The following is a 144,179-nucleotide window of genomic DNA, read 5'->3' as shown; positions in this document are numbered from 1 at the left end:
CAGCTTTCCAATCCTTTAGGGATCTCAGACGATACGAAAGAGAGGTTGAACAGGCTAGTAATGGTGGTTGCAACAATTGCGGCAGATAATTTTAGAGATGGTCCAGATTGTCACGCCCAGCTGATTTGTAGGGGTCCAGATTTTGCTGCTCTTTCAGAACATCTGCTATCTGGATTTGGGTGAAGTAGAAATGGGAGAGGCTTGGGCAAGTTGCTGTGGGGGGTGCAGAGCTGTTGACCGGGGTAGGGGTAGCCAGGTGGAAAGCATGGCCAGCCGTAGAAAAATGCTTATTGAAATTCTCGATTATCGTAGATTTATCGGTGGTGACAGTGTTTCCTAGCCTCAGTGCAGTGGGCAGCTGGGAGGAGGTTAGGTAGCATAAACATAACCACATGTAACATGGATTTGCATTAGAATACGCATCAAAACTAACAATGGAAAGTTACACCTCACTTACATAAAACTGATCAGAATTCAGAAGAATGCCAGAGTCATGCCGGAAAAAACATTTGCGGCTTGTGACGTAATATTCCCTATAATGTAAACTCATATGTTTAACTTAAAATTAAACAAAATCGTTTGCACTTATGAATACTGGTTTCAGTAAAATTTTCTGCCAACTTATAAGCAAATACGTTATGAATTTGTCACAAATCAGCTTGTAGTGTTGATAGCCAACTAGCCTGCTGACGTTAGCCCTGCTAGCCTTACAGCTACATTAAAGTAAACCAAAGTTTTGGAAAAACATAATGCCATCGAACCAATGTCACCTTTTATATGGAGGTATGTCAGCCAGCTAAAGTTAGCCTAGCCAGCTAAATAGCCTAGCTAACCAACCATCACAGTCGACATGGTTGAGTAGTAAGCCAGAGAACAATTAGTCTAGCACACGCAGGAACCCACAGAACACAACAACAAAAAAGCCAGCAGAAATAAAGTAGCGAGAGCGGAGACTTAAAGATTTGACGACAGAGTTGGCTACCAAAGTCAAAGAAGAGCCAAGGAGAGGCCGTTTTATATAGTGAGGTTAATCCACATTGAATTTACCCGGTTTATCTCCATTACTGCTGACACAGCGATGTACCAGTAGGTTGGTAGGAAATAGAGGTTGCAGGCTTCACATTCACGCATGGCACAGCACCTGGTTTCAGGTACCTAGACCCACTCCAATTTGCAAACCGTCCCAACAGAGCCACAGATGACACAATCTCAATTGCACTCCACACTGTCCTTTCCCACCTGGACAAAAGGAACACCGATGTGAGAATGCTGTTCATTGACTACAGCTTAGCGTTCAAGACCATAGTGCCCACGAAGCTCATCACTAAGCTAAGGAACCTGGACTAAACACCTCCCTCTGCAATTGTATCCTGGACTTCCTGACGGGCCGCCCCCAGGTTGTAAGTGTAGGCAACAACACGTCTGCCATGCTGATCCTCAACACTGGGGCCCCTCAGGGGTGTGCACTTAGTCCCCTCCTGTACTCCCTGTTCACCCACGACTGCATGGCCAAACACGACTCCAACACTATCATTAAGTTTGCTGATGACACACCAGTGGTAGGCCTTATCACCGACAACGATGAGACAGCCTATAGGGAGGACGTCAGAGGACAACAACCTCTCCCTCAATGTGAGCAAGACAAAGGAGCTGATCGTGGACTACAGGAAAATGTGGGCCATTAACATCAACAGGGCTGTAGTGGAGCAGTTCGAGAGTTTCAAGTTCCTTGGTGTTCACATCACCAACGAACTATCATGGTCCAAACACACCAAGACAGTCATGAAGAGGGCACAACAAAACCTTTTCCCCCTCAGAAGACTGGAGATATTTGGCATGAGTCCCCAGATTCTCAAAAAGTTCTACAGCTGCACCATTGACAGCATCCTGACCGGTTGCATCACCACCTGATATGGCAACTGCTCGGCATCATACACCCCCGCCCTTTTTCCCAAAGAGATGATAATTTCTGTTGGTGCGACACACAAAGAATCCCGGTGGCTGTACCGACTTCGACAGCATATCACGAGAGAGCCATGTTTTCGTGAAACAGACTGTTACAATCCCTGATGTCTCTCTGGAAAGCAACCCTTACCCTAATTTCGTCCTCCTTGTTATCTAGAGACTGGACATTAGCGAGTAATATACTCTGAAGCGGTGAGTGGTGTGCGCGCCTCCGAAGTCTGACCAGAAGGCCGCTCCGTCTACCTCTTCTGTGGCGATGTAGTTTTGGGTCAGCCTCTGGAATCAATTCAGATGCCCTGGGTGGTTTGGACAAAGGATCCGCTTCGGGAAAGTCGTATTCCTGGTCGTAGTGCTGGTAAGTTGACATCGCTCTGATATCCAATAACACGTAAAGTTTACTGGGCTAACAATGTAAGAAATAATACATTAAAAAAAAAAATACTGCAAAGTTTCCTAAGGACTAGAAGCGAGGCGGCCCTCTGTCGGCGCCATCTTGTACGTACATCAAAGCTAGCTTCTCGTTTTTGCGCCACAAATGAGTCGTAACCCCATCCTTGTGGGTATTACTGCACTGTGTTACTATTACTGCACTAGCTACGAACAAAGGAAAACTACTACAATGCTCGCTCGATTACCACTACCAAACGCACAGGAGAAGAGGAGATGCAGGTTTTTTTGCATTGATTTACATGGTTTCTACTTTCTGGATGTACCGTGCATTCGGACAGTATTCAGACCCCTTTTCCACATTTTGTTACGTTAGCCTTATTCTAAAATGGAATAAATCCCTGTTTTTCCCTCAACAATCTATACACAATACCCCATAATGATACAGTAAACTGTTTTTTTGAAAATGTATTAAAAATAAACTGAAATACCTTATTTACATAAGTATTCACACCCTTTACTATGAGACTGGAAATTGAGCTCAGGTGCATCCTGTTTCCATTGATCATCCTTGATGTTTCTACAACTTTATTGGCGTCCACATGTGGTAAATTATACTGATTGGACATGATTTGGGAAGACACACACCTGTTTATATAAGGTCCCACAGTTGACAGTGCATGTCAGAGCTAAAACCAAGCCATGAGGTCAAAGGAATTGTCCGTAGAGCTTCGAGACAGGATTGTGTCGAGGCACAGATCATGGGAAGGGTTCCAAAAAATGTCTGCTGCATTTAAGGTCCCCAAGAACACAGTGGCCTCATTCTTTAAATGGAAGAAGCTTGGAACCACTAAGACTCTAACTCGAGCTGGCCGCCCGGCCAAACTGGGCAATCGGGGGAGAACGGCCTTGGCCAGGGAGTTAACCAAGAACCCGATGGGTACTCTGGCAGAGCTCCAGTTCCTCCATGAAGATGGGAGAACCTTCCAGAAGGACAGCCATATCTGCAGCACTCCACCAATCAGGCCTTTATTAGAGTGGCCAGATGGAAGCCACTCCTCAATAAAAGGTACATGACTGCCTGCTTGGAGTTTGCCAAAAGGCAGCTAAAGACACTCAGACCATGAGAAACAAGATTCTCTGGTCTGATGAAACCATCATTGAACTCTTTGGCCTGAATGCCAAGCATCACGTCTGGAGGAAACCTGGCACCATCCCTACAGTGAAGCATGGTGGTGGTAGAATCAAGCTGTGGGGATGTTTTTCAGCAGCAGGGACTGGGAAACTAGTCAGGATTGAGGGAAAGATGAATGGAGCAAAGTACAGAGTTCCTTGATGATAAACCTGCTCAGGACCTCAGACTGGGGGTGAAGATTCACCTTCCAACAGGACAACAACCCAAAGTACATAGCAAAGACAACGCAGGAATGGCTTTGGGACAAGTCTGTGAATGTCCTTGAGTGGCCTAGCCAGAGGACGGACTTGAACCCGATCGAACATCTCTGGAGAGACCTGAAAATAGCTGTGCAGCGACACTCCCCATCCAACCGGACAGACCTTGAGGATCTGCAGAGAAGAATGGGAGAAATTCCCCAAATACAGGTGTGCCAAGCTTGTAGCATCATACCCAAAAAGACCTGAGGCTGTAATCGCTGCCAAAGGTGTTTTAACCAAGTACTGAGTAAAGGGTCTGAATAGTTATGTAAGTGTGATATTTCAGTTTTTATATTTAATAAATGTGCAGCTATTTAAAAAGAAATGTTTTTGCTTTGTCATTATGGGGTATTATGTATAGATGTATTTAAAAAAATTAAAAAAAGTAGAATAAAGCTGTAACGTAAAGAGTCAAGGTCGGAATACTTTCCGAATGTACTGTATGTAGTGTACCTCCAGATGATGTAACATTGGGTATAAGCTACGATGAAGAACAATCTCACACGTTTTTAGATCATTGACTTTAAAGGTTACATTCCCTAATTGTTATTTGAACGTTTTCTAATGAAATTTAAATCGTTTTGCAACCCTGTTTGTAAACTTTCAACTTATATTTTTCAGTGATGAAGCAAGATATGGTTGTCCCATGATAGGGTGGGGTATACAAAATGGGTTAACTTTGTTTTGGCATTCATGGGCAAAAATGTATGGAATGTTTTGTTAAAATCAAAAGGGGTGCACTCAAGGTGATTTGAATTCATATAGAAAGACCCATTTCTTTATATTTTACTAGCAGAAGTTAATTGCAGGCGTACCAGACAGGAGGTAGTTCTGCAATGTCATTGACTTTTCTATTTCATCCTTTCTTCCAGATGTCCAGCAGCTCAATCTCTCTGTCTCTGAAGAGGAGGTTCCCCCTGAGCAGCAGCAGTGTGAGCAGGAGTGGAGCCCCAGTCTGGGACAGGAGGACCCAGAACCCACACAGATTAAAGAAGAGCAGGAGGAACTCTGGACCAGTCAGGAGGAAGAGCAGCTTCAAGGGCTTGAGGCAGATACCATAGAATTCATATTCGATCCTGTCGGTGTGAAAAGTGACCGTGATGGAGACCCAACTCAGCCCTCACATCTCTATCAAGCCCAAAAGGAGGGAAACGGAGAGAGAGAAACTCTACCCAGTACTACAACTGAACAGATCAAAGCAGAACCTGATGGAGAGGACTATAGGGAATCAGAACCAACCAGTGTCTCTCAGCCTTTCTCTGCTGTAAATCCAGACTGTTCTGCAGTTCAGAATGAAAACAGTCAAAGTGTCAGTGGTATGGAGACTGGAGGACCTCAATCAGGTTGTAAATCAGTCAAATCAAAAAGAACAAAGATGGTAAAAGGACAAATGTCTCATATCAAAACTAAGGGTAGGAAATCTTCACAGTTGTCCCTCCTGAAATCACCCCGTCAAAGTAATTCTACTCCCTGTTTTTGTAAGGTGTGTTGTAAGTCTTTTCATCACATGGGTTCATTAATTAAACATGTGCGAACTCATAGAGATAAAGAAGGTATTTGTGGTGTTTGTGGAAAATGTTTTCAGTCCACAGAAAGTATGGAAGATCACTTCCAAACTCACATTGCAGCTAGTTTTTGTTGTGATGTTTGTAGTAAATGGTTCAGCAAGAACAGTAAGCTGATAGTGCACATGAGAAGCCACACAGGGGAGACTCCATTTCATTGTTGTCATTGTGGCAAAGGATTCAAACAGAATGGAAGTCTAAAAATACACATGAGAATTCACACAGGGGAGAAACCTTTTTCATGCCCTATTTGTGGTACATGTTTCAGTCAGAATGGAGATCTAAAAATACACATGAGGATTCACACAGGGGAGAAACCATATAGCTGTTGTCATTGTGGCCAAGGATTCAACCAGAAGGGAAATCTAAAAACACACATGAGGACCCACACAAGGGAGAAACCTTATCGCTGTCATGATTGTGACCAAAGATTCAGCACTGGCAGCGCTCTGAAAAGACACATTATGATTCACACAGGGGAGAAGCCTTTTTGCTGTCCTGATTGTGGAAAAACATTTAATCGGAGTGGACATGTAAAATTACACATGAGGACCCACACAGGGAATAAATAATATCATTGCCATTTGTGGCAAAGGTTTCAGCACTAGTGGCTTTCTGAGATTAAACATTAGGATTCATACTGGAGAGAAACAGTATCCAGAGTGACTGTGGTAAAGGATTCTGCACTGGCACCAATCTGAAAATGCCCTTAAGGACTCATAGAGGAGAGAATAGATACCCTCAATTTAGAAAATGATTTCCCCAATCAGATACATTAAATAACAATCAGACACAATGAGAAAACACTGTCTTTCATTTCAAATTGATAGAACAGTCACTAGAGGGAGAACTTCATGGTGTGCTGTTTGGGGAAAGGTCTGGAGACAGAAGATTGAGAGTCACATTGTAACTTCCACTTGTGAGAGGAGATGTCCCTCAGAACACTACTCGTGGATGAATAAGATATGATGGAATTACTGCTTGAACGTAAGAACTCCATCACTAACAGAGAGCAGTTGTTAGTTATAGGATGACATAAGACATTTGGGAAACTGTCCTCCTTTTGTACTTAAAACATTTTTTTTTTTTTATCTTCTACATTATGTACACTGAGTGTACAACATTAGGAACACCTGCTCTTTCCATTAAATAGACTGACCAGGTAAAACCAAGGTGAACGCTATGATGCCTTATTGATGTCACTTGTTAAATCCACATCAGTGTTGATGAAGGGGAGGAGACAGGTTAAAGAAGGGGCCTGCAACTAAATGTTAAGGTGTTCCTAATGTTTTGTATACTCTATGCTTTGATGTTAAAGTACTTTTTACTATCAGTTACTTTGGCTTTGTGTCCTTCAGTGTCCACGAGAGCTGGAAGAATCCTGTACACATGCCATTTTATTATTAGTTTTATGAGCCTGTTGCCAATATCCACTGAGGGGAAAATTTCACTAGCGTTAAGAAAACCTGTGAAAAACTCAAGTGGAACCGTTCATATAAATTGGCCTTGTGAAACATGTTTTTCTTCATCCAGAAATTCTGTTTTTTTCCACAACAGAATAAATGCTGATAACCTTGTTCATTGAAGTGTCTTTACCTGCTCTCTTGACAGTGTTCAATTATCAGTTGATCTTGTGTTGCTAGAAAGCTCCATTTAAACAAAACGTTTAGATTAAGTGTGTTTAGATTAAAGTGCATTTTTAAACATTGGAAACATCTAAATAAAGGTTTGATTTTATTATCTAATCAGAAATCAATAAAATTGATATGCATTTTAAAACACTTTAAAGGTCCAAGAAGTATTTCATTGTTTGTCTTCTCATGTGTACTGCATAATACTGTTCTGTCATCCTTCGCTGCAGTTTCTTTGAAATGCAGCTCCCTTCCTCCCTGATCTGAGAGGGTTGGATTGACCATAGCAGTACAACCTTTCTCGTATCTAATTACATACCCATCAATTATAATCTCAAGGAAGGAGGATGCACTTTGTTGTCAGGCTTTTTCAAGTCTCCCACTCATCTTAAAGCCGTATATTTACTACAGTGCATTCGAAAAGTATTCCGACCTCATTATTTTTTTCATATTTTTTTTATGTTACAGCCTTATTCTAAAATTGATTAAATATTTTTTTCCCTCATCAATCTACACACAAAAATGACAACTGTTTTTGTTGCACATTTATAAAAATAAAAAAATCACGTTTACATAAGTATTCAGACCCTTTACTCAGTTCTTTGAAGCACCTTTGGCAGTGATTACAGCCTCAAGTCTTGTGTATGACGCTACAAGCTTGGCACACTTGTATTTGGGGAGTTTTGGAGGGGCTGGTAACTCTAATGAACTTATCCTCTGCAGCAGAGGTAACTCTGGGTCTTCCTTTCCTGTGGCAGTCCTCATGAGAGCCAGTTTCATCATAGAGCTTGATGGTTTTTGTGACAGCACTTAAAGAAACTTTCAAAGTTCTTGAAATGTTCCGGATTGTTGTTTGTCTTTGCTTATTTGAGCTGTTCTTGCCATAATATGGACTTGGTCTTTTACCAAATAGGGCTATCTTCTATATACCACCCCTACCTTGTCACAACACAATTGATTGGAAAGAAATTCCACAAATTAACTTTTAACAAGGTACTCCTGTTAATTGAAATGCATTCCAGGTGACTACCTCATGAAGCTGGTTGAGGGAATGCCAAGAGTGTGCAAAACAAAATTGAAGTTGTTCTCAACAAGCCTACCTGGTTAAATAAAGGTGAAATAAAATAAATAAAAGCTGTCATCAAGGCAAAGGGTGGCTACTTTGAAGAATCTCAAAGTATTATTATTTTTTGGTTACTACATGATATTATATGTCTTATTTCATAGTTTTGATGTCTTCACTATTACTCTACAATGTAGAAAATAGTACAAATAAAGAAAATCCCTTGAATGAGTAGGTGTTCTAAAACTTTTGACTGGTACTATATGTCATTAAATTACATGTGCATAACTATGTAGTTTTAATGTACATTAGCAGTGGGAGTAATATAACATTTTGACTCCATTTTCAATACATGCAACCTAAGAGTTCATGCCTGCAAGACAAAGTCTTAGTTCAGTCGGTCTGAGGATTTGAAAGTTTTATAGCACTACTTTGTATTTAATCCCACATTGAAATGAAAGCTAGTGAGCCAGCTAAAATTGGTCAGTGTATTGCAATTGTACTAGTTAGAAATGTCCTAACAAGGTAGTCATGCTGCCTGACAAGTTGAATGATGCTAGCCTTGAGGCCCTTACTCTTTTGGGGTTGTTGTGTGTAGCGTGATTTCCTTAGGGTCGACCTGGCTTCAAGCCTACCTCAGGTCAATACCCCCTCCTACTATTTGCTACTCTGATGAGCAGAAGTAGGGTAGTGTATGAGGGTCAAAAGCATGTCCTGTTAAGGCGTGAGGGATTTGTGATAGAGAAGCACAGGTTGTGTTTTCTGAACCGAGGGAGTAGTGTAACGATCCTAGCCTTAATAAGTCTATTACGAAATCCCCTAAGGGAGATCTCACTCTTGGCATCTCCCTGGGGGTTCCTTTAGGCCAGGGTTTCCCAAACATCTCCTCAGCCCCTCCAGACGTTTTGCATTTTTGTTTTAGCCCTTAACTGGCACACATGGTTCAATTAGTCAACTAATCATCAAGCCTTTGACTGATTCAATCAGGTGTGGCAATTTAGGGTTAAAACAAACATTTAAAACTTCTGGGGGGGGGCAGTGGAGAGGGTCAGATACCCCAGTGTCAAGCTCTATTTAAGGCGGTACTCACCCCCGCCATTAGCTGCAATATGGTCACCTGTTCCGGTAAAGTTCATGTCCTCCGCTGTGACTTTTGATGACAATAATAAACACTTTACATGAGGCAGCCAGGACTGGCATATGTTATCTATTTAGAAAAAATGGTTACACTTTACATGCGTAAACTAACACAAGTAAATAGGTACATAACACTTAACATGTCTTGAGGTCTTAGACCTTTTAGTCCAGGTCTTTGGTGAATTATGTTTCCTCTGCTGTCCCTCTCTATTCATTGGACAGGGGCAAGGCTAGTGGCAGGAGCAGGTAACTGTCGCTTTGCAGCTCGCTCCTTCTGATCCTAAAGTATTTATTTAAATCAAACATAGAATGGGAATCTCTGTGATTAAAATTACAACACAACAACATTGTGGTACTTTGTGGTACAGCACTTTGAGATATCAGCTGATGTAAGAAGGGCTATATAAATACATTTGATTTGATTTGATTTGGTATGTACCAACAATTCAACTGCCCTGAAAATATACTGGGGAAATAGGAAGAAATCACTTACACTTAACATGCTGAAATTGTAATGCTGTGCGGCAGCTTTCTGGAAGAGCCTCCTCTAATGCCACCTGTGCCGCATCCTGCTCTTTGCTCAAGATCATTTCTCTATTTTGTTGAACATAAACATTATTGTATGTAGAAAAAAAAGTAGCAAAATGTGTGATCATATACCGTGAGACACAATCAAATATAGTAGAATCACACATAATCACACATAATACAAGTAAATTGGTATACATTCTGGATGGTTGCTTTTCATTATCGTGGGAACTGCGTTATATTGTGCAAAAGCAAAAGGCAAAGCCTTCACATTTAACACTCAAATGTTCTTGGTATTAATCTGCTTTAATTCATTAACATCTCAGGTCTGAACAGAGCTGGTGTTATTATTTATGAAGTAGATGTGTATTCATATTTACACTATTGGTATACAGACAGCAAAAAGAGAATTACAATTTACAGTTTAAAATGTGCAGACACCTGTGTAGCTATGTAATCATATTTCTATGGACACACAAATAAACTAGCTACGCCATCAAAGATCTAATGAAAAGGCAAACTAGTTTATTCTGTTATATGTTATGTATTCTATGCAGAGTAATTGTTTATTTTAAGTTGGGTGCGGTATTCAACACAACCACAGGTATAATAAGAACGAACACAACGGTCAGTTCCGGTACAAATGATAAAACGTCAGTTCCGGTACTACGGAATCATGGGAGATTGAGTTTCACAGTCCGTCCCTCACTGCCAGACACTTTTAAATAATGATATAAATACCTCAATAGTTTGCTAAAAAGTATTTCCATGTGCTTACATGATTGATATTATTGATTGTATTTTTACATAATTAATCATGGCTAGCATCTAGCTAAAAAGGCCCAATGTTCACTGGGGTTGCAACCGGCGGGAACCAAAAAGCTAACGTTAGCATACAAGATACTGTTGGCCAGAGCAAATAAACTTCCTCTACAAGATGAACCAATACATGTCACTGATTGAAATAAAAGAGTTTTGAATTATGCGGGCCGAAATACATAAAATACTAGATTATTTGTCATTTCTTGTTCAATAACTTACCTTGTTCTCACTGTAAAATAGCTAGCTAGCTAGCTTCAACCAAATAAGCAGTTATGTTTATATGTACTAATAGCACAAACTCAAACTTGAGTTTAAAGAGATTCAGAAGGAGTGTGGCATCAGAGGTTGCTGGTGATGAGTTCGATTCGCCATAAGTTTCTGCTATTAGTACATAAAAACATTTTGTGCTAATTTGTGCATATAGTACATATTTATGAGAGACTGGGTTGTCCAGAAAACAAGCTTTTGAATGACATCTGATTCAACATGGAGTTTTAGAGGGTTTGAAGTTCATTATGGAATGCTAACAAGAACAACATTTATGCTAGGTGTAGTTGACGGAGATGGGATAAAATGATTCAAATCAAGTATTTATATACATTATTGCACTCCACCAAACAGGCCTTTATGGTAGAGTGGCCAGACGGAAACAACTCAGTAAAAGGCCGATGATAGCCCACTTGGAGTTTGCCAAAAGGCACCTAAAGGACTCTCAGACTATGAGAAACAACATTCTCTGGTTTGATGAAACAAAGATTGACCTCTTTGGCCTGAATACGAAGCATCAAGTCTGGAGGAAACCTGGTACCATCACTAAAGTGAAGCATGGTGGTGGCAGAATCATGCTGTTGGGATGTAAATAGTCCAGGTGGCCATTTGATTAATTGTTCAGCAGTCTTATAGCTTGGGGGTAAAAGATGTTAAGGAGCCTTTTGGACCTAGACTTGGTGCTCCGGTACCGCTTGCCGTGCGGAAGCAGAGAGAACAGTCTATGACTTTGGTGACTGGAGTCTTTGACAATGTTTTGGGCCTTCCTCTGACACCGCCTAGTATATAAGTCCTGGATGGCAGGAAGTTTGGCCCCAGTAATGTATTGGGCCATATGCACTACCCTCTGTAGCGCCTTACGGTCGGATGCCGAGCAGTTGCCATACCAGGCGGTGATGCAACTGGTCAGGATGCTCTCGATGGTGCAGGTGTTGAACTTTTTGAGGATCTGGGGATCCATGCCAAATCTTTTCAGTCTCCTGAGGGGGGAAATATGTTGTCGTGCCCTCTTCACGACTGTCTTGGTGTGTTTGGACCATGATAGATTGTTAGGGATGTGGACAACAAGGAACTTGGAAACTCTCGACCCACTCCACTACAGCCCTGTAGATGTTAATGGGGGCCTGTTCTGCCCTTCTTTTCCTGTAGTCCATGATCATCTCCTTTGTCTTGCTCACATTGAGGGAGAGGTTGTTGTCCTGGCACCACACTACCAGGTCTCTGACCTCCTCCCTAAAGGCTGTCTCATCATTGTCAGTGATCAGGCCTACCACTGTTGTCATCAGCAAACTTAATGATGGTGTTGGAGTCGTGCTTGGCCATGCAGTCGTGGGTGAACAGGGAGTACAGGAGAGGACTAAGCATGCAACCCTGAGGGGCCACGTTTTGAGGATTTGGTGGCAGATGTGTTGTTTCCTACCCTTACCATCTGGGGGTGGCCTGACAGGAAGTCCAGGATCCAGTTGCAGAGGGAGGTGTTTAGTCCCAAGGTCCTTAGCTTAGTGATGAGCTTTGTGGGTACTTTGGTGTTGAACGCTAAGATGTAGTCAATGAACAGCATTTTCATATAGGTGTTCCATTTGTCCAGGTGGGAAAGGGCAGTGTGTAGTGTGATTAAGATTGCATCGTCTGTGGATCTGTTGGGGCGGCATGCGAATTGGACTGGGTCTAGGGTTTCTGGGATGATGATGTTGATGTGAGCCATGACCAGCCTTTCAAAGCATTTCATGGCTACCGACGTGAGTGCTACAGGCGGTAATCCTTTAGGCAGGTTACCTTCCCTTCCTTGGGCACAGGGATTATGGTGGTCTGCTTGAAACATGTAGGTATTACAGACTTGGTCAGGGAGAGGTTGAAAATGTCAGTGAAGACACTTGCCAGTTGGTCCGCGAATGCTTTAAGTGCACGTCCTGGTAATCCGTCTGGCCCCTTAGCTTTGTGAATGTTGACCTGTTTAAAGGTCTTGCTCACATCGGCTACAGCGAGCGTGATCACACAGTCATATAGAACAGCTGGTGCTCTCAAGCATGCTTCAGTGTTGCTTCCCTCAAAAAGAGCATAAAAGGCATTTAGCTCGTCTGGTAGGCTCGCGTCGCTGAGCAGCTTGCGTCTGGGTTTCCCTTTGTAGTCCATAATAGTTTTCAAGCCCTGACACACCCTACAAAGCCAGGGTAGTAGGATTCAATCTTAATCCTGTATTGACGCTTTACCTGTTTGATGGATCGTCTGGGGCGTAGTGGGATTTCTTATAAGCGTCCGGATTAGTGCCCCACTCCTTGAAAGCGGCAGCTCTAGCCTTTAGCTTGATGTGGCTGTTGCCTGCAATCCATGGCTTCTGGTTGGGACATGTACGTATGTTTACTGTGGGGACACTGTCGTCAATGCACTTATTGATGAAGCCGGTGACTGAGGTGGTATGCTCCTGAATGCCATTGGATGAATCCCGGAACATATTCCAGTTTGTGCTATCAAAACAGTGCTGTAGCGTAGCATCCGCGTCATCTGACCATTTCTGTATTGAGCGAGTCACTGGTACTTCCTGCTTTAGTTTTAGCTTGTAAGCAGGAATCAGGAGGATAGAATTATGGTCAGATTTGCCAAATGGAGGGTGAAGGAGAGCTTTGTATGCGTCTCTGTGTGTGGAGTAAAGGTGGTCCAGAGTTTTTTTTCTCTGGTTGCACATGTGACATGCTGGTAGAAATGAGGTAAAACGGATTTAAGTTTGCCTGCATTAAAGTCCCCAGCCACTAGGAGCGCCCCTTCTGGATGAGCATTTTCTTGTTTGCTTATGGCCTTATACCACTCGTTGAGTACGATTTTAGTGCCAGCATTGGTTTGTGGTGGTAAATAGACAGCTACGAATAATATAGATAAGAACTTTCTTGGTATATAGTGTGATCTACAGCTTATCATGAGGTACTCTACCTCAGCCAAGCAATACCTTGAGACTTCTTCAATATTAGACATCGCGCACCAGCTGTTATTGACAAATAGACACACACCCGCCCCTCGTCTTACCAAACGTAGTTTCTCTGTCGTGGCGATGCACAGAAAACCCAGCCAGATCTATATTATATGTGTCGGTGTTCAGCCACAACTCAGTGAAACATAATATATTACAGTTTTTAATGTCCCGTTGGTAGGGTAGTCTTAATCGTAGATTACCATTTTATTTTCCAATGATTGCACATTGGCCAATAGAACGTATGGTAGTGGAGGTTTACTCACTCGCCTACGAATTCTCAGAAGGCAGCCTGACATCCGCCCCCTTTTTCTCTGTATTTTCTTCACGCAAATAACGGGGAATTGGGCCCGTTCTCGAGAAAGCTGAATTTTCTGTAAAGGGCTTCCTTCTTTTCAATCTGTTATTTAGGATAGTATTGTAGAGTACAGAGTACTACAATGTTGTTGATCCATCCTCAGTTTTCTCCTATCACAGTTATTAAACTCTATAACTGTTTTAAAGTCATCATTGGCCTGGTGAAAGCCCTGAGTGGTTTCCTTCGTCTTCAGCAACTGAGTTAGGTAGGATGCCTGTATCTTTGTAGTGGCTGGGTGTAATTAATAACCATAATGTTCAAAGGGATATTCATTTTTCATTTTTACCTACAGTGGGGGAAAAAGGTATTTGATCCCCTGCTGATTTTGTACGTTTGCCCACTTACAAAGAAATGATCAGTCTATAATTTTAATGGTAGGTTTATATGAACAGCAAGAGACAGAATAACAACAAAAAAGTCCAGAAAAACGCATTTGTCAAAAATTTTATAAAATGATTTCCATTTTAATGAGGGAAATAAGTATTTGACCCCTCTTGCAAAACATGACTTAGTACTTGGTGGCAAAACCCTTGTTGGCAATCACAGAGGTCAGACGTTTCTTGTAGTTGGCCACCAGGTTTGCACACATCTCAGGAGAGATTTTGTCCCACTCCTCTTTGCAGATCTTCTCCAAGTCATTAAGGTTTCGAGGCTGACGTTTGGCAACTTGAACCTTCAGCTCCCTCCACAGATTTTCTATGGGATTAAGGTCTGGAGACTGGCTAGGACCCTCATGTGCTTCTTCTTGAGCTACTCCTTTGTTGCCTTGGCCATGTGTTTTGGGTCATTGTCATGCTGGAATACCCATCCACGACCCATTTTCAATGCCCTGGCTGAGGGAAGGAAGTTCTCACCCAAGATTTGACAATACATGGCCCCGTCAAATGATGCGGTGAAGTTGTCCTGTCCCCTTAGCAGAAAAACACCCCCAAAGCATAATGTTTCCACCTCCATGTTTGACGGTGGAGATGGTGTTCTTGGGGTCATAGGCAGCATTCCTCCTCCTCCAAACACGGCGAGTTGAGTTGATGCCAAAGAGCTCCATTTTAGTCTCATCTTACCACAACACTTTCACCAGTTGTCCTCTGAATCATTCAGATGTTCATTGGCAAACTTCAGACGGGCATGTATATGTATTCTTGAGCAGGGGGACCTTGCGGGCGCTGCAGGATTTCAGTCCTTCACAGCGTAGTGTGTTACCAATTGTTTTCTTGGTGACTATGGTCCCAGCTGCCTTGAGATCATTGACAAGATCCTCCTGTGTAGTTCTGGGCTGATTCCTCACCGTTCTCATGATCATTGCAACCCCACGAGGTGAGATCTTGCATGGAGCCCCAGGCCGAGGGATATTGACAGTTCTTTTGTGTTTCTTCCATTTGCGAATAATCGCACCAAATGTTGTCACCTTCTCACCAAGCTGCTTGGCGATGGTCTTGTAGCCCATTCCAGCCTTGTGTAGGTCTACAATCTTGTCCCTGACATCCTTGGAGAGCTCTTTGGTCTTGGCCATGGTGGAGAGTTTGGAATCTGATTGATTGATTGCTTCTGTGGACATGTGTCTTTTTTACAGGTAACAAGCTGCCGTTAGGAGCACTCCCTTTAAGAGTGTGCTCCTAATCTCAGCTTGTTACCTGTATAAAAGACACCTGGGAGCCAGAAATCCTTCTGATTGAGAGGGGGTCAAATACTTATTTCCCTCATTAAAATGCAAATCAATTTATAACATTTTTGACATGCGTTTTTCTGGATGTTTTTGTTGTTATTCTGTCTCTCACTGTTCAAATAAACCTACCATTAAAATTATAGACTGATCCTTTCTTTATCAGTGGGCAAACGTACAAAATCAGCAGGGGATCAAATACTTTTTTCCCCCACTGTATCTACCAATAGGTGCCCTTCTTTGTGAGGCATTGTAAATCCTCTCTGGTCTTTGTGGTTGAATCTGTCTTTGAAATTCACTGCTCAACTGAGGGACCTTACAGATAATTGTATGTGTGGGGAACAGAGATGAGGTAGTCATTCAAAAATCATGTTAAACTATTATTGCACACAGAGTCCATGCAACTTATTATGTGACTTGTTAAGCACATTTTTACTCCTAAACTTATTTAGACTTGCCATAACAAGGTGGTTGAATAATTATTGACCCAAGACATTTCAACTTTCATTTTTTATTAATTAGCAAAAACATCATTCCATTTTGACATTACGTGACAAACGATCTCAATTAAATTCATTTTAAATTCAGGCTGTAACACAACAAAATGTGAAAGTAAAGGAGTGTGAATACTTTCTGACGGCACTGTATCAGGTGTCAAGGCATATGAACTAACAGGTTATAGAGCAAACAACACAATTATCACAACTCATAGGTTGTAATAGGGCTTATTTTTCTGGTTTGACTTCCCTGGTGATTTTACCCACCGCTATTGCAGGAACAATATGTAGTAAAGAGCCTCATTCTGGTCCAAATATTATAATTATTGCCTCACGGAATACAGGCATTAAAATGGAATTCAGCAAAATAAAAAAAAACATATTGACCTTAGTAGGGAGTTAACTAAATGTATTGAAAATGTATTAATTTGCCCAAGTTTTACATAAGACATGAACGTAACGCATCAGTGATTCGTATTTCCTACAACTTTTTGAAGTTTCCTACGAGAACACCCATATGTGTGTGTGTGGTGCGCTACCACTTTGTGTATCCATTAGCAATGATGCTAATGAAATCAGTCTTCTGGTAGATGGAAAGGCTTTCCCAAAAACCTTCTCGATTAAATGTTAACTACAAAGTAGCCTATGCGTACCTGACAGAATTATATAATTATTATTTTCATCAATCCAGTAGGGTAGAGTTTGCAAAACAAATACATCATTATTTATTCCTTGTGCTATTATTTTTCAACTATTTCTATTTTTTTTCTCTCTGCATTATTGGGAAGGGCCTGTAAGTAAGCAATTCACTGTTAGTCTACACCAGTTGTTTACGAAGCATGTGACAGATCTTATTTGATTTAAGACTTTAATCTCAAGAGAAAATAGGTTAAACGTTAAAGGTGACTACTTTGAACAATTTACACAGCAAATTTCACAAAAACACATGTACTGTGTCACATCCTGGCCAGTATAAGGGTTAATTAGTATTGTAGTTTGGTCAGGACGTGGCAGAGGGTATTCGTTTTATGTGGTTTGGGGTGGTGTGTTTGTTAAAAGGGTGTTTGATTTAGTATTTCCGGGTTTTGGTTTATGTTTAGGTATTTCTATGTTTAGTCTAGTGTGTCTGGTTCTATGTTGAGTTAATTGGGGTTGGACTTCCAATTGAAGGCAGCTGTTTGGTGTTGCCTTTGATTGGAAGTCCTATATTAGTTGGGTGTGTTTGTCTTGTATTTTGTGGGAGATTGTTCTGTGTTTCGCCTTGTGCCTTACCAGACTGTTTTTGTTGATCGGTCGTGTTTTGTTATTTTTGTACGTTCATTTTGAAAGTAAATAAACAGCAAGATGAGCATACACATACATACCTGCTGCGTTTTGGTCCACCTTTTCAGACGACGATTTCGCATTATCGTCAGAAGACGAAGAAGTGCGTGACATACTGGAAGAACTTCACAGATGCAAAGTTTGGTAACAGAATTGCGGTAAAATATCCCTACATTTTATATGCGCCCACGTTTTCCAAAAACGTAAATTTACATTTTAGTAATTTAGCAGACGATCTTATCCAGAGCGACTTATTTTGTTATTTAATTTTAACCCCTGTAAGGGGACAGAAGTGTCTGTCCTATACCTAGAAGATATAAGAAAGCTCAGAAAATATGTGCTGTTGCTTTTTTACACATATTTTACAATTTTTGGGGGTAGGCACAAAACTACGTCCATACTTCCATTTCTTTTTTTTACCGTTTACCTTCAGACGAGTCCCATGACACTTGTCCCGTGACCCGTTTGTACACTACAGACGTTTTCATGAGAAGGCCGACGTCTCACGGTCTGACAAATACCGCTGTAACTCGACCACCTACCACAACAGAGGCGGAAGGCCGCCATAGGAGGATGCGGTGGATTGAGACACAGCTCATGCAAAAAAAACATATCTCTAGTTTTTTTATTATGTTACTTAGATTGACGCATCGGTGGGGGTTTAAGGTATCTTTAAGGTATCAGTGACATGACACCTTGAGTTTGAAAAAAATATATTTTGGTTATTGAACTACAATAGTTGAAGTGGATTTACATCCGCTAAAGGAATTACGGTAACGGAATTACATCATGGGTCCCTGATCTGTAATACACAGGAAATTGTCCATTTACAGAGGCTGCTCGACATTGTTGCTCACTTTAAAATGTATACTAAAAACAAAAACTATTGATTTCCAAAGTTTAACAAACCATAGAACTCTATCCACAAGGACTATGTTTAACACATAACATTTTACAAAAACACATTTACCGGAAGAACTGTGAAAAAACAGGGATATTTCAATTGAATTCTGTTAACAAACTTTGCGTCTACATACTAAATGTATTTTTTTCCTGCTGTGTAAATATTTCAAAGTAGTCATTGTGCATAGAGTTGTATGGTTTGTTAAACTTTGAAATCAGTGGTTTTTGTTTGGCATACATTTCAAAGTTTAAAATTTAACTTTAAAGAGTCTCAGCATAATTCCGTTACCGTGGAATTGCCCAAATACATTTACAAAAGACAATCATGGTAAGGGAGTGCTCTTCCAATAAACCACTTGGACCTCAAAGCCAGCAAAGCCTTTCCAAACACATGAACCTAACTTAAATTTTTGCAGTGGCATATTTACATACACATTAAATATCGTCAAACATCAATAAACTCACTGAAGGCCAAACTCAACACATACTTTTTCCAAAACAATGGACCACACCCCAAACACCCCCCTACCCCCAAACACCCCGCCTTTTGGTCCCCATAAGTATACGGACTCTAGCGTGCCACCCGTGGTGCACCCTATCAACAGCAGGTGCATTTCAAGAGCGGCAAATTTGAAACCAAATAAATGTCAAAATTCAAATTTTTCAAACATACAACTATCTTACACCCTTTGAAAGATAAACATCTCCTTAATCTAACCACGTTGTCCGATTTCAAAAAGGTTTTACGGCGAAAGCATAAAGTTAGATTATGTTAGGAGAGTACATTGACAATAGCTGTGTGTAATGTTTTGTCAATTCAAAGACAGGCGTCACCAAAACCATAAAACCAGCTAAAATGATGCACTAACCTTTTACAATCTCCATCAGATGACACTCCTAGGACATTATGTTAGACAATGCATGCATTTTTAGTTCTATCAAGTTCATATTTATATCCAAAAACAGCGTTTTACTATGGCGTTGATGTTCAGGAAATCGTTTCCCTTCAATAACCGGCAGTCAAGTCAGCACCACAAATTAAATAATTAAAATTAGAAACCATTGGTAAAATATTATATTGTCATTTAAAGAATTATAGATTTACATCTCTTGAACGCAATCGACTTGCCAGATTTAAAAATAACCTTACTGGGAAATCACACTTTGCAATAATCTGAGCACTGCGCCCAGAAAAATACGCTTTGTGATACAGACAAACGGCCATGTTGGAGAGATCTAAAATCGAAAATACTATGTAAATAATCCATTACCTTTGATTCTCTTCATCAGATGTCACTTCCAGGAATCCCAGGTCCATAACGAATGTAGTTTTGTTCAAAAAAGCTCATCATTTATGTCCAAAAAGCTCCGTGTTGTTAGCACATGATCTAAGCCCGCCGGACTTCACTTCATGAACGAGGGGAAAAAATATATTTACGTTCGTTCAAACATGTCAAACGTTGTATAGCATAAATCATTAGTGCCTTTTTTAACCAGAACATGAATAATATTCAAGGTGGACGAATGCATTCTCTTTTAAAAAGTTTTGGAACGAGGGTACCCAACATGACCTCGCGCGCCAGAGTCTAATCGGCCATCACCGTTCCAAGGCTCTTGTTCGGTCAGATCTCATAGTAGAAGATTCAAAACACTTTGTAAAGGCTGGTGACATCTAGTGGAAGCAATAGGAAGTGCCAAAACATTAATCAGCCCCTGTGTGTTTCAATGGCATTGGCTTAAAGGTAATTCAACACATCAGGTATCCACTTCCTGTCAGAAAATGTCTCAGGGTTTTGCCTGCCAAATGAGTTCTGTTATACTCACAGATACCATTCAAACAGTTTTAGAAACTTTAGGGTGTTTTCTATCCATATATAATAAGTATATGCATATTCTAGTTACTGGGTAGGATTAGTAACCAGATTAAATCGGGTACGTTTTTTTATCCAGCCATGAAAATACTGCCCCCTAGCCCCAAAAGGTTAAACACGTCCACACACACTTCCAGTACCAAGCTCTCACCTGAGGACTATGTTCATCACTAATTAGGGTCCCACATGTTTTATGCAGCACCACTGTGAGCAGGAGTGGAGCAACAGTCTGGGGCAGGAGGACCCAGAGCCCACAGATTAACGAGGAACAGGACGAACTCAGGACCAGTCAGTAGGAAGCAGAGATTCAACGGATTGAGACTGTTACTAAAGATTACATATTCACTCCTGCCTGTGTGAAAAGTGACTGTGTGGAGGACCCAACTCGGCTCTCAAATATCTATCAAGCCCAAAAGGAAGGAAACAAAGAGAGACACTCTACCCAGTACTACAACTGAACAGATCAAAACAGAATCTGATGGAGAGGACTATAGGGAATCAGAACCAACCAGTGTCTCTGCTGTAAATCCAGCGCTTTCACTGTTTTCACTTTGATCTCCAGAACAAAGTGAAAGTGAAAGCGCCAGTGGCATGGAGAATGGAGGATCCATGTCAGGTTTTGAGCCAGTCAAATCAGAGAGAACAGAGACGGTAAAAGGACAAAGGTCCTGAATCAATACTACGGGTAAGAAATCTACACAGTTGTCCCTCCTGAAATCACCCAGTCAAAGTCATGCTACTCCTTGTTGTAAGGTGCTCATTGAGTAAACATGTTCAAACTCATACAAAGGATAAATAAAAACTTTCTGGAGTGTGGAAGGCATATGGAGTCCACAAAAAGTATGAAAGATCACCTCCAAACTCGCATTGCAGCTAGGTTTTGCTGTCATATTTGTAGTAAATGGCTCACCTTAAATAGTCGAATACAAAAGGAGGAGCCACACAGGGGAGAACCTGTATCATTGCCCTGATTGTGGCAAGCAATATGAAAATCCACTTTAGAATTCACACAGGGGAGAAATTAAATGACTGCCCTGATTGTGGCACAGACTTCAAACTGATTGGACATACAAAGCTATACCCACATGGGGGAGAATATATATTATTGCAGTGTGTGACATTCTGCACAGTATGGTTGTAGTACTCACAAGGTAGAGACAATTTAGATGGAATGATTGCTGTAGGCTATAGTTCATGGTGACAGAATTCCTACAAAGTTACAGGAAGAACAGATGTTAGAGGGGGAGAACATGACAATGTGCTGTTTGGGGAAAGGTCTGGAGACAGAAGATTAAGAGTCACTAACTTCCACCTGTGAGAGGAGATGCACCTCAGGACACAAATCTTGGGTGAATAAGATATGACTGTATTACTGCTTGAACATAAGATCTCCACATCACTGTCTAACAAAGAGCAGTTAGTGGATTTCTGAGCAACAGTAGTCCCTGCTCATTAGTTATAGGATGACAGAAAAACATTTGAAACTATGTCCCCCTTTGTACATAAAACATGTTTTTCTTTTGAGAGTAAAAATGGCTTGTCAATATGTTGAAATCTGCCACATAACATCTGTTTTGATGTTGTTAAAGTAGTTCTTACAATATCAGTTACTTTGTGCTTATGTTCCCTTCAGTGTCCAGATGTAAAATTACATCTCCGGATGTAAAATTACAAAGTTTTCTTTTCCCCCCCCACAGTTATCAAAACAACCACCCAGTGCCTCTCAGCAGTAAATCCAGACTGTTCTGCAGCTCAGAGTGAAAACAGTCAAAGTGTCAGTGGTATGGAGACTGGAGGACCTCCGTCTGGTTTTAAGCCAGTCAAATCAAAGAGAACAAAGATTGTAAAAGGACAAAGGTCCCATATTAATACTAAGGGTAAGTAATCCACACTGTTCCTCCTGAAATCACCCAGTCAAAGTCATGCTACTTACTCATTGGTGTAGTGTGGTACGTGGCAATTATTTTCATTACATGGGTTCATTATTTAATAAACACGTGCAAACTGATAGAAAGGATATTTGTGGTATGTGTGGAAAAGATTCAGTCCACAGAAAATAGAAGAGATCACCTCCAAACCAGTGATCTACCGCAGTTTGGGGGGGATTCCGGTATGTCATAAACCCTTTAAGTTCCAAAATGGGGTGAAAATGGCAGCCAACTTGGTCAGGGAGAAATCCATACCAGTCTAATTGGAATGAATGACAGTAGAGGCATAATCCTGATTTTACTTATGCAGGAAAATAAAACAAAGTAATGTGATATCAGAAATTGTGTGTTGGAATTATTGTCAACTTAAAATATTGTCATATAATCATAAATACAGTTTATGGGTTTTATACACATTGACTGCATAAATAGCCTCTAAAATATGTAAACAGACCATAAAGCTGAGAGTTATTATATGGCACAATATTAGTAGTTGTTGCATTTGTCTACAACTTGTCTAAATCCAATCATGTAGTGATTTCAGCCAGACTCGGGATTGAGTGCATTGTTTGAATGAAATGTTGGCATATTGGCAGTCAATTTAAAACATTTATGGAATCATTCCTCTAAAACTAGCTGGCTAACAAATATAGTGCAGATACATTCTTCAAGTTCATTATTTTACACAATATAATATTACAACACTGGAAAACCATGGTTGACCAACTCCCTGACCAAAATGGCTGACCTTTATCCCATCAATATAGGTTTCAAGGCCATTCTAGTATTCCGATTTGTAATTATATGGGGGAGACCTTAGTTCCCGCTTGCCGACTTGGCTGTCACCCTGGCCTTGTATTGGTTTCACTATCTAGCTACTTCCCTCTCCTTACTGCAGGACAGTGATGACATTGACGTCTACATTCTGATTATTTATTTCATGAACAATTACTCTGATAAAAACTGAATGATTCTGAACAAATCTCCCAACTAAGTCCCAACTTTGGCAGACAAGTTTCACATTCTAGTTGAAGTTTTTAGGCACAAGCAGAAACTAGCTAGCTTGGAAGGACTCATTAGGACAACTGACTGAGCTGAATCTGTTTGTCCCCAATCAACTCTCTCTGCACTAAATACGGCATCAATTTTGGGCACCAGATGTGTCTGTATATTTCCGTGTTCAACAGAGGGCACCAGTGCGTTCAAGACAACTGGAAAAATCTTGAAAAACAAGCTCAGACTGTGAAAAATCGTTTTGAACAGTCATCCAACTCAGAATTCCAAGTCGGAGTGTATCAAAGTGGCGTGTTTTTAGGCTGTCCCTAAAAAATGTGGCTCTCTCAGCCGTGTACGAATAAACCCATTTTGCTTTATCGCCACCTGCTGGAGTGGAGTGCGACAAGGTCAGTTCGGCTGTTGAAATAGCATACTGGCAAAACCCACCAACCTTGAGTCCTCTATGGGATCAGTCTCCCCGTGGAACGGTTGAGCTAACGTGCGCTAATGTGATTAGCATGAGGCTGTAATTAACAAGAACATTTCCCAGGACATAGACATATCTGATATGGGCAGAAAGCTTAAATTGTTGTAAATCTAACGGTATTGTCCAATTTACAGTAGCTATTACAGTGAAATAATATAATGCTATTGTTTGAGGAGAGTGCACAGTTATGAACTTGAAAATGTATTAATAAACCAATTTGGCACATTTGGCAGACTTGATACACCTTGAACAGAAATGCAATGGTTCATTGGATCAGTCTAAAACTTTGCACATACACTGCTGCCATCTAGTGGCCAAAATCTAAATTGCGCCTAAACTGGAATAATACATTGAAATGCAAGAGAAAGGCCATGAAGATGATTTTTTTCTCCATGTTTTTTCTTTGTATTATCTTTTATCAGATGTAATGTGTTATATTCTCATACATTAATTTCCCATTTACAAACTTCAAAGTGTTTCCTTTCAAATGGTATCAAGAATATGCATATCCTTGCTTCAGCACCTAAGCTACAGGCAGTTAGATTTGAGTATGTCATTTTTAGGCGAAAATTGAAAAATGGGTCCGATCCTTGAGAGATTTTAAGAAACATATGCAATAAACAATAGTATATTTATGGAAAATAAAAAACAATTACAGTCAATCATATGGCCGATGAGCCTTTGTTAAATGCAACTTGATAGGCCTTTATCGAGCAAAAAACATTGCATAGATTGGTGACTAGCACTTCGCCGCTGGCTGGCTAGGTCCCTCTAGCACCGACTAATCTGGTACGTGTATACCAATATATTGGAGTGATCCAATATAGTGAAACATAACGAATGTTACGTACAGTTGAAATCGGAAGTTACACCTTAGCCAAATACATTTAATTTCAGTTTTTCACAATTACTGACATTTAATCCTAGTAAAAAGTCCCTGTTTTAGGTCAATTAGGATCCCCATTTTATTTTAAGAATGTGAAATGTCAGAATAATAGTAGAGGGAATGATTTATTTCAGCTTTTAATTTATTTCACCACATTCTCAGTGGGTCAGAAGTTTACATACACTCAATTAGTATTTGGTAGCATTGCCTTTAAATTGTTTAAGTTTTGGCTCATTCCTCCTGACAGAGCTGGTGTAACTGAGTCAGGTTTGTAGGCCTCCTTGCTCGCACATGCTTTTTGAGTTCTGCCCACAAATGTTCTGTAGGATGAGGTCAGGGCTTTGTGATGGTCACTTCAATACCTTGACTTTGTTGTCCTTAAGCCATTTTGCCACAACTTTGGAAGTATGCTTGGGGTCATTGTCCATTTGGAAGACCCATTTGCGACCAAGCTTTAACTTCCTGACTGATGTCTTGAGATGTTGATTCAATATATCCATATCATTTTCCTATCTATTTTGTGAAGTGCACCAGTCCCTCCTGCAGCAAAGCACCCCCACAACATGATGCTGCCACCCCCGTGCTTCACGGTTGGGATGGTGTTCTTCGGCTTGCAAGCCTCCCCCTTTTCCCTCCAAACATAATGATGGTCATTATGGCCAAACAGTTCTAATTTCGTTTCATCAGACCAGAGGACATTTCTCCAAAAAGTACGATCTTTGTCCCCATGTGCAGTTGCAAACCGTGGCTTTTTTATGGCAGATTTGGAGCAGTGGCTTCTTCCTTGCTGAGCGGCCTTTCAGGTTATGTTGATATAGGACTCGTTTTACTGTGGATATAGATACTTTCGTACCTGTTTCCTCCAGCATCTTCACAAGGTCCTTTGCTGTTGTTCTGGGATTGATTTGCACTTTTCGCACCAAAGTATGTTCATCTCTAGGAGACAGAAGGCGTCTCCTTCCTGAGCGGTATGACGGCTGCGTGGTCCCATGGTGTTTATACTTGCGTACTATTATTTGTACAGATGAATGTGGCACCTTCAGGCATTTGGAAATTGCTCCCAAGGATGAACCAGACTTGTGGAGGTCTACAATTTTTTTCTGAGGTCTTCTTTTGATTTTCCCATGATGTCAAGCAAAGAGGCACTGAGTTTGAAGGTAGGCCTTGAAATACATCCACAGGTACACTCCAATTGACTCAAATTATGTCAATTAGCCTATCAGAAGCTTCTAAAGCCATGACATCATTTTCTGGAATTTTCCAAGCTGTTTAAAGGCACAGTCTACTCAGTGTATGTACATTTCTGACCCACTGGAATTGTGATGCAGTGAATTATAAGTTAAATAATCTGTCTGTAAACAATTGTTGGAAAAATTACTTGTGTCATGCACAAAGTAGATTGCCAAAACTATAATTTGTTAACAATAAATTTGTGGAGTGGTTGAAAAATGAGTTTTAATGACTTCAACCTCAGTGTATGTAAACTTCCAACTTCAACTGTATGTAACCACGGTTATGTGAGCTATATGGATCACTCCAATCCTCTACGGTGTTAGAGGCGCCTCAGAAATGATGTTGAGAACGTGTCGCGGCCATGGGGTCTATATATAGGGGCAGACCCCCGCCGTGACACAGGTGTACACGGAAGTAAATCTGTAAATCCTCACCTCGGATGTATCGCTCCGCCGCGGAGTGATACCAATATATTGGAGTGATCAATATAGCTCACTTAAAACCGTGGTTACATATGTAACCTTCGTTTCATCAGGTGTGGCATCAGATTGACAAAAGCATTTGGTTGCGTCATCAAGTACAACATATGTATCAAAACAAATTTCACACATATATTATTTAGTATATGTAAAGACAATATTAAATCAACAATAGTCTGATGGGTGACAATATTAGCCTATCACTTGTGATGTATATATTATCACTTGTGAATGATGCCCAGTATAAGAAACAATGCCTTTTTTCGGAGACTTTATCGAATTATGGTCGCACACCTCATGTAGCCTAGCCCATAGGCTTATATGTTTTGAGAAGATTTGTATCACAACTAAAGTGGGCAAATAACTTCTTCAAATGTAGCACATTAATCCGCTTTACAAGGGGTGTAAATCCTAACTGGCACACATAAGCAGTGTGTTCGTTTCAAGTTTGGGGAAGATCATATTCACCATTAAAAATGCACCTTTATAATAAAAGCATTACATGCATAATTGCATTTGCGGTCACTATTGATGATGGTGTTTTCTGCTCATGAAACATTTGCGCTTATATCCTTCTACCATGTGCGCACTGCTGCGCTTATAATGTGAAGAAATAACCCAATAGTTTATCAACATTTTAAGCTAAAAGTTCTGATCATCAGAAGTGTCCACTTAATTTGAGGGCTGAGGGGATTGGTCATGCGGTCCAAACACTTAAAAGACACACCCTATCCTCTCAGCCCTCAAATTAAGTGGATACTTCTGATAGCATACGATGACGTCTGATGAGTATACACTTGCAGGACGAGGGAGGAAGGAATGATTTTTAAATGGCCCACCCTGGCCGGAAATTCATCACTCATTCATCCCATGATGATTGTGTTTTCAACCACCGGTAGGTAGCTTGTGGGTGCTTTATATGCGCTACAGTCAATTATGAGTGCATGTCTACTTACATTAAATATATAATTATTTTTTTAAACGAGGGCTGAGGGGCTTACCTTGTAAACTTCCCTTGGTTGGCTAATCATTTGGACAACCCGCCAAGATAGCGACGGGGATTCCCCCAAGGTCACAAGGCGAGGGTAAGTCTTAAGTATTTAGACTGCAGCCACAGCCTGTGAGAAAGACCCGATCACGTGATGGAGAGCAATGTGAGTGAGCGGTGATTCGGAGCGCTCTGGGAGAAGGCCGCAAAAGGCATGGATTTATTTTAGGGTGCATTATGGCCACACAAATGGGATGCCACTGTGAAATTCTAGGCATTATCAAGTGTTTGTCAATTTGTGAATGAGTGACTGATGTAGTTTGTGCAGCCTGCACAAAACACAAAGCAGAACTCATGCCTTTCAAGCTACTTTTTTCAAATCATCATTAGAGTCGCATCATGCAGCCTTACAATGCATTAACAATCAAAACAAATAGCCCAACGTTTGTAGAAAAACCAAAGTTACATTAATAACTCTAAATTAAGCATATAGGAATACCAATTTCTTTGTTAACCGCTCAACACAAAACAGCCTTATGTGCCATCAAATCGTTTGGAGAAAATTTCCTTTCTAATTTATTCAGCTTTGTTCAGTTGTATTCTTCATACTATAAAATAATGCCATGGAATTCTAAGCAAATCTCTTCTGCTAAACGAACTATTGTAGCACACAGCCATATGGCATAGTCAGATCAGGTTTTCATCAAGGATCTCGCTGTACTTTGCTCCGTTCATCTTTCCCTTGATCCTGACTAGTCTCCCAGTCCCTGCCACTGAAAAACATCCGCACAAAATGATGCTGCCACCACCATGCTTCACCGTAGGGATGGTGCCAGGTTTCCTCCAGATATGTTGCTTGGCATTCAGGCCAAAGAGTTAAATCTTGGTTTCATCAGACCAGAGGATCTTGTTTCTCATGGTCTGAGAGTCCTTTGGCTGTCATGCCTTTTACTGAGTGGCTTCCGTCTGGCCACTCTACCATAAAGGCCTGATTGGTGGAGTGCTGCAGAGATGGTTGTCCTTCTGGAAGTTTCTCCCATCTCCACAGAGGAACTCTGGAGCTCTGTCAGAGTTGCCATCGGGTTCTTGGTCACCTCCTCCGATTGCTCAGTTTGGCCGGGCGGCCAGCTCTAGGAAGAGTCTTGGTGGTTACAAACTTCTTCCATTTAAGAATTGTCACGGTTGTCGTATGATGAAGGAGCGGCCCAAAGCGCAGCGTGTGTATCGTTCCACATCTTTATTAAACTGTGAAACTATGCAATACATACAAATAAACTAAAGAACAAAAAACAACAAACCGTTACGCAGAGGTGAAAAATAACACAAAAACAATCTCCCACAAACCCAGGTGGGAAAAACACTTACTTAAGTATGATCTCCAATTAGAGACAACAATGACCAGCTGCCTCTAATTGGAGATCATCCCAAACAAAGCCCAACATAGAAATGTTGAAAAAGCCTACTGGCAAAACGCATTCTTTTTGATTCTTTGAAAAACTTTGACAACAATATTGTAGTAAACAATAATAGTAAATTAATAACATATTATTAGTATATTCAGGGCACATGAGAAAAGATCCTCTGTAGCTCAGTTGGTAGAGCATGGTGTTTACAATGCCAGGGTTGTGGGGTTTGATTCCCACGGGGGACCAGTACGAAAAAGTATGCACTCAACTGTAAGTCGCTCTGGACAAGAGCGTCTGCTGAATGACTAAAATGAGAAGATAAAAATGATCCAGTCACATTCCTATCAATGTAAGAGTCTCAGTTAAGTGCAACTTAGTGGGGCTTTAGAGACGCATACAAATGGTATGGATTGGTGATTAGATAAACTGTTAAACATGTCATTGTCTCCAATGTTTCAGAATCGTGCAACACTGTCAGAGGAACAAAGAACTTGCAGGAAAAGACCTCACAATGCACATGTGTTATCAACATTTATTCTGTGTGGATAAAACACATTACAGAAGGCTCATTTATATGAATGGGTCCACTTGATCTCATAACAATTTTCTTAATGCTCGTCAAAACATGGACAAAAAATGTATTTTCCCTCAGAGTGGATATTGGCATCAAGCTCAGAGGTAATAACAAAAATGGTAGGAATCTTTCAGCTTCTGTGGACACTTGAGGAAACATAAGTACAAAGTAATTGATATTGTGAAAACTATGTTAACATCAAAACAGATAATGTAGCAGAATTCAATACTTTAACAAAACACTTTCACTCTAAAAACAAAAACATGTTTTATGTAGAAAGGGAGGACATAGTTTAAAATGTATTTGTGTCTCCCTTGTGACTGTTATTCATGTAACTTTGTAGGAGTTCTATCATTTTGAGAACTCCTGCAATCACTGCACCTATACAGTGATGCCTTTGTGTGTCTTTGATTGTTATTTAATGTACCTGATTGGGAAATACATTTCTACTATGAGGACATCAGTATGGTCTCTCCCCTGAGTTCTCATGTGCACATTCAGATTGGTGCCAGTGGTGAATCCTTTTGTCTTTTCTCTCCTGTGTGAATCTTCATGTGCACTGACATATTAGTGGCAATGCTGAATCCTTTGCCACAATCAGGGCAGATATGTGGTTATGTGATTTCTCCCCTGTGTGGGTCCTAATGTGTGTTTTTAGATTTCCATTCTGTTTGAGTCCTTTGCCACAATGACAACAATGAAATGGAGTCTCACCTGTGTGGCTCCTCATGTGCACTATCAGCTTACTGTTCTTGCTGAACCATTTACTACAAACATCACAACAAAAACTAGCTGCAATGTGAGTTTGGAGGTGATATTTCCTACTTTCTGTGGATTGAAAACATTTCACACACCACAAATACTTTCTTCATCCTTTCTATGAGTTCACACATGTATAATTAATGAACCCATGTGATGAAAAGACTTACAACAGGTAATAGCATTACTTTGATGGGGTGATTTCAGGAGGGACAACTGTAGATTTCCTACCCTTAGTTTTGATATGGGACCTTTGTCCTTTTATCATCTTTGTTCTCTTTGATTTGACTGACTTAAATCCTGACGGAGGTCCTCCAGTCTCTATACCACTGACACTTTGACTGTTTTCACTCTGAGCTGGAGAACAGTCTGGATTTACAGCAGAGAAAGGCTGAGAGACACCGTTTTTTTCTGATTCTACATTGTCTTCTCCATCAGGTTCTGTTTTGATCTGTTCAGTTGTAGTACTGGGTAGAGTGTCTCTCTCTCTGTTTCCTTCCTTTTGGGCTTGATAGAGATGTGAGGGCTGAGTTGGGTCCTCATCACAGTCACTTTCACAGACAGGAATAAATGTGATCTCTATGGTATACACCTCAATCCCTTGAAGCTGCTCTTCCTCCTGACTGGTCCTGAGTTCCTCCTGTTCATCTTTAAATTGTATGGGTTCTGGGTCCTCCTGCCCCAGACAGGGGCAACACTCCAGCTCACAATGCTGCTGCTCAGGGGGAACCTCCACTTCAGAGAAAGAGAGAGTGAGCTGCTGGAGGTCTGGAGGAAAATAAAAAGGTTGAAACAGAAAACTCAATGACATGTAGACCTACCTCCTGTCTGGTACGCCTGCAATAATTAACTTCTACTAGTCAAATATAAATGAACTGTAATCCTAAACTTTGTCAAAAAAATAACTACCTTTGACATTGCTCCAATCAGAGGTGAAGCCATGGCAGGGCCTGGCTGGGACCAGCCCCTGCCAGATTGAATACTGGCCCACCCAATCAGGCTGGCTTTAAATATATTTAAAACATTTAAAATAATAACTTGAATTTGTTAATTTTGAAAAATGGAGGAGGTTCCTGAGATCTAATTGGTTATATCACAATCATATGGTACCACTATGGAGGCTAGCATGTCAGCCCATGAGGTTAGCATGGCTACTCCTTCGACTTCCTTAGCCCAGCTAGCTCACCATCCCCCGGCCCTGCCTCGTCACGGTGAGCATGTCATCACGGGTCCACCCATGGATTTGTCTGTGGTTGATGAACCACCCAGACAACCAAAAATGTGAATGTTCCTTACTAAAGTGATCAATGGAAAAGCGCAGTGTTTTTCATTCAAGCGGTATGGACAGTTTTCTTGGGTGGAATACAGTTCAACAAGGGATGCTGTTTTCTGTAAAATGTGTAGACATTTCCTAGAGGCCACTATGGAAGGCTCATTTGTTGGAGACAGATATAAGGATTGGAAGCACCTTTGAGGCATGCTTCAAGCAACAGGCTAGCAAACCCCACTATTTTACACTGGATACATTTGAATGCTACAATGCAAACCATCGCAATCAAAGCCTGGGTAACCGCGATTCCATGGACTATTCATTTGTAGAGCGGAATCGTGATCAAGTCAAAGTGAATCTGGACATTGTTATGCTATGCGCTAAACAGGACATAGCACTACGTGGACATATGGAGAGTGAAGAGACCCTTAACAAGGGCAACGTTTTGGCAACAAAAAAAAAATGTTGTATCCAAATATGATTAAAAAAAATCTAAATCGTCTAGAGCAGCTATCCGAAGACAATAGACTCATGAGTCCAGACATTCAAAACGAGCTGCTTGGGTCAGCAGCCTCCCTGCTGTTGCGCAAGATCAAAACAGAGCTCCTTGAATCACCAAGCAATTAACATCATTTTCATTTTCAATGGAAGGAAAGTGAGAGAAGCGGCGTCGGCAGAGAACCGTTGAGCAATCTGAGCATGGGTGAGGGAGCTGAACAGATGTCGTGACTTTACTTGAATTAATCTGATGACTGTTATTTAATCCACTAACTATGTTTAATTGTTACCTGATTTAATTAATAATGTAACAATTAACTCATTAGGAATTTGGGGCACCACGGAAGAGGTTGTTTAAAGAGTTACCATCTCCCGAATGAAACTCTATAAGGTATACATCAATTACATCAATAAACAGTCATCTTATTAATCATTACCTCTTATATCATTTTTGAACAGTCGTAACCTTCTTGAATCTGCAAAAACCCCAGCCTTCCTCATGATTCAGTACTACACAAATTTGTTTAATTATTTATTTACTAGCTAACTAAATAACACAGAATAAACATACCTACTTACTACATGAGACAAAGGTCCCTAGAACACTGACACAATATGGCTTTTACACAACGACATCGAGAGGGAAAGAGAGACACACATCGCCGATACATTTTCAAAACTATTCTCACAGTAATCATATAGTTTGCACAAACCACCGCCGTTTGGAATAAGAAATCGTGAATGTATTTACGTGTGAGTGCCTTCGTTCGCCGTTTATCTCTTTTGGAACCAGCCCTCCTTAGGAAGGTTGTTGGCCTTTCAGCGGCAAGCTTGTATGGCTCGGATTGTCCGAAAGGGGTCTCCTCTTTCCCGTCTTCTACTGTTGTCCACTCTGGAAGATAGCTAGCCAACCGTGTCGACGGTTCCCATCCCATATTGAAGTTTTGGATAGCTGCAACCCTGACATTTTCCATAACGTCAATAGACTACTAAGTGCCATCATCACCCCTCCTATGACTTGTAGTGTTGAGAGACCCTTCTCCACTACAGGCGGTATCCAAACATCCATCCGATCTTGCATGCATGTCTCAACAATCTAGCTCCATTGTTCTTTGAAAACAAACTCGATCAATGGAAGTGATGGGGGCATGTGAGCATGTTACTTAAAGGTGATTTGGCCATTTAAAAAAACAACATGCTCACATGGCCCCATCTCTTCCATAGATTTTTAGCTAGCAGTGGCTGAAGTTAGCTGTAGTTCAATGGCTGTTTAAAGAAAACTGAATAAGTGATTACAGTTTATCCTGCTCCATAGACTACTTTCAGGGTGAGTCCTTTAATGAAAATGCATTCAGTGCTTTCTATTTATATTCTTCCTTTCTTCTTTGTGCAATAAGCTATTTGCTCATATTCCTGTGCCGAGCTCCTGGTGTCCGACCCGCTGACCATAGCCCATCTTCCGAAAACATCTGAAACCCTACCTCTTCTTAAATAAGACTTCTCAGTCCCCCCACCCCTTTGCACTTGTCTTTTCCTACAAGCACTGACTTAGCTGATAGCTCTGGATAAGAGTGTCTATTAAATGGCTAAAATGTACAAACGTAATGTAAAATGTTTGATTACTGTCGTACTCAACACTTATTTCTCCATATTTTGTGACAGTATAACTTTTCCCATTTTATCACTGCACTTTGCTGCTGTAGAATCTCTCTCTCTCTGAATTTGTAGGTGTTAGACGTGTATTTCATTATTAAGTTTGTTTACTGTCGGACTCGGCCAGTCGGCCTGAGGGGTATCCTACACAGCAGAATCAATGAGGTAGCCAGCTAACTTGCCTAAATATTCTGAAACAAGTGCAATGAACAGAGGAAAAATAAGTGTGCAGGAAAAGACACCTCACAATAAACATGCGTTATCAACATTTATTCTGTTATACAAAGGCAGATTAAATATATACGTTCCTAGATGAAACAAACATGTTTCAGAAGGTTCATTTATATGAATGGGAACACTTGATAGATAAAAAATAGATTTTTCCTCAGAGTGGATATTGGCATCAAGCTCAGAGGTAACAACAAACACGATAGGAATCGTTCAGCTCATGTGGAAACTGGAAACATAAGCACAGAGTAACTGATATTGTGAAAACTACTGTAGGACAATTCCACGGTAACGGAATTACGCTGAGACTGATTTCACTTTAAAATGTGTGCCAAACAAGAGACATTGATTAAACATTTTAACAAACCGTACAACTCTATGCACAATGACTAATTTGAACAATTTAAAATATATCATTTACTGTAAAGACTGTGCAGATGCAAAGTTTGGTAACACATTAAGGTAAAATCTCCCTCAGTTTAATTGTTAGCAAATTTGTACCGGCACAGTTCTTCCTGTAAATGTGTTTTTGTAAAACTTGTTAAAAGTAGTCATTGTGCATAGAAAATGGTTTGTTAAACTTGGAAATCAATGGTTTTTGTTTGGTATACATTTTAAAAGTGTCTCAGCATAATTCCGTTACCATGTCATTTCCCTTTAGCAACATCAAAACAGATGTAATGTGGAAGATTTTAACATATTGACAAGACATCTACACGTAAAACATGTTTTATGTACAAAAGGGAGGACATACAGATAACAGCCAAAATAAAGGAAACACCAACAGAAAGTGTCTTAATAGCGTGGTGAGGAGTCGTCGTGTACCGTGTCCGGAAGACTCCACCATTCATTTCTGGATTCAGGGTTCACTCAAACATAGTTTTAAGCATTGTTATACTATTGACAACTACAGCTGATTTCAGGATTGTATATCGATTCGCTCTCCTTAAATATTTGTAATCTGACGTATTCGTTTCAGTCTCTGAATTGTTTAATCAAACTTTCCACAGCCAGCTCCTGATAGAGCATACAAACTACAATCGGTCTCCTGAATTAGCCTAGTGCGCATAGCTAGATCCTGTCCCGAGCTTGTTTTACCCGGCTAAACAATGCTCGTTTATGTCCTCATTGCAAAACTCCAAAAATACTTTACCCTCAACATTAAAACTCCTTTGCTGTTATATAATCATGAAAGAAAGACACCACGGATACAAGTTCAGTTTTGAGATCCACCTGCATCATTAGCGTAGGGTTACTTTGACATTTCTGACTGGTCTTGGAAAGGTGACAACGGGCAGCCTCTTCCTGCTTGGCTCGATGGGATATGTAGTGATTTTGCCAACAGACATATGTACAGTCTTGTACCCTTAACCTATTTTAAACTGACTACTGTATTTGTTGATTAAATCTGACTTTTTTTTAGGGGGTAGATCAGCTTTAATATAGCAGATTGATAGAATCCAATCTATGTAATTGTCTGCATCATTTCCAATCCCCTATATACATATATATCTTTTTGCCTTTATTATTTTACCCTAATCCTACCCCTCCTCCCCTAATTGGAGTAAAATAATTGACTACAATACTTAGGCTTCTACTTACAGCTTATACATATTATATACATTTTATGACACGGTATATTTTACATTAGTTATCTTTTTTTGTTTGTTTTTAGCCCCACCCTTCAGTTACCATCCTATCAATCTCTGAAAACCATCCAGTTTTCATTTCTAATTGCCATATTTTTCAATTGTGCTGTAATGTTTCACAAAAGTTCCGTACCTTTCTATTCTCATAGTTTCTACAGATTGTATATTAAAGATGAATATTTTTACTAAAAGTACTACTATATTACTAATCAATTGACTATGGCTTTTCAAGTCAATCAGCAGTGGTTTTTGCAGTTAGTTCCAGGAAAATGTTGCAATTCTTCAGCCATTCCTGAACCTGCGACCAACAACAAGCTATATACATATGTGCAGTACCAAAACAAGTGATCAAATGGTTCTGTCTCTTCGCAGCAAAATCTGCAGTACTGGGATGGTTGTATCCCTCATATACAGTACCAGTCAAAAGTTTGGACACACCTGCTCATTCCAGGGTCTTTGTTTATTTGTACTATTTTCTACATTGTAGAATAACAGTGAAGACATCAAGAAATAACATATGAAATAACACATATGGAATCATGTAGTAACCAAAAAAAGCTTTAAACAAATCAAAATATTTTATATTTGAGATTCTTCAAAGTAGCCACTCTTTAGCTTGATGACAGCTTTGCAAACTCTTGCCATTCCCTAAACCAGCGTCATGAGGTAGTCACCTGGAATGCATTTCAATTAACAGGTGTGCCTTGTTAAAAGGTCATTTGTGGAAACAGTTGAGCCAATAAATTGTGTTGTGACAAGGTAGGGATGGTATACAGAAGAAAGGCCTATTTGGTAAAAGACCAAGTCCATATTATGGAAAGAACAGCTCAAATAAGCAACGAGAAACGACGGTCCATCATTCATTTTAGACATGAAGGTCAGTCAATCCGGAAAATGTCAAGAACTTTGAACTGTTCTTCAAGTGCAGTCGCAAAAACCATCAAGCGCTATGATGAAACTGGCTCTCATGAGGACTGCCACAGGAAAGGAAGACCCAGAGTTACCTCTGCTGCAGAAAATCAGTTAAGGTTACCAGCATCAGAAATGGCAGCCCAAATAAATGCTTCATGTTCAAGTAACAGACACATCACAACATCAACTTGAGATGGTTTGGGATGAGTTGGACCGCAGAGCGAAGGAAAAGCAGCCAGCATGTGGGAACTCCTTCAAGACTGTTGGAAAACCATTCCTCATGAAGCTGGTTGAAGAATGCAAAGAGTGTGCAAAGCTGTCATCAAGGCAAAGGGTGGCTACTTTGAGGAATGTAAAATATATTTTGATTTGTTTAAACACTTTTTTGGTAACTACATGATTCCATGTGTTATTTCATAGTTTTGATGTCTTCACTATTATTCTACAATGTGGAAAATAATAAAAAATAAAGAAAAACCCTTGAATGAGTAGGTGTGTCCAAACTTTTGACTGGTACTGTACATACAATTCTATTGGTTGCAATAATTTCTATAACATGTCATTTACACCAAAAATAGAGATTTGGTTGTAAAAAACGTCCCCTTTAAGGAATATACATTTTTCCCTGCTTAGTCAGAAATAGTCATATTCTATTAAGACAAGTAAAACCATTAATTGATTACATCAATTGGAAACAAATAAATACTCCTACACCATGATTTTTCAATTCATAAAATGTGTAGGGTAAGCTACATTGCATTGTAGATTTGCGTTGGTAAATGAGGAAATCAGTCGTACAGAAATATTGTCAAATAGATAAATGGCCTTTAGTCAATTTAAAATTGCAGGATTATATTGTTACGATGATAATGCCCGCCATTGGGGAAAACCATCTTGAAAAATGTTGGTTGCAGTCAGGACTAAACGATAAGCTGGACATCTGCGTTAAGGAGCGGTAAATCGGTGGCCAACGATGGTTGCAATTGAGATCAGCTGTGCGGGTGATTTTAATGCGTATTGACGGTTTAATGACAGATCAGCTGGATATAGTCTGGTGGCCATAGATGGTGCCTATTGCTATTCAATGTACCCGATTGGAAAATTAATCTTCTACTATAGGGACATCAGTATGGTCTCTCCCCTGTGAGTCCTCATGTGCACTTTCAGATTGGTGCCAGTGCTGAATCCTTTGACTTTTCTCTCCTGTGTGAATCCTCCTCATGTGCACTGACAGATTACTGGCAATGCTGAACCCTTTGCCACAATCAGGACAGCTATGTGGTTTCTCCCCTGTGTGGGTCATCATGTGTATTTTTAGATGTCCCTTACGAGTGAATGATTTGCCACAATCAGGGCAGCAAAATGGCTTTTCCCCTGTGTGAATCCTAATGTGCCTTTTCATAGCACTGCCAGTGCTGAATCCTTGTCCACAACAATAACAACGATATGGCTTCTCCCCTGTGTGGATTCTCATGTGTATTTTCAGACCTCCATTCTGCATGAAGCATGTACCACAAACAGGGCAGGAAAAAGGTTTCTCCCCTGTGTGGCTCCTCATGTGCACTGTGAGCTTACTGTTTGTGCTGAACCATTTACTACAAACATCACAACAAAATCTAGCTGCAATGTGGGTTTGGAGGTGATCTTTCATACTTTCTGTGAACTCCATACATTTTCCACACACACCACAAATACCTTCTTTATCCTTTCTATGAGTTTTCACGTGTTTAAGTAATGAACCCATGTGATGAAAAGACTTGTCGCACACCTTACAACAACAGGGAGTATCATGACTTTGACTGGGTGATTTCAGGAGGGACAACTGTGTAGATTTCTTGACACAGGAGCTTTGTCCTTTCATCATCTTTGTTCTCTTTGATTTGACTGGGTTAAAACCAGACGGAGGTCCTCCAGTCTCCATACCACTGACACTTTGACTGTTTTCACTCTGAGCTGCAGAACAGTCTGGATTTACTGCAGAGAAAGGCTGAGAGAGACTGGTTGGTTCTGATTCTACATAGATGTCTCCATCAGGTTCTGTTTTGATCTTTTCAGTTGTAGTACTGGGTAGAGTGTCTCTCTCTCCGTTTCCCTCCTTTTGGGCTTGATAGAGATGTGAGGGCTGAGTTGGGTCCTCATCACAGTCACTTTTCACACAGACAGGATTGAATATGAACTCTATGGTCTCTGCCTCATGCCCTTTAAGCTGCTCTTCCTCCTGACTGGTTCTGAGTTCCTCCTCTTCCTCTTTAATCTGTATGGGCTCTGGGTCCTCCTGTCCCAGACTGGGGCTCCACTCCTGCTCACAGTGCTGCTGCTCAGGGGGAACCTCCTCTACAGAGACAGAGAGAGTACGCTGCTGGAGGTCTGGAGGAAAGGAGAAAGGATGAAACAGAAAACTCAATGACATGTAGACCTACCTCCTGTCTGGTACGCCTGCAATAATTAACTTCTACTAGTCAAATATAAATGAACTGTAATCCTAAACAATTAGGATTAGAATAAGGTTTAGGTTAAGGGTTAAGGTTAGGGTTAGTAGATAGTTGAAATGTTACTGATGGACTATCCAACTACAGATGGACTATCCAAATAAAGTGTTACTGAAACAGATATTTGCATTCCTGAAACATTATTTTGAAGTACAATTTGATCTAATTGATTGTACTCAAATTGGCCCTTTTAAATGTATAGTGTTGATATAATCTTCAATAAATATAGTTCCATCTAACAATGAGTAAGACATGAGGAATCCAATAAAATTATCAAAAGCCACCAATGGATCCCTCACACCCCATGCCAGTCTCACCCCAACAACTGGTATACAGTGTCAGTTCTCTATGTCTCACAAGTGTTATGGAGCTACGGCTTCGAGTATGGTTTCTTCCTCCGAGAGCTACCATTTGTTGCAGTATTCAAGGAGAGATTGGTTTAAGCATTAGGTTGTCTAGAGATGGGTTTCCCAAACTCAGTCCTGTGGCCCCACCTGGATGCACATTTTGTTTTTTGCCTTAGAACTACACAGCTGACTCAGTTTGGGAAACCCTGGCATAGAGTAGGACAAACTGAATTACTTTCATGAAGGACAGATTTGGCTTGTTGTGAGGATGACCATAACATTTATTTTCATCATGAGTAAAAGCTACTGGTTTTCTACTCAAAGTTCCAAAGAAAATGGTATGATAAATGTAATAAACACAAGAGACCAACAACATTTATAAAAGAGTGTGGCAATAGCAGCGGCATCTAGGGAGCAAAACCTGGTACTTTCACTATTTATTATAACTACGGGAAGCAACGTCAGGCTATTTTCTCTGAACTGGGGAAGAAAATATAAATCAGATTCACTACTTGTCAAACATAGAGAAGTGATACTGTGTACTGGTGGTTGGAGTGGAATTGGTGTGGGGGATCATGGGTGGCTTTGACCATTTTATTAATTAACGGTGGGAAGAATTATGGTCCAAATCAGATGTTGCGTACTATATTTATTGACAGTGTTGGGGAAGCTACTCTGTAAATATAGTTTACCAACTTACCAAATACTTCACACTGGATGAAGTTAAGCAGCACTAAAGCTACCCTTAACAAAAATATAGTTTACTTATCTAAAGTTACTTAAAGTATATCCAAACTACTTTGTGAAACATTATCATATGTAAATCTGAAATGTCAGACTGCAAGAAGAGATAAATTTAGGGTCAAATGTTAAAAGCAGTTCTTTTGCTGCAGTCATCTAGCCGTGGCACTGCGCCACGGCAAAATCATTGTTGCCGCCGTCCCAAAACTATGGAACATTAAAAAAAATATTTCTGCCGTGATGCACTTTGAAGATGCTAAGAACAGTCCACGTTTACTTTTTCCTTACAAACAAAACAACTAATGACTAGAAAAATCAGACAACCCCATAGCAGAATAGGTTATGTTTTTAACTAGTCGGCTTGTTGTTCTATGCGAGTGAAATGTTGCACTCAAGTTACAAGTGCAATAGGGAGGGAAACATGCTTCTGACAAGCAAACAATGCTCAACAATTCTTGCAATCATAGGGGAAGACAGCAGTTATAATGTCCTTTGTTAAAAAAAGGGGGATCCCAGCGTTCCATTGCTACTTTATTTTTCAACTGCTAAATATGTGCGGACTGCACCATTTTAAACCCAGAGTTTTCAGCAGCGGCATGGTTAAGCAAGTTACTGCTCTGCAATTCCCTGTGAGTGCATATGGGAGAGTGGCGCTGAATGTAACACGGGTCAATTGTAAGGTAACTTGGGGTAAAACACCACCTTACCTCAAAATAGTTTTTTTTAGGAGTGACTTAAATTGTGATGAGACATTACATTTTTAGTTGAGCAAGAGTAGTGGCAACCAGGGAAAGTGTTGGGGGGAAAAAACGGACAAGAAGTAGTTTCTGTGATAAGTAAAGTCAGCGGGAGTGTTACCCCGGGTGGCGGTTTAACCCAAGTTACCCTAACAGGCCTACATTATATTCCAGGGAAAGGGGACCTAGTCAGTTGTCCAACAATGTATTCAACTGAAATGTGTCTTCCGCATTTAACCCACCCCCTCTGAAACAGAGAGGTGCGGGGGGCTGCCTTAAATCCACATCATCGGTGCCCTGGGGAACAGTGGGTTAACTGCCTTGCTCAGGGGCAGACGATAAGATTTCTACCTTGTCAGCTCGGGGATTCGATCCAGTAACCTTTCGGTTACTGGCCCAACTCTCTAACCACTAGGCTACCTGCCGCCCCATTCACTGTGTTTATGCATGTTTTTTGCTAAATAGTTAGTTAAAATATCCCATTTGGGATCTGGCTAATGATTAGACAAATAAGGCAGGGGCATTCAACTCTTACCCTATGAGGTCCGGAGCCTGCTGGTTCTCTCTTCTACCTGATAATTAACTGCACCCACCTGGTGTCCCAGGTCTAAATCAATCCCTCATTTAGAGGGGAACAATGAAAAAACGCAGTGGAACTGGCTTCGAGGTCCAGAGTTGAGTTTGAAGGCAATATGGTAAATGGCGATAGGCAATCCCATGTTTCAGCATATTTATTGATAGCCAATATTCTGCATCAGTTGGGCTACAGGTGATGATGCTTATAGCTAGCCCTGGATCATGACTCTCAGTTCCATTACATTACACATAAGAGTCATTGGATGAAGGCGTCTTCTGTACGGGGGAGTTTTTAATAGCCCTGACGCCCAATCTGAACATTAACACCCGTTGCTTGCGGTACGGTTTTGGAAGCATAAGGACCTTTTCTTTCTGTGTGTTAGTGGAACTTGGGTAGATCGAAGCACACATAGCTGTAAGAATCTGTGCTAAAAGAATCGTAATTATTTTGTATTTTTTTCCTCGCTGATTAAAGATAAAGGCCATTTGTTTCAAAAGCCGTATTGCAAGCAATGATTATTGACATGTTTTAAAATGTTAAAATACGTCGGGGTTGTAGTTTGCATGAGTCAGTCGTGGGTGAAGTTATTGGCTGAAAACTGCCTAGTTTTCAAAAGCTAGCTAATAGCATACCTGATAATATGGACCATGCATAGGCTATACGCATGGTCCAACAGGTTAGAATAATACATCATATTAACAATATGTTATTTGGCTCATTTCTGGAGGTGGAAATTATATTTTAGATGGTGTCAGCATCATTTTCCCCCCCATTCATTTTGGAGTAGAATGTCCTTTTAAAAAGTCACCAGAAGTGAGCTTCTCAGTCCTTCTATAATGAACCAAATTATAAAACGAAACATGCAGCAATTTCAGACTTCACTGAGTTACAGTTCATATAAGGAAATCAGTCAATTTAAATAAATTCATTAGGCCCTAATCTATGGATTTCTTCACATGACTGGGAACACAAATATGCATATGTTGGTCACAGATACCTTTAAAAAAAAAGTAGGGGCATGGATCAGAAAACCAGTCAGTATCTGATGTGACCACCATTTGCCTCAGGCAGCACGACACATCTCCTTCACATACAGTTGATCAGGTTGTTGATTGTGGCCTGTGGAATGTTGTCCCACTCCTCTTCAATGGCTGTGCAAAGTTTCTGGATATTGGTGGGAACTGGAACACGCTGTCGTACACGTCGATCCAGAGCATTCCAAACATGCTCAATAGGTAACATGTCTGGTGAGTATGCAGGCCATGGAAGAACTGGGAGATTTTCAGCTTCCAGGAATTGTGTACAGATTCTTGCGACATGGGGCTGTGCATTATCATGCTGAAACATGAGGTGATGGAGGTGGATGAATGGCACGACAATGGGCCTCAGGATCTCGTCACGGTATCTCTTTGCATTCAAATTGCCATCGATAAAATGCAATTGTGTTTGTTGTTCGTAGCTTACGCCTGCCCATACCATAACTCCACCACCACGGGGCACTCTGTTCACAACTTTGACATCAACAAACCGCTCGCCCACACGACGCCTTACATGTGGTCTGTGGTTGTGAGGCCAATTGGACGTACTGCCAAATTCTCAAAAACAACGTTGGAGGCAGATTATGGTAGAGAAATGAACATTACATTTTCTGTAAACAGCTCTGGTGGACATTCCTGCAGTCAGCATGCCAATTGCGCACTCCCTCAAAACATTTGTGGTGTTGTGTGACGACAACTGCACATTTTAGAGTGGCTTTTTATTGTGCCCAGCACAAGGTGCACCTGTGTAATGATCATGCTGTTTATTCAGCTTCTTGATATGCCACACCTGTCAGTTGGATGGATTATCTTGGCAAATGAGAAATGCTCACAAACAGGGATGTAAACAAAAGTATGTACAAAAATTGCGAGAATGGAACATTTCTGGAATCTTTTATTTCAGCTCACGTTGTGTTTATATTTTTGTTCAGTGTAGTTCACTACTCCCAAACCCTGTTTAATGGATATTATGTAAATCCTGTATAAATGAAAAGGGCCAATTTGGGTGCAATCCATTACCTTCATTTCTGAGATCAAATAAAATGTATACAAAATAATGTTGTATGAATGTTAATATTATCTGTTTCTAACTACATAAACGACTTCAGAACGATCAGAGATCGCCATGGCTTGTTCAAACATGGAACGACTCTCAGTTAAACTGCAACTTTTATGCTATTTTCATCGCAGTCTGAAGTAGGAGTTGTGATCTGATATTCGAGGAAGTGCCTGATGAATTTTCTACCACAAAAGGGGTCCCCGGCGCAAAAAAGTTTTGGGAACCACCGAGTTAGCCTACCTGCTCTCTGTAGGTTTATCTCAGGTTGAAGAACAATGTCGAGCAGCCTCTGTAGACGGACAACTTCCTCTTGATACTCTGCTACCGTTTTTTCAACGACCCCGAATATCTCCTCAGCAGCAGCTGTTAATCTATCGTTCAGAAAAACCCTCAATAACTGTATTTGAGACATTCTTTGATAATTCAAGTTGACTAGCTAGCTGTGTTTTTATTTTAGCTGTTATCCCTGTCCGTGCGTCATCAACAGAATCCGGGCTCTACTTAAAAAAAACTCCACTGTTAGTGCACGTTCAAGTTATTACATGTTGCGCTATCGCCACCTGCTGGACTGGAGTGTAACATGGCATTTCTCTGTCCTACAAAATTAAGATTGGTTGAGTAAGAAACATGCTCTGTGTAGCTTTATCTCAGGTTGAAGAACAATGTCGAGCAGCTTCTGTAGACGGACAACTTCCTCTTGATACTCTGCCATCATTTTTTCAACGACCCCGAATATCTCCTCAGCAGCAGCTGTTAATCTTTTGTTGAGAACTCCTCAACTCTATTTTAGGCATTTTTAGATCATGCACGTTGATTAGCCATCTAGCTGTTCTGTTTTAATCATCTGCGACAAAAGATCCTCACTATCATCACTAGTTTCCATACTGCAAAGTCATAAACCCCGCCAATTTTTACAATTTCTCTGACCATTTTATTTTAAACCTAACTCTTAGAAAATATGACAAATACAATGTGTTTAGAATTCTCTCAACTCCTGTGGTCATCAGAGGGCACCTATGCACAAAGTAACCAACATTGTGAACACTACTTTAACAACATCAAGATATATCATGTAGCAGATTTCAACATATTGAGAAATTTGACTCTCAAAACAAAAAATATGTTTTATGTACAGATAGAGGACATGGTTCAAATGTCTGTTACGTCATCCTATAACTAATGAGCACTGACTATAACTAATGAGCACTAAATCCACTGACTGCTCTTTGTTAGACAGTGATGTGGAGATCTTATGTTCAAGCAGTAATACAGTCATATCTTATTCACCCAAGAGTTGTGTCCTGAGGTGCATCTCCTCTCACAGGTGAAAGTTAGTGATTTCTTACCCTTAACATTGATATGTGACCTTTGTCCTTTTACTATCTCTTTTCTCTTTGATTTTACTGGCTTTAAACCATTCTCCATACCACTTTGAGCTGCAGAACAGACGGGATTGACTGCAGAGAGGGGTTGAGAGACACTGGTTGGTTCTGATTCTATGTAGTCCTCTCCATCAGGTTCTGTTGTGATCTGTTCAGTTGTAGTACTGGGTACAGTCTCTCTCTCTCTCTCTCTCTCTCGGTTTCCTTCCTTTTGAGCTTGATGGAGATATGAGAGCTGAGTTAGGTCCTCATCAGTCACTTTTCACACAAGCAGAAGTCAAATTTGAGTATTTAAATTATTTATTTTTTATACAGTTTTATTCAAGTGCACATAAAGAACATGTACCATACATACACAACATATATTTTCTGTCTTTACAAAGGAGCAAAACTACATTCACATGTTAAGGGTACATTTTGGCTGTATAGAGCAAATATTTCAAGAGTCTGAATAAGAATACAATTTGGATAAAGCCACAGAAAAACAACAGAAACAAACAACAACAAAAAAGAAATGACAGAATAAGACCAGTACAATATGTCAGGAACTCCGACCAGACACCTTCATACCTATGCTGTCTATGTTGCAAGATTTATGTAATTCTCTCCATGTCAGCAAGTTCCCCACATAGACCTAACCACATATCTTTTGAGGGTGCATGTTCATTTTTCCAGCATTTTGTTACACATTTCCTTGCTGCTGCTAAAAGATAAACTATCAATTTAAGTGCAAAGGATTGGAGTGTATTCACAGGAACAATACCTAGAAGGAGATCACATGAGTCTGGTTGAATAGTAATACCTGTGATTTTTATTTATTTTTATTTTATTTCACCTTTATTTAACCAGGTAGGCTAGTTGAGAACAAGTTCTCATTTGCAACTGCGACCTGGCCAAGATAAAGCATAGCAGTTAGACACATACAACACAGAGTTACACATGGAATGAACAAAACATACAGTCAATAATACAGTAGAAAAAAAAGAAAACAAAAAGTCTATATACAGTGAGTGCAAATTAGGTAAAATAAGGGAATTAAGGCAATAAATAGGCCATGGTGGCAAAGTAATTACAATATGGCAATTAAACACTGGAATGATAGATGTGCAAAAGATGGATGTGCAAGTAGAGATACTGGGGTGCAAAAGGAGCAGAAAAAATAAATAAATACAGTATGGGGATGAGGTAGACAGATGGGCTGTATACAGATGGGCTATGAACAGGTGCAGTGATCTGTGAGCTGCTCTGACAGCTGGTGCTTAAAGCTAGTGAGGGAGATGGGAATCTCCAGCTTCAGAGATTTTTGCAGTTCGTTCCAGTCATTGGGAGCAGAGAACTGGAAGGAAAGGCGACCAAAGGATGAATTGGCTTTGTGGGTGACCAGTGAGATATACCTGCTGGAGCGCGTGCTACGAGTGGGTGCTGTTATGGTGACCAGCGAGCTGAGATAAGGCGGGGCTTTACCTAGCAGAGACTTGTAGATAACCTGTAGCCAGTGGCTTTGGCGACGAGTATGAAGCGAGGGCCAGCCAACGAGAGCGTATAGGTCGCAATGGTGGGTAGTGTATGGGGCTTTGGTGACAAAACGGATGGCACTGTGATAGACTGCATCCAGTTTGTTGAGTAGAGTGTTGGAGGCTATTTTATAGATGACATCGCCGAAGTCGAGGATCGGTAGGAGGGTCAGTTTTACGAGGGTATGATTGGCAGCATGAGTGAAGGATGCTTTGTTGCGAAATAGGAAGCCGATTCTAGATTTAATTTTGGATTGGAGATGCTTAATATGAGTCTGGAAGGAGAGTTTACAGTCTAGCCAGACACCCAGGTATTTGTAGTTATCCACGTATTCTAAGTCAGAGCCGTCCAGAGTAGTGATGCTGGATGGGCGGGCAGGTGCGGGCAATGATCGGTTGAATAGCATGCATTAGTTTTATTTGCGTTTAAGAGCAGTTGGAGGCCACGGAAGGAGAGTTGTATGGCATTGAATCTCGTCTGGAGGTTAGTGTCCAAAGAAGGGCCAGAAGTATACAGAATGGTGTCGTCTGCGTAGAGGTGGATCAGAGAATCACCAGCAGCAAGAGCGACATCATTGATGTATACAGAGAAGAGAGTCAGCCCAAGAATTGAACCCTGTGGCACCCCCATAGAGACTGCCAGAGGTCCGGACAACAGGCCCTCCGATTTGACACACTGAACTCTATCAGAGAAGTAGTTGGTGAACCAGGCGAGGCAATCATTTGAGAAACCAAGGCTGTTGAGTCTGCCAATAAGAATGTGGTGATTGACAGAGTCGAAAGCCTTGGCCAGGTCGATGAATACAGCTGCACAGTAATGTCTCTTATCGATGGCGGTTATGATATTGTTAAGGACCTTGAGCGTGGCTGAGGTGCACCCATGACCGGCTCTGAAACCAGATTGCATAGCGGAGAAGGTACGATGTGATTCAAACTAGTTGGTAATCTGTTTGTTAACTTGGCTTTCGAAGACCTTAGAGATGCAGGGTAGGATAGATATAAGTCTGTAGCAGTTTGGGTCTAGAGTGTCTCCCCCTTTGAAGAGGGGGATGACCGCGGCAGCTTTCCCATCTTTGGGAATCTCAGACGATACGAAAGAGAGGTTGAACAGGCTAGTAATAGGGGTTGGAACAATTTCGGCAGATCATTTTAGAAAGAGAGGGTCCAGATTGTCTAGCCCGGCTGATTTGTAGGGGTCCAGATTTTGCAGCTCTTTCAGAACATCAACTATCTGGATATGGGTGAAGGAGAAATGGTGGGGGCTTGGGCGGGTTGCTGTGGAGGGTGCCGGGCAGTTGACCGGGTAGGAGTAGCCAGGTGGAAGCATGGCTAGCCGTAGAGAAATGCTTATTGAAATTCTCAATTATAGTGGATTTATCGGTTGTAACAGTGTTTCCTAGCCTCAGAGCAGTGGGTAGCTGGGAGGAGGTGCTCTTATTCTCCATGGACTTTACAGTGTCCCAGAACTTTTTTGAGTTTGTACTGCAGGATGCAAATTTCTGTTTAAAAAAGCTAGCCTTAGCTTTCCTAACTGCCTGTGTATATTGGTTCCTAACTTCCCGGAAAAGTTGCATATCACGGGGGCTATTCGATGCTAACGCCACAGGATGTTTTTGTGCTGGTCAAGGGCAGACAGGTCTGGACTGAACCAAGGGCTATATCTGTTCCTGGTTCTACGTTTTTTTGAATGGGGCATGCTTATTTAAGATGGTGAGGAAGACACTGTTAAAGAACAACCAGGCATCCTCTACTGTCGGGATGAGGTCGATGTCATTCCAGGATACCCCGGCCAGGTTGATTAGAAAGGCCTGCTCACAGAAGTGTTTTAGGGAGCGTTTGACTGTGATGAGGGGTGGTCGTTTGATCGCAGACCCATTATGGATGCAGGCAATGAGGCAGTGATCGCTGAGATCTTGGTTGAAAACAGTGGAGGTGTATTTGGAGGGTGAGTTAGTTAGGATGATATCTATAAGGGTGCCCGTGTTTACGGATCTGGGGTTATATCTGGTAGGTTCATTAATAAGTTGTGTGAGGTTGAGGGCATCAAGCTTAGATTGTAGGATGGCCAGCGTGGTAAGCATGTCCCAGTTTAGGTCACCTAGCAGCACGAGCTCAGAAGATAGATAGGGGGCAATCAAATCACATATGGTGTTGAGGGCACAGCTGGGGGCAGAGGGTGGTCTATAGCAAGCGGCAACGGTGAGAGACTTGTTTCTGGAAAGGTTAATATTTAGAGGTAGGAGCTCGAATTGTTTGGGTACACACCTGAATAGTAAGACAGAACTCTGCAGGTTATCTTTGCAGTAGATTGCAACACCGCCCCCTTTGGCAGTTCTATCTTGTCGGAAAATGTTATAGTTAGGGATGGAAATTTCAAGGTTTTTGGTGGTCTTCCTAAGCCAGGATTCAGACACAGCTAGGACATCCGGATTGGTGGAGTGTGCTAGGGCAGTGAATAAAACAAACTTAGGGAGGAGGCTTCTAATGTTAACATGCATGAAACCAAGGCTTTTATGGTTGCAGAAGTCAACAAATGAGAGAGCCTGGGGGATGGGAGTGGAGCTAGACACTGCAGGGCTTGGATTAACCTCTACATCACCAGAGGAACAGAGGAGGAGTAGGATAAGGGTACGGCTAAAGGCTAACAGAACTGGACGTCTAGCACGTTCAGAACAGAGAGTAAAAGGAGCAGATTTCTGGGCACGGTAGAATATATTCAAGGCATAATGTACAGACAAAGGTATAGTAGGATGTGAATACAGTGGGGGTAAACCTGTGCATATAGTGATAATGAAAGAGATGATGTCCTGTATAACATGGAGAATTTCAGACCAAAAAGACCAGATTCAAAATGGAGTCTTTAGTATCAATCTCAATCCCTTTAAACTGCTTTTCCTCCTGTCTGGTCCTGAGTCACAAAAGTAGACACAACAGTAGTAGGCTTGATTACCAACAATGACGAGACAGCCTACAGGGAGGAGGTGAGGGCTCTGGGAGTGTGGTGCCAGGAAAATAACCTCTCCCTCAACATCAACAAAACAAAGGAGATGATCGTGGACTTCAGGAAACAGCAGAGGGAGCACCCCCCTAACCACACCGACGGGACCGCAGGGGAGAAGGTGGAAAGCTTCAAGTTCCTCGGCGTATACATCACTGACAAACTGAAATGGTCCACCCACACAGACAGTGTGGTGAAGGGGCAACAGCGCCTCCTCAACCTCAGGAGGCTGAAGAAATTTGTCTTGGCACCTAAAACCCTCACAAACCTTTACAGATGCACAATTGAGAGCATCCTGTCGGGCTGTATCACCGCCTGGTACGGCAACTGCACCGCCTGCAACTGCAGGGCTCTCCAGAGGGTGGTGCGATCTGCCCAACGCATCACCGGGGGCAAACTATCTGCCCTCCAGGTCACCTACAGCACCCGATGTCACAGGAAGGTAAAAAAAATCATCAAGGACAACAACCACCCGAGCTACTGCCTGTTCAACCTGCTATCATCCAGAAGGCAAGGTCAGTACAGATGCATCAAAGCTGAGAGACTTAAAAACAGACTGTAAAATAGCCATCACTAGCACATTAGTGGCTGCTGCCTATATACATAGACTTGAAATCACTGGCCACTTTAATAAATGGAACACTAGTCTCTTTAATAATGTTTACATATCTTGCATTACTCATCTCATATGTATATACTGTATTCTATACTATTCTACTGTATCTTAGTCTATGCCGCTCTGACATTGCTTGTCCATATATGAATATATTTTAAATGACATTCCTTTACTTAGATTTCTATGTATTGGGTATATGTTGTGAAATTGTTAGATATTACTTGTTAGATATTTACTGCACTGTCGGAGCTAGAAATACAAGCATTTTGCTACACCTGCAATAAAATATGCTAAACATGTGCATGTGACCAATAACATTTGATATGATTTGAGTTCTTTCTGTTCCGCTTTAATCTGTGTGGCCTCTGGGTCGTCCTGCCCCAGCCTGGGACTCTGCTCCCAGTGCTGCTGCTCAGGGGGGACAACTTCAGATACAGAGAGAGTGAGCAGCTGGAGGTCTGGAGGGAAGGAGAAAGAATGAAACAGAAAACTCAATGACACATATGTAACAAGGTAGGAACCAACGTTTTGGTCAGTGTTTCATGTGGGACCCTAATTAGTGATGAAGATGGGAAACGTATCGAATCACACCATAGCAGAGAGGAAGAGGTGGGCGCCATATATCTAATAATCTGAGGCTGGTGTTAGATTCGGTTGAGTACTGTGATCTATTGGATAACTTCCCTGTTATCTTAGTTTTGGATTTTCAGAAGCATTTGATACCGTAAGTCCAAATTTGATCTTTGATTGTCTTAAGCATTTGAAGTTTGGTTATTTTTTTGTTGATGCTTTTAGAACCCTGTATAATGTTGGCAATAGCTGTATCAAACTCTGTCATGGAACATCCAAAGGAATATGACAAGGTTTTCCAATCTCACCTTTTTTATTTGTGCTAGTATCTCAAACCTTATGCTCATTAGTTTATCAAAGTCAACTTGAAGGCATTACATTCCAGGCCAGTGAGATCAAGATATCTTAACTGGTGGATGACACCTCACTTTGTTTTAAAAATGTGTCACAAGCCAGATTAGCATTGGATGTTATGAAGCCGTTCTCAAAAATGTCAGGTTTGGTATTAAACCTTTCCAAATGTGAGATGTAACATATCTGAAAAATATACTGTAACCTAACTCAGTGTAAAGATCACCAAACATCTTAATTAAGGCTGTGAATTATTTTGATTTGAATCCTTTAACTGAATCTATCAAAAATAAATTATCCTCATGGTTAGGGAGGGATTTAAGTCTTCAAGGGAGGGTACTTTTATCAAAAACTGAGGGGCTATCTTGTGCATCCTATCTTTTTTCATCTACTGACATTCCCAAATCCACTTGCTGTACCTTAGATAGGCTATTGTACAACTTCATATGGAAAAAAAACACATAAGATAAAAATAGATGTTACCACCAACAGGGTTTGTGATGGCGGTCTAAATGTCTTAGACTTCACTCTCTTTAATCAGATATTAAAAGTCAACTGGGTTAAAACATACTTTAAGAAATCCTCATATTTCTGGAATATTACACCTAATTTTGTTTTTCAGAAGCTCAGAGGATTTTTTTACTACAACATCCCTATATTGTGGGTAAAATTCCTATGAAATTGGCGGTTTTCACAAGCAAGCTTTAACGTGCTGGGCTTTGATGTATAAACACAACTTTTCACCTCAAATGTTTTATATGGAATAATGGGTCGATATTACATAGAAACAAGACGTTATTTACCGGAATTGGTTCTCTAAAAACATTGTCCTTGCAGCCAATTAGTTAGTATTAGTGGGAATCTATTTTCGCGGAGAGAATTTATGTAAATATACAACTTTGAGGTTTCAAGCAAGGACTATGACACTGTTATATTCCTTATATTCCTTGCTATACCTAGTGGGATAAAATCTTTACTTCAGAATAAGGCTTATTTTGGAACATCTCATATTGTAAGCAATATCCAGGTGAATGGCATAGGTTTACTAGATAAGAAATTCAACAATCGTTTATTAAGGGATATTTTCTACAGGAATTCTATTCCTTCTGCTATATTTTGTTGGGCTTCCTCGATTGATGTAGACTGGCGCCGTGCTTGGCTCACCACACAAATGTATGGTGACCAATAAAGTAAAGGAGATCTCCTTTAAGATTATCCATAGATTCTAACTGTGTAATAGCTTGATTTATAAATATATACCTGATGTTACCAGTGAATTCAGTTTTTGTGAACTAGAAACGGAATCTATTGAACGCTTGTTTTGTAATTGTTGACATAGTTAGGTGTTCTGGACTGTTGTGAAACTATATCTTGGCAACAAAATGCATACAGCCATTGAACTATCAAATGTTGACATTATTTTACTACACTGATTCCACAATTGAACGTCAGTATGTCATAAATCTTTATTTTATTCGGAAAATGTTTCATACACAAATCTACATTTAAGAAGAATTAAAAAAAATCTGATTTGGAAAACTATTTAGAATCATTAAAATGTATGCAAAACTAAATATTTAAAAGATGTATTTGCTACATGTCTGTATTTGATTTGATATTATGTGGATTTGTATTTTTTTTCTTTTCCTTATTTCTTTGTGTAATCCCTCAGGCTGTTCTGTTTTTTGTGTTTTGCATGTTACTGTTCAATATTTTTTTATATATAATAATAATTAACACTAAAAACTAAATTAGAAATATATACAATTATAAAGAAAAAAACAAATAAAAAGAAAGGAAGAAAGAAGTGCAAGGGTTTACTCATCTCAAAATCTGACAACGAATTTAAGTATTTTTTATGGAGGTCAATTAGTGTTGAAATTGTGCAAACAAAAAATGTAATTGCTAATTTGCTACGTGAGGGCAGTGGCGACCTGTCATTTTGTGTCCCAACTGCGTGAGGGTTATTTGATTAAGGTTTCCTTCGTTTCTTTTTCGATTTGTGATTGTTGCTGATCTCATAGTACTTTGTTTTATATTCCACTTTGTCGTTGTCTATAGTTTCACTCAATGCTAGGGGGTTAAGAAATAATGTAAAGCATTATTTTTATTTTCCAAACAGCTTAAAACAGATTTATGTTTTTTTGTCTCATTCAGTTGCTACCGACGTCAACTTCTGGAGATCTCAGTGGGGTAATGATGTAAGGCTCTCTCATGGTTCTAAACGCTCTGCTGGAGTTATCACTCTAAAGAATCATTTCAATGGAAGTATTTTGCACTCCGACTGTGATCCTTTTGGTCACTTTCTTTGTCTTGTTATCAACTGTAACATCATCATCATTATTATTACCAATATTTATGGTTACAATTCCAAACTTGAATATGATCACTTACTTGAATCTTTAGAAAAGCGTATTCTCCATTGGCTAACCAAGTTCCCGAATGCTTTACTAGGTGGGGATTTTAATATATTTCCCCTGAATAATTTAATTGATAGATGGCCTCCGGGACAGTCCACTTCTATGAATACAAGTTTGATGCAGTTATGGAAAGGTTTGATATTCTAGATATCTGGAGAGTAAAGTTTCCTAATGACAAGTCTTTCACATGGAGTAATGAGACATGCTCCAGACAATCACGCATAGCTTTTTGGCTGGTGTCTAAATGTTTTGATTAACAGGATATTTCTGTTAACATCCTTGCCACTCCCCTTACTGATCATAGAGCTATTTATATTGACATTAAACTTTTTATCTCTGATAATGGCATTGGCAGAGCATCCTACTGGAAGCTTAATAGCTCTATATTAAAACATGAGTTGGTCAAGATGGAGATAAACAATTTAATTACACACTTTTGGAACAAAGCTATAAGTGACAATTCATGCAGTAATAACTGGGAGCTTTTTAAATATGAGGTTGGAAAATATTTAACAAAATATGGGACTTTTCTTGCCAAGACAAAGAGAGCTGAAAAAGAAAGTGTAATTACAAAGATCACCTCTCTTGTTCAAAAGCCTGTTGAAAGTATCTCAGAGGAGGACAAGTCTGTTCTGTTTGAGCTACAAAACAAGTTGGATGATATGTATAAACTGAAAGCAGAGGGAGCCTTTGTCAGATCTAGGAAGAAGTGGCTAGAGGAGGGTGAACAAAATTCATCTTATTTTTTCAGGTTAGAAAAATACCACTCTAAAAATAATACAATTCTACAATTAACTATTAATGGTCTCATCACAGATGATCCCAAATTAATCTCTAACTTTAGTTGTAACTTCTACAGGAATGTATATAGTTCTAAGTATTGTGAGGTTTCCTCAACTCTTTTTTTGACTCTCTGGGGGATGAGAAATCAATTGGGGAGGCTGCGAGGGAACAGTGTGAGGACCCTATTATAGTTGAAGAGATCATTTATTCTATTGAACACCTTCAAAATAATAAGTCTCCTGGGACTGATGGTATATCTGCTGAATTTTACAAAACTTTTTCTCAACAGTTGGCCCCATTTCTGTTGGTCTTTTCTGAAAGCATTACAAATAATGCTCTCCCTCCCAGTTTGACTCAAGGTCTGATTACATTAATCCCTAAGCCCAAGATAGACTTGCTTATACTTGATAATTGGCATCCAATCTGTCTGCTCAATAATGACTACAAAATATTAGCCTCTATATTTGCAAAAAGAATGAAGGCAGTGTTGGACTCAATTATAGAAGAGGCCCAATCTAGCTTCATGAGGAATAGACATATATCTAATAATATGCGACTGGTGTTAGACCTTATTGACTGTTCTGATTTAATCTTCGAAGATAGTTTTATTGTCTTCTTAGACTTCTATAAAGCCTTCGATACAGTGGAACATAAGTTTCTATTTCTCTTCCTTGAGAAATTTGGTTTTGGGGAATTATTTTGTAGTACTATTAAAACTCTTTATATGAATGGGAACAGTTCAATTACATTAAATCATGGCACTTCTCCTAGATTTGATTTGAAAAGAGGAATTAGGCAAGGTTGCCCAATTTCACCTTACCTCTTCCTGCTTGCAACCCAACTTCTTACAAGTGCTGTTAAATCCAGCAATATAAAAGGGATCTCTATTGCTGACAGAGATATTATCGTAAGTCAACTTGCAGATTACACAACCCTCTTTTTGAAAGATGCTGACCAGATTCCTAGAGCAGTCGATGTGATAAATATATTTTCCAAAGCATCTGGTCTTTGCCTAAACCTTAATAAGTGTGAATTGTTTGCTGTTAAAGACTGTGTGATAGCCTCTATATGCAATATTCCAGTCAAGGAAAAAGTAACATACCTTGGGATTACCATATCTCAGGATCAACAGGAAAGATGCTCATTAAATGTTATACCTATTATTGAAAAAACCAAAAAGAAGTTGAACCATTGGTTGCAGAGGGATGTATCCTTGAAAGGTCGAGTAATGCTTTCTAAAGCTGAAGGTATCTCCAGACTTACTTATGCAGCCCAGTCCCTGGGCTGCATAAGTAGGTAAAGCAGTTAACCAGGTGCTTTTCAACTTCATCTGGAAGAATCGTCCACATTATATTAGGAAATCTGTCGTTATGAACTCATATGAATATGGTGGTCTCAATTCTTTTGATTTTCCTACTTTGAATAATACTTTTAAGATAAATTGGGCTAAACATTTTTTAAAGAATCCAAATTCAATTTGGAATTTCATCCCTCATTATATCTTCTCCCGTTTTGGTGGCCTCAATTTTATGTTACTTTGTAACTGTAACATTGATAAGACTCCTGCAAAATGATCTGCTTTTCATAGACAAGTATTCATAGCATGGTCGTTTAATATATAAACATAATTTTTCCCCGCATAGGTATTTAATTTGGAACAATAGGGACATTTTGTATAGAAACAAGTCTTTCTTTTTTAAGAACTGGTTCAATAATCATATCATGCTGGTGAGTCAACTTTTTAATGCAGAAGGATTGTTACTCAATTATGAGGAATTTTTTATCTCATTACAATATCCCTGTAACACCTAGAGAGTTCGCCATAGTCTTTGATGCTATTCCATCTGGAACTCTCATGTTATTTAGAGGTGTAGCCAGACCTCACCTTCTTGACCTGCCCTCGCTTAATCCAGGTGACTCTCCAATAGGGAAAATATGTTTCTCCCTGCTCCCTCAGAACAACAGATCTATACATGCTTTATTTCAAAGGGATATTGTATCCATTCCTTATGTCACAAGTTACTGGAATAGATTGGTCACTAATATCTGTTATTACCACACAAATACTTGCTTGTTAACAAGGTCAAGGTCTCTTTCAGAATGATCCATAAGTATTACCCTGCGAATCATTACCTGAAGAAACTCAAAAAATACATTAACATTGATTGTACTTTTTGTGTTGAGCATCCAGAAACAGTTTTGCATTTATATTGGCATTGTCTACATGTAAAACAATTATGGAAAGATATTCAGTTTTATAATTGTTAATATTCTTGATGACTTCTGTTTGTTATGGGAGAATGTGCTGCTCGGGTTTCTTTAACCATAATAAAGATAAAGAAAAACAATTTTACCTCATAAATCTACTTGTGCTAATAGCAAAGTTTCATCTACATAAATGTAAATTCACAAATAAAAAAACACTCTTCCGTGTTTTCTATAAGGAATTCGAGCAGTACATTAAGACCATTTTACATTGTTCTAATAAGAAAGCTGTTAAAACAATCAATATGTGCGCTTCTTTTAAGGTCTTTGTATAATCTGTAATTTGACATGTACATATATTGTTGGAGCGGTCACTCAACTATATTGTCAATATAATAGATCATCTTTGCCGATAGGCCTTCTCCGGTGAGAGCTTGGTACTGGAAGTTCCTCTGTGCGTGTGTGAGATACTGTTTGAGAAGAAATGTTTAGGGTGTGGTCCATTGTTTATGAAAAGGTATATGTGTTGAGTTTGGCCAGCAGTGAGTTTATTGATGTTTGACAATATTTAATGTGTACAGTATGTAAATATGTTTTCAGTTGGTTTCATTAGAGAGGCTTTGCTGGCTTCGAGGTCCAAGGGATTTATTGGAAGAGCCCTTCCTTACAGTGATTGTCTTTTGAAAAGGTATTTGTATTCGGGCAATACCATGGTAATGGAATTACACAGAGACTCTTTTTAAAGTGAGATTATTTTCATGTTAAAATGTGTCAAACAAAAACCATTGATTTAAAAATATATATATTTTTACAACCCGTACAACTCTCTGGGGACAACAACAATGGAAATAGTCTGGGTAGCCATTTGATTAGATGTTCAGGAGTCTTATGGCTTAGGGGTAGAAGCTGTTAAGAAGCCTTTTGGACCTAGACTTGGCGCTCTGGTATTGCTTGCCGTGCGGTAGCAAAGAGAACAGTCTATGACTAGGGTGGCTGGAGGAAAGAGAAATCAGAGGAAAGAGAAATGTGCAGGTAAAGACACTTCACGAGAAACATGTGTTATCAACATTTATTCTGTTAAACAAAAGGCAGATAAAATGTACAATCTCTGGAAAAAAAAAACACATTTCTCAAGCTTCATTCATATGAATGGGTCTACATGAGCATATTACAACACATTTTCTTAATTGTCAAAACATGGAAAATATTTTCCCCTCAAAGAGTGGATATAGGCATCAAACATCGTGATTACAAAAATGGTAAGACTCCTTCAGCTCCTGAGACTAACAAAAATCAACTGTTATTGTGAAAACTACTTTAACAACATCAAACGAGATATAAAGTAGCAGATTTCAACATTTAACAACACATTTAACTCTAAAAACATGTTTTATGTACAGATGGAGGACATAGGTTCAAATGTCTGTTGTGTCATCCTATAAGTAATGAGCAGGAAATGCTGTTGCTCAACAAATCCACTAGCTGCTCTGTTAGAGATGGAGAGTTCTTATGTTCAAGCAGTAATACAGTCATATCTTATTCACCCAAGAGTAGTGTTCTGAGGGGCATCTCCTCTCACACATGGAAGTTAGAATGTGACTCTCAGTCTTCTGTCTCCAGACCTTTCCCAAACAGCACATTATCAAGTTGTTTTCTCCCTTGTCATGATTGTTTATGTAACTTTGTAGGAGTTCTATCATTTTGAGAACTCCTGCAATCACTGCACCTATACAGTGATGCATTGGTGTGTCTTTGATTGTTATTGAATGTACCTGATTGGGAAATGCATTTTCTACTATGAGGACATTAGTATGGTCTCTCCCCTGTGAGTCCTCATGTGCACTTTCAGATTGGTGCCAGTACTGAATCTGATTCTCCTTTCTCTCCTGTGTGAATCTTTATGTGCACTGACAGATTACTGGCAACGCTGAATCCTTTCCCACAATCAGGACAGAGATATGGTTTCTCCCCAGTATGGGTCCTCATGTGTCTTTTCAAATCTCCAGTCTGCATGAAGCATGTACCACAAACAGGGCAGGAAAAAGGTTTCTCCCCTGTGTGGCTCCTCATGTGTACTGTCAGCTTACTGTTCTTGCTGAACCATTTACCACAAACATGACAACACAACCTAGCTGCAATGTGAGTTTGGAGGTGCTCTTTCATACCTTCTGTGGACTCCATATGCTTTCCACACACTCCACAAAGTGTTTCTTTATCCTTTGTATGAGTTTGAACATGTTTAATCAATGAGCCCATGTAATGAAAATACTTACCGCACACCTTACAACAAGGAGTAGCATGACCTTGACTGGATGATTTCAGGAGGGACAACTGTGTAGATTTCTTACCCTTAGTATTGATACGGGACCTTTGTCCTTTTACCATCTCTATTCTCTTTGATTTGACTGGCTTAAAACCTGATGGAGGCCTTTTATTCTCCATACCACTTTGAACTGCAGAACAGACTGGATTTACTGCAGAGAAAGGTTGAGAGACACTGGTTGGTTCTGATTCCCTATAGTCCTCTCCATCAGGTTCTGTTTTGATCTGTTCGGTTGTAGTACTGGGTAGAGTGTCTCTCTCTTTGACTCCTTCCTTTTGGGCTTGATAGATATTTGAGAGCCGAGTTGGGTACTCCACACAGTCACTTTTCACACAGGCAGGAGTGAATATGTAATCTTTAGTAACAGTCTCAATCCGTTGAATCTGCTCTTCCTCCTGACTGGTCCGGAGTTCGTCCTCTTCATCTTTAAATTGTATGGTTTCTGGGTCCTCCTGCCCCAGACTGGGGCTCCACTCCTGCTCATAGTGCTGCTGCTCCGGGGGGACCTCCACTTCAGAGACAGAGAGTGTGAGCTGCTGGAAGTCTGGAAGAAGGATAAGACAGAAAATTCAATGACATGTATGTAACAAGGTAGGAACCAAAGTATTGATCAGTGTTTCATGTGGGACCCTAATTAGTGATCAACTTGGGAAACATATAAAAGCACCCCATAGTCCTCCTCAGGTGAGCGCTTGGTACTGGAAGTTCCTGTATGTGTGTATTTTGAATAATGTAGTAGTAGTCATTGAAGTCTTGTGTCCCCCCCCGTCTGCCGAAGTTGGGACTTGGGAGAGCGTTCAGAATCATTCCGGTCTTACCAGAGTAATTGTAAATTTTCATTGAAAATCACTACAATAAAATGTGTTGTAGCGGTCACCCTGGCTTGATATTGGCTACACTATCTAGCTATTTCCCTCTCCTTACTGCAGGACAGCAGCCGGCAAGCGGAAGCGAAGGACACACTGTGTTGCCAGGTTGCAGCGCAAACTCTCCCCACTTGAGTGTTAGACTGTATCACGGTGACATCCAAAAGGTAAGCAATATTACTAATGATTTCTCGTGTAGGCAGCTATCCTACTCAAAATATTAAATCAGTGGGATGGAACAAATTGGCTACGTTAGCTAGCGATATGCGATACAGCTGCCTGGTGAAGCAACTGCTGCCCAGTGGGAACCAACAGTGGCAAGCAACTCGATACAACACCGTTGCACTGGTCATTCACACCGGCTTGTCGTTACGTTAGCTAATTGTCATGTCACGATGACATCGAGATGGTGACATCCAGATGGTGACCAATACTACAAGTTATTTCTCCCTCACCCATTGAAATTTACATCACTTTCTTTTACAAGTTTTAACTAGCGCCATACTGCTGTTGTTGCCAGCTAGCATAAACTAGCTGAATAAGTGCATCGACAAAGTCGTCCCCGGAGTGACCATACATAAATATCCCAACCAGAAGCCATGGACTACAGGCAACATCCGCATTGAGCTAAAGGCTAGAGGTGCCGTTTTCAAGGAGCGGGACACTAATCCGCACACTTATAAGAAATCCTGCTACGACCTGAGATGAACCATCAAACAGTCAAAACGTGAACACAGGACTAAGATTGAATCATACTACGCCGGCTCTGACACTCGTCGGATGTGGCAGGGCTTGCAAACTATCACGGATTACAAAGGGAAACCCAGCAGCGAGCTGCCCAGTGACACGAGCCTACCAGACGAGCTAAATTCCTTCTATGCTTGCTTCGAGGGAAGCAACACTGAACCATTCATGAGAGCACCAGCTGTTACGGACGACTGTGTGATCATGCTCTTCAAAGCAGATGTTAGTAAGACCTTTACACAGGTCAACATTCACAAGGCCGCAGAGCCAGCCGGATTACCAGGACGCATACTCAGAGCATACACTGACCAGTTGGCAGGCGTCTTCACTGACATTTGACCTCTCCCTGACCCAGTCTGTAATACCTACATATTTCAAGCAGACCACCATAGTCCCTGTGCCCAAGAGTGCCAAGCAAACCTGTCTAAATGACTATCGCCCCATAGCACTCACATCTGTAGCCATGAAAAGCTTTGAAAGGCTGGTCATGGCTCACATCAACACCATCAGACACCCTAGACCCCCTCCAACTCATGTACCTCCCCAACAGATCCACAGATGACGCAATCTCTATTGCACTCCACACTGCTGGACAAGAGGAACACCTAAGTGAGAAGGCTGTTAATTTAATTCTGAGCTAAAGTCAAAACCATAGTGCCCTCCAAGCTGATGACCCTGGGTCTGAACACCTCCCTCTGCAACTGGAACCTGGACTTCCTGATGGGCCGCCCTCAGGTGGTGAGGGTAGGCAACACCACATCCGCCATGCTGAACCTTAACACGGGGGCCCCTCAGGGGTGCGTGCTTAATCCCCTCCTGTATTCCCTGTTCACCCACGACTGAGTGGCTGCGCACGACTCCAACACCATCATTAAGTTTGCTGACGACACGACAGCGATTGGCCTTATCACGGACGATGATACTGTCTATACGGAGGTGGTCAATAACGCCAGAAAAAAGCTTCAAGTTCCTTGGTGTCCACATCACTAATGAATTATCATGGTCCACACACACCAACACAGTAGTGAAGAAGGCACGACAATGCCTCCTCCCCCTCAGGAGGCTGAAAAGATTTGCCATAGGCCCTCAGATCCTCAATGTTCTACAGCTGTACCATTGAGTGCTCTTGACTGTCTGCATCACTGCTTGGTATGGCAACCGCTTGGCATCTGAGTGCAAGGCGCTACAAAGGGAGGTACATATGGCCCAATACATCACTAGGGCCGAGCTCGCTGCCATCCAGTACATCTATACCAAGCGGTGTCAGAGGAAGGCCCTAAAAATTGTCAAAGACTCCAGTCACCCTAGTCATAGACTGTTCTCTCTGCTACCGCATGGAAAACAGTTTGATGCACCAAGTCTAGAACCAACAGGACCCTGAACAGCTTATACCCCCAAGACATAAGACTGCTAAATAGTTAACCAATAGCTATCCAGACTATCTTCATTGACCCTTTTTGCATTAACTCTTTTGACTCATCACATTCACTGCTGCTACAGTCTATTTATCCTGTTGCCTAGTCACTTGCTCCCTACATGTCACTTGCGTAACAGTTTCTCTGGACCCCCGTAATGCTAATGAGTAAATGTTTATTAGTAGGCCTATTTGGTCGTCATTTTCTCATGTTAAGCCTAACATTTCATGAAGCTATTCACTGACATTTCATGAAGCATTGCTGACATTTTTAGACTGCTGGCTGGTGGCAATTATGCAATTACTTGTTCAGTAATTATAAGTAGGAAATTCAAACATTGTAAAATAAATGTCCAATGCAACATCATACTAATCAGCTGCCAATTGATGGTTTTTATTTATTTTATATATACACTGAACAAAAATATAAAACGCAACATGTAAAGTGTTGGTTTCATGAGATGAAATAAAAGATCCCAGAAATTGTTCATAACCACAAAAAAACATGTCAAATTTTATGAACAAATTTCTATACATCCCTGTTAGTGAGCATTTTTCCTTCGCCAAAATAATCCATCCACCTGACAGGTGTGGCATATCAAGAAGCTGATTAAACAGCATGATCATTACACAGGTGCACCTTGTGCTGGGGACAATAAAAGGCCACTCTAAAATGTGCAGTTGTCACACAACGCCACAGATGTCTCAAGTGTTGAGGGAGCGTGCAATTGGCATGCTGACTGCAGGAATGTCCACCAGAGCTGTAGCCAGAGAATTTAATGTTAATTTCTCTACCATAAGCCGCCTCCGTCATTTTAGAGTATTTGGCAGTATGTCCAACTGGCCTCAACTGTAGACCAGATGTGACCATGCCAGCCCAGGACCTCCACATTCGGCTTCTTCACTTGCGCCACCCGGACAGCTGATGAAACTGAGTACTTATGTCTGTAATAAAGCCCTTTTGAGGGGAAAAACTCATTCTGATTGGCTGGACCTGGCTCCCAAGTGGGTGGGCCTATGCCCTCCCAGGCCCACCCATGGCTGTACCCCTACCCAGTCATGTGAAATCCATAGATTAGGGTCTAATTCGTTTATTTCAATTGACTGATTTCCTTACATGAACTGTAACTCAGTAAAATCGTTGAAATTGTTGCAAGTTGCGTTTTATAATTTTGTTCAGTATACAACTGTCCTGTATAGGCTACCTGAACCTGCATGACATGAGCCGTCTTCGTGCTCTCTCCCAACTTGGATAGAAAGTTGTGTGTAAAACCAGTCTTAAGGCCAAATAATAGTCAGTCCACACTCAAAACTCTAGCTTACTAGGGATTGTTTCATTATGCACTGTACATACACATACATACATACATACATACATACATATACACACACAAAAGTATGTGGACACCCCATCAAATTAGTGGAATCAACTATTTCAGTCACACCCGTTGCTGACAGGTGTATAACATTGAGCACACAGCCATGCAATCTCCATAGACAAATATTTGGCAGTAGAATGGTCTTACTGAAGAGCTCAGTGACTTTCAATGTGGCACCATCATAGGATGCCACCTTTCCAACAAGTCAGTTTGACAAATTTCTGCCCTACTAGAGCTGCACCGGTCAACTGTAAGTGCTGTTATAGTGAAGTGGAAACGTCTAGGAGCAACAACGGCTTAGCAGTGACGTGGTAGGCCATACAACTCACAGAACAGGACCACTGAGTACTGGAGTGTGTAGCGAGTAAAATGTTTTGCCCTCAGTTGCAACACTCACTACCAAGTTCCAGACTGCCTCTGGAAGCAACGTCAGCACAAAAACTCTTAGTCAGGAGCTTCATGAAATGGGTTTCCATTGCAGAGCAGCCGTACACAAGCCTAAGATCGCAATGCCAAGCCTGGGCTGGAGTGGTGTAAAGCTCGCCGCCATTTGACTCTGGAGCAGTGGAAATGCATTTTCTGGAGTGATGAATCACGCTTCACCATCTGGCAGTTCGACGGATGAACTCTGGCGACAGATTTGTGTTCTTTATTAAGACCGTATGCATATTTTCCCTGTTTTCTTGCACCGACGAGCCATTAAATCGTGTTAAGGAGGAAACTGACACCTTTGCAGCCTGAATGGAGGACGGTTTACGACGTACAAAACGGTCACCGGGTAGACACGAGTGTATTACCGGCTGGGCACATTAATCCAAGACGATAGAGAGGATCAATGGAGGCTCCTCAGAGGAGGAAAGGGAGGACCATCCTCCTCAGTGAATTTCATAAACATAAAAATTGTGAAACATTAAAGTTCTAATTTTAATATCAAACTATACAAAAAAATATTAACGTCGCCAAATAATTGATTAAATTATTAAACTCAATGAAGGTCAACAGTAGCCTCAGCAGCACTCTGTAGGGTAGCACCATGGTGTAGCCAGGGGACAGCTAGCTTCTGTCCTCCTGTGGGTACATTGACTTCAATACAAAACCTAGGAGGCTCATGGTTTCTCACCCCCTTCAAAAGACGTACACAGTAATTATGACAACTTGCTAGCTAGCACTGCAATGCATAACATGTGGTGAGTAGTTGACTCAAAGAGAGAAAGACAATAATTGAACAGTTTTGATTAATTTCTTCCAAAATGAAGAAGCAAGAGGGGGAGCTACTGTATATTTCGTAGTACATTTTATTTCACTTTCACCTAGCTAGCTTCTGGCTCAAACAGAGAGGGATGCTATGTTAGCTAGCAGAATATGGCTATACAACACTGGAACTTTTCCAAGTCGAGGAAAGCTTTTGGTTTTATTAATTTATTGCCACCAGGGCCCACCGGTGTAAATGCTAAACTGCTTGCTGCTGACTGTACACTGTACTGCATGATTGTAGTGGGTTTATTAACTTGTTAGTTCTAGTAGCTACGTTAACTATGACGTGACAACTATATTGTTTGTGTGTGGTTAGCGGTCATGATATGGAAATGTTGTGCACTGAAGTCCACAAGCAAAGGGAAAAGGTGAGAGGAGGAGAGCGAGTAGATAGATGCGAGAAGGAATATATATATACACACACAACAAGCTGTTTGTATGTGGCTGCTATGAAAGTGAACTGTGTTTGCGTGTGATGAGGGGTGTATTGATTCTGTTGAAAAACGTTTCTTAAACAGAACGGGATAAACATACCTGAATTTGTCTAATAGAAACTCTCATTCGCAACTGCTGGACTAATGATTACATGCTATATCAGCTAGATTGCAGGCAAGAGTTTGCAAGGCGGTATTGCATGTATCACTGTCTGTCACCTTGATTACTCAATTATCTCGACCTGTGCACCTACATTGTAAACTTTCATTCAGAGGCTAGGTTGTAGCAACCTCATGATGGGTCCAGGGAAAATTCGAGCATCATGTAGTAGCCTAAACCTTTCGATGTTACATTGAGCTGGGTGAATGGAATATGAATGACAGTCATCCGATATGTTGTAATAGAAATTAGGCCACGCTCATAATTATTTTTTTAACATCCTCCCTCATCTTAAACGGCACTGACCGCGAATGGTGAGGATCCAAAGCGCCCACCCAGGCTAGGCTTGTTGAAATTAAAATGGAACAACTGCTGGCATTAGGCCATTTAGGCATACCCGATCATTTTCATATTACACTTCCTCTAAAAAAAGAACCAACTTTGGCATTGCTCCTTTTATTTCGTAAAATTGAGTTTGAGTTAGACAAACGTAATGAGTAACAAACCTGCTCTGTGTAGGTTTAACGGTATCTCAGGTTGAAGAACAATGTCGAGCAGCCTCTGTAGACGGACAACTTCCTCCTGATACTCTGCTATCATTTTTTCAACGACCCCGAATATCTCATCAGCAGCAGCTGTTAATCTATCATTGAGAAAAACCCTCAACAACTGTATTTTAGACATATTTAAAGAATACAAATGTATTAGCTAGCTAAGTGGCTGTGCTGTTTTCATCCCATCCATGTCCGTGCAGCAACAACAACATCCGGCATTACTAAGTAAAAAAGGGAATCCACTGTTCGTGCACCTTCAAGTTAACACATTTTGCGCATTCGCCACCTGCTGGACTGGAGTGTAACATGGCCAATGTACTGATGTAGTAGCACGTGCCAAACTCATTCCACAGAGGACGGAGTGTTTCTGGGTTTTCGCTCCTGCGTCCGTAAATTCACTCTGGCTATCTACTTTGATTTCAGAGCGCACTCGTCTGAGTGTGCCAGAGCGCAGAATAACTGATGAATTTGCAAACGCTCAACAGCCGTTGAATATGGCCGGTGTCAGTAAACGTTGGCAAAAAAGCGTAATTAAATTGTTGCCAGCAGCACAGTTACAGTCACTAACATGATCATAGCCTAACCAGCTCTGCTAGGTCGAGTAAAATGGTAAGAGTAGGGGTTCTCTCATTTGTGTCTGTCAGTAGCTAGCAAGCTAGCCAACATCAGCCAGTTAGCTTGACTAACATCGTGAGGTCAGAGCGCTCGGATCAACCCTACTCCTCGACCAGAGCCGCTCTGCTCTGCTAGAGCGTCCAGTGTGCGCTCTGAACGCTCCGAGAGCAAAATGCTCTGATGAATTTATAAACTGACAACACTCTGAATTTAGGAATGACCAGAGCGCACTCTGAGCTCACTCTGACATTCCAGATTTAATTTATGAACACCCTAGGTCTTAATTGAAAGTAGAAACCAAAAACCATCAGACACCAGGCCCTCCATGGAATGAGTTTGACACTCCTGTAGCAGCACATGTACTAGTAGTAAATGTATGGCTTATTGACTACCACAGAATCATAATATGCATCAAACCTGGCAGTAAAACCCGAAAATGTTTCCAATCGTTTTTTCACCATTCATTTTTGCATTGGGGATTTTAGAACTACTTCATATAAGGTCTGTGTTTCATGTAGGCTTACCCTGGCGTGACATTTTGATAACCGTGCAAATCTCTCTCGGACAAGGTAACTTTTATCAATATATTTGCCTGTAATTACTAATTAGCCGCTAATGTGGCTATCATACGGAACTTCACATCTTGTTGCAAGCTTTAACATCATCACTCAAGGTACATTTCTCAATGCAAACTCGTCGACAGGTAGCCTTTTATAGCCTTTTTAGTTTCTTGTGTAAATAATTGAGTGTTTCTCGTGTGTATTCTTGTTTAGAATTTTGCTAATTACCTAGCTAGCTACCTTAACATTTTTAAATTGATAAAACAAAATTCATTACCCTCTCTCCTTTGTAGCGAACTAGCTAACCTTAGGTCTCTCTGTCGATCAGAAACAAGGATGGTTCTGTGTTATGCACCGCCGGATTGTAACCACTACTTTGATAAGCACACATGCATTTGATCGTTTTCCAAAGCGTCGCTGGAGCCGTGTGATTAGGTAAGCAATGGTTGCTAATGAGCAATTTTGATTAAGTTAACACTCTGCAGTTAGCTAGGTGCTTATGAATGTTAGCTAGATATCCACCGAATGTGTTACGTGTACAACGCACATTACCGTCCTTACAAGTAAAACTAAAACCAGTATAGGCTACCAGAATGACTGTTGTTACTTTTTTATTAACAAGTATTTAGTGATTTAGCCAGCTACTTGTTCAAGTGGTCACATGCTAGCTAGCGTTAGCCCACCAGGGAAAGGATATTTAGCTTGCTAGTTAAGGTTAACTCACTGTTTGTGTAGTCAGACTTGCTACCTAACGTTATGCTGGCGCCATGGCAAGAATAGTTGGTTATCTAGCATGTCACCACTTAGAAAAGTCTGACTGCAAAAATGATAAGCTAATGTTAACTATCTAGCTAGTTAGTTGGCACCTTGGTTGGCTAGTTAGCTACATTAGCTAAAGTTGACTAGTTAGTTGACAACGAACTTATGGGATCAATGTTTTCCCATATAAAACAAATGTTTTTGTTCCACGAGTGCATCTGTTGTACATGACTAATCAAAAATGACTGGTGAATTTAGCTATACATGTCAGCAGGGATGTTAATTAAGCTAGCCGGAGTCTAATTCTGACACAGCAGTGAAATGTTGCCTTTACAAACATCGCATGGCACAGATGTAGAAATTGTGGGCTGCTGGCCAGTCCCCAAAATCCTTTGTTTCATTACTGCATGTCAGTCCATTTCAGATGATCCCCTATCACTGTTGGTCCTCTTCAGTGACCTCACGGCTGAGAGTTTTAACTTTCCTCTTGAGAATTTGAATCAGAAGTAGTGTCACGTCCTGACCATAGTAACAGGTTATTTTCTATGGTAGAGTAGGTCAGGGCGTGACAGGGGGTGTTTTGTGTTTTTCTATGTTTTGTATTTCTATGTTTAAGTTCTAGTTTTTCTATGTTGTTTTTTGGGTTGATCTCCAATTGGAGGCAGCTGGTCCTCGTTGTCTCTAATTGGAGATCATATTTAAGTAGGGGTTTTTCTTCCTGTTTTTTGTGGGTTATTATATTTTGAGTAGTGTTTGTTTCTCTCTGCGTCACAGTTTGTTGTTTTGTCATTTCAGTTATTTATGTATTGCAAAGTTTCACGGATTTAATAAAATGTGGAACTACAACCACGCTGCACTTTGGTCTGCTCCTTTCGACAGCCGTGACATACAGTCGTATGACTCATTGCAATACTTCACCTCTTCATGCAAATGGTACCCTAGATTGTCCTGATCATCTAGTTGAGCATTACAGATAATTCCTCCATTCCAGCAGAAATGTCCCATCCACATAGTCAGATTTTAGCTGTGCAGATAGACCAAAGCCCAGTCTATTTTACCAATACTATAATCAAGTCTGAAGAAGCTGTTTATTGGGAAACAAGAATAAACAATGAGGCGTGAGGATTGGTGTTTAGGTACCACTTGTCACATTGTCCCATGGTGGGTTTGTGACATGATAAACAATGCATTTTCTGTCATGATAAAGATGTTGATACAGCATTGAAAAAGACCCACCACTGACCAAATGTATATTTGTTTTTCAGACCAACAGGAGTGCATCCCTCAGACCATCTGGTGCATGTACATCCTGTGCCAGTGTGATCCAGTTGTGGAGACGACAGCACATCGAGCCTGTGGACGAACAGGTCAGTAACTCATCAAATATGATACAATATTGTGTAAAACATAGAATTTGTATATGCATTGAAAAACGGATTGGAAGAAAACCTCAAAGTAGGAACAAAAACTATTTGTGCAAAAACTATTTCCAAGTTGGTTACAGATGTTCACTGCTGCAGTGCCAACTTTGGGAGCATGTGGTCCTTGAAAAACTCCTCTAGTCCAGCAATAGGAGTCTACCAGAGGTTGTCACGCTGGATGGGGATGGTGACGGAGGCTTTGGTGGTCCACACAATGAATAAGCAAGTGTCCTTTCCAGTGTTGTGGAGCTGCCCTTAACTTGCTGCCAGTAAGGATGGTATTCACGGAGGCTGTAAGACCCTCCCTTCTGGATATATAAATCCTTCGACTTCACTGCCTCTTCAATGTTAAGGCCCCTTGCACCATAGGGACACTTAACCTCCACCACTGCTGTGGTGCCCACTCTGGCTATCTACCACCAGACCATCCGGTGAGGCACCCAGGATCCCAGACCCCATGACCAAAAGCCTTGACTCCTGCCCATCCATCTCTGTAGCCATTTTGAATGCCTTGATGTCCTTCGTTATCTGTGCCCCATTTTTACCCCAGTCAACGTCTCAACACCGTGAAATGTATTCCTTGTAAGAAATGTGCTATATAAATAGTTTTATTTGATAACATTACAGATGTAGAATATTTAATAAACTGTAATATTCATATGTGGGCAAGTGCAATTTTTCTATAAACTTTTAATTGTTAACTTGGGATTTTATGAGTTGACATAGCATATAGTGGGAAGGATCCTATAAATCAAGACTGTGTGAATGCATGTACCACTCTGAATAAATAAATATTGTGCCTTTTGAAGATTTCTGCCTTTTAAAGATTTGTCTCTGGTCATGAAAGTACAATACAGACTGGATGTCTAAACAAAGTACATTCTGAATGTGAATAGATTTGTATATTCATTCTCATCAATGACAACATTCTAAAACTGAGTTATCTTTCATCGAAGTCTGGTATCTGGAATAATCTGGTTAATGATTGTATAATTGATTAAGTGTCTCTTTCCTTGTAGGATGTTGACAGCCTTTTAGAAAAATGCTTATTGCTAAGATGCTCAAACTTAACTTAAAAATGTTCGCCTAAAATGATATACCCAAATCTAACTGCATGTAGCTCAGGCCCTGAAGCAAGGATATGCATATTCTTGGTACCATTTGAAAGGAAACACTTTGAAGTTTGTGAAAATGTGAAAAGAATGTAGGAGAATATAACACAATAGATCTGGTAAAAGAAAATACAAAGAAAAAACCAACCGTTCTTTTGTATTTTTTTGTACCATCTTTGAAATGCAAGATAAAGGCCATAATGTATTATTCCAGCCCAGGTGCAATTTCGATTTTGGCCACTAGATGGCGGCAGTGTATGTGCAAAGTTTTAGACTGATCCAATGAACCATTGCATTTCTGTTCAAAATTTAGTATCAAGACTGCCCAAATGTGTCTAATTTGTTTATTAATAACTTTTCATATTCAAAATTGTGCACTCTCCTCAAACAATATCATGGTATTGTTTCACTGTAATAGCTACTGTAAATAGGACAGTGCAGTTAGATTAACAAGAATTTAAGATTTCTGCCAATATCAGATATGTTTATGTCCTGGGAAATTTTCTTGTTACTTACAACCTCATGCTAATCGCATTAGCCTACGTTAGCTCAACTGTCCCGTGGACGGGACACCGATCCCGAAGAAGTTTAGCTACGCTCACGACACAGGATCAATTTTATCCCTCATGCTGGCCCTGACCAAACTGGTAAGTTTCCCCTCACTATACCTGCACTTCTCCACATTGCCAGACTTACAGTTGAAGTCGGAAATTTACATACACTTAGGTTGGAGTCATTAAAACTCGTTTTTCAACCACCACCAATTTCTTGTTAACAAACTATAGTTTTGGCAAGTCGGTTAGGACATCTACTTTGCGCATGACACAAGTAATCTTTCCAACAATTATTTACAGACAGATTATTTCACTTATAATTCACTGTATTACAATTCCAGTGAGTCAGAAGTTTACATACACTGAGTTGACTGTGCCATTAAACAGCGTGGAAAATTTCAGAAAATTATGTCATGGCTTTAGAAGCTTCTGATAGGCTTATTGACATCATTTGAGTCAATTGGAGGTGTACCTGGGGATGTATTTCAAGGCCTACCTTCACACTCAGTGCCTCTTCGCTTGACATCATGGGAAAATCAAAAGAAATCAGAAAAGAATTGTAGAACTCCACAAGTCTGGTTCATCCTTGGGAGGAATTTCCAAACGCCTGAAGATACCACGCTCATCTGTACTAACAATAGTACACAAGTATAAACACCATGGGACCACGCAGCCATCATACCGCTCAGGAAGGAGACGCCTTCTGTCTCCTTGAGATGAACGTACTTCGGTGCGAAAAGTGCAAATCAATCCCAGAACAACAGCAAAGGACCTTGTGAAGATGCTGGCGGAAACAGGTACAAAAGTATCTATATCCACAGTAAAACGAATCCTATATCGACATAACCTGAAAGGCCAACCAGCAAGGAAGAAGCCACTGCTCCAAAACTGCCATAAAAAAGCCAGACTACAGTTTGCAACTGCACATGGGGACAAAGAGCGTACTTTTTGGAGAAATGTCCTCTGGTCTGATGAAACAAAAATAGAACTGTTCGGCCATAATGACCATTGTTATGTTTGGAGGAAAAAGGGGGAAGCTTGCAAGCCAAAGAACACCATCCCAACCGTGAAGCACGGGGTGTCACGACTTCCGCCGAAGTCGGTTCCTCTCCTTGTTCGGGCAGCATTCAGCGGTCGACGTAACCGGTCTTCTAGCCATCGCCGATCCACCTTTCATTTTCCATTTGTTTTGTCCACACACCTGGTTTACATTCCCTCATTACTTGTCGTGTATATAACCCTCTGTTCCCCCCATGTCTGTGTGTGAAATTGTTTGATGTAAAGTGTTTGTGCACTCTGACTGGTTCGCAATGGGTTATTTTGTACCCATATTTTGTTGTTCTGGGTGCCGTTGTTTTTTTGCATATTAAACTGCTCCGGTCTTTACCCAGTTCTGCTCTCCTGCGCCTGACTTTCCTGCAGCCAGTCACGCACCCCTTACAGGGGTGCAGCATCGTGTTGTGGGGGTGCTTTGCTGCAGCAGGGACTGGTGCACTTCACAAAATAGATGGCATCACGAGGGAGGAAAATTATGTGGATATATTGAAGCAACATCTCAAGACATCAGTCAGGAAGTTAAAGCTTGGTCACAAATGGGTCTTCCAAATGGACAATGACCCCAAGCAAACTTCCAAAATTGTGGCAAAATGACTTAAGGACAACAAAGTCAAGGTATTGGAGTGGCCATCACAAAGCCCTGACCTCAATCCTATAGAAGATTTGTGGGCAGAACTGAAAAAGCGTGTGCGAGCAAGGAGGCCTATAAACCTGACTCAGTTGCACCAGCTCTGTCAGGAGGAATGGAATTAGATCAATGAAATGCCTCTTGATGGGCGTTTAGAGTCCTTTAGACATAAATTGTTTTACATATCAATTGTTAGATTTTACATATCAATTGTACGGATCGCTAATTAGACCAACCATTTAGATATTTGCAATGTTTAATTGTGCTTTGTTATTTCTCATCCGACGTTTTGTTCAATGGAGCTTTTTAGCATCACAAGATAGAAGACTGATCATGGAACACTGTCAAAATAGAGAGAGAAGAGAGCAGGTAGAGACACCTTAATGAACAAGGTTATCAACATTTATTCTGTTGTGGATAAAATGTACATGATGTAAACGAATTATCTTTTCACTCAGTGCAAACTCCTTTCGTTTTGGAACCGGGCTGCCTCCCGAGCGTGAGCCAGGTGCCCTGTTCAAAACCCACCGCGAAGTCTGCTCAAAACAAAGGTGACGTAGCCTAGGCTAGATTAAGCACGTGGAGTAATTGGCAATCTGTGTTCACATGAAAGTGCCTGCTTTATCTGCCGTTACAATGAAAACAAAGTTATAAAATTTGAACATACACTGAGTGTACAAAACATTAATTACACATTCCTAAAATGGAGTTGTACCCCTTCCTTTTTCCGTCAGAACAGCCTCAATTTGTCGGGGCTTGGACTCAACAAGATGTCGAAAGCGTCCTTTGGGGGGGTGGACCATTCTTGATACACAAGGGAAACTGTTGAGCGTGAAAAACCCATCAGTGTTGCAGTTCTTGACACAGACCGGTGTACCATACCCCATTCAAAGACACTTAAATCTTTTGTCTTGCTCATTCAACTTCTGAATGGCACACATACACAATCCATGTCTCAATTGTCTCAAGGCCTAAAAATCCTTCCCTTCATCTACAGGGATTGACATGGATTTAACAAATGACATCAGTAAGGGATCATAGCTTTCACCTGGTCAATCTATGTCATGGAAAGAGCAGGTGTTCTTAATGTTTTGTACACATTGTATATTTTATGGAAAAGAGATGTATGTTTCTGGATGATGTGCTATGCTGCCTTGTTGACAAAATGACCAAATGGCGCAGTTTACTGTTCTATTAGAGAAGGGCACTCCTCCCTCAACGCTTTTGCCAGTTCATGTTACAGGCCACAGACCGGTGCACCACTGCTCAGGTTAATAGAACTCTCACTGTTTCTCCCGTGTGAGTCCTCATGTGTATCTTTTGATGTCCAATCGGATTGAAGCCTGGCCACAATCAGGGCAGTAACATAGCCTGATTTCTCCTCTGTGTGAACCCAAATGTGCATTTTCAAATAGTGCCTGTAGCTTTTGCCACAATGACTGCAATGTTATTATTTCTCCCCTGTGTGGATCATTCTGGGATATTTGAGTTCCACTCTGATTGAATGTTTTGCCACAATCGGGCAGGGATATGATTTCTCCCCTGTGTGGCTCCTCATGTGCATTGTAAGTTCATTGTTTAAGGTGAACCATTTACTACAAATATGACAACAAAACCTGCAAAAAATCCACAATGTGAGCAGGCTCAGGGTATGGAAGAGGTCAGTAATCCAGAGAGGGGCAAAGGTACAGGTCGTCAGGCAGGCGGGCTCAGAGTCAGGACAGGTAAAGGTCAAAACCAGGAGGGCGAGGAAAGAGAGACCGGAAAAAGCCGGAGCTGAGACACAGACCACTGGTTGACTTGAACAAACAAGACGAACTGGCAATAGACAAACAGAGAACACAGGTATAAATACACAGAGGATAATGGGGAAGATGGGCGACACCTGGAGGGGGTGGAGACAATCACAAAGACAGGTGAAACAGATCAGGGTGTGACAGCTATGGAAGACTGCCAATATAATTTTAAACAATGTGTATTCCCATTTAAGACAACATTCTCTGATGGGTGGACAACCTTCTTTGTGGTACCATTTGTAAGTTTACATTTCAATTTTAGTCAAATTTATCAGCCAAACATGACACCCACCGTGTATTCAAGATTATGATGTGTCTCAACCATAGCAGGCACAACACATACTCCTCAGATGATGTGGCATCTGTCATTAGGGCTGTATGTATTTTTAGATATTGGCCTATTGTAAATGTGTATTATTGAAGCATCAACATCTTTATTGCAAAAATAAATACAAATGCACACCACTTTAAGCTACATATTCATTTGAAAGAGGTAATGCATTTCCTATTGATCAGCACAATTGATAAAAACCATTTATTTTATCTAGTGATCCAACAATGATTTGGTTATTTATTAGCCATAATAAAACCAACTATTCGTTCTAAATGTAAAGTGGTAATCTGATCTCTTATTCAAACTCAGCTTGCAAGCTTCTCATGATGTTTGCACCTACTCATAATTACTTGTCTTAACCCAAAATTGGTTTAGGCCTACTCTAATAGCTGCATTGTACACAAACAAATCGACACAGCTTGATTTTAGATTTTTATTTTCGAAATCTACAAGTAAAACGTACAGTTTCACAGAAATGTTCTCCAAAATGTTTATTTTTGAAATTGGAAGATTTTTGGCAGATTTAATATAAACGGTTTGGCTGACTTAAGAAACTGATTTAAAATAACTACTTTATTTGGCACTTAGGAACTTACTATGGGCATTTATTTATTTAACTATTTAACATATTGAGATGAGAACGTTTTAATTGGAATTGGGCTGCCTGAGTAAACGCAGCCTTCGACTTTGACCAACAGTAGGTTGATATACTTTACCTTAAAACCAGGAACACAGATAACGTGGGCAGTGTTTATTATAGCCTTGAAGTCCACCTTTTGGTCTTTTTTTTACCAGTTTCTGTCTTTGTACAGCAAAACATGTAATAACTTTTGATTGGACTTACATGCCACTGTTCTAGAAACGCAAAGCTCTTTACAGTGTAAGTGGGAAACACCACCCTAATCCCACTTAGCCTACATACTCTTGAAATAAGTGCACCCATTTCAAGTCCCATCTTCTTCAACTTCATTAAGAAACATTCCATTGTTAGTTAGTACTTCAACATTAATGAACTGAAATGATCTGTCTTTGAACATACTGCCTTCTAGTTCATTCCAGCAGCATATTTCTCTTTGGCTTTTGTTTGTCTTTCCAATGGTGGCATTCATTCATCTTTGTGCCCACAACTTGGGAACACCATGGAATTGAAAACTTTTACTCACCCAACTGAGTTTTTTTTTCCTGTCTAAGGTTATGCATCTGTTGTAGATCAAGAGTGTGACATATTACTATTAGAATGAAAGGGTTGTAGGGAAACAAACAACTTTGCTCTATCAAATAGAATAACTCTGTGCTTGGAATGGAATCCCTTAGCTAGCTAATTTTAGATGAGAGTAGCAAAAGTTAGCTATTATCTCAAAAAGTAAAGACAACTCATCCTTTTGCGCCAAACTTTTGTCCTTTTTCAATGTTAGGAACTTTAGTGACGTTGCCAATTCTTGTTCCCAAATGTATTTAGTTACTTGGTCCTCAAACGAACTCGAGAGATGCAGTGCCTTCAGAAAGAATTCACACCCCTTTACTTTTTACACATGTTGTTGTGTTACAGCCTGAATTAAACATTTATTACATTTAGATATTTGGTCACTGGCCTACACATACGACCCCATAATGTCAAAGTGGAATTATGTTTAATAAATGTTTTACAAATTCATTTAAAGTTGAAATGTCTAGAGTCAATAAGTGTTCAACCCCTTTGTTATGGCAAGCCTAAATAAGTTCAGGAGTAAACATTTGCTAAACAAGTCACATAATAAGTTGCACAGACTCACTCTGTGTGTAATAATAGAGTTTAACATGATTTTTTTAATGACTACCTCATCTCTGTACCCCACATATACAATTATCTGTAAGGTCCCTCAGACGAGCAATGAATTTAAAACACATTCCATTGTCTTGCAAAGGGCAGCTATTGGTAGATGGGTAAAAAATAAATAAAAAAGCAGACATTGAATATCTCTTTGAGCATAGTGAAGTTATTCATTACACTTTCGATACAACCACATCAATACAACCAGCCACTACAAAGACACAGGCTTCCTTCCTAACTCAGTTGCCCAGAGAGAAAGGAAACTGCTCAGGAATATACTACAATGAGGCCAATGGTGACCTTCCAGACTTTAATGGCTGTGATAGAAGACAACTGAGGATGGATCAACAACAAATCAACCAAATATACACTGGAGTTGCTTACCAAGAAGATGTTTCTTAGTGGGTGAGATACAAAAAATCTATTGCAAGACTTTAAAATAGTTGTCTAGCAATGACCAACAATCAATTTGAAGGCTTGAAGAATAATGGACAAACGTTGCACAATCCAGGTGTGCACAGCTCTTAGAGACTTACCCAGAAAGACACAGCTTTAATCGCTGCCAAAGGTGCTTCTAGAAAGTTTTGACTCAGGGGTGTGAATACTTAGGTAAATTAGATATTTCTCTATTACATTTGTATTAAATTTGCAAACATTTCTAAAAACAAGCTTTCACTTTTCATTATGTGGTATTGTGTGTAGATGGGTGAGAGAATAAAACGATTTCATCCATTTGGAATACAAGCTGTAACACATGTGGAATAAGTAATGGGGTATGAATACTTTCTGAAGGCACTGTTTAGATGGGTAAACTGACAACTTCACGAAAAGAATATGCACGCTTCAATGGGGCAGAAGACCGGTGTGTTGTGATTCTGAATGGCCAGATAGCTACCAACAATGACAAGAAACTGCCATGTGGGGAATGGTAACTCGTTTAATCTTGTCCTTGATACCATGTCGTGTTTTGGCGGATTTCATGTTAAGGGCTCCTTTTCCACATTTATTTGTGTCATCACACTCCCTCAACTGATTGGTCGAGTAGGCGGGCCTTCTGACTTTGTGACTGTGGTAACTAGTGACGACCTGAGGTGTCTCACTTCATCTTCTGTCTCTGGTATCGCTCTAGCGTCGATCACAATGGGCTTGTTCGACATTGCTGACTGATCTACAAATAACCTTGCACCATAAATAACTACTCATCATTTGTAGATCAGTCAGTCACAATTTACCGATGATACATTACGGTTTTGATGGTCTCGAACACGGCATCTGAGCTAATATGGTCAAATTACCGCGAAAGTAGCAGAAACACACATTTTTGCTGTATCGTCACTCTGCACTGATGCAGTGCCTTAGACCGCTGCGCCACTCAGGAGCCCCAACAACATGGATGTATTTTATATCGTTATGTTTGAAACTTACCTGAGAATTCATTTGTATCGTTTTATTACAGGTATAACAATTGTAGTATGACATTTTCATATATTAGTCTCAATAGATCACATTAAGAACAAAAATCAAGAAACATGATCTGTTATGTATGATATGTGAAGGGTATTTCCATCTTAAACTTCAGTTCAGTGCCAAAAATAGATTACAACAGTTTCTTCATACTGTAGCTAGTCATCTTCAATTACAGATAGCAGATTCAAACCAGATTCAAGCAGAGTTATCTACTGTATGCGAGTTGTGCTCAATTTCATTTGATCATCAAACCAGGTGGATACAATATTTATTTAAATCATAATCTTCACTCTTATTTTCTTCAATAGAGATTATTTTTCAGGGGAGATGGCTGTGGTACTGTACATATTTTTACTCAAATAATACAAACATTAGCACCAAAACAATGCTATAAATGTGCAGTCTTGCTTTCCAGTTCTCCTTTCGTCCTCTTGCCCTGTGTGTAATATACATTAGAAGTCACTAGGTGGAGCCCATGGACAAAAAACAAATCCCGCTCATGCAGCTGTGTAAAATGAAACTAAATCAAAAACAAACAAGCACTAGTAATATGAGATGAAAAATAACTATTTCTCATGCATCGTCTTGACATTTGGCTCCTCTTGTACATACAGATAAACCACAATGAAGGTTCCCACCCTCTGCTCCTCTCTTTCACATAACACAGTGGTATAGTTCACTCCAGCTCCCAAGCCAACTCTTCCACAGTAGTTTCAGTGAGCAAGCAACCCGCCCAGTGCTTCTTTGGGTCCTGACAGACAATTGTATGGTGCTTGCAGCTTACAGAGGAGATTGTCCATGGTTTGGGTGTTGTTGGCCTATAGTGGTTTTCTGTCCACAGCGCTGTCTCAGTCTTTGACCAGCCGGTAAATATGGTGCTGGGCTCCATGCTCACTAGTAGACACCTCAAAGACATAGGCTATACACAGCAGCGTCTCCAGTGTGTCCCTGTTGATCACAACCTGCAGAGAGACAGACCCACATGCACAGTCCTTTTACGCCACTAGCTATAATACTACTACACACATTTCTCAAAAATATACATTTTTAAGCAAGACAAATGAGTTTATTATTTTGCATACAGGTCTGTCTCATCTCTCACTGACAGAGTGGTACAAGCAATTACACAAAAGCAAACTGTCAAAATGCATGAGCTCCTTTTGAGAACAATACTTTCACCATATCATTGTCCTATCCCTGAAAGAATCACTTGTTGCATAATCCATAGCATTGATACGTGTGTGTGTGTGCAGCTCATGTTTAATATGGGCTAAATCAGCCCTTTGAGAACCTAATAACATGTTGCGATGTGGTCTGCTGTGTGGGTTCAATATGGTCAGTGTCTGGACTGCAGTTGCCAATGGAATGGACAGTGACTTTGAACCCTTATATCGATGACCACATTGTTTCTATGGTGGTACTCTCCTTGCTCCCGTTTCCCATTCCTTGCTCTCAACCTCTTCTGCTTCTGTATTGAAAGCTCTTCAAGCAGGTGGTTGACAAGTGAACAGTTGTCTGCTACAATATTTGAAATGATAGATGGTAATTGTGTGTGTGCTCCTTTACCTGTAGGATGGTGAAGTTCTCCAGTACACTGTTCATCATGTACTTCTCTGGCAGGTGTTTGAGCTTGTGTATGAAGTTGATCATGTATTCACACAATGGGGACCGGTGGATCCTGAACACATAGCGCCCATTCTCAAACCGCGCATACTCCGTCTGGGGACACACACATACACGTATCCAATATATGATATACTGTATGTTCCATATACCAGGACATGGTCCTAGAGATCACATTGAAAATACATTAGTCTTCATAGATGAAATTAAAAGGTATGTCATATGTACCTGATAGATAACACTAATTTTAAACTGGGTGGTTCGAGCCCAGAATGCTGATTGGCTGACAGCCGTGGTATATCAGACCGTATACCACGGGTATGACAAAACATTTATTTTTAATGCTCTAATGACGTTGGTAACCAGTTTATAATAGCAATAAGGCACCTCGGGTGTTTGTGGTATATGGCCAATACACCACAGCTAAGGGCTGTATCCAGGCACTGTGTTGCGTCGTGCTTAAGAACAACCCTTAGCCGTGGTATATTGGCCATATACCACAAACACCCGAGATACCTTATTGCTTAAATATAGCCTATAGATAATAGCTACCATAATCACTGTTGAATGTCATTACATTATAGTAGATGGCTGGCCTGGCTTCCCCTCATATCCGTGTGAATATGTGTTTGAGTGTTGTACAACGCATCTCTGTAGGGATAACAGTGATGCTGTGGTGGACAGGCAACACAGAGCAATAGTGTTCTGTCCCAAATGGCATCCAATTACTTAGTGTGCACTACTTTTGACCAGGGCCTATAGGCCTCTGGTCAAAAGTAGTGCACTAAACAGGGAATAGGGTGCCATTTGGGACACGCACGGTGAGTCAGGGTGAGGAGTGTACGTGTTGTCTTGTGATGGTCTGTTCTGGACCACAGAGTAGTGAATAGTGAGTTGAATCATTATTCCTTCTCAGAGGGAGAGGGATAATAATCACAGTCATTGACCTCAAATGTTGACCGCCTATCAGTTCAACTGTCAATGATTCAAATCCCCTTATATTTTAGTACCAGGTCAAATACTTACCTGGTTAAATAAGTCTACCAGCATACTAGAACCTGTGTTCTATCAGCAGTCAAGAGTCAGCGAAGTGTGGAGCGATAACAGGTCTAAAACATCTATTTTTTTATGCCAATCCTGGACTCAAAGCTCTACATAATCCATTTCTGTTAATGTATCTACATCTATGGTATGTATTTCTAAGTACTTTTTAGTCTCTACTGAGTAATCCTTCTGGTGTCTCTCTCACCTCTACTTTCTCCACCACCTGCTTTCCGAAGGAGCAGACCTTGGTGGAGGAGGTGATGATCATGTTCTCCGAGCTCTCGTACTGACTGGACACGCCGTAGAAGAAACCTCTGTCTTCCTGCAGGTTGGCACTCAGATCAGCCTGCACAGAGAGAGGAACCGCACAGTCAACAACAACAGATCAGCCTGCACGAGAGAGAGAGAGGAACCGCACAGTCAACAATAACAGATCAGCCTGCACGAGAGAGAGAGGAACCGCACAGTCAACAACAACCCCCCCCCCCCCCTATCTTTTATTGAACAGATAGGACAGTACAGGAAAGATAGGATGTCCACACAGGCCACACACACAACCTGTCAGTCTTAGCAAGAGGATAAGGCATTGTTCGAACAACCTGCAACCTGCCAGTCTAAGATGAGACATTTTTAGTTCTGGACAGTTCAATCAAAAACCTCAACAGAAATCTACTTCAGTTGTTATACATCAAGCTCTCTTTCAGTAATGTCCGGTTCTTCTAATTTAATAGACATTGTTTCAAGGAAACGTGTGTGTGTGTGTGTGTCTGTTGGCTTTCTGAAAACGTGTTACCCAAAATGTGTGACGGCTCAACAAAGCCTGCGGCTAACGCTCTGCAAAGCCAAGCAGCATCTATTGGCCTGGCCTGTGTTGACTTAATTTAGGCTGCCAAGCCAGCCTCTGCATTCCCAAGATGCTGTGTCTAGCTGTGGCGTTAGTGCCAGACGGGACCCTCTCTTCGTCAGGTGCATCCAACCTCATGTCTGTCTAAGGCAGAATCTGCCCCTAGTCACTGATACTGGGTCAGATATATTTGTATCCCTCCTAATGGTTAAGGGAATGATGGGGGTGATGGTAATCTGATCCTATATAATATTTTACATCGAGACGAGGCGTCATCTCTGTCATGGTAGGAGTACAGACAGAGGGCTTTACCTTTTCCCCTCTCAGGCCCTTGTCTCCTAATGGGCCATTAATACAGCGCTCAGCCTCTCTTCATCGCCCCGCTCCTCGTCTTCATCCCTCGCTCCTGTGATTCTCTCATTTGTCTTCATCCCCGGGACTCAGTGACCCTCCCCGAACTTGCGCTCCCCACTTCCCTAACGGCCTGCGAGGGAATTCATCCAATTATAATCAACAGCCCTCAATTGGCTGATTAGATCAGCCAGGCCAGGCTCCTGTGTAACAATTTACAAGGGCCAGCTCAAATCGGATTCTCCGGGCACTTCAAAGGCGCGAGACAATCCGTTAGGACAGGGCCACGGGCGCTGTGGGGAGAAGGCAGGGCCGGCCGGGGAGCTGGAAATTCAATCTAGAATGCCATAGCTTTGGAGACGGGCCAGCAGCCTGTCACCGTCGCCATGACAACTAGCCAGAGCCTCAGGACGCCCCCAAGTCATGCCCGGGTGGCTGGCTGGCCGCCTCGATGGAACTGGGTTTTCTTTCTCACTTTATGAAGGAGGAAGAAGGAAACGAGGTATAAGTCACCTCAGATAAGGTTGCTGTATTTTTATTTCTTTTTTGCACTCAATGTTGGTTGATTGTTTGTCTGTGTGTGTTTTGTCATGGGTGTCATGAAAGTTGGAGAGCCCCCTCAGGAAAATCAGACCCACTATAATAAGATATGTTGAAGTGATGCATCTGGCACTAGCAGCAGTCATATGGGCTTGTTTCTCCAGTCAGTCTGGGATCGCTGCATACAGTGCCTTCAGAAAGTATTCATAACCCTTGACTTTCCACATTTTGCTGCTACAGCCTGAATTTAAACTGGATTAAATAGATTTCTCTGTCACCCACCTACACACACACACACACAAATACCCCATAACGACAAAGTAAAAACATGTTTTTAGAAATTTCTGCAAATGTATTGAACATGAAATACAGGAAGCTCTCATTTACATAAGTATTCACACCCCTGAGTCAATACATGTTAGAATCACCTTTGGCAGCGATTACAGCTGTGAGTCTTTCTGGGTAAAGAATTATTCAAGCTCTGTCAAGTTGGTTATTGATCATTGCTAGACAGACATTTTCAAGTCTTGCCATTGATTTCCATGCCAATTTAAGGCAAAACTGTAACTAGACCACTCAGGAACATTCAATGTTGTCTTGGTAAGCTACTCCAGTGTATTTGTGGTCTTGTCTTTTAGGTTATTGTCCTGCAGAAAGGTGAATTTGTCTGTTGGAAAGCAGACGGAACAAGGATTTTGCCTGTGCTTAGCGCTATTCCGTTTCTTTTTATCCTAAAAATAACTCCCTAGTCCTTGCCGATGACAAGCATACCCATAACATAATGCAGTCACCACCATGCTTGAAAATGTGAAGAGTGGTACTCAGTGATGTGTTATGTAGTATTTTCCCCAAACACAACACTTTGTATTCAGGACAAAAAGTTCATTTCTTTGCCACATTTTTTGCAGTATTACTTTAGCGCCTTATTGAAAACAGGATGCATGTTTTGGAATATTTTTATTCAGTACATGATTCCTTCCTTTCGCTCTGTCAATTAGGTTAGTATTCTCGAGTAACTACAATGTTGATCCATCCTCAGTTTTCTCCTATCAAAGCCATTAAACTGTTTTAAAGTCGCCATTGGCCTTATGGTGAAATCCCAGAGTGTCTTTCCTTCCTCTCTGGCAACCAAGTTAAGGATGCCTGTATCTTTGTAGTGACTGGGTGTATTGATACACCATCCAAAGTGTAACTAATAACTTCACCATGCACAAATGGATATTCAATGTCTGCTTTTTTATTTTTTACCCATCTACCAATAGGTGCCCTTCTTTGCGAGGCATTGGAAAACCTTGTTGGTCTTTGTGGTTGAATCTGTGTTTGAAATTCACTGCTCGACTGAGGAACATTTCTGATAATTGTATGTGTGGGGTGCAGAATACTTATTGACTCTAGTCATCTCAGCTTTTCATTTGTAATTAATTTACAAGACTTTGACATGAGGTATTGTGTGTAGGCCAGTGACACAAAATCTAAATTTAATCCATTTTAAATTCAGGCTGTAACAACAAAATTAGGAAAAAAAATGAAGTAAAGGGGTGTGAATACTTTCTGAAGGTACTGTATGTCATGGGTGCTGGAGTCTATCAGAGCTCTGACATGAAGTAAGCGGGTGTCCTATTGATGAATGGCTTGTTGGACACAATGGGTTTCTGTCACTCACTAATGTCTTTTATCTCTCTACAATAAATAACTGCACAAAAGAGCATGTGAGGGTGACTAACACATCATGTACAAGCCAACTAGGGGAGAGATCATAATGGAATATAGAGTTGGGATGTAAAGGTGTGACTGGAAACATGATAATCAAGCTCTGAAAATCTCCATTCTGCAGAATAGAGCCTGCATAAGTTGTTTCTGAAGTAAGTTATCTACATGGCAAAGAAGTGGTCAGAGGAGATGGACACAGTGGACTCTGTTCTCTCTCATGTCCTTTTCTAACTACCCCTGCATCCCAGCGCCTCGTAATACAACACACTTTTCTCCCTTACACTCACTCTCTCTCTCTCTCTCTCTTTCCCTCTCTCTCTCTCTCTCTCTGAGGGACCTATAAATAAGTGGATCTGTGTGGGGTGGGTTCAGCCTAATAGCGAGGGGACAGGTGCCCAGGCTCAGATTTCCCCAGTGAAAGAGAAGCCCTGCCACTCTCGCACCAAAGGCTGCGGTCACACACGCTACAATGTGCCCTCTACCCACTGTACCCATGGGCAGAAAACAGCCAGGTCTTAATCAATGACTTCATTTGCTTCAAACATAAATCGTTACTAAATTCCTTTAGCTCCAGTGCTAAAGTTATCCCAACACCAAACACATTTAGGTCATTAACAACTGAGGAGTGCTACAAAAACCTTTACCTTACAAAAATACTCTCCCAGTTCCCCTTTTGTGCTGCGACTGATTCTTTGTTTCAAGTCCCTTTCCATGATTCTATTCAGAAAGCAGAGACTCACCCACACACACTACAATGTGCTCACTAACACACACCTCGGATTTGATTCTGCTTGGACTCACCCAGAACTTGACGAGAAAGAAAGTGTCTGGCTGCCCTTTCTCAAACAGCTCCTTCAGCCCTCCCTTCTTCTCAGGAAACTTATCATATATCTGCCGGATGTCCACTGCCTCCAGGTAAGGGTCACTGAAGGTGGGGTTGGACTGACCGATGTGCACAAACAGGTGCTTGTTAAACTGGAAAACACAGAGAGAGAGAGAGAGATGTTTATTACTCTCAGAGCACCGATTCAGTTCATGGTCAAGATGCAGTCATGGTGTGAGGAAGTTCACGTTACAGCTTTAAGGAAAGGGTTGGATGAAAAGGAAGAGATATTGTTTTTCTTTATGTCTCAAACTTTTACATTGATGAGCACTGAAAGTGTCCCTATCAACTAAGTGAGATGAATATGAATGTGGAGGCTTATTAGGCAGGGCGAGTAGCTACTAAATTACTACTCACGGTCTCTGGGTCCTGAGGCTGCTCCAGGAAGGCGGAGAACTCCAGCATGCGGAGCTTGGAGCTGGCGATACTCCGCCCCTGCCACGGGGGGGCGCCCGGTGACATGGACAGGCCTGCCATGCTCTCATAGCCTGAAGAAGAGGAGGGGGGTGCAGAGTAACAGAACATACAATAGGTTTGAAAAATGTTGCATACAGTCAGTTTCTCTGAGCTTTTTTGGAGCTCTTCATCACTTGCAGACCATGACAACGTCTGTCAACACATGGGGACATGAAGGGAAGCTGAGAACCCACCTGTTATGGGGGGTGGGCCGGACGTCTGCATGACGTAACTCTGCTGGGAAAAGGGCTTAATGCTGGAGAGACAAGACAGGCAGTAGACACATTACACTCTGACCCTCCTGACCCCTCGAGCACACACACACACCCTTAAACACACTGGGGGCTCGGGTTCATTAACGAAAGTGCCATTTAAATAAACTTGTTAAGATGTCACTCTGTCACATTCAGTTTTGACAGATTGTGATTTCTATTTATTCAGTGGTAGTAGGCCTATGCCTTTTTACTGACAGTAAGACAGGCTCGCACGCACGCATAGGGGATCATGACATTTTGTCAGCTGGTTATGGTCATGAAAATGACTGCAGGTCTCACGGTAATTGACCTTTAATTAATATAAACATGTTTAGCATCTCCAGGCCTCCACACATACAAGCCTCTGATGGGCCTTTGGAACATCTACAGTTTAATAATATACACCACCACAACAAATCCATTATTTATTTTAGGCAGGTTTAAAGAAACATTATGATATGAAGGAAATGTATTTCAGAAGAACAGTTGGCCTACTGTATGTAATCTGGCTATTCTCCATGATATAGGCTAGTTCATTTAGCTGACAAGATATGCTTAAGTCCCTTGCCATTACTTTACATGTTATAGTAAGAAGTATATATTTGAACTTAGCTGAAAAGAAAAATATTTTTCCAAGGCTGAATAAAATATAAATCATATTTTTCCCATTCCAGAGCGCATATGAAGTGGTTATGTTGAGCGGAAAAGCGACCATTTGAAAGGTCATGTACGCTAGATTTTGAGTTATTTGGCAACTTTAGTGAAATGATACAAACCTTAGAATGTCTTAGAAGTCAAAACATTTATGTGCTGCATGATGCGGCTCTAGGATATTGATTACTGGAAAAAGTAGCAGTTGGGATCCTTCTCTTTTTAGTGGCAACCATCAAAACTCTTCTTTCACAAGGGATTGCATATAGAAATTCCTGGGCTTATGTCACATCTACTCCTGCTCCTCCCCTCGGCGCTCGACGTCGCCGGTCTACTAACCTCCGGTCCTGGCAACCCATCATTACGCACACATGCGCCTCATCATTAGTCGCACCTGGACTTCATCACTTCCCTGATCACTCCTCCTTTATCTAGCACTCCGTTGTTGTCACCCATCAGGCAGTATTGTTTCATGTCAAGATGCTACGGTTGTTTGTTGTGGCACTATGTGCGTTCATATAAAACTCACCGGCTTCCTGATTCACTGCGTCTTCGTTACACCTTATAAGAATGCCTATTTCACTCCACGCATCAAACACTTTTTGAGGGCTTGCAACCATTTGCTGCATGACAGCTGATATTCTGCCCAATTTGGCCAAACTCTGTATGCCATGGGTTCTCCAACCCTGTTCCTGTAGTTACCCAGTACTTAGTTTGGGGAACAAAGTGAAATCTGTTTGGAAACATTAGTAACCACGTTTTCACAACAAAACATATTTAATGAAACAGTTGACACCCTCTCTCTGCGCGCTTGAGAAAGGAATGAAGAAGATGGAAACGCACAGTGGTGAGACTTTCTACCTGAAGGTAATGTCAGCCATTTTGAAAATAAAAATAATTAGGATTTTCAAAATCAAATAAAAACTCACAAATTTTAGGCTAACTCTGTAAGTCGCACTGCATAATCCATTAATCAACAGCATCGCCTAGGCCTATACGTTCTCTCCCAGACTATACAGAACGTTTGGAGTATAGCATAAGGTAACCAGTACATCCAGTATGCACAATAATACAGTTCACACTCAAAGGCCATTACTAGAATTGTTTACATTTTGAAGTATAGGCTAGACCAATTATGTACCAAATACATCTTAAATCTTTTTTGTTTGTTATATATATATATATTCCTGCTGTGGGTAATATGCAGTAATTCTGTTTTTTTATTTATTTTTTTTACATATTTTGGCCTATGCATAAGCTGTCCATTTCATTGGGTTTGGCTTTGAAACAACATCCACAACAACCATGTTTTCCACTGTTTCAAACTGTTGTTGAACTTCTTTCTTCAAATTGATCGATCACAGTAAGGTGAGTTTTAAAAGCACATACTGTTTTGATGTGTTTGATGTGATTTTGCATTGATGTCGTGGTTAGAGGGACAATAGAGCGCTGGGTACCAGGCCATTAGTGACCTGATGGTCGTTAGCGAGTTGGATAGTACCAACGCATGTCCAGAGTGCATAAGATGGATAGTACCAACGTATGTCCAGAGTGCATAAGATGGATAGTACCAACGCATGTCCAGAGTGCATAAGATGGATAGTACCAACGTATGTCCAGAGTGCATAAGATGGATAGTACCAACGCATGTCCAGAGTGCATAAGATGGATAGTACCAACGCATGTCCAGAGTGCATAAGATGGATAGTACCAACGCATGTCCAGAGTGCATAAGAGGAGATTACCGTGGTTTACCAGTCATGACTCATGACTGCCGGTATTGCAGAAATATGGTCGCCGCAACAGCCCTACACACACACACACACACACACACACACACACACACACACACACACACACACACACACACACACACACACACACACACACAGGGTTATAACTTACTCTTCAGGACCGCCATGCCAAAACTGGAAAAAAGAAAACATGGAAACATATTTTATTACATACACTCTACATGACACCACCTCTCCTTCTACTGTATATGTATCCCCCAGTGTTGCTCAAGGACAGGGTGTGTCTGTCTCTGTCTGTCTGCGCACACTACTCACGCCACCGGCAGTGGGGTACGGCGGCCTGGACAGCCCCTGCAGAGCCATCTTGTTCTGGAAGGCAGTGGCGGAGATGGTGGCCATACTCTGGAGGGCCTTGTCTTTGGCAGCCTGGTCCTGCAGACACACACAGCAAAGCCCAGGGGTCAGACACGCTCTCCATTATAGTCAGCACCCTGTGGGAATACTAGCCTCGTTATGTTGTTTGTTGGGTGGGAAATGAGGGGGGAAAGCCAGGTTGATCATAGAGGCTGGGCTGGGAGGATGGGTGATATTGCAGTCAAGATCCCTGTGGGTTGAGAGTAAGGTTCATTGCCTTGGCAGAGGCCGGGGGGTGTTGACAAGTGGCCTATGCCTCTGCTAGAGGTCACAGTGGGAGCTGGGTCGAGCATGTTGGAGGGCTAGCTCTATGCTAATAATAATGATCAAGCTAGTTTGTGGCTAAATGCTAACAATAAACAGGTGACATGGTGGCTACCAGAAACAGCAGTCATTCCTGTCTGTGGTATAGTGTTATTGTTCTGTTGTGCGTGTCTCCATCATGCCGACTTGAGCAGTTTCCAACTCATCGAGGACTACCAACACTCTCAGTCACTTAATGCTAGGCCACACGGCACAATCTTGTTCCCAGAACCAGCTGACACCAGGGCATAGCTGAAATATGGGGAGTACATTTGGTAGTGTTCTCAGTTACAAGAAAGATGTATTTAAAAAGGCCTGTCAGAGGATGCCTTGTGACCAATGCTGGGCCCTGCCAGCTGTGGCCCAGTGGCCACCGTCCAAGGTGACGGAGAGCTGTGTTGTCTTGTGTGTGTGTTTACGTGCATGTCGGCTGTGAGAAATGTAAACTAAAAGTGCTGGGGACGGGAGGTGTTTGGAAAGCTTTCACCCACCAAACAGGAACACTTTTATTGAGATACTTACCAAATGAAATGCCTGGAAGGAACAATACAAAAATTAATTTCTCTCCTGACAAATGCAATTGTTCATATCGTGCACAGCAAGCCTCAGGCCAGGGATGCTGGAGCGTATCCACATTTACTGTGGTCATTTGTAGACATGCATCATAGGACTAAGCATTCCATATAACACCCACATGAATTAAGGGGGTGCTATTAAATACAACCCATTCTCTGTTTGTCATTGTTTTGTCTCTCCATATTGTTTGTACTGAGATTTAGGAATGGGAACCATTAGTAATTCCATATCGAATTCATGGATATCAAGGCCATGGTATATTGAGTACTTTTTTTCATGGAATCAAACCTAGAGAAGAGAATAAAATAACATGAAGTCCATAGGAAGCCTTCCTGATGATCTGAGCTCTGTGGCTTTAGAACAACACCATGGCTACAGCCAAGCAGCACCACAGCCTCCCCACAACACAACTTCACACTTTAAAACAGGCTTTTTCAACCTTTTCTTGCCCAGGAAAAACGGTGACCCAGGGACCCCCATCATATGTTAGCAAATAAAAAATGTCTTATCAGGTGAATGGCAAGGAGAGGTAATCAACATCTTAAAATGAATGGATTTGATCATTTTGTATTATTATTTTGACCTCCCACATCCATATAATTGGAAGAGGAAGTGTAAACTCTAACATATAGCCTAGTAGCTAGAAAGGTAACGCCAAACACATTTTCACTAAGAACAGCTGTTTAGCTGGTTAAATGAAGGTTAGCCGTGTGTTGGCAAAACATTAATCAAGTCAAGAAAGCTGAGTAGCAGCCAGCGGCACTTGCCGTACTGGTAGCGGGTGCTTTTTCAAAGCCCATGTCAGATACTCCAGTGAGTATAATTGAATCAAGTCAAATTTTATTTGTTACATGCGCCGAATACAACAAGTGTAGACCTTACAGTGAAATGCTTACTTACAAGCCCTTAACCAACAATGCAGTTCAGAAAAAAAGTTAAAGTATTTACTAAAATAAACTGAAGTAAAAAATAAATAAAAGAAAAAGAGAAAAAAAAAGACATTTAAAAATAACAATTAAGGAGCAACAATAAAAGAACAGTAGCGAGGCTATACACAGGGGGTACCGGTACAGAGTCAATGTGCAGGGGAACCGATTAATTGAGGTAATATGTACATGTAGGTAGAGGTAAAGTGACTATGCACAGATGATAAACAGAGTAGCAGCAGCGTAAAAATGGGTGTGGGGTGGGGACAATGCAAATAGTCCGGGTAGCCAATTGATTAGATGTTCAGGAGTCTAATGGCTTGGGGGTAGAAGCTGTTAAGAAGCCTTTTGGACCTAGACTTGGCGCCAATGAGTGTAATTTGCTCAATATTTGGATTGAGAAATAAAGTTGTCATCATTAGAAGATATTCTCCTCTTTTCTACTGTAGATATGTCATCCAAAATTCCTTTATTCTCTTGTTGCTAGCAATATTCTGTTGTTGCTAGTGATATATTTTTATACAAATATTTTTGCGGACCCCCTGCAGTACCTCAGTGGACTCTTAGGGGGGAGGCAGACCCCAGGTTGAATACCCCTACCTTAAAAACATCAGCCACCTGCACGCTACTCCAAATGATCTGCATAGCTAGTGCTGTAGCAGTCATACAATTGGAATGGGTAGAATGGTAGACATTGACATTCCCATTGAAAGCAAGGTCCCTACTGTAACACTATGGTATGTGGCATGGCAGACATTGGAGAGGAGGTTTAGAATGTGGATGACTTGTGTTCTAAAAGGTCGAATTGCTCCGTTATATCGGTGGATCCATGTAAATCTTCCGGAATTTAGAACCTGTTTGATTCGTTTTTCTACCCATTCCATTGCTATGGTACTAGCCCTTCGAGCCAACCCACAATGCAGTGCACAGGTTCAAGATTCAAAAAGGGGGGAGACTCACGTAGCGTACCTTCAGCTTCACCTGGATCTCCCGGGCCTTCCGTCGCGCTAGCACCTGGATGTGACTGGACACCTAGAGGAGAGAGAGAGAGAGAGAGAGAGAGAGAACGAGAGAGCGAGGGATAGAGAGAGATTAGGTCTGATCAGGTCTATGCCAGATGTGCTGTACAGGGTTCAGCCAACTATCCTCTATGTTGGTGCCAAATGTACAACAAACAATAATATTCCTTTTCTCATTCTATGATGTCATTGTCTTGAGACTTTTGGGACCAATATGGCACTTATTAAGAATGCCAAACTGAATCGTTCATGGCCCTGGCCACTGCTAGACCAGCAGGTGTCCCCCTTCCCCTCTCACTCTACCCTTCCTCAACCCATTGTCAACTCCAACCCCTCTCTGTCTTTCCCCCCCATCACATCTTCACATAATGGGAAACAGATGGACCCCCTCTCCCTCTCTATCTATGTAATGCAACATCAGTCAGTGCCAATATGTCAGTCAGTCACTCCATATCAAATCGAGAGCTTGGGACAACAAGGTTCTCTGCATTTTTGTCAAAATGTTATTGACATAGCCTTCTTCAGTTCAATGTTCTTTGCCTATATAGTACTCTAACTACCCCCAATTCAAGTTAGGTTCAAAAGAATATCAGATAAAACTAGCTGACACCATTCAAACCAATGAGGGTTTGGAACTGTAAAGCCAATTATCTCAGAATCATCTTTTTGCAGATAGAACCTTCTAGTCCCAAGCTCTCGAAATCCCATGTCCCAGATAGGGTCCAAATCTCTGCCCCATCCAGCCCTCTACAGTGTCCTCTCTGCCGTAAGGATCCTGTATTCCTCTGCTTTTTGCTCTCCTAATGAGGCTGGGCTACATGCTAGGTGAAGTGGTGAAGAAACACACTGTCGTCTGATCCTATAGCATCTGTGCATTGGGCCCCGGCCCTCTAAATCCCCCAAGAGAGGCCCATTCCAGCATGAGAATGGGGTTGGGACTCGGGAATGTGTAGGAGTGACAGCAGCATCATTTCCTGCTGTCATGGCTTTCCCCTAGCCCTCTCTGGGTTTTTTTCCAGCTCCTGATTGGAGACAGCTTGGACAGACACGGAGTGAGTGGGTTGTTTAAGGGGTGCACATGGTTTGGGAGAAAGGGCAGGAAACATATATGGGAAAAGTGGAGTGATGTTACGAAACCCACCTGCTTTCTTGTCCGCGTCTTCCCTGTGCGTAGCTTGATGTACCGTGCTATCAGCTCGTTTCGTCCTGAAAGAGCCAGCACATTGACATTTTAGTTTTGACATGAAAAAAATTATTTGCATTAAGAAAATGTAAAGTTATTCAATATATAATGAGATATTTGTGGATTTGTTTACATGCAAAGTTTGATTTAGTTTATTAGTTCATAGTGATATGTCCAACAGTGTAAATCGTTGTTGAATGTATGTAAATGCAACAGGCTTTGCATGGTGTCAGTAGGAGGATAGGTCAGCTAGGGGATGATGAGGTACTGCTAACTTATCATCAGCATGCTGGATGTGGTTGGCTAGGAAAATCAGCTGCAGAGGTGGGAGGGGTGTCTGAGTCTGTGCTAATGTGTCCTGTATGTGTTTGTATTGGTGTAAGTGTGTGTGTGTAGATGTGTTATCAGTAAAAGTGTATTTGTGTAAACGCAAGTGTGTGGGTGTGTATGTGCAAGTACGTGTGTGTGTGTGTGTGTGTGTGTGTGTGTGTGTGTGTGTGTGTGTGTGTGTGTGTGCTTGCTTGCCCTGGTCTGTGTACCCTGTGGGGCTGGTGCTGCTAAAAGACAGGTCACATTGGCTGAGCAGGTGAAGGGGTATAGCAGCCATGCGATCCCAGGCCGGGCTCAGAGGAGACACCACAGTCACAGAGAGTGACGAAGGAGGCCTGGCCTGGAGAGGCCACTCGGCAGCTGGTCTGTGTGTGTCAATGTTTATAGAATACGCCTGCAGTAAATCTTAGGCTTGTTCCTCCATAAAGGCTTTGGTTACAGGGCAAAGGACTTGGTTCAATGGTCATGTGGCCTCTCACCTCTTTCCCTGGCCCTGTACACAAATGCACACACACGTACAGTACCAGTCAAAAGTTTGGACACACCTTCTCATTCAAGGGTTTTTATTTTTATTATTTTCTACATTGTAGAAAAGTACCGAAGACATCGAAACTATGAAATAACACATATGGAATCATGTAGTAACCAAAAAAGTGTTAAACAAATCAAAATATATTTTAGATTCTTCAAAGTAGCCACCCTTTGCCTTGATGACAGCTTTGCACACTCTTGGCATTCTCTCAACCAGCTTGAGATAGTTTGGGATGAGTTGGACCGCAAAGTGAAGGAAAAGCAGTAAACAAGTGCTCAGCATATGTGGGATCTCCATCAAGACTGTTGGAAAAGCATTCCAGGTGAAGCTGGTTGAGAGAAAGCCAAGAGTGTGCAAAGCTGTCAAAGGCAAAGTGTGTCTACTTTGAAGAATCTAAAATATATTTTGTTTAACACTTTTTTGGTTACTACATTATTCCATGTTATTTTATAGTTTTGATGTCTTCACCATTATTGTACAATGTAGAAAATAGTACAAATAAAGAAAAACCCTTGAATGAGTAGGTGTACAAACTTTTGACTGGTACTATATGAACACACAAACACACACACTCAGCGTGCCTCCCAGCTGTAGAAGAGTCGAGTTTGCACCACCTCTTAAACACTGTAATTTGTCCCTGTCACACCACATCTCCATGTGAATTAACACAGAGATCAGTCACGCAACGCAACGTGGAACAACCAGCATAATATTTTCCTCACATAGTGATGCTTGGGTCAGAAAACCCGACCCTACCCCGTCTGACCAATCAGAATGCCCGGTTAAGTTGAGGAAGGAGCCCAGAAACACTGGCAGGCAATACAAGTGATCAGATTCAGCTTGCACTCCAAAGGGCACCCTATTACCAGAGCCCTGGTGAAAAGTAATGCACTATATAGAGAATAGAGTGCCATTTGTGACGCAACCTCCGAATGGAATGCAAAACATAGTTTCTCCAGCTTTCTTCTGAGCCTCGCTGCTGGGGATAAGGTTCTAGCAGACGGTGTTTGTTCCGACATACAGTAACTTTCCACTAATCAATCTCTAACAGTGTTAAAGTTTAATAGGGGACTAGTCCACTGCAGGCAAATTTACGACTTATGAAAGTGGCAGCTGTAAGCATTAGAGGGCGTTGCAGTGAATTTGGCGGTGATGGTTTACTGTGAAGTGGCGACATGTTCACAAAAGAGTTTAAATTAAGGAGGGTAGTTGTAACCTCTTTATGCACACACACACACACACACACACACACACACACACACACACACACACACACACACACACACAGCTGTAGGGCTCCCTTTGTGTCATGCTTTTATGGACTTAAACCTTTCTCTCAGTCTCCTTATGTCTCCACACACAGCCCAGTCACGGCACTCATTCACTCTGAATCTTATTTTCATTTCCGGGCTGAAACTGCTCAAGCGTTCAGTGTTTATCAGAAGGTGCACTCGCTCGCCAATTGTTTGAGCACCTCAAAGCACATTTCTTTAATCCCTTTCGATGAAAAAAAAAAGTGTTCCACATTTCTTGTGCACTTTGCAGTTGCTGACTGAAAGCAGGCAAATACTTTTTGTGAGGTCACTGTGAAGACTTGGGGAGGTCACTGTGAAGACTTGGGGAGGTCACTGTGAAGACTTGGGGAGGTCTCTGAGGTGACTTGGGGAGGTCTCTGAGGTGACTAGAGTGGAATCCAGATTTTTGGCATTGTGCTTATAAAATAATTTGAGCCAAGATTCGGCATTATGTTCACATACTGTCACACAGTCTCTACACACATGACATCCTCCCAGTCCACTCAGCCCATTCAAAAATAGCATCCTGTATTTGTTACCATTAAACCTAGTCATTAACGAGTTGTTAAGAGGCTGGTGTTCATGTGTTTACATTGCATTGGGAAAGTATTCGGACCCCTTGACTTTTTCCACATTTTGTTACGTTACAGCCTTATTTTAAAATTGATGAAATTGTTTTTTTTTCTCCTCATCAATCTACACACAATACCCCATAACGACAAAGCAAAAACAGGTTATTAGAAATTTTTGAAAATACAAAACTGAAATATCAAATTCACATAAGTATTCAGACCCTTTACTCAGTACTTTGTTGAAGTACCTCTGGCTGGCAGTGATTAAAGTCTTGAGTCTTCTTGGGTATGACGCTACAAGCTTGGCACACCTGTATTTGGGGATTTTTCTCCCATTATTCTCTGCAGATCCTCTCAAGCTCTGTCAGGTTGGATGGGGAGCGTTGCTGCACAGCTATTTTCAGGTCTCTCCAGAGATGATTGATCGGGTTTAAGTCCGGGCTCTGGCTTGGACACTCAAGGACATTCAGAGACTTGTCCCGGAGCTTCTTGTGCATTGTCTTGGCTGTGTGCTTAGGGCCGTTGTCCTGTTGGAAGGTGAACCTTAGCCCCAGTCTGAGGTCCTGAGTGCTCTGGAGCAGGTTTTCATCAAAGATCTCTCGGTACTTTGCTCTGTTCATCTTTCCCTTGATCCTGACCAGTCTCCCAGTCCCTGACGCTGAAAAACTTCCCCATAGCATGATGCGCCACCACCATGCTTCACAGTAGGGATGGTGCCAGGTTTCCTCCAGATGTGACGCTTGGCATTCAGGCCAAAGTTCAAGCTTTGTTTCATCAGACCAGAGAATCTTGATTCTCATGGTTTGAGAGTCCTCTGGGTGCCTTTTGGCAAACTCGAAACGGGCTGTCATGTGTCTTTTACTGAGTAGTGGCTTCCGTCTGGCCACTACCATAAAGGCCTGATTGGTGGAGTGCTGCAGAGATGGTTGTCCTTTTGGAAGGTTCTCCCATCTCCACAGAGGAACACTGGAGCTCTGTCAGAGTGACCATCGGGTTCTTGGTCACCTCCCTGACCAAGTCCATTCTCCCCTGATTTCTCAGTTCTTCCATTTAAGAATGATGGAGACCACTGTGTTCTTGGGGACCTTCAATGCTGCAGAAATATTTTGGTACCCTTCCCCAGATCTGTGCTTCGACACAATCCTGGCTCTGAGCTCTACGGACAATTCTTTTGACCTCATGGCTTGGTTATTGCTATGACATGCACTGTCAACTGTGGGACCTTATATAGACAGGTGTGTGCCTTTCCAAATCATGTCCAATCAATTGAATTTACCACAGGTGGACTCCAATGAAGTTGTAAAAACATCTCAAGAACGATCAATGGAAACAGAATGCACTTGAGCTCAATTTCGAGTCTCATAACAAAGTGTCCGAATACTTATGTAAATAAGGTATTTCTGTTTTATATTTTTTATAAATGTGCAAAAATGTCTAAAACCCTGTTTTTGCTTTGTCATTATAGGGTATTGTGTGTAGATTTTTATTTAATTCATTTTAGAATACGGCTGTTACGTAACAAAATGTGGAAAAAGTCAAGGGGTCTGAATACTTTCCAAATGCACTATATATCAGATGTCCCTGCCACTCCCAGAAATGGACGGGTGGTATGATTTAAAAATTATCCAGACAGATCAGAGACACTGAGAAGTAGTCATTCAGTTGCACAATGATGAGGTCATCATTGTGTGATCGTGTGACTGTCAACTGAATGGGTGGTGTCTAGACTCCAGAGGGGGCGACGGCGCAGCAGACCCTGTCCTTGGCCAACTCAGTGGTTTAGGTCATGTAGGTCAGAGACTGGGATCAGGAAATAGGATCCAAGTTCTCCAGAGCAGAGCAGTGACCGACTCTGGGAACGCGACTGGTCTAGAGATCATCTGGGAGCGCCAAGAAACACCCTTGGTCCCTTCACCCTCACATCCTCAGGGAAAGGTCAGAGGGTTTAGCGGTGGGTGCAGGATGTGTCACATGAAGGTGCAGGTGCAACCCTCCCCTCCATCCCTGTCATAAATCTGCCTCCTCTCACAAGGCAGGGTTCCTCTCTGGCCCTGAATGGTCAGTCCCTGCTCTCTGTGTTCTCTCCTTCCCAGAGCATTCCTCACATACCAACACCCTGACTGCCCTGCCTGCTGCAGCACTGGGCCTGCATCTGTTCTCTCTGCTGCCTGCCCCATGGGGGCGTACTGGGTTATTATGTGTGTGTGTGTGTGTGTGTGTGTGTGTGTGTGTGTGTGTGTGTGTGTGTGTGTGTGTGTGTGTGTGTGTGTGTGTGTGTGTGTGTGTATTTGTGTGTGCGCACGCAGCTACACCCCTTGACCTCTGTGTACAAACACTCACACCCTCATGATGCTAGAGGACATCCACTCACACCATAGCACATAGCCATCCCAGCCTCGCTAGCCACTCCAGACTCCAGCACAGACGACAACAGAGGACCCAGCTTCTTACGTCTACTCTCCATCTATTCTGAACAGTGGCGTTCCATGGGATCGACATGAGGAGGCCAAACATGCCAGCCACTTTGTGTAACACACAAACCATCTCTGTTAGACAGGGAGCACACACGCACACACACAGCAAGCCCCTTTCTGAACACACATCTGCCAGCTGTACGGCTTCCGACAGCCTCTCTGTCTCTGGGCGATAACTAAGGTCAGATTTAGGCTGCAGGCAGGAATGTGTTGGCAGGGTGCGATTTCCCCTCGGATAGGATAGCTAGCCGAGCGATGTGGAGTGGTGGCGTTCAGACTCCTGACACAGGCCCGTCTCTGAAGCCACTGGCTAGCTCACTTCTCTCTTACTGACACTATCTGCTATGGCGCTGTCCATGCAAAGCTGTTCACTGTCAGTCCTGGAGGGCCAAAACACTTCTGGTTTTCATCCTCTTCTTCTAATAAGGGACTGATTCAGACCTGGGACACCAGATGTGGGCAATTAACCACCAGGTAGAAACAAAAACCAGAAGCGTTTAGGCCGACCAGGACCGGAATCGAACAGCCCTGCTGTAAAGACTTAGACCGGGATTCAAAGATACAGTATGTCAACATTGCGTTTCAAAGGTGAAATCACTGTAACAGCAGTAGTTGACTGTTTACTGTCAGTTTCATTTGAATCCCTACAGAACTGTATCTCTCCACCGGTTACATAATATTATAAACTGGTTGGTTCGAGCCCTGAATGCTGATTCGCAGACCATATACCACGTGTATGACAAAACATTTATTTTTACTGCTCTAATCACGTTGGTAACCAGTTTATAATAGCAATAAGGCATATGGGGGTTTGTGATATATGGCCAAAATACAACGGCTAAGGGCTGTGTCCAGGCACTCCGCATTTCATTGTGCATAAAAACAGCCCTTAGATGTGGCCATATATCGCACCTCCTCAGGCCTTATTGCTTCAATATTCTCTCCATCTCCTCGCCTGTGTGAATAGGTTCTAGAAGTAATCAGTGATTTACCACTATTGGATAGGTGTAAGCAAGGGCAAGGGGTTTCCTTACGTAGCTTTTATCTATCTACAGTTGAAATCATAAGTTTACATACACCTTAGCCAAATACATTTAAACTCAGTTTTTCACAATTCCTGACATTTAATCCTAGTACAAATTCCATGTCTTAGGTCAGTTAGGATCACCACTTATTTTAAGAATGTGAAATGTCAGAATAATAGTAGAGAGAGATTTATTTCAGTTTTTATTTCTTTCATCACATTCCCTGTGGGTCAGAAGTTTACATACACTCAATTAGTATTTGGTAGCATTGCCTTTAAATTGTTTAACTTGGGTCAAACGTTTCGGGTAGCCTTCCACAAGCTTCCCACAATAAGTTGGGTGAATTTTGGCCCATTCCTCCTGACAGAGCTGGTGTAACTCTGTCAGGTTTGTAGGCCTCTTTGCTCGCACATGCTTTTTCAGTTCTGCCCACACATTTTCTATAGGATTGAGGTCAGGGCTTTGTGATGTTCACTCCAATACCTTGACTTTGTTGTCCTTAAGCCATTTTGCCACAAGTATGGAACCCACAAGTATGCTTGGGGTCATTGTCCATTTAGAAGACCCATTTGCGACCAAGCTTTAACTTCCTGACTGATGTCTTGAGATGTTGCTTCAATATATCCACATAATTGTCCTCCATCATGATGCCATCTATTTTGTGAAGTGCACCAGTCCCTCCTGCAGCAAAGTACCTCCACAACATGATGCTGCCACCCCCGTGCTTCACGGTTGGGATGGTGTTCTTCTGCTTGCAAGCGTACTCCTTTTTCCTCCAAACATAACGATGGCCATTATGGCCAATCAGTTCTATTTTTGTTTCATCAGACCAGAGGACATTTCTCCAAAAAGTACGATCTTTGTCCCCATGTGCAGTTGCAAACCATAGTCTGGCTTTTTTATGGCGGTTTTGGAGCAGTGGCTTCTTCCTTGCTGAGCGGCCTTTCAGGTTATTGCGATATAGGATTAGTTTTACTGTGGATATAGATACTTTTATACCCGTTTCCTCTCTAGGAGACAGAACGCATTTCCTTCCTGAGCGGTATGATGGCTGCATGGTCCCATGGTGTTTATACTTGCGTACTATTGTTTGTACAGATGAACGTGGTACCTTCAGGCGTTTGGAAATTGCTCCCAGGGATGAACCAGACTTGTGGAGGTATACCATTTTTTTCTGAGGTCTTGGCTGATTTCTTTTGATTTTCCCATGATGTCAAACAAAGAGCCACTGAGTTTGAAGGTAGGCCTTGACATACATCCACAGGTACACCTCCAATTGTCTCAAATGATGTCAATTAGCCTATCAGAAGCCATTACATCATTTTCTGGAATTTTCCAAGCTGTTTGAAGGCACAGTCAACTTAGCGTATGTATTAAACTTCTGACCCACTGAAATTGTGATAGTGAATTATAAATGAAATAGTCTGTCTGTAAACAATTGTTGGAAAAATTACGTGTCATGCACAAAGCAGATGTCCTAACCGACTTGCCAAAACTATAGTTTGTTAAACAGAAATGTGTAGAGTGGTTGAAAAACAAGTTTTAATGACTCCAACCTTAGTGTATGTAAACTTCCAACTTCAATTGTATCTATCCAGTCATGTCAGATCTTGGGATACGTAAAGGGAGAGAGCATTCGATCAGGGCCTTAGACAGAGGTGAGATGCATGTCAGAGCCAAGCAGACAGCCATGTCTGAATTCTGGAGGCACCTTAGTGGAAATGCAGTGATGATTCCTCAAAGTCCCTGGGAGGATCCTATCGCATGTGAAAGTGAAGGTCAAGACAGGGGCTAGGGCTACAGAGCCAGGGTCAGGTTCAGACTCAGGACCTCCCCCATGTGACTGCTGTGCTGTGCCCCCTGCACCGCCCCAGCCTCATCCTCAGGAGGGCTCAGTTGTCGCCACTACCCACTCACTACCCAGCAAACCCCTGACCTGGCCATGCCTTCAAGTACTCTCTCTGGAGACAGCAGACAGTGACCCCACTGCAGTAGTACTCACTCTGGAGACTCGGGCATTATCACTTAATTATTCAATCACTGTAAATAAACAACCAACATTTCCACTATCAAATTTGTTATTTTCATATACGGCCTATATGGGTATCCTATACCTTGGGGCAAAGCACTTATCCAACTGTCCATCCCTCCTCCCCTATAACACACATAATTTGTCATCCCAGCTCTGAAAAGCCTTTCTACCCAGTTAGTCGGATGGGGCAAAGCACAACCGGGACCCATGGAAGCCAGGAAATGTTTTCATTGGCAATGCATGTCGAATGACTGCCACACAAAAACCTCCACAATATCCGTGACGCTGTCTTAATTGGCGAGCTAATAACTACAGTGAGTAATAAGCATGACGGCCAGACTATTATGAGAAAAATGCTATGAATGTATGAGGAAATATGAGACACAAACATTCCTCTCGATATAAGAAATTACAAATGGATGAAGAGGATCTATACGCATACTACATAATTAACGGTTCCCCATCTCAGTATGACATTGTTGCCTCTGAAATGGCACTTGTTCAGTGTTGTAGACAGGAAACGCAATACAGTGCATTCGGAAATTATTCAGACCTTGACTTTTTCCACATTTTGTTACATTACAGATTTATTCTAAAATGGATTAAATCGTTTTTTCCCCCCTAATCAATCTACACACCAAACCCCATAATAACTAAGCAAAAACAGATTGTTAGACATTCAGATCCTTTACTCAGTACTTTGTTGAAGCAGCTTTGGCAGCGATTACAGCCTCGAGTCTTCTCCCATTCTTCTCTGTAGATCCTCTCAAGCGCTATCATGTTGGATGGGAAGTGTGTGCAAAGATGTCATCAAGGCAAAGGGTGGATATTTGAAGAATCTCAAATATAAAATATATTTTGATTTGTTTAACACTTTTTTGGTTACTACATGATTCCATATGTGTTATTTGATAGTTTTGATGACTTCATTATTATTCTACAATGTATAAAATAGTCAAAATAAAGAAAAACCCTTGAATGAGCAGGTATTCTAAAACCTTTGACCGGTAGTGTATTTCCATAGGTTTTCCTCTCACTTCATGTAATGATATACTTCAATTTAAAACCTCAACCTGAGAATGAGATTAACATAGCTTTAGGCTGAAATGAGTTGAGTTGTAGCAATGTGTCGAAAGGTCTGTCAATGACCCTGACAGGGCTGATAAACAGGGTGGGGGGTCAGTGTGGGGGGTGGGCTTAGCTGTTTAGGGGCTGATGGGGTGTGGGGGGGCAGCGGGTTCAGTCTTGTCTCTTTTCCCATGTAGTAAATTTGGTCTGGCCGCGAGGCGTGAACTTGGGGAGCAGTTGGAGGTTAGCTGAAAGGCAGACAGACCCGCTGAGAGACTGACGGACAGACGGGGGGTGGGGGGGAGCAGAGTGCATGATAAATCACAGAAATAGCAGCGAACAGAGGGAGGCATAAAGACACACACACACACAACAGGGACAGGTGCAGAATGCCCTGGAGCCGCACAAGACACCGCCGCTACCTTGGTGTTTATTTGTTTCCCTCCCCTCACTCCAGGCACTCAAAGGGTAAACGTCTATTCTGGTATAGGGTTACAGCGGAGCTGCCTTGAACCCCGGTTCCAAGCGCATGCCATTCCTAACGGCCCATCGTGCTCCCTGGCACGCATCACCCGCCCCTGACCCCCGTGGGGAGAAAGGGGCACCTCAGCGCGCCCCCCCCAGCTCTCACCACCCTCCCCTCCCTCCCCAGCCTCTCTTCCCCTAAAACAGAATGTGACACCTGCCCCCTCTCCTCCGTCCCATTATTGCAGGCTTTATAAGGGGTTAGAGTTGATCAGGGGACGGCTGTGAACTCGCCGGGCCCAGATAGCCTAGCATGTGGCTAATGGCTAAAGGAGCTGGCTCAGTGAGGGGAGATGACAGACCTCATCTGAAAAGCACACAACCACGTTTGGACCCAACGCTTTTCCACCACCAGCAGACGAGCTATCGTTATCGCAAGCCATCTGTTAGCAGACGTCTACCAGCAAGACCTAGTGTGTCCTATCAAATCAAAGTTTATTGGTTGCGTACACAGATTTTTTTTTATTTAACCTCTCTAGGGTATGTGGGACGAAATCGTCCCACCTACTCAACAGCCAGTGGAATCACGTGGCGCGATATTCAAATACCTTAGAAATGCTATTACTTCAATTTCTCAAACATATGACTATTTTACACCATTTTAAAGACAAGACTCTCGTTAATCTAACCACACTGTCCGATTTCAAAAAGGCTTTACAACGAAAGCAAAACATTAGATTATGTCAGCAGAGTACCCAGCCAGAAATAATCAGACACCCATTTTTCAAGCTAGCATATAATGTCACAAAAAACAAAACCACAGCTAGATGCAGCACTAACCTTTGATGATCTTCATCAGATGACACTCCTAGGACATTATGTTATACAATACATGCATGTTTTGTTCAATCAAGTTCATATTTATATCAAAAACCAGCTTTTTACATTAGCATGTGACGTTCAGAACTAGCATACCCACCGCAAACTTCCGGTGAATTTACTAAATTACTCACGATAAACGTTCACAAAAAACATAACAATTATTTTAAGAATTATAGATACAGAACTCCTTTATGCAATCGCGGAGTCCGATTTTTTAAAATAGCTTTTCGGCACACATACACACACACACACACACACACACACACACACACACACACAAAAGTTTGGACACACCTAATCATTCAAGGGTTTTTCTTTATTTGTCTTATTTTCTACATTATAATAGTGAAGACATCAACTATAAAATAACACATATGGAATCATGTAGTAACCAAAAAAGTGTTAAACAAATCAAAATATATTTTAGATTATTCAAAGTAGCCACCCTTTGCCTTGATGACAGCTTTGCAGAATCTTGGCATACTCTCAACTAGCTTCACCTGGAATGGTTTTCCAACAGTCTTGAAGGAGCTCATATGCTGAGCACTTGTTGGCTGCCTTTCCTTCACTCTGTGGTCCATCTCATCCCAAACCATCTCAATTGGGTTGAGGTTGGGTGACCTGTGGAGGCCAGGTCATCTGATGCAGTACTCATCACTCTCCTTCTTGGTCAAATAGCCCTTACACAGTCTGGAGGTGTGTTGGGTCATTGTCCTGTTGAAAAAGAAATGATAGTCCCACTAAGCACAAACCAGATGGGATGGCGTATCGCTGCATAAAGCTGTGGTAGCCATGCTGGTTAAGTGTGCCTTGAATTCTAAATAAATCACAGAGTGTCACCAGCTAAGCACCCCCACACAATCACACCTCCTCCTCCATGCTTCACGGTGGGAACCACACATGCGGAGATCATCTGTTCAACTATTCTACATCTCAAAGACTCAATTATGGACAAATCAGACCAAAGGACAGATTTCCACCGCTCTAATGTCCATTGCTCGTATTTCTTGGCCCAAGCAGGTTTCTTCTTATTATTGGTGTCCTTTAGTGGTGGTTTCTTTGCAGCAATTCTACCATGAAGACCTGATTTACACAGTCTCCTCTGAACAGTTGATGTTGAGATTAGAGGTCGGCCGATTATGATTTTTCAACGCCGATGCCGATTTATTGGAGGACCAAAAAAGCCGATGCCGATTAATCGGCCGGTTTTTATTTTTTTTTTTCTTTATTTTTTTTCTTTACAATGTATTTATTTGTTGTAATAATGACATTTACAACAATACTGAATGAACACTTATATGAAATCTTCCCACAGTGATCACAGCTATAAGGTTTCTCTCGTGTATACATCAATAAATACATCAATAAAATCAATTTAGCCTCAAATAAATAATGAAACATGTTCAATTTGGTTTAAATAATGCAAAACAAAGTGTTGGAGAAGAAAGTAAAACTGCAATATGTGCCATGTAAAAAAGCTAACGTTTAAGTTCCTTGCACAGAACATGAGAACATATGAAAGCTGGTGGTTCCTTTTAACATGAGTCTTCAATATTCCCAGGTAAGAAGTTTTAGGTTGTAGTTATTATAGGAATTATAGGACTATTTCTCTCTATACGATTTGTATTTCATATACCTTTGACTATTGGATGTTCTTATAGGCACTTTAGTATTGCCAGTGTAACAGTATAGCTTCCGTCCCTCTCCTCGCTCCTACCTGGGCTCGAACCAGGAACACATCGACAACAGCCACCCTCGAATCAGCGTTACCCATGCAGAGCAAGGGGAAAAACTACTCCAAGCCTCAGAGCGAGTGACGTTTGAAACGCTATTAGCGCGCACCCGGCTAACTAGCTAGCCATTTCATATTGGTTACACCAGCCTAATCTTGGGAGTTGACAGGCTTGCAGTCATAAACAGCGCAATGCATTGCGAAGGGCTGCTGGCAAACGCACAAAAGTGCTGTTTGAATGAACGCTTACGAGCCTGCTGCTGCCTACCATCGCTCAGTCAGACTGCTCTATCAAATCATAGACTTAATTATAACATAATAACACACAGAAATACGAGCCTTAGGTCATTAATATGGTCGAATCCGGAAACTATCATCTCGAAAACAAAATGTTTTTCCTGTCAGTGAAATACGGAACCGTTCCGTATTTTATCTAACGGGGTGGCATCCCTAAGTCTAAATATTCCTGTTACATTGCACAACCTTCAATGTTATGTCATAATTACGTAAAATTCTGGCAAATTAGTTCGCAACGAGCCAGGCGGCCCAAACTGTTGCATATACCCTGACTCTGCGTGCAATGAACGCAAAATGACACAATTTCACCTGGTTAATATTGCCTGCTAACCTGGATTTATTTTAGCTAAATATGCAGGTTTAAAAATATATACTTCTGTGTATTGATTTTAAGATAGGCATTGATGAATATGGTTAGGTACAGTCATGCAACGATTGTGCTTTTTTTCGCAAATGCGCTTTTGTTAAATCATCCCCCGTTTGGCGAAGTCGGCTGTCTTTGTTAGGAAGAAATAGTCTTCACAGTTCGCAACGAGCCAGGCGGCCCAAACTGCTGCATATACCCTGACTCTGTTTGCAAGAGAAGTGACACATTTTCCCTAGTTAAAAGAAATTCATGTTAGCAGGCAATATTAACTAAATATGCAGGTTTAAAAATATATACTTGTGTATTGATTTTAAGAAAGGCATTGATGTTTATGGTTGGAGCAACGTGTACCTAAGCGATTATATGCAACGCAGGACAGGCTAGATAAACTAGTAATATCATCAACCATGTGTAGTTAACTTGTGATTGTGATTGATTAATGCTAGCTAGCAACTTACCTTGACTTCTTTCTGCATTCGCGTAACAGGCAGGCTCCTCGTGGAGTGCAATGTAAAGCAGGTGGTTAGAGCATTGGACTAGTTAACCGTAAGGTTGCAAGATTGAATCCCTGAGCTGACAAGGTCAAAATCTGTCCTTCTGCCCCTGAACAAGGCAGTTAACCCACTGTTCCTAGGCCGTCATTGAAAATAAGAATGTGTTCTTAACTGACTTGCCTAGTTAAATAAAGGTAAAAAAAAAAACGTCCAAATCGGCGTCCAAAAATACCGATTTCCGATTATTATGAAAACTTGAAATCGGCCCTAATTAATCGGCAATTCCGATTAATCGGTTGACCTCTAGTTGAGATGTGTCTGTTGCTTTTGAACTTTGAAGCATTTATTTGGGCTGCAATCTCTAATGAACTTATTTTCTGCATCAGAGTTAACTCTTGGTCTTCCTTTCCTGTGGCGGTCCTCATGAGAGCCAGTTTCATCATAGCACTTTATGGTTTTTGCAGAAACGTTCAAACTTCTTGAAATTTTCCGTATTGACTGACCTTCATGTCTTAAAGTAATGATGGACTGTCATTTCTCTTTGCTTATTTGAGCTGTTATATAAATTCAGCAAAAAAAGAAACGTCCCTTTTTCAGGACCCTATCTTTCAAAGATAATTCATAAAAATCCAAATAACTTCACAGATCTTCATTGTAAAGGGTTTAAACACTGTTTCCCATGCTTGTTCAATGAACATGCACCTGTGGAATGGTCGTTAAGACACTAACAGCTTACAGACGGTAGTCAATTAAGGTCACAGTTATGAAAACACTAAAGAGGACACTAAAGAGGCCTTTCTACAGACTCTGAAAAACACCAAAAGAAAGATGCCCAGGGTCCCTGCTCATCTGCGTGAACATGCCTTAGGCATGCTGCAAGGAGGCATGAGGACTGCAGATGTGGCCAGGGCAATAAATTGCAATGTCCGTACTGTGAGACGCCTAAGACAGTGCTACAGGACGGACAGCTGAATGTCCTCGCAGTGGCAGACCATGTGTAACAACACCTGCACAGGATCGGTACATCCAAACATCACACCTGAAGGACAGGTACAGGATGGCAACAACAACTGCCCGAACGCACAATCCCTCCATCAGTGCTCAGACTGTCCGCAATAGGCTGAGATAGGCTGGACTGAGGGCTTGTAGGCCTGTTGTAAGGCAGGTCCTCACCAGACATCACCGACAACAACGTCACCTATGGGCACAAACCCACCGTCGCTGGACCAGACAGGACTAGCAAAAAGTGCTCTTCACTGATGAGTCGCGGTTTTGTGTCACCAGGGGTGATGGTCAGATTCACGTTTATCGTCGAAGGAATGAGCGTTACACCGAGGCCTGTACTCTGGAGCGGGATTCGATTTAGAGGTGGAGGGTCCGTCATGGTCTGGGGCGGTGTGTCACAGCATCATCGGACTGAGCTTGTCGTCATTGCAGTCAATCTCAACGCTGTGCGTTACAGGGAAAACATCCTCCTCCCTCATGTGGTACCCTTCCTGCAGGCTCATCCTGACATGACCCTGCAGCATGACAATGCCACCAGCCATACTGCTCGTTCTGTGCATGATTTCCTGCAAGACAGGAATGTCAGTGTTCTGCCAGCGACGAGCCAGAATCTCAATCCCATTGAGCACATCTGGGACCTGTTGGATCGGAGGGTGAGGGCTAGGGCCATTCCCCCCAGAAATGTCCGGGAACTTGAAGGTGCCTTGGTGGAAGAGTGGGGTAACATCTCACAGCAAGAACTGGCGAATCTGGTGCAGTCCATGAGGAGGAGATGCACTGCAGTACTTAATGCAGCGGGTGGCCACACCAGATACTGACTGTTACTTTTGATTTTGACCCCCTCCCCCCTTTGTTCAGGGACACATTATTCAATTTCTGTTAGTCACATGTCTGTGGAACTTGTTCAGTTTATGTCTCAGTTGTTGAATCGTATGTCCCTGCAAATATTTACACATGTTACGTTTGCTGCAAATAAACGCAGTTGACAGCTGAGTTTATATTATTCTGCCTTCTATTCTTTTGGCCAAGCGTCTTTTGATTTGGTGACATCCATTGGCTGTTTTGTATAGCCACAGCTAGCGTGTACTATGATGTCCTACTTCTTTGTTGGTGGTAAAACATGAAATAGAAAATTATGCAGTTCAGCCTCATTGTTGGAAAAGAGTGATGCAATAATGCTGTTTATCTTCTGCCATTCTTCTTAAGCCTGCATCAAGCATTGCCTTTTCACACCGCTTCAACCTTAAAATTAGAGGTTTATGGAAAGCCTATCCCTGACTGGTTCAGTTCTTGATTGGAGTTTGGCTGGATGTGAAATGGTGGTTGCGTACACCTTAACCTGTTATGGCTAGGGGGCAGTATTTTCACGGCTGGATAAAAAACATACCCGATTTAATCTGGTTACCACTCCTACCCAGTAACTAGAATATGCATATACTTATTACATATGGATAGAAAACACTCCAAAGTTTCTAAAACTGTTTGAATGGTGTCTGTGAGTATAACAGAACTCATTTGGCAGGCAAAAACCTGACAAGGTTTCAGGCAGGAAGTGGCCTGTCTGACAAGGTGTCGTTCTTCTTGTCTCTGTTTATTGAAGAGTGAGGATCTTAGCTGTCCCGTGACACTTACTACGGCTGCCATAGGGTCTCAGAAGGCGGTAAAAAGCTGAATCGTGGCTTTGCAGGCTCTGGCTGAAACAAAGTAGCGCGTTTGGGTAGTGGCTGGTTACAGTACTGTGAGACTCAGGCTCGTGCCCGCATCGACCGAAAGCTTTGTTTACTTTCCTCAGTTTAGCTAAAAGGAGATTCCTGGTCGGAATATTATCGCTTTTTTACGAGAAAAATTGCATAAAAATGGATTTTAACTTCTTCGGCATACAGGGAAGTGTTCGGAATTTCGGATGACTGATGTGCCCAAAGTAAACTGCCTGTTACTCAGGCCCAGAAGCTAGGATATGCATATAATTGGTAGCATTGGATAGGAAACACTCTGACGTTTCTAAAACTGTTAAAATAATGTCTGTGAGTATAACAGAACTGATATGGCAGGCAAAGACCCGAGGAAAGTCCATCCGGAAATGTATTTCTTTTTTAGGTCACAGGCCATTTCAATGCTAGCCTATGGGATATACACATAGATAGGACCCAGATTGCAGTTCCTATGGCTTCCACTAGATGTCAGTCTTTAGACAGGGTTTCAGGCTTGTTTCTTGAAAAATGAACAAGTAGTGTCTCAATAGAAAAGTAGTCTTGTTGGCGCGTGAATGAGGTGCACGCTCTTCGTTATTTATCTTCCCTATTGAACATACTATTCTCCGTCTTAAATATGATTGTTTATTTAGATATTAGAGTACCTGAGGATTAATTAGAAACATCGTTTGACTTTACAGGTAACCTTTTGGATTCGTTTGTATGCATGTTGAACGAGTGGATTACTGAGATCATTGGCGCCAACTAAACTGACTTTTTTGGATATAAAGAAGGACTTTATCGAATAAAACGACCATTCATTGTGTAGCTGGGACCCTTGGAATTGCAAACAGAGGAAGATCTTCAAAGGTAAGTGATTTATTTAATCGCCATTTGTGATTTTGTGACGCCTGTGCTGGTTGAAAAAGTATTTTGATGTGGGGCGCTGTCCTCAGACAATCGCATGGTATGCTTTCGCCGTAAAGCCTTTTTGAAATCTGACAACGCGGTTGGATTAACAAGAAGTTAAGCTTTTAAATTATGTATGACACTTGTATTTTCATGAATGTTTAATATTAAAAAAATTGTATTTTGAATTTCGCACTCTGCAATTTCACCAGATGTTGTCGTAGGTGTCCCGCTAGCGGTTCATGCGCCCTAAGAGGTTTTAAGGAGGACAGTACAGTAAGAAGGCAAGAGACAAGTTGGCACAACTACTACGGCGGAGTTAGATGCATTAAACCTTCATAGAGAGGCAGCCTCAGCACTGGCTGCACCGGAGAGCTTGGTCAAAGTGCCCAGATCCTTCTGTTGCTTGGGAGAGACATCATCAGAGTACATAAAGTGAGACAACAAATCAATGGACCACACAATGCCCCCTTTGCTCAGAGACTCGACTTAGGCTGGGTCCTAGTGGGTGAAGTATGCCTGGGAAACGCACACAAGCCAAATCGTGAACAGCTTCAAAACAAATGTATTGGAGAATGGCCCTCCTTCCTCCCATCATGTCACATCTACATTCATCTGAAAGAAAAGGTGAGCTCTAGATTGTTTCTCCCATACATTCAAGGAAAGCCCTATTCACAAAGCAGCTGAAGACAAACTTGGACACACAGTGTTTAACAGGACAGAGAACGACAACAAGAGAGCTCTCTCCATTGAGGACACAGTCTTTTTAAACACTATGGACAAAGAGTTCCACAAAGACAAGACACACAGCTGGGTAGCTCCTCTCCCCTTCAGAGTACCCAGGCCACCTCTCCCGTACAATCGCACACAGGCGCTCACCCGTCTCACCTCTACACCGAAGCCTGGACAAGAAGCCTGAGATGAAAGAGCAGTTTGTCACCTTCATGGAGAATATATTCCTAAACAACTATGCAGAGCCAGCACCCACACCCACTGAAGGATGGAGAAGAGTGTTGGTACCACCCGACCTTCGGGGTCTACCAGTCGGGTCAGATCAGGGTAGTTTTTGACTCTAATGCACAGCAGTATGGTCTCTCCCTCAACAACATGCTGCTCACAGGCACAGACCTAAACAACAGTCTTCTGGGAGTTCTCATCCGCTTCAGGAAAAAACATGTAACAATAACGGCAGATACCCAACAGATGCTTTATTGTTTTGTTGTGAGAGATCACAGAAACTACCTGAGAATCTTATGGTACAGAGACAATGACATCACAAAAACATAATTGAGTACAGGATGAAGGTCCACAACTTCGACAACAGCCCATCTCCTGCCGTCACCGTCTACGGGCTCAGGCGAGCCGCTCAAGAAGTTGAGCAAGACCACGGAGAAGACACTGGACAGTTCGTGGAGAGACATTTCTATGTGGATGATGGGCTCAAGTCTCTACCCACAGACAGAGGCCATCGACCTGTTACGGAGAACTCAAGCAGCACTCGAGTCAAACCTGCGACTGCAAAAGATTGCATCAAACAGTGCGACTGTGATGGAGGCACTAGAAAACTGAAAAATAACAAAACCGTTTGACATAGAAACACCGGATTTTCAGCTGTTAAAAAAAAAAAACAGTTTAAAGATGAAATTATGAAAAAATGTAATAACTTTCCACCCATGAGGCCACAAGAGGGCGATTTTGGGTTATTTGACTGCAGGAAAGGGTCCTCAGTTACAATAAATGCGGCCGCAGGATTTGCGGTTTCAGTCCAGTAGGGTTTCTTGAGAGCCTTAGCGTTGTTGGCTTGGGGGGGAATATAGAGAACATGGCAGTGGTGATGACCGAAGGCAATTCGCTTGGGAGGTAATGCGGTCGGCATTTGATGGTGAGATATTCCAGATCGGGAGAACAAAAGGACTTCCTGTACGTTACCACTATCACACCATGAGTTATTAATCATGAAACATATTCCTCCACCTTTCTTTTTCCAGGTCACTTCATGGCTTTCTGAAGGGTCTATAAGCACTCCATAGTACTAACAGCATTTTATGGTAGAAAAAACAATCCTTCTACATTGCGTATGTGTCACGCCCTGATCTGTTTCACCTGTCTTTGTGCTCGTCTCCACCCCCCTCCAGGTGTCGCCCATCTTCCCCATTATCCCCTGTGTATTTATACCTGTGTTCTCTGTCTGTGGCCAGTTTTGTTTTGTTTCGTGAAGCCTACCAGCGTTCTGCCCTCTGTTCCCGTTTTTCCCGGTTTTGACCTTTTCTGCCCGCCCTGACCCTGAGCCTGCCTGCCATCCTGTACCTTTGCCCCACTACTCTGGATTATTGACCCCTGCCTGCCTTGACCTGTCGTTTGCCTGCCCCTGTTGCTGTAATAAACACTGTTACTTCGACACAGTCTGCATTTGGGTCTTACCTGAAACGTGATAGTATGTCCGAAACACATTGCTTATCTAAATATTTTCCCTTATCATGGCATATAACTTTTTTTCTTCACCTTTATTCCAAAATGTTAATTGGACTGCAACACTTAAAAGCCAATGACGTAACATAGGTATGAAGGCCAACAAGAAATTAAGTAATGTATGTCTGACAATGAGATATGGCAAAGCGGGGTAAATAACATGCCCTCACCATAGTTATGTAATCGAATAGTGCGGTAGGTAACCTAGCGGTTAAGAGTGTTGGGCCAGTAATCGAAAGGTCACTGGTTCAAATCAAGGCACTTAACCCTAATTGCTCCTGTAAGTCGCTCTGGATAAAAGCGTCTGCTAAATTACAAAAATGTCAATGAATACTAGTATAGTACAGAAATGGCTGAGGGAGAGAGGGAAGGTGAGCGGATTTGGTCAAGTATCAATCAGAACGTGAGTAGCAGCATGGAGAGGCGTGTGACATCCATGGTGCCATCACACGCTACTCAGCCACGTGGACGGAGGGGAGGGACAGCTGGGCAGAAACCCAGCATGTTGTGTGAACCAGAGTGCTGTGAGTGGTGGTGGTAGTGAGAGGGTGTGTGGAACTATGTGTGTACTCTGGGATACTGCCATTTATCACTCACAACTCATAAGAAGTGTGTGTGTGTGTGTGTGTGTGTGTGTGTGTGTGTGTGTGTGTGTGTGTGTGTGTGTGTGTGTGTGTGTGTGTGTGTGTGTGTGTGTGTGTGTGTGTGTGAAGTAAATGTGTGTATACGTATGTAGGCCTTATTTGTGAGGGAAAGTGGTCAGTGCAGATACAACTGGCATATCTTCAATTTCAAGGTCCATGAGAGTGTATGTACATGAACGTTTGAGGGGACAGCATATAGTCAGTCATCATATAAAACCAGGGAATAGATGGGAAAAGGGTTGGGCGTACCATACATCTTTCCCTCGTCGGAGAGGATGATCTTCCTGCGTCCGCAGGGCGGGTAGATGGACAGGGCCTCATGGAAGCTCTGTTCGATGTCAGGGCTCCACACGCCCTCCGCATCGTTCTCCAGAGCCTTGTCCAGAGGCTCGTTCAGCTCCTCACTGCTGCCCCCAGGGGAGGGGGCTGGCACCCACTCCGCAGACGTGGTGGGGGCAGGGGGGGACCACAGGACAGGGCTGGGGTTGGCGGGATCGTGGGGGGTAGACCCAGGAGGGGGAAGGGGGTTGGGGTGGGATGTAGATGGTGTCTTCCAGGGGCCAATGACAGGACAAGACAGGGGAGAGTGATCCTGTGAAAGCAAAATACATAAAATTGAGGTCAGGTGAGGTTGAGTCAAGGAGAGCTGGTTAGAAGAATGTTAGGCCAAGAACAAGAGCATAGGAAGGCAATACCCATCGTAAACAGTGAATGACCATATGATATGCTTTTAAGGATAACAAGGATTGCTTTCAAATATTTATTATGCTGCTAAGTATTTGATACTTTGAATTGTCTTGGTATCCATAGTTATGTACTATGTATGATAAGCTATTCCCATGCTAAAAACTTGCTAGATCTCCCTCAAACAAGACGTTCAAACATCAAGAAACTTCCTGGTAAAATTAAGATGAAACAAAAACCACAAAATTCTGGTAATTTGACGTCAGCCCAAGGAGGTCGAACTATCTAGGAAAGCGATAGCTATGTCAGCGGAGTGTGGTCATATGAAGAGCGGCGTGCGCGCAAATGCTATGAGATCTTAGATCACATCAGTGGGGAGTTGCTAATACTACTTGGATAAAGCACCTCGGATCAGAAATTAGATTATGGAGCCATGAAAACAAACAGCATGGCACCTAGAGGCCAAGGGCTGAGGAGATGGCCGAAGAGATGGCCGAAGAGAGGGCTGAAGAGAGGGCTGAGGACAGGGCTGAGGACAGGGCTGAGGAGATGGCCGAGGACAGGGCCGAGGAGATGGCCGAGGACAGGGCCGAGGAGATGGCCGAGGACAGGGCCGAGGACAGGGCCGAGGACAGGGCCGAGGAGATGGCCGAGGACAGGGCCGAGGAGATGGCCGAGGACAGGGCCGAGAAGATGGCCGAGGACAGGGCCGAGGAGATGGCCGAGGACAGGGCCGAGGAGATGGCCGAGGACAGGGCCGAGGAGATGGCCGAGGACAGGGCCGAGGAGATGGCCGAGGACAGGGCCGAGGCCAGGGCCGAGGAGATGGCCGAGGAGATGGCCGAGGAGATGGCCGAGGAGATGGCCGAGGACAGGGCCGAGGAGATGGCCGAGGAGATGGCCGAGGAGATGGCCGAGGAGATGGCCGAGGACAGGGCCGAGGACAGGGCCGAGGAGATGGCCGAGGAGATGGCCGAGGACAGGGCCGAGGAGATGGCCGAGGACAGGGCCGAGGACAGGGCCGAGGAGATGGCCGAGGACAGGGCCGAGGACAGGGCCGAGGAGATGGCCGAGGACAGGGCCGAGGAGATGGCCGAGGACAGGGCCGAGGACAGGGCCGAGGACAGGGCCGAGGACAGGGCCGAGGACAGGGCCGGAGAGAGGGCCGAGGACAGGGCCGGGGAGAGAGGGCCGAGGAGAGGGCCGGGGAGAGGGCCGGAGAGGGCCGGGGACAGGGCCGAGGACAGGGCCGGGGAGAGGGCCGGGGAGAGGGCCGAGGACAGGGCCGAGAACAGGGCCGAGGACAGGGCCGAGAACAGGGCCAAGGAGATGGCCGAGGACAGGGCCGAGGGAGAGGGCCGAGGACAGGGCCGAGGGAGAGGGCCGAGGGGACGGCAGAGGAGTAACTAAGTCAACAGACTGGGAAATACACTAAACTGGGATCTCAAACACACCGCCATGGACATTTTCAAATACTTTATCTGTGCTCGATTGAGCTTGCCTGGCTTAATGGACCAATAGAATAGTACCAAAACTGTAAACTCCGCCCATCTGGCAGTCTACAGGCAAGCTGAAGCAAACGTTCAAAGTATGTGAAAGATTTCAAATAGTATTTGAACCCAGGTTGGGGATAGACAGACACTTGGTCAGACATATCAAGGAGGAGATCATATCAGGGTTATTTTGAGGCTCAATCATCTCTATCTATTTAGGCAATTACACTTCGAAACACTCAAGGAAATGATCAGGCTAGATGTTTGAGAACTGGTCAGGACATTGTGTCAGGGAAAAACTCTAGCTCTACAAATGTCTCATCACAAGAAACGGATGAGTCTCAATCATTGTTTGTGTTCTTCCAGAGGCAATCTGGGCTGCCAATTGCCAATTAAGGCTATTGACATTGTTAGTCAGTATGAGGCATGATTTGTCTGGTTGTATTCGGCCCTTCTGTTCGCCACAGTGACAATATTTAAAGCACATTTCCTGAAATTCTACACATTTAGCCATGTGGCTGAGATAACATTTGCTGTTTTAAGTTTACACTGAAAATATTTTTCAATTACGATTTACTGTTTGGATAAAAAAATGCTTAGGAAGCCCGCCCATTACTTTTCTGTGCAGAAAAACCCTGAGTGAGTAACGATCTCCATCCAGCCAGTCACCCTCTCTTCCTCTGAGCTCCCTGACGTACCAATGGGCTTCCCGTAAATGAGTTGGCCAGTTAACCATACACGTACACACACAAACGCACACACATGGCCGAGATAACTAAAATACACAAACACACACGAGACAATGTATCTATTCAGAGGCCATGGGGCAAACTGACCACACACAGATCAACATCCATACACAAACAACAGGTAATGACCCTCACACTCCCTCTCTATTTATTTTTTTATTTAACCTTTATTTAACTAGGCAAGTCAGTTAAGAACAAATTCTTATTTACAATGACAGCCTAGGCCCTATTGTCTGTTTCTCTCTCTCAGTCTCTCACTCCCTATTGTCTGTCTCTCTGTTTCTCTCTCCCTCCCTCCCTCTCGCTCTCTCAATTTTTGCTCTCTGTTTTTCTCTCTCTGTTTCTCTTTCCCTCCCCCCCTCCCTCGTTCTCTGGACTCTCCATACTGAACTATAGTTTAGTGAGTTAACAAAAGAACCCAAGAATGTACAGGCTACATGGACACTATATTAACCTAATTGAAAAACCTGAACAATGGGGATAACACTACAGAGGGGTATACCACAAAGCAGGATCAATGAATTAGCCAGCTAACTTTGATAAACAACCAGAAATAACTGCAAATGTTATGGTTCATTAAGAAAGCTAAACTTAAATATGTGTTTATCATTGTTGAGTAAACTGGATCATTCCCATTTCAAACTTAACTTTTTATTTTTTAGAAAGATATGTCAGAATATTTAGGCAAGTTAGCTGGCTAACTAATTGATCCTGCTTTGTAGCACCCCTCTGGTAGAATTCATACCATGTCTCGTTACCGTTGACTGACCCTAAAGAAGCCCTGAACTAAAGCTCTGTCAAGCACACCATACTGAAATGAGTGTGACAGTGTTTACTCCAATCAGTTTGTTTAGGGTGGGCTTTCTGGAATAGTTCTGAAACTTGTTGTAATGGAATATCTGTCTTGGCCAAACCCCTGCTAAGGCCTTGTCATAATAACACCAAGTAAAACAACTGAGGAGGGCAAACTTACACTGTAGAGCCCCTTTCTTTGCTCTGGTGGTGAACCTTTAACTTTTTAAATAAGGGGTCTATGGTGAAATGGTCTTTGTGGTCATTGTATCTTTGCTGTGCTTCAAGAGAGTATGTTTCATAACTTTGCTCACAAAGTAACTTGGACTAAAGGACAACTGTAATTACAATGTAATAGTCCAACACTGATAAGGAAAGAGAATGTTTAGAGCAGAGCGAGAGCTGTCAGAGCGAGAGCTGTCAGAGCGAGAGCTGTGGGGCATTAGCCATTAGAGTGCTGGTTAGGTTCCTAAGTCAAAGTGTCCAGCAGGGTTAATTGACCTAAGCCCCTTAAACCAGGCTGCCCCTTCCACAGCGCCCTTATCCCCTACCTCGGCCCCTCTCCCCTGGGCCTGCTCAGCGGGATAATCCCCCAGCTGGTGCTGCGCTCAGGGGCCCCTTCCAGACACACACATACAGACGCATACATGCACTTTCATTATGAAAACAGAAATACACATAGGCCCACCTATTCAAACTATTGTGTGTTGCCGCCCCCCCCCATCCATAAGAGGTAACAGCTTCATCAGTTTCCCCCTGGCACCGGTGCCCACAGCCCACTCAGTGTGCTGTAGGTTGGGAAGGTCTATGGGTTGCAGGGGGCACCAACTGAGGGCCACGCCAGAGAGGGTTGGCAGTTGGAGTCGTGTATGGGGGCAGCAGAGAGGGGGAGGGGCTCCGCTGGACACAATCTCCTCTAATCAGGACCGGAATGTAAAGCTTGAAAACATACTCTCATATAACGCCATGGCCGTCATCCCAAATGAAAACATACTCTCATATAATGCTATGGCCGTCATCCCAAATGAAAACATACTCTCATAAAACGCCATGGCCATCATCCCTAAAGAAAACATACTCTCATATAATGCTATGGCCGTCATCCCAAATGAAAACATACTCTCATAAAACGCCATGGCCATCATCCCTAAAGAAAACATACTCTCATATAATGCTATGGCCGTCATCCCAAATGAAAACATACTCTCATAAAACGCCATGGCCATCATCCCTAAAGAAAACATACTCTCATAAAACGCCTTGGCCATCATCCCTAAAGAAAATACTCTCTCATATGATGATCAGGAATCAGGCTGGGAGGGGAGTGGAAAAGCATCGGGAGAGAAAGGAACGTATTTGTATGGCATGTTTTCTGCTGAGAGCACATGGTCTCTGACACGGTGTCCCACTGTGTTGCCCTGAAAGGAGCAGAGCAACTTTGCTCTCTGAATCAACACACACACACACACACACACACACACACACACACACACACACACACACACACACACACACACACACACACACACACACACACACAGACTCATGTACACACACACACACACACACACACACACACACACACACACACACACACACACACACACACACACACATCAGAGGGGAAAAAAACTCTAGATCACCTGTACTCCACACACAGAGACGCGTACAAAGCTCTCCCTCGCCCTCCATTTGGTAAATCCGACCACAACTCTATCCTCCTGATTCCTGCTTACAAGCAAAAATTAAAGCAGGAAACACCAGTGACTTGGTCTATAAAAAAGTAGTCAGATGAAGCACATGCTAAGCTACAGGACTGTTTTGCTATCACAGACTGGATCATGTTCCGGGATTCCTCCGATGGCATTGAGGAGTACACCACATCAGTCACCCACAGTGACTGTGCATACATACCCCAACCAGAATCCATGGATTACAGGCAACATTCGCCCTGAGCTAAAGGGTAGAGCTGCCGCTTTCAAGGTGTGGGACTCTAACCCGGAAGCTTACAATAAATCCTGCTATGCCCTGCGACGAACCACCAAACAGGCAAAGCGTCAATACAGGGCTAAGATTGAATTATACTACACCGGCTCCGACGCTCGTCTTATGTGGCAGGGCTTGCAAACTATTACAGACTACAAACGGAAGCACAGCCGCGAGCTGCCTAGTGACACGAGCCTACCAGACGAGCTAAATCACTTCTATGCTCGCTTCGAGGCAAGCAACACTGAGGCATGCATGAGAGCATCACCTGTTCCAGACGACTGTGTGATCACGCTCTCCATAGCCAACGTAAGTAAGACCTTTAAACAGGTCAACATACACAAGGCTGCGGGGCCAGATGGATTACCAGGATGTGTGCTCCAGGCATGTGCTGACCAACTGGCAGGTGTCTTCACTGACATTTTCAACATGTCCCTGATTGAGTCTGTAATACCAACATGTTTCAAGCAGACCACCATAGTCCCTGTGTCCAAGAACACAAAGGCAACCTGGCTAAATGACTACAGACCCGTAGCACTCACGTCTGTAGCCATGAAGTGCTTTGAAAGGTTGGTAATGGCTCACATTAACACCATTATCCCAGAAACCCTAGACCCACTCCAATTTGCATACCGCCCAAACAGATCCACAGATGATGCAATCTCTATTACACTCCACACTGCCCTATCCCACCTGGACAAAAGGAACACTTATGTGAGAATGCTATTCATTGACACCATAGTACCCTCAAAGCTCATCACTAAGCTAAGGATCCTGGGACTAAACACCTCCCTCTGCAACTGGATCCTGGACTTCCTGACGGGCCGCCCCCAGGTGGTGAGGGTAGGTAGCAACACATCTGCCACGCTGATCCTCAACACTGGAGCTCCCCAGGGGTGCGTGCTCAGTCCCCTCCTGTACTCCCTGTTCACTTACGACTGCATGGCCAGGCACGACTCCAACACCATCATTAAGTTTGCAGACGACACAACAGTGGTAAGCAGGTTGAGAGCTTCAAGTTCCTTGGTGTCCACATCAACAACAAACTAGAATGGTCCAAACACACCAAGACAGTCGTGAAGAGGGCACGACAAAGCCTATTCCCCCTCAGGAAACTAAAAAGATTTGTCATTGGTCCTGAGATCCTCAAAAGGTTCTACAGCTGCAACATCGAGAGCATCCTGACTGGTTGCATTACTGCCTAGTACGGCAATTGCTTGGCCTCTGACCGCAAGGCACTACAGAGGGTAGTGCTTTCGGCCCAGCACATCACTGGGGCTAAGCTGCCTGCCATCCAGGACCTCTACACCAGGCGGTGTCAGAGGAAGGCCCTAAAAATTGTCAAAGACCCCAGCCATCCCAGTCATAGACTGTTCACTCTACTACCACATGGCAAGCGGTACCGGAGTGCCAAGTCTAGGACAAAAAGGCAACAGTTTTACCCCCTCAAGCCATAAGACTCCTGAACAGGTAATCAAATGGCTACCTGGGCTATCTGCATTGTGTCCCGCCACCCACCACCCGTCAACCCCTCTTTTACGCTACTACTACTCTCTGTTCATCATATATGCGTAGTCACTTTAACCATATCTACATGTACATACTACCTCAAATCAGCCTGACTAACCGGTGTCTGTATGTAGCCTCGCTACTGTATATAGCCTGTCTTTTTACTGGTGTTTTATTTCTTTACTTACCTATTGTTCACCTAATACCTTTTTTGCACTATTGGTTAGAGCCTGTAAGTAAGCATTTCTCTGTAAGGTCAACACCTGTTGTATTCGGCGCACATGACAAATAAACTTTTGATTTGATCAGAATCAAAGACATTGCCCACCTTTATTATATGTAAACACCCCAACCCTCCATGTACCTCCACTAACCCAACACCTAACCCATAATGAAAATCCTACACTATATTCCAGTCATACCTCATAATAATCACATAGGGTACAGGGTTAAAGGTCAAGAGGGAGACTGGTCTGCATGAGATCAGTCCAAGATAATCCCTAAAGAGAGATGTTCACTTCTGGCTAATATGAACGTATACTACTACAGCCCGATGACCTGTTGGACATACAGTATGTACAGCCTAGAGAGGAGGATGGTTGGTAGAGTTGGTGGGGCTTGGAGGCCAGGGGATTTGTTTGTCCTGTAGGACTCATATCTAGGACATTATTCTGCTCTGTCATGCGAGTGGTGGAGGAATGCTCGCTATGTGGGATGAGCACACTGAACAGTCTCCTCAGCACAGGGCCAGTCTCAGGGCAGACACACACACACACACAACACACACACACACACACACACACACACACACACACACACACACACACACACACACACACACACACACAAAATGAGTTTTGATAAATTGATTACAATGTCGCAGTCACAGACACAAGGCACACAAAGCAAGTTAGCAATACCTTTCACTCCTAACCTCATCATTAGTAGGCTAATGTATGGTAAAAACAGACAAGGACAGAGTGAACCCAGAGACCCCAAGACAGAAAAACAAAGAAGTGAGGAAGGGTAAAGAAAATCAACATCCCTTAGCTGTCATACATTAGTTTTAAGAGAGTGCACTAAAGGGTGTGTGCTTTTCCCCTACCTGTCCATGCCCCCTACCTCTTCCTGCCCCCTACCTCTTCCTGCCCCCTACCTCTTCCTGCCCCCTACCTCTTCCTGCCCCCTACCTCTTCCTGCCCCCTACCTCTTCTTGCCCCTTACCTGTCCATGCCCCCTACCTCTTCTTGCCCCCTACCTGTCCATGCCCCCTACCTCATCTTGCCCCTACCTGGCCATTACCCTGGCCCAATCCACCTGTTGCTTCTGTGGAATACACACCCTGTCCCTTGTCCCGCGGGAGGACAGACTATCACACACACCACTCTAACCCTGCACACGGACCAAAAATACTCCCTCACACACCACAGCACCACCATGACCAGCAAATCTACACAGTTTATCCACTCACTCCACTACCAAACCCCGTGTGTGTGTGTGTGTGTGTGTGTGTGTGTGTGTGTGTGTGTGTGTGTGTGTGTGTGTGTGTGTGTGTGTGTGTGTGTGTGTGTGTGTGTGTGTGTGTGTGTGTGTGTGTGTGTGTGTGTGTGTGTGTGTGTGTGTGTGTGTGTGTGTGTGCCGATCGTCTCTCACTGCCCACACACAATGCACACAAACACACATATGCCAGGTAGCAGTGGTTGGATTGGTGACTCGAAAACAACATACCAAGTACCTTACATCATGAACCAAGCAAAAATAAAATGATGCTTAAATGTGGACGTTTTAAAACTCTAGAAAAACGTTAGCCTGATATACAGTAAATACATTTTGCTTGGACACAGATACAATACACAGTTAAACACATTTTGTTTATGTAACAGGCATTCTATAAATGTATGGTATGTGGACTTTTCACACAATATATTAACATGTATGATCATGGGAACTAATGTCATAGGCTTATAACAAATAAAATAAAAAATATTAATAACGAATACCAATAATAATAGCCTAATCATAATAACCATAATTAAAATGCACATTAAGTATATTTATTGAGTATAATATATCTCATGTATTATATGACTAGTAATAACTGTAGTTATTATTAGTATCAGTCATTCATAGTTGTTATTATTAATAGGCTGATATTTTATTTTATGGCACAAAAAAACTCCAAAACAATTCATACACATGTGGCTATTACTTCGGAAACATTCTCTGACATTCTGACATGTGACATTCTCAAAAATGATGCAATTGAAACAGCTATTTCGTAAACATATTAGTCGCCTCACCCAGACGAGCGCTAATATTTAACTGCGTGCCTATGACGTTATTAGTTTCCTTTAAAAAGTTCCGGCCGAAACGCAGGAAGTAGTGCAGGGATAAAAATGTGGGAATTCGAGAGAAAAATGTCAGAAATGTAAAGAATGTTTACCTCGTACAGTGAATGAAAGCGTGTTAGAAACAACGTAACCAGCAGACAACTGTACATAGAATACAACTGACCAGTCTAACGCTGAAACAGAAAGTTTGGTCACCCACAATGTACTGCTTTTTAAAGAACACTGATGTATGTTCACTTACAAAACAAATAGACAGAATATTTTGGAAACTTACCTGTTGAAGGTCAAGCAACAGACAATGCCGGTGGGTGGGTCAGGCAGGGAAGTGGAATTTTTGGGGCAGGTTTCTGTGAAGAAATATCAGTATTTGTACCCCCTTGGAAGCGCTATGGAGGGCTGGAATTTCAGGAATTAGCTGTGGTATGACATGAAGCCTGGAAGGCAGAGAAAAAGACGAGGGGAAAGAAGGAGGCAGGACTGACCGGTCAACATGTAATGAGGGAGGGGGATCAGAGGGGAGGGCCAGGGCTCCGAAAAGCAAAAGAAAGCCAGCCTCGGAAGGGAAAAAGGAAATCCATCAAGAAAAACGGGTGGATTATCATTGCCGCTGTAAGGAGAGGGACAAAGGGACAAAGCTATTGCGAAACCTTATCAGCCCTCTTATAATTATCTAAAGTTGTGAAATAACCCTAAATAAAGATTTAAAATACCCCTATTGGCTATTTTATTTGTTTATATGACACTATTCGAATAATACGTGGTATAAATAGTACACATTACTAGGGTTTTACCTATAACTAGGCCGTGTACTTAAAAACAATGTGTAATGACCTTTGGCAAAATATGTTTAGCATAATGATTTTTCGTTCGATATCATTAGTCATTTATTTATAGCAAACGAGGAAAATCGATTGTGCAATTCATCTTTACAGAAAGCATAATAAATTGAGCACTGACGGTTAACTGAACTCTGAACAACTGGAGCCTGTCAGGTTTGAATTAAATAGATAATAGAGCGCCCTCCAGTGGATAATATAGGTAATTACCTAACAGGTAAGGTTTCAGTTGTGCATTGTACAGTTCCATCTGAAATCAAGTCAGTAACCTATTGCATGTCTGTTAAAAATGAAAACAATTATGTGACCTATAAAACACATAACATATTTGAATAAGCAGTTTATAACATTGTGATAGCTGTTTTGTCTATAACATCCTCTGCAAGATCAAACAATCAAATAAACTTTGGGTATTTCTTAATTAAAAATAATACACGTTTATGGTGAAACTAGTGGTGTTTTAGATTGACATACTGAACATATTTTTCTTCAACATCAAGTCCATCTTAAACACGCCTCTTTTCATGAGATCTGATTTCACACTTCTCCCACTCGATCCATTTTTTTCCTTCATCCAGGAATGATTTTCCAATCATTCCCCTCTCTTTTTCCTCTTTTTGGCGTACACCCAGTCCAATCCATAGTTCACTCTCCTATCACAGTGGTACATTTCCTCAATAGTAACCTAGAGTGCTCTACAATCGATCGTCTGATCAGACTACATAAAGTCCATCACAAACTACAGATTTCTTTGCTTTCATTTGAAGGAGATAAAAAGGAAGAGAAAGTTATTCTAGAAACTATACAGTATAAATTAACGTATAAGCCTCCTGTTAACAAAGAAGTTGTACTATTTTTAAAAAGACTAAAGAAATATGTGGAATGTTTAAAAGCTACTGTACAAAATTGAATTATTCTTAAGCCACCAGCAACATCCTCATGTTCTCATTGATGCCTTTTGGGATCGAGGGTGGAGTCAGTCATTCCTGAGTGACATAGAGGGAGGACACTCTATATACCAACTCTAGGAAGGGAAATGGGCTGTGCTATACAGTACATCAATGTACACTATAAAGACTGACCGCTTCACAAAAGTAAGCTCTCCACAATAGAGGCAACGGAAAGACACTCAGTAACCTCAATGGAGAACGATGTTCCTTAATGGGTCTGTGTCTTCAGGCTAGGACAATATTCATGTTTTTTGGTCCGATTCTTAAACCCCAACACCCTCAAGTCCTTCACGTTCAGTCCAAATATTGCCGGGAGTGTTCAGTCCTTGCCCAGTATGTGTCCATAAGCTTGTGGACACACACAATCCCCTACTCCATGCTTTCCACAGGGAGTTTGGGTCCTTAGACGTCTTTAGGCGAAGTGGTTTGTTCCTCTACCTCTCTTGAACATGCTCTCTCTCTCATGGAGTTCCTTCCCGATGCATCATTTCTTGGACAAAAATTTCATCTTATTTCCTGAAAATGAAAACAGGCAACAGAACCGAATCAAAAAAACGTTGGTGTGAGAGGCAAGTTCTGGCAACCTTTTCATACATTGAGGAGGAATGTAGTTTCACTAATGTATCACAATTTACAATGACAATTGAATCAGAAACTATTATGCAGAGTGACTTGGGATATGATCTATGTAGGTACTAGAGTGGATAGGGTGTATGGGAGAGGACTTGGGCCTCACCTAGACCCTTGAGGAACTTGTTGACTCCACGTTGCTCGCTCCCTGGGAGAGAGTCCAGGTAGTCTTGTGACCTCACCTCAAACAGACCTGGACACACAACAACAACAGTAGAATAATGAGAACACATACAACTGTTAGACAATTGTGCAAAATTGTCATATAATTATGCATTTCAGACAGACTTATGGCGGTGCCCATAACCAGGTACTGCTCCCCCTCTCTCCGTACCTCTTAGACCCTGCCTGGCTATACCCCCTCTCTCCGTACATCTTAGACTCTGCCTGGCTATACCCCCTCTCTCCGTACATCTTAGACCCTGCCTGGCTATACCCCCTCTCTCCGTACCTCTTAGACCCTGCCTGGCTATACCCCCTCTCTCCGTACATCTTAGACCCTGCCTGGCTATACCCCCTCTCTCCGTACCTCTTAGACCCTGCCTGGCTATACCCCCTCTCTCCGTACCTCTTAGAACCTGCCTGGCTATACCCCCTCTCTCCGTACCTCTTAGACCCTGCCTGGCTATACCCCCTCTCTCCGTACCTCTTAGACCCTGCCTGCGCTGCTCCCTCTCTGCGACAAACCCAGCGAACATCTGGGTCTCCATGAAGACCTCCAGGAACCTCTTCAGACTCTTTGAGGTGACAGCCTTGCGAAAGGCCTCGCGCTGAAAGTAGGACGGCGTGGGGGAGGGGGCTCCAGACTCATCCTCTCGATCCCCCCCGCCCATGAAGAGAGGGTAGTGGCCCACCATTTCTACGAAGAAACATACAAAGGCCTCCGACACCACAGTACTGAGGGAGCTTGAGTCTGGGGAGGGAGGGGGAGAGAGAGAGAAAGAGAGCTTTTCAACACGGAGGTCATATGCATGCATAATAAAAATATCAGTAGTCACATAGACCTTCGTCAAGGCTGTATCGGTCACAACAAGACCCTTCTGCGAGACGTGTTAATATAGTAGCACTGACTTACCGGTGGGCATCTCACTGGCCAGTTCCTTCCTCTTGTCCAGAACATGTTCCAGAGCAGCCTGCAGCTTATGAGGCAGAATGGAGTCCTCGTCATCCAGCTGGAGAGGAAAGACCGAGGTGTGAGAGGAAAGGATGACCTTGTCCCATGAGCACAGAGGTGTTGCTACATCTATAGCTGTAGACAACTGTTTAAGATATATACCGTATGTTGTTGGTCTGTTGCTATAGGTACTGTTGTTAGAGGTGTATACCTGTCTGAGGAAGCGGCTGTTGCCAAGGTCGACCACCAGGACCTAAGGAGAGAGCAAAGGGCAGGGTGATGTCATTTCCTGTCAGTTTGGCAGCCTCAGCCCTTTCTCAGAGTAGAGCCAAAGAGACCATTGTTTAATGGAGGAAAGAGTTGAGGTCAGGGGTTCACACACACACACACACACACACACACACACACACACACACACACACACACACACACACACACACACACACACACACACACACACAGTCAGTCAGCTGGGCTCGGGGGTCTGGTCTCACCTCCTCTATGGGCAGCTCTTTGAGGCTGGGCAGGGAGCTGGATAGCAGACCCACAATGAAGGGTGTGGGGGTACACACTATGTCCAGCATGGCAGGGGGCAGCACGGGGATGTATGTGTGTTGCCAGGTGAAAGGGTAAAGTAGAGCAACCACCGCATGGCAGCACTGAGACAGAGTACTGCAGAGAGAGGAAAGAGAGGGGAGAGAGATGACTATTGTTGATCAAACACATTGCTCATTTGTAATACTTCATATATATTGCTGTGGCAACCACCCAATAATGCGAATAAAGCAGTTGTTGAATTGAGAGAGAGAGATGGGAGATGTATATATGGAAAGAGAGAGAGAACAGGGTGTCAACTACTAAAATCTAGTCAAATGGGATTTAACACTATAAAAGTGGAGCGGGATTTAAAACTATAAAATATATACCGCGGGAGCGAATGAACTAACCCCACACTGTTAACTTAATGCCTCCAATATGTGTGTCTGTTTTCATTTAATTAATTCAAAAACAATCAGTGATTGCGTGGCCAGGTTTCCACTCGTTTCAATGCAACAGTAGAAAAATGTCACAGTGGAACGACACACAATCTATTGTGGATTCACAGGCATTTCAGGTGGGCTTTTAAAAAGCAATGAAGTAGTACACTCTACACAGAGCAATGTACTGTATATCCAAGAAAGCCTACAGTATTTAGCATGTCAAGAAAGACCAGCGTAGCAATTCAAGGTTTTATCTCAAGGCACCCATCAATAGCAGGTGATTAGTGGATGCTAGTGTGTCAATTGGTTGCACAAACGCCATTCTTACAGCTTAACTTTCTACACTAACCCTGTCTCTGGCTTCCATGACATATTTCCAGAGAGAAATTATTGTTCCCTAGACAACTGTATAACACAACAGCATTCCTTCCTTAACACACTCTGTCTCTCTGTCTCTCGTCCAGGAGCCGTCTGTCTCGTGTGTCTGTCTGTCTGTCTGCATGTCTGACCGTCCGTCTGTCTTGTGTGTCTCTGTCATATCCTTTTCACTGTCCTCTGCCTCTCACCTGATCCCACCTCACAGGTCCCAAGTCAGTAGAGGAGAAGCTAGAGAAGGTTGACTGATCCATAGCCTGGTCATAAACCCCCAAGCCCCTTGTTCCTATCCCTGTCCCAATAGCCCCCAGAAGTTTCCGTTTTTTAAAGATTTGAATGAGCTGGGTAGGTGTAAGCTATGGTATATGGTAATAGCTCCTCCTTATATAGGGGCTATTGTAAGGGTCTAGGGGAGAGGGAGCGGGGAAGGGGCTAGGGGGTTCCCACCTGAGTTTGTCAGCGGTGAAGAGGACCCTGCGCTCCAGCAGCAGAGAGGCGAAGACTCTGAGGAGTAGACGCAGCGACAGAGAGGAGAAGAGACACTCAAAGTCTACATGCTCCAGACGAGAGTCTGACGGACGACACAGCTCTATCACCTGCAAGAGACAGAAGGAAAGAGAGAGAGGAAAGGGAGGGAGAGAGGGATGAAGAGAGAGCGAGAGAGGGATGGAGAACAAGAGAGAGATCTATATAAACACCCTATACACATCTAGACAGGATTCATAAACACACACAGGGTTAAGCACCTAATACACATACATAGACAAAGTGACATACTAACTAGATAAAGAAGACCTCAAGTCAATTATGTTTTGAATACAGTAAAGTGACATGGCCAGTTGAGGTCTGTGCTCTAGCCCCCCAACCCTGCTGTGCACAGCTATTCCCCCTCACCTCAGTGCCTGAGCCAGGCAGGAAGTTCTTGACAGTGATGGTTCTTCCTGGGGCTGGGAATGGAGCCTCCATGATGCCCCTCATGAAGGGCTGCACAAGGGCTGGAGAGATGGCCCTCCTCTTCTCCACCTCATCCAGGATCTGTGGAGTCAGACACAACATATACATAATTCAATATGGAATAGAGTACATTACAAAGTAAACTAAGCATTCTCAATACATACTGTATACACTATACACTCACACCCTCCCCTACATCCACAGATGTTTGCACATGCACGTTCACACAGATGAATCAGTAGCTCATTACAGGGGAGCCTATCCCACTATTCCACTGCGGTAACCACTTCAGCTGGGGTTCATATGTGTGTCTGTGTACTGGGGCCAGGGCAGCAGCCCAAAAAGCCGCAGTGGGAAAGTGGCAACCAGGGAGAGGGAGGGTGGGGCTCTGTGGATGCATAGGGTGGTCCCTCCCTGTGGGGTCCTTTATGTTGGCTCCAGTCCCTCTCCCTGTGGGAGGCTGTGGGTGGCTATCCTGAAGGCCAGGGGAGAATCTCAATTGCATACTCCTCGCGTCCTGTCTCCTCACTTCTTTCTCAAAACCCATTGGAGGAGAAAGCCAGAGGTCCATCTCCTCCAATGGGTTTTGAGAAGGAGGCATGGAGAGAGGATGCGATGAGTATGCAATTGAGATCTTCCCAGGAGTTTGGCCTGACCATGTGACCTGACCAGGAAAAACTCTCTCTCTTTGACCTAGGTCCATAGACCTATACGCAGCAAATTTCCAGTGTTAAATCAACACTGAGGGTGTTAAATGTAACAGTGTTCCAGGGTCTATACAGGTCCACACTTTTCAGTGTTAAATGAAAACACTGCTTAGTGTAAAGCCTTATTTGCATATTTCCCAGTGCGCCTTTCGAGTGAATTGAGTTACCACCCATGACTGACTGTATTTGTTAGTGGCAGAGACATGGTTGTTGCATTCATTCATTTTCAGTAGTGTGGCCTTCACCAAGTGAGCTCCTAGGCAAATATTTTATAATTAAAATATAATTATTTAAGACAATACAATACGTATTTCATAGGGCCTTATTTTGAGGGCCTACTTATACCCTAATACAGTGGCCATATGCTGGCTTGTAAAGTGTAATTCCTATTGGTATCCAGCCTGGGCGTCTTTCTGAACTCAACCTGCATTCAGAATGACTGCCATGGTTAGGAAGACTAAGATAAAAGACTACCTAAAGCATCTAAACTGGAACAAACATTTCAGTTACGGGTGCAATAAGTCCAATGTACATGCAAAAACATAGATAATTTTATATATATATAGATAGATAATTTTATATATATTTTTTAAATCTACCTGCAATAAAGCATGCTGGGAAATATAATAATGATGGACCTGGTTTTGGTTCAACTCTGTTTATTAACAACACCACTGGGGTTCTTTTAAACCAATGAATGTTAATTTAACATTTACAGAGTTAATTTAACTCTTGAATCAACACTATAAATGTTACATTGGAAAATCAACACTATGTAAAACTGGCCAATTTGCTGTGTATGCATAGTATACTGTACCTTGGAGAAGAGGTCGAAACAGCCCAGCCGACTGACGATGCAGTAAACCTCTGGCAGCCTCCGGCTTTTCCCTGTGGGCTGTGGACACACAGCAGGACACAGACAGATAGTTAGACAGGGTCAGAAATAACAGCACATCAGAAGACACGAGTACCTGGACAATACTTGGATTAAACCTGTGGAAATAAGGCTGAACTTATATCAGTGCTTTACCTGGGCTGAAATACTGTAGATGCTGGTACTCATTTTGGGTACCGGTAGTATTTCTATTTAGGTGCAGGAGCTCCACAATACTTTTGAGCTAATATTCTAAAAGAGGAACAGGAGCTCAAGCAGTAGAAAATGTCAAGAACTGATTCAGATAAATAGAGTAACACTGCCTTTCCAATCACTATCATCACTCAGGTAGGTGACAGGCCTACACATGGAAGTGGATAAGGTGGAAATTCAAAAAGTAGCCATTTTTAGTTGCCTACCAGTAAACGACGACAGTATCCAAACCGTCTGCTCCCGTCCTCACCGGTCAGGACGAAGGAGAACGTTTCACTGGAAAATAACATAATTCACGCAGGTTGGAAACTAATCATATATTGGAACAATAAACCTGCTAAGAAATGGAGTGAGTTGTGTGTTGAGAATAGAGCACTCAAACCACTGTCAGGGTTGTATTTCAAAAAACAACCTCAACCAGCCAACTTTGAAAAATGTACTCCTTGCTTTTTCTGATTTAGGTCACTGACTGTGTGTGTTGAGTCAGTTACAGCACACCTCTTTTATGGTGATCTTACTCATCAACTAAACATGAGTTTTTTAATATCTAGAACAGTTGGCTACATAGCCAGCTCATTGACCTTGCTTTGAGGAAAAATCCAACCACCCTGTTAAAATCAAACCAAATCAAATTGTATTTGTCACATACAACAGGTGTAGATAAAACAGGTGTAGAGTCAATGTACTGAGTCAATGTGCGGGGGTACAGGTTAGTCAAGGTACTTGAGGTAATATGTACATGTAGATATGGGTAAAGTGACTATGCATAGATAATAAACAGCGAGTAGCAGCAGTGTAAAAAAAGGGGGGGGGGGGGGTTAATGCAAATAGTCTGGGTAGCCATTTGATTAGCTGTTCAGCAGTCTTATGGCTTGGGGGTAGAAGCTGTTAAGAGATCTAGACTTGGACCTAGACTTGGCGGTACTGCTTGTCATGCGGTAGCAGAGAGAACAGTCTATGACTAGGGTGGCTGGAGTTTTTGGCAATTTTTAGGGCCTTCCTCTGACACCGCCTGGTATAGAGATCCTGGTTGGCAGGAAGCTTGGCCCCAGTGATGTACTGGGCCGTACGCACTACCCTCTGTAGCGCCTTGCAGTCAGAGGCCGATCAGTTGCCATAAAAGGCGGTGATGCAACCAGTCACTATGCTCTCAATGATGCAGTTGTAGAACTTTTTGAGGACCCATTCCAAATCTTTTCAGTCTCCTGAGGAGGAATAGGTGTTGTCGTGCCCTCTTCACGACTGTCTTGGTGTGTTTGAACCATAATAGTTTGTTAGTGATGTGGACACCAAGGAACTTGAAGCTCTCAACCTGCTCCACTACAGACCCGACGATGAGAATGGGGGCATGCTCGGCCCTCCTTTTCCTTCGTCTTGATCATGTTGAGGGAGAGGTTGTTGTCCTGGCATCACACTGCCAGGTCTCTGACCTCTTCCCTATAGAATGTCTCATCGTTGTTGGTGATCAGGCCTACCATCGTTGTGTCGTCGGCAAACTTTAATGATGGTGTTGGAGTTGTGCTTGACCACACAGTCATGGGTGAACAGGGAGTACAGGAGGGGACTAAGCACGCACCCCTGAGGGGCCCCTGTGTTGAGGATCAGCATGGCAGATATGTTGTTGCCTACCCTTACCACCTGGGGTGACCAGTCAGGAAGTCCAGGATCCAGTTGCAGTGGGAGGTGTTTAGTCCCAGGGTCCTGAGCTTAGTGAGGAGCTTTGAGGGCACTATAGTGTTGACCGCTGAGCTGTAGTCAATGAACAGTATTCTCACGTAGGTGGGAAAGGGAAGTGTGGAGTGGAATATAGATTACATCATCTGACAATCAGTTGGGGTGGCATGCGAATTGGGGTGGGTCTAAGGTTTCTGGGATGACGGTGTTGATGTGAGCCATGACAAGCCTTTCAAAGCTCTTCATGGCTACAGATGTGAGTGCTACGGGTTGGTATTCATTTAGGCAGGTTACGTTGGTGTTCTTGGGCACAGGGACTATGGTGGTCTCATGAAACATGTTGGTATTACACACTCGGTCAGGGACAAGTTGAAAATGTCAGTGAAGACACTTGCCAGTTGATCAGCGCATGCTCTGAGTACACATCCTGGTAATCCATCTGGCCCTGCAGCCTTGTGAATGTTGACCTGTTTAAAGGTCTTACTCAGATCGGCTACGGTGAGCGTGATCCCACAGTCATACAGAAGAGCTGGTGCCCTCATGCATGCTTCAGTGTTGCTTGCCTCGAAGAGAGCATAGAAGTAATTTAGCTCGTCTGGGAGGCTCGTGTCACAGGGCAGCTCGCGGCTGGGCTTATCTTAGTAGTCCGTAATAGTATGCAGGCCCTGCCACATCCAACGAGCGTCTGAGCCGGTGTAGTAGGATTCAAAGCAGGAATCAGGAGGATAGAATTATGGTCAGATTTGCCAAACAGAGGGGGAGGGAGAGCTTTGTATGCATCTATGTGTGGTCTACAGCTTATCATGATTTACTCTACCTCAGGCGAGCAAAACCTTGAGACTTCCTTAATATTAGATTTCGCGCCCCAGCTGTTATTGAAAAATAGACACAGACCGCAACCCCTTGTCTTACCAAAGGCAGTTCTGTCTTGCCGATGCATGGAAAACCCAGCCAACTGTATATTATGTATGTCGTTGTTCAGCCACAACTCGGTGAAACATAAGATATTAAAGTATTTAATGTCCTGTTGGTAGGATAGTCTTGAACGGAGCTCATCCAGTTTATTCTCCAATGATTGCACGTTGGCCAATAGGACGAATGGTAGAGGCGGGTTACCCACTCGCAGACGAATTCTCACAAGGCACCCGGACCTGCGTCCCCTGTATCGGCTTCTCTTCTTCAAGCGAATGACGGGGATTTGGGCCTGGCCTGGTACAAGCGTTAAATCTTTTGCGTCCGACTCAGTTCGAGGTGAGTAATTGCTGTTCTGATATCCAGAAGCTCTTTTCGGTCATAAGAGACTGTGGCAGAAACATTATGTACAAAATAAGTTACAAACAAAGCAAAAAACAACACACAAAATAGCACAATTGGTTAGGAGCCCATAAAATGGCAGCCATCTCCTCCGGCGCCATTCTGCCAATCGTTGCTTGATGTCGTTAAAACCAATAAGACCCTACTTTGTTCTTCAGTCCTACTCTCAGGGCAGACTTACTCTGCAAGCACCCACACAAAGACAACTCCAAAGACAGCACCAGTCTGCCTGACAGGTGTGCGTTGACCAACGCTGGCTCTCTGACAGGCAGTGTGTCAGCCAGCTCAATGTCTTTACCCTGCAGGTGTGTGTTTGAGGGGGCTCTGTCTGTATCTAAAATGGCACCCTATTCCCTATATAGTGCACTACTTTGACCAGAGCCCTATGGTCAAAATATTTGTCGGGGAATGGACTTTACAAGGTGTCGAAGCATTCCACAGGGATGCTGGCCCATGTTGACTCCAATGCTTCCCACAGTTGTGTCAAGTTGGCTGGATGTCCTTTGGGTGGTGAACAATTCTTAGTACACACAGGAAACTGTTGAGCGTGAAAAAACCAGCAGCGTTGCAGTTCTTGACCCACTCAAACCAATGCGCCTGGCACCTACTACCATACCCTGTTCAAAGGCAGATCTTAAATCTTTTGTCTTGCTCATTCACACTCTGAATGCCACACACACTTAATCCATATCTCAGTTGTCTCAAGGCTTAAAAATCCTTCCTTAAACTGTCTACTCCCCTTCATCTATACACTGATTGAAATAGGTTTAACAGGTGACATCAATAAGGGATCATAGCGTTCACCTGGATTCACCTGGTCAGTCTATGTCATGGAAAGAGCAGGTGTACTTCATGTTTTGAACACTCAGTGTACAGGGAATAGGATGCCATTTGGGATGCAGTCTGTCTGCTTGTGCTAACATTCCAATGGCCCCTGTAGGACCCGTACCCTTCAAGTATATACTAGAGGGATTTTATTATCTGTCTCCCCTCAAAAACACAATGTCACTTCTGGGAACAAAGCAGTGCTTGAGAGATTGACCTGGGTCTAGGTGCTACTGGGTAATGCAGAAGTGACTGGTGCTTTCCTAATACGAGGAGTAAGGGACTAATACACACTATTAGCAGCTCACTAGCCTACCATTCAGAATTAGTCAAGACCTTATTTATGGAGTGAGTTCGTGTGTGTTTGTGTCTGACCTGGGGAAGTTGTCAACGGGGGCCCAGTCCCTAGCGTCAGGGAAACAGAACTGGGGGATGACCTTCAGTTGGTCCTCTGTTTCCCGCATGAACTTGAAGCTCCTCTCCAGCTGACACAGGGAGAATAACAGGTCAGCTGCAATACCACATCTGATATTATCTCACACACAAGCTCTAGACAGAGAGCACACACAATCTAACACAACTACAGAGATGCATGTGCAAAACCCACAAAGACACATTCTGGTCTGGTAGGTCACATACAAAAACACCTGACACTTACTTGTTTTATAAATCATTTTTTCACTGATTATATGAACAATACATATCCAGTTGGTTGAGGACTAAGTGTCAGCTCTGTCTACCTTGAGGGGGAACTGCTGAGTGACTTCTGGTAGGTAAGGAGCTCCAGCCTTGGACTTATGGAGGGCCACCACTATGAAGTACTCAAACAGCTTCCTGTCCTGTAGGTCCATCAGGTCCCTCTCCAGGGTCCGGTACCGCCCCGTCTGCCTCAACATGGACTGCACTGACGACAGACGCTGGCTGTGAGCTGGAACAAAAACATACACTTTAACCAAAGGAAGGACATCCTTCCAACTCACAGAATTGGGGAACCGAATGACATTTATGTTCTGGAGAAGGTATGGAAGATTGGTGAAGAATCCAGCTACGAACTGGTCCGCTTGGTACAATTTTGTGATACTCAGAAGAGACAATATAGCGATATTACCATAAAACTGTTTATATAATAGCCTCAGCTATGGGACTTGCATCCAAATGGTTGTATAGAATGTATTAATAAGGATAAAGCTATTTGTGATACATTGAGATGCTGTGTACTGATGTTAAGGTGATAGAATGTATTTATGTTCAAAGATTAAATCAGTCATCGGCACGCCCCCAGGGACACAGACAGGACAAGGCGTCATGTGACAAGCCTGTTCTACGTTCACATATAAAACCCCACCTAGAAGTTATTTCTTTAGACCAGGCCTCCACTCCATTGCGAGTTGGCCAATAGGTTTGACCATCCAATTCCTATACTGAAAGTGAACTATACCACGTGGTTAACTTTTAGACTATCGATACCGACAGAATAAGAACAAGTCTTTGATATTAATTATTAGTCTGCAGCTAAGTAAATTATATCATTGAACGCGAAGACCAACGAAACATCCATTCTATAACGACATTAATGAATGTCGCTTTGAAAGATCAATTCTAACCGAGAGAGAGAGAGAGAGAGAGAGAGAGAGAGAGAGAGAGAGAGAGAGAGAGAGAGAGAGAGAGAGAGAGAGAGAGAGAGAGAACTCTCCAACAGAACGACTCTCCAACAAGGATCCTGACGACACACTGAGCGTAAATATATATTGATTGCAATTGTTCCCAAATGAGTGAGCGTTCATGTGCAAAGGCTTAGCATATCAATTGTTAATATTAATGAACTCTGTGTGCCTCCTCAGCTGACCATTTATGACCCTTTGTTTAACAAGACACCAGCCATGCCTGTTTAGCCCACTAGGGCACATTACTCTACCAATTCTTTGTGATGATAATTACTGTTTGTATGCTTTCTGTGAATTACTTAGTTTAGTAAATAAATGATTTTAAGACAATTGATGTATGGATGACTTTAGTAAAGGCTGGATTCGTGCAGATACAACAATTTACGACGTTTGGAATGAGACTGGACGCGAGGTAAAATACACCATTTAAACCAGAAGATAATCGGCCTATACTATAATATTATAATATAGGAAAGTTATATTAGGAAAATTATAACTTTGTAATCTGAATATTTTCCTTGGTGCCCCGATCTCCTAGTTAATTATAGTTAAACGATTAATCAGTTTAATCGCGTGATAATAATTACAGAGAGTTATTTTGATAAACATATCTTCAGTTTAATGGTGACCCAAAGACACGACACTCCTAACCTTAACCCTAAACCTGACCCCTAAGCCTAAAATAGTAACTTTCTTTGTGGGGACTGGCAAAATGTCCCCACTTGTCCAAATGTTCCTTGTTTTAATATCCTTGTGAGGACTTCTGTTCCCCACAAGGATAGTAAAACCAAAAACACACACACACACAGATATTTGAGATCTCCTCACCTTTCAATTTCTCCTCTGTGTCACTCTCCGACTCACTGTTCTCATCTGTCACTGCATCAAAGAGAAAAAATAGTGAGAATACAAACACACGGTAAACAATGTGAACGAGAACATTTGAGGCATTCCAGAAAGTTTCCACACACAGCATAGTACTCATACACAATACACTCATTCCACATTGTGTTTGATAAAGCAACACAACAATGAAGAATGGGTCAAACACAACTGATCCCAAAATGTACATGTGCCTGTAAAGAAAAGTGGACACATACAGTATGGCGGAGTGTTGTTCCTTTTATGGAGATATGAGGCATGGCTGTCCAAACTGTGTAGTGATGGCTGCAGTGAAATGAGTGCCTAGGGGGTAGGATTATGGGTGGGAGGGGGGGGGGGGGTATAGCTCTTGTTAACTTGAAGTCCCCCTTGATGTTCCTGGAAGGTCTCCCCCAGCCTCACCTCTCCCTGAGTTGGACTCAGTAGACTGAGACACCCTCTTCATGCGTTTCTTCCCTCTCCTTGCTTCAAAGATGCTGTTGATTTTCAGCACCATCTGTATTGAGGAGAAGCAGCACAACAACAGTCAGCAATCTTAGCTTCTCAGAACCACCCACTCACTACATAATTAACCTGGGACTGGGTGCCAGGCTAGTTCTGCTTTATTAGCCAGCTCGTTTGTCATTACCATGCCAAAAAAGGCAATTACGGAGGTATTGTTGGCAGAGGCATTAGCAGACTGGCAGCCAGACTGGCAGGAACCACATAACGCTATTCAGAGCTTTTGGGAGACATTTTCTCTAGAGGAAATATATTATCAAAAGAAATCTTCTTAACTGTCTGTCTCCTGTCTAACCACATCATTTTAACTGTCTCTGTACTTTTGCACTAGATTGGGACATATGAGAGTAGTAGACTGCCTGGATATCAGTGGGAATGGGGGGAAGTTTCAGTAGCCTAGTTTCCCCCTCCTTTACCCTGGGGATCTTCCTGCGCCTGCGGTTGTAGGGGTCTCCTGAGAGGTTTGGGGTGTCATCAGGGCTACTGGGGGTGGAGGGGGGGCTGATGCGGGAGGGTGAGGAAATGCCGGTGTCCCGGTTGGCCTTGCGCGGGTCCAGGAGCTTGAAGCTGCGACGTTCTGAGTTCTGCCTGAAGAAAACTGGCTTTGAGGAGAGCTGGTGGGAGATAGAGGAGGAAGAGCAGGAGGAGGAGACATGTATCAATATGTATGTTTGTTCACTTCTCCTGAAATTGTATAGTGGGCCTTTATTGCCTTTGAAGATTAGTTCACAATCTAATCACTATAAGAGGTTTATCACTATGCTGTAACCCCATTCACTATACGCAGAATGCACATTACTAGCAAGGAGAATTCATTCTAGTGTAACGTCTTACGTACCTTGGTTGGTGTGTCGGGGACTGGGCATGACGGGGAGGAGATGGGTAAAGACCACTTGTTTCCAAGGCAACTTCTCTCCAACTCTATATCTTCGTAAGGGTTCTCCTTTGACGGAGGGTCTACAGAGGAATCAGAACAGAAAACATCCCATTAACACACAGCAACTGTCACCTCCATTCTTCACTCAGCGACACACTGTGATCCTACACGGTTCTAATGTCCAACGTTATTCATTTGATGGTAATCTTCTCAGATGAGTGCTCTAATTCATTGATGGTATGTTTTGGTTGTTTGCTCCAGATGTGCGTATGTACAGACCTGCCAGCAGCAGTGCTTGCTTGCAACCAAGCTAATATTTCACCAGGATAAACTGCATCAGTATCCGACTGATGCTACCAGTAACTCTAACCATGGCTGTGTGTGCAGATAAGATTGAGGCAGGGACAGAGAGGCCCATTTTCCAGAGCCGGGGCTCATCTCTTCTCTCCCTGTCTCTCTCCCTGTCTCTCTCCCTGTCTCTCTCCCTGTCTCTCTCTCCTGTCAATTCATCCACCAGATGGACCGGTTGGAGGGGGACATCAGACAGGGACCGCGACAGCCAGTTCCGCTCCTCTCCCTTCCCTTCCTCTCCCCTCCTCTCCTCTCCTCCTCCTCCCCTCCTCTCCTCTCAGAAAATCAAGGAATCAGCTATATCAATGACTGTTTCAAGTGACTAATATCACTGACTGACTATACTACTCGAAGTCTGTGCTACTGAGATTTTATTTACTGACAGTTGTTGCTCTCTTTATCTGAAACAGCAGACTGGAGTTATTGAAATGCACTGTCCCGCCTTTGTCTCTCTCTCTCTGTAGCTCCAGCTCTAGCTCTTTCTCCCATTGGCACTTATGAGTTACTTTACCCATGGGGGGCTGGGGGTTCGGTGGACCATGTCTGAGAATTCACTCTAAGTACTTCACTGTGACACTGTAAGAAACGACAGACTAAGTATAGGCATCATCTAAATGCAATTAAAAACACCATTTGATTGTTATGGTTAACCTCTACAGCACTGACCTGAATATACCCTACATGTAACAAGCAATCCTCATAACACAACAGTGTGAGTGATGAAAACCATAGAAATATGGATCATGTTGCTAAAAATTCCCCGGGGGACTAAGTCACGCAAATATGCCCCCCACAGCAGCCTCAGAGACAATCACACCGCAGACCAGCTCACCTAAGACCTCACAAAACATGGAAAAGGCAGAAGGTGGGGTTAGTATAACAGAGAAAACAATAATGCAGGAACGTAGTTAAGCGCACCACCTGCCATTACTAATAACAATTCTGAAGCAGCGTGCCTCTTCTAAATGAAAAAGCTACAGAAACACAAAAAGAACATGCACAAAAGAAAACATAACCTTAGTTACACCTGGGTCATGTTCAGTAGGTAGAAAACATTTTGATACAGAGTGAAATGGGGAGGTGCTGCCTAAACATGTCCAATAAAAACACAGCTTTTTTGTTTTTCACTGCAAAGTGTTTTGCTACGGTGTACCCTACTGAACATGACCTCGAACTCTGTGGCAGTGAGTTTTCTCTGAACTCTTTGAGCAGAGGGGCCCATGGCCCAAGTCAACCCTTACAGAGGGCTTCTACTGTTCTACAGTGTTAGGAACATATAGGAATACCAGCACATGTGGTCCATGCAGGAAACCCACAACTATGGTGTTGCAAACCAACCAACAACTTCAACCAACTGAGCCATCAAGCCCATGTTATACAAACATATATTTAAGACCAGAGTGTGTTACCTAGGATATCCTCATAGACGTTCTCCTCTGATAAAGTGCGTGTGAGGCCAAGTCGGGACTGAGCGTACCAGTCCACCCTGCTGCTCTCTGACGACAACTGCAGCAGATCCTCAAACTCATAGGACTTCCTGTAGGAGACACACACACACACACACACACACACACACACACACACACACACACACACACACACACACACACACACACACACACACACACACACACACACAGATCAACCAGGTGGGAGATATATAATTGCGTAAGCGTGAGTCATTATCTCTTGTCCTCTGTAACTCAGTTGGTAGAGCATGCTGCTTGTAATGCCAGGGTAGTGGGTTTGATTCCCGGGACCACCCATATGTGCTCTACCAGTATGCATGCATGACTGTAAGTCGCTCTGGATAAAAGCATCTGCTAAATGGCTTATATTATTATTATTCATAATATTTTACTATAAGGGTCACAAATAATGCAGGTTGGCGTTTATTGTCATGAGTGTTGTCCTGGAGGCAGAACTGAGCAATTTCCCCTTGGATAGGCCAGTTGCAAAGTAGCAGTGTTAAGGTTAGGTTTAAAATCAGATTTTATGATTTTGTGGCTGTGCCAACTAGTGACCACACTGCAGAGCTGCCTTCGGAACAAGATTCATGAAAAAAAGGCTAACCTGCACAAATAATCTGGCTCTGGCTCAACTGTATTGGCTCGTGGTGAAAACGCAAGATGAACTGTTTGCATATTTTCTCTCTACTTCTGGGACCTGGGTAAGAGCTAAGAAAGACACCTATTTCTGTCTTGAATAAATACCCATCTATGTAGATGGAAAAGGTGTGTGCGAGCGCAAGCGTGTTTGTGTGTGTGTGTGTAGTGTGTGCCTGCATGCATGCGTGTGTTGTGTGTAAGAGACAGATAGACAGACAGACAGACAGACAGACAGACAGACAGACAGACAGACAGACAGACAGACAGACAGACAGACAGACAGACAGACAGACAGACAGACAGACAGACAGACAGACAGACAGACAGACAGACAGACAGACAGACAGACAGACAGACAGACAGACTCTTCTCTTGGACAGCTCTGAATGCCCGTCTCTGTGTGTTCTCCAGAGCTGCCTAACAGTCTGGCCCAGTGGGGAAACAGACAGCATCTCTTCCAATAGCCCAGCTATTGTACTGTAAAACTCCTAGAGAAAGACTAAGGCTGCACCCAACATGACACCCTATTCCCTGTATAGTGCACTACCTTTGACCAGAGTCCAAAATAGGCTCTGGTCAAAAGTAGTGCACTATTTAGGGAATAGGGTGCCATTTTGGGAACACTATGACTGAGGTTGACTTCACAAAGTTTTTGGAAAATACAGACCTCAGCAGTGTGAAGCCTCCACATATGGTTTGGAATGTTACACAGCCAGACTTGGGCTAACAATAATGCAGTCTACTGAAGAAATCAATTGAAACATTTGAATCCACATTTGTACTTTCGTTGGATACTTGAAAACATGTATTGTGTTTTTAGAAGCCTTTTGTTTTTGCAGGTTGAGTTTATTGGGATGAATGATTTCCACTAGATAGGCCATCTATAAAGTCAGAATTGGCAATGTATTATCAAAATTCCTGAAAACCAAAATGTGCTTTTTGTCTTTAATTTTACATATAGGGTTAGGACTAAGGTTAGCATTGTGGTTAAGGTTAGGGTTTAGGTTAGGGTTAGGTTTCAAATCAGATTTTATGACTTTGTGGCTGTGCCAGCTAGTGACTACCTTTCAGAGCTGCCTCCAATACATGAGTCATCCAAATAAATGCCAACATGCGCCTTTTGGGTCTCTTCTAGGACAGTTTACGAACACACATTACACACGGACACTTCATGGCTAGCTGCTCATAGGTGAAAATGGAAGGTGCTCTAATGCAATGTTGTGATAGAGCCATAGAACTACTCAAACATAAGCCATTGATATTCCAAGGGCCACTTGACCACAGACACACAATGTTATATGTTATTGTTTCCTGCCAGGAGACTCTTGGCATGGTTCATTGGTCCATGTGTACATTCCACAGCTCCAACCAATGACCTCATCATCTAGAATGCTGTGATGAGTAGAATGAGGATGACATCATCACCCCCTCCTCTGATTCATTGCAGATGTGCAGAATGAGAAGCTAAACTGGATGACAGGATAAAGTATGTGGGGTTGGGGAAAAACATGTACGGGCAAAGATGTCACTAAGAACTTTGTCAGAGTTTACTTAAAATGCTGCACGGATAGAAAATACTGTACCACCAACCTTTTGATGTGTAGCAATGAATTAATCTGAATCTGAGGGGGCTGTATTCCCTCCCATTTCCGTCTCATTTCATCTCTGTCTGGTCTCTTACCTATTGCTGCTGTCTCTGGTTCTGTCTGCCCAGGGTCTCCTGCAGACTCCTGGAGGGGGGCAGGTGGGTAGGGGAGGCGGGGGGATGGAGGGCAGAGGGGGCAGGTTACGTCTCCCCTTGCCAAGGCCCAGGCCTGAGGCGGGGGTGCTGGGTGGGGTGTGGTGCTGGAAGGTGCGCTGGGGTTTGGGTAAGGGGTTGATGGAGGGACTGGCAGCGCCAGGCTCAGTGTACACGTTCTCAGGGTCACCTGACCTCCGCCGGCGCGTTGACCCCGCAACTTCCAGCGTCCCAAATATGGGCTCGTTCCCCTTCCTCTCCGCCTCCTCCTGCTCCTCCTGGGAAGGGGGGCAGAAATAGTTCCCAGGCAACACCAAGGAGGGCTTGGTGGAACCCTCTTTCATTGCCTGCTCCAGTTTCTTAATGTGAGTCAAAACAGACTTCTTGTCCTTGGCTGTCTCAGTGGATTTACTACTGCCTCTGAGGGGTCCTCTATCCAGTATCACCTCTCTGTCCCTGGTAGTGGGGCCCTCAGGAGACTTAGGCCGTAAATCCCCCAGCTTTCCTGAGTTCTCCTTCCCAGAGTCCTGCCCATCCCAGCTGGCCAACCACTTACTGTCGGACCTGTGGACCTCTGAGGTATTGGTGGTCTCCTTTTTTCGCACAGTCTCTGGTTCCTTCTGTGCTGTGTTCAGCGGGCATGGACCACTTCCAACTACAGGGGAGGTAGAGGAGGTAGGGGCGGTCTCCTTCTTTCCCTCCCATTGGGAGATCTTGTCCCGGATGCTGGCGCTGGTCTTCAGACCCGCCGGGGTCTTGTTGAGCTTGCTACAGCCGCCCAGTCCATTCTCCATGGTGGTGCGGGGGTCTGAGGTGGTTCTTTTGTGAGCGAGCATTGTGTCAATGGTGCCTGGCCCGTCCAGAGAGGAAACAAGGGGAGAGAGGGGCCGCTTGGAGGTGTCCCTGTCCCCGCACACCACGTCTGGCCGCTGGGGGACCACAGACTGAGCCTCAACCTTCAAGCCGCAGCACTGAAGCCTGCACACACACACACACACACACACACACACACACACACACACACACACACACACACACACACACACACACACACACACACACACACACACACACACACACACACACACACACACACACACACACACACACACACACAGAGAGAGAGATTAGAGAAAGCAGTGCCAAACCCTTCCTGGAGAAAATAACAGTGAGCACCACACTATTTATCATATGAGTGGACATATAATTACTGAGCACGGTTAAATGCACACAAGAATACAATTGTGGATTGTCAGATTAATATAATAGTTTGTTTAAAACATTTACATGCTTTGCAAGAACGATTTCCCTAATAATCCTGTTTACATGGACACATCTGAAATCATACATTTTGATAAATGTAGAAAATCACCAATCAAAATAAACATTCTACCACAATGACCATGACATTTTTTCTTAGCCTATTTGATTCTGAGGTCGGACATATAAAGTTTGTATGTGAAAACTATGATGCAAAGTTTCAGTTTTTCCGAACTGACTTCACTCGCAAATAAGAGGCTACCGGCTGCTGGTACATCCACAGATCAAGTACTCCGCTGGAACACGATTATGCTGTTTACGTGTCCTAATAATTCAAAAGATTGCTCAGAAAACCAGGTGTTTTAACCGGCGTATGCTCACTTTGATTTTGACCTTATGCCAATTAAGATAAGCAGAGTAAGGTGTTTACAGGACTATTTCCATATTCGGCCTACTGCCCTAATCAGTTTAATATTGAGTTATTAGTGTGCATGACAGCTTTCAGAAGGACATATATTTGAGTACACAAAGTACTGTAGTTATTGACAGCTCCTAATTCTGGATATCCACATAATATCTCTGTCATAACTGTCTCGCCACGTAAGATACAAAACAACTTGATTTTATGGAGTAAATGAGTAGGAATTCTCGTAAAACTACAACCCCCAGTAGAACTCAATTTGTGTCATTTCTGCATGATGACTGGGTGCTGACAGTTTGAACTCAAGGTTTTAGGTCAAAGTTTACAAGCAGCACAGCCATTTCTGGGAGGATGAAAGTGTACACAGCAAATGGAGAGGCTGGGGTAGAGGCATGCATCTTGTCTAAACTAAAGCTAAACCACTAACTGACTCCATCTTGGATCAAAGCCAGTTCAAATGATTTGGCTTTAAAACAGACGGAGGAAACATGGCCTCTGACTGCAATTTCTGATGATATTGCATTATTTTATATATGAAAATGAAAAGTCCTGCAATTTTGAGGGAAACTTAAAGGAAACGGACTGTTCAATCGAGTACAGGCTTAACTGAATGAACAACAAAGATGGAAGGCAATATGGAATTTTTGGGGAAAGGAGTTCCAATGACGGAGCTTAAGGTAGCTGGTGGTGGATAGTTGTCAATAACTGTTGATGAAAAACGGCAAATGAGAGAATAAGGGTAAGTTGACGTATGAACACAGTACATCCCAAGATTTACGCCCATTGGTTGAGAGAGAGGAAGGTGATAATTCCAAGCGTGAGCCCAGGGTTGAACAACAAGCGTGAGGAATGTGCATTTTTGTGCCGTGCTTATAGGCTATAAGGTAAATAGGCGAATGACATTCCACACATGGCTAATAGGAAAGAGGAGAAGAAACAGGAAGCTATGCTGATGATGATGATTTGTTTGTATTACTGGATGAAGTTAGACAAGCATTCAGACCAGCCTTCGTGAAAAAACATAACTATATTACAATTTCCCTTCAACTCCCTTACATTTGAATGATAAAGGGTGTTGAAATATTACAAAATTACGATTATGGACAACAAGGAAAGGTGACTGATTTTTGGGGGGACAGATTCTCATAGTTTTATTAGTAGTTTGCT

At 42.5% G+C, this 144,179-nt stretch overlaps 5 protein-coding genes and 1 long non-coding RNA gene across 11 annotated transcripts in view; 2 read left to right on the top strand and 4 right to left on the bottom strand.

Annotated features, from left to right (window-relative positions):
* The window catches only part of LOC106584464 (gastrula zinc finger protein XlCGF57.1), a 9,804-nt gene extending 2,672 nt beyond the window's left edge, over positions 1-7,132 (top strand). Inside the window, exons 2-3 of one of the 3 annotated variants that reach the window (XM_014169825.2) lie at positions 2,123-2,320; positions 4,659-7,132. In XM_014169825.2, the coding sequence (XP_014025300.1) occupies positions 2,257-2,320; positions 4,659-5,923 (1,329 nt within the window). In that variant the 5' untranslated portion in view covers positions 2,123-2,256 and the 3' untranslated portion in view covers positions 5,924-7,132. The remainder of the gene's footprint in view (positions 1-2,122; positions 2,321-4,658) is intronic. The other 2 variants (XR_006761513.1, XM_014169824.2) reach the window with 2 other exon arrangements.
* A 26,653-nt stretch (positions 7,133-33,785) lies between these two features.
* Positions 33,786-43,826, bottom strand: LOC106584465 (zinc finger protein 79). Its single transcript, XM_014169826.2, has 2 exons — positions 43,548-43,826; positions 33,786-38,686 (listed from the first exon to the last, which is right to left on the bottom strand). The coding sequence occupies exons 1-2, from the start codon at positions 43,717-43,719 to the stop codon at positions 37,422-37,424; spliced, it is 1,437 nt and encodes a 478-aa protein (XP_014025301.1). The 5' UTR covers positions 43,720-43,826; the 3' UTR covers positions 33,786-37,421.
* A 13,375-nt stretch (positions 43,827-57,201) lies between these two features.
* On the bottom strand, positions 57,202-65,504 carry LOC106584466 (zinc finger protein 287). Its single transcript, XM_014169827.2, has 2 exons — positions 65,227-65,504; positions 57,202-59,013 (listed from the first exon to the last, which is right to left on the bottom strand). The coding sequence occupies exons 1-2, from the start codon at positions 65,402-65,404 to the stop codon at positions 57,992-57,994; spliced, it is 1,200 nt and encodes a 399-aa protein (XP_014025302.1). The 5' UTR covers positions 65,405-65,504; the 3' UTR covers positions 57,202-57,991.
* Positions 65,505-66,443: 939 nt separating this feature from the next.
* On the top strand, positions 66,444-69,439 carry LOC106584467 (uncharacterized). 3 transcript variants are annotated; one of them, XR_001323751.2, is made up of 4 exons: positions 66,444-66,562; positions 66,778-66,884; positions 68,474-68,575; positions 68,713-69,439. It is a non-coding gene; the product is annotated as an uncharacterized lncRNA (long non-coding RNA). The 3 variants fall into 3 exon arrangements; XR_001323752.2 differs by having other exon boundaries at positions 68,703-69,439; XR_006761512.1 differs by having other exon boundaries at positions 68,474-69,439.
* Positions 69,440-77,351: 7,912 nt separating this feature from the next.
* Positions 77,352-112,919, bottom strand: LOC106584453 (transcriptional enhancer factor TEF-3). The gene is made up of 13 exons (XM_014169810.2): positions 112,896-112,919; positions 112,450-112,792; positions 91,876-91,940; positions 90,685-90,747; positions 88,736-88,747; positions 87,812-87,928; positions 87,648-87,670; positions 85,032-85,093; positions 84,739-84,869; positions 84,300-84,473; positions 80,259-80,399; positions 78,953-79,105; positions 77,352-78,348 (listed from the first exon to the last, which is right to left on the bottom strand). The coding sequence occupies exons 1-13, from the start codon at positions 112,917-112,919 to the stop codon at positions 78,235-78,237; spliced, it is 1,422 nt and encodes a 473-aa protein (XP_014025285.2). The 3' UTR covers positions 77,352-78,234.
* A 9,716-nt stretch (positions 112,920-122,635) lies between these two features.
* si:dkey-82f1.1 (DENN domain-containing protein 2A) overlaps positions 122,636-144,179 on the bottom strand; it is a 51,167-nt gene continuing 29,623 nt past the window's right edge. For both annotated transcript variants that reach the window (XM_014169829.2, XM_014169830.2), the window contains exons 3-20: positions 141,275-142,309; positions 138,895-139,022; positions 137,096-137,214; positions 136,674-136,871; positions 136,159-136,252; positions 135,703-135,753; positions 133,951-134,138; positions 133,586-133,695; positions 129,604-129,673; positions 129,128-129,205; positions 127,544-127,684; positions 127,097-127,245; positions 125,789-125,966; positions 125,506-125,547; positions 125,256-125,352; positions 124,827-125,093; positions 124,287-124,373; positions 122,636-124,066 (exon numbers count right to left, since the gene is read on the bottom strand). In XM_014169829.2, the coding sequence (XP_014025304.1) occupies positions 124,035-124,066; positions 124,287-124,373; positions 124,827-125,093; positions 125,256-125,352; positions 125,506-125,547; positions 125,789-125,966; positions 127,097-127,245; positions 127,544-127,684; positions 129,128-129,205; positions 129,604-129,673; positions 133,586-133,695; positions 133,951-134,138; positions 135,703-135,753; positions 136,159-136,252; positions 136,674-136,871; positions 137,096-137,214; positions 138,895-139,022; positions 141,275-142,309 (3,064 nt within the window). In that variant the 3' untranslated portion in view covers positions 122,636-124,034. The remainder of the gene's footprint in view (positions 124,067-124,286; positions 124,374-124,826; positions 125,094-125,255; positions 125,353-125,505; positions 125,548-125,788; positions 125,967-127,096; positions 127,246-127,543; positions 127,685-129,127; positions 129,206-129,603; positions 129,674-133,585; positions 133,696-133,950; positions 134,139-135,702; positions 135,754-136,158; positions 136,253-136,673; positions 136,872-137,095; positions 137,215-138,894; positions 139,023-141,274; positions 142,310-144,179) is intronic.

The sequence above is a fragment of the Salmo salar genome, chromosome ssa23 (assembly GCF_905237065.1).
Source record: "Salmo salar chromosome ssa23, Ssal_v3.1, whole genome shotgun sequence".
Lineage (NCBI taxonomy): Eukaryota > Metazoa > Chordata > Actinopteri > Salmoniformes > Salmonidae > Salmo > Salmo salar.
The sequence above is the reverse complement of the archived record's forward strand: the minus strand, read 5'-3'. Positions and strand labels throughout refer to the sequence as shown.

Coding starts and splice junctions, on each gene's coding strand:
- LOC106584465 (XM_014169826.2), bottom strand. CDS start 43,719: ATGTCTCAAATACAGTTATTGAGGGTTTTTCTGAACGATAGATTAACA. Junction 38,687..43,547: donor GATAAACCTACAGAGAGCAG/GTAGGCTAACTC, acceptor CCTTTCCTCCAG/ACCTCCAGCAGCGTACTCTC.
- LOC106584466 (XM_014169827.2), bottom strand. CDS start 65,404: ATGTCTAAAATACAGTTGTTGAGGGTTTTTCTCAATGATAGATTAACA. Junction 59,014..65,226: donor GTTAAACCTACACAGAGCAG/GTTTGTTACTCA, acceptor TCCTTCTTCCAG/ACTTCCAGCAGCTCACACTC.
- LOC106584453 (XM_014169810.2), bottom strand. CDS start 112,919: ATGGTCATTCACTGTTTACGATGG. Junction 85,094..87,647: donor TGGCATGGCGGTCCTGAAGA/GTAAGTTATAAC, acceptor TTGTCTCTCCAG/CATTAAGCCCTTTTCCCAGC. Junction 79,106..80,258: donor AGGTGGTGGAGAAAGTAGAG/GTGAGAGAGACA, acceptor GTGTGTCCCCAG/ACGGAGTATGCGCGGTTTGA.